Source organism: Macaca mulatta, chromosome 4, assembly GCF_049350105.2.
Source record: "Macaca mulatta isolate MMU2019108-1 chromosome 4, T2T-MMU8v2.0, whole genome shotgun sequence".
NCBI classification, from domain to species: domain Eukaryota; kingdom Metazoa; phylum Chordata; class Mammalia; order Primates; family Cercopithecidae; genus Macaca; species Macaca mulatta.
The window spans coordinates 12718238-12862416 of record NC_133409.1 but is presented as its reverse complement, the minus strand read 5'-3'; the positions used below and the strand labels follow the sequence as shown (position 1 = coordinate 12862416).

The following is a 144179-nucleotide window of genomic DNA, read 5'->3' as shown; positions in this document are numbered from 1 at the left end:
GGGACCAGTTTGCCCTCTGGGTCCTCTTTTTGTCTTTCCTCCACAGTAACTCTTGAAAGATGGGTGCATCAGACCATTGTTCCTTAAGGGACTGCTGTTTCTTTTCCTTTTTATAACATGGGGAGGATGATACTTGCCTCAGTAATTATGAAGGAAAGAGAAAATAAATGAATCATTTTAAAGACTTGGCTTACACAGAGCATGACCTTAGAAAGCCAATACTTTTATGATTGATAATGTTGGCAATGATATTGGCAATGATAATGTTGACAAGCCCCTTGTATCCGTCAGGGTTCAGTCAGAGAAACAGAACCACTGAGGGAAATAGACATATCTCTGTCTATCAATTATCTATCTATTGATCCATCGATTCATCCATCATTTATCTATTATCTATCTTCTATCTATCATCTAGCTATTGATATATATTCCACACATGAAAACACATACTCACAAACACACACACACAAATATTAAGGGCTTTGTTATAGACACTTGACTCTACACAATTCTGGGAGCTGGTTGAGAGGTCCCTACCTTAGGGCTGTTGCTTTCATGTCTGATGCTGAAAGTTGAAGACTGCAGGGCAGGCAGAGAGGAAAGAAAGATGGATATAAGTCTTGGAAACCAAGAAAAAACTCAGAGCAGAGCAGGACACTGGAAGCCATGTCCACTGTCATTGTTCTGACCTCAATGGCTTGGGTATTCTGCAAAAGCTGGACCATTGGTAGGAGCTAGGCACTAGATACAAGCACATCTGGCCCAAGAATCAGAGAGGCTGGAGAGGGAATCCCAGGAAGGAGGCACAGCTGCAGACCTGGTGGCCACCCCTTCATGACAATGAGGGAGGCAACATTTAAGTGACAACGTGCGAGCCACACATGGCTGTTTTTTCCTTCCTTTCTCCCTCCAAATCTTGCACAATGATCACTTTTGTGGCCACCCTAACTAGAAACTTCCAGCAAGGGTGTATTAGTGATCTGTTCTCACACTGCTAATAAAGACATACCTGAGACTGGGCAATTCATAAAGAAAAGAGGCTGAATTGACTCATAGTTTTGCATGGCTGGGGAGGCCTCAGGAAACTTACAGTCATGGTGAAGGGGAAGCAAACATTTCTTTCTTCACATGGCAGCAGGGGAGAGAAAGAGAGCCAAGTGAAGGGGGAAGCACCTTATAAAACCATCAGATCTCATGAGAACTCACTCACTATCATGAGAATGGCCTGGGGGAAACTGCCCCCTTGATTCAATTATCTCCACCTGATCCCGCCCCTGACACATGGGGATTATTATAATTCAAGATGAGATTTTGGGTGGAGACACAGCAAACAATATCAAAGGGAATTCTGGGAAGTGTAGTTTATCCTAGTCGTGTTGACTCATTACCAAGTCATCAAATAAAATTTTTTTTTTTTTTTTGCCCCAGGATGCCTGTAGTTCTTGTAAGTCACGTTTTAGGCTTTTCAAAATGGGCTTTCATTTTGTTTTAATAGCATGTCTATTGATGTATTTTGGAAAATGTATTTTGTTGTTGCAGAATATAACTAGTGACGAAATTTCATACATGTATTTCCATTTCTTTCTATGTATACTTTAAAATGGATGCATGCATATATGGTTTTATACCCTTATTTATAACTTTATACCTTTATATTTATATATTTTTCATGTCTTTAAAAATTATGTATAAACTGAATTTTAATAGCTAAATATGTAATCATATACATGTACTAAATTTTATACTATCAACCCCCCATTATTGGGTTTGTAGGTTCTTTTTTTTTTTTATTCGAGACAGGGTCTCAGTCTGTCACCCAAGCTGGAGGGTGATAGTGTGAGCACAGTTCACCGCAGCCTTGACCTCCCACACTCAAGTGATCCTCCCACCTCGCCCCTGGAATAGCTGGGACTACAGGCACGTGCCACCATGCCTAGCTAATTTTTTTATAAAGATGGGGTTTCACCACATTGCCCAGACTTAATTTTCCACTTTTCAAGTGATGGAGTGGACATCTTTTTGCGTAAATCTGATTATTCCTTAAAATTCACAGAAATTAAATATAGTAAACATCTTAAGTCTCTTGCTATATGTTAGTGAATATGTAACAATTTACTTAAATATTTAGGCAAGTTATGACAATTTATGGTCCCATCAGAAGTACATTTAACTCATACTTTAATTTGGGAAGAATCAATATCTTTATCACATTTGGTCTTCATATTTTAGAACATAACGTATTTCACTGAGGCTAAGAAAGTTCCCCTGCCCCCACATTACAACATGTTTGAAATTAGGATTTATTTACAGTAGATGACGTTTCATAACTTAACTGGCAGTGCTTTATTTCTTAGTGTTACGTATAATAATGGTACATCTTATCATCTATGGCAATTTATATCTGATGAATAAAGTATCTCTTCATTTAGTTAAGCCTTTTTTAAAAGGTTCTAGATAAAGATCAATAGTTCTCCATTTTAGGTCTCATTAAACATTAAAATTATTCTCAGGTAATTTATGAGCTGATTGCTTTTATAAAGGGAATCTTTTATATTTCAATCTGTAATAGATTATTAATATACATGGGAAAAGCATTAATTTTGTTTATTTACCTTATATTCTTTTTTTGAGATGGAGTCTTGCTCTGTTGTCCAGGCTGAAGTGCAGTGGCACAATTATAGCTCACCGTAGCTTTGAACTCTTGGGCTCAAGCAATCTTCCTGCTTGATCTTCCAACGTGCTGGCATTACAGGCATACACCACAACGGTGCCTGGTTAATATTTAAAAAATATGTTTTGTAGAGATGGGTCTCACTGTGTTGCCCAAGTTGATCTCAAACTTCTGGTCTCAAGCAATCCTTCCACCTTAGCCTCCCGAGTTACTGGGATTATAGACGTGAGCTACCACGTTTAACTCTTCCTTATATTCTTAGATTCATCTTAGGTCACTGTTCGTTTATTTTTCTTTTTAATGATGAAGTCATAGAAAACTTTGACTTTGTTGTTTGGTACAGGTTTGGCTGCACCTAATAATTTGTGAGATTTTGTTTCTGCCCAAACATTTTATTGAACACCTCTAAATTGTGGGGAAACTGTTATAGGCTGTGGATACAAAGATGAAGAAAATGCTCTTCTTATTCTCAGAGACTCACAACATAGTAGACTAAAAGACTCAATTATTTTTGTTTCACTAAAATGAAATGTGCACTGTATGTATTTGGAATGAAGCGTCTTGCACAACCTTTGCAGCTGTATGCAGCAGCGGTAATTGCTTTAAAGGTGGGCTTTGAAGTAGATAAAAATAGCCTTTAGAACATCTGACCCTCCCACTACTTTCTGCACCTTGACTTCTCCTTTGTATTTGAGTTATTACCCTTCAATTATATTTTCCCTCTTTCAAGCAACAACAAAGACTGAGTGCACCATAATTGATGGTAATTGATATCTCAGGGAGCTCTTTCACCTCTAGTAAAATTTTGACCTCTCTTGACTATAAATTTAAACCAAATGAAACCTGACTCTAACGATTTCTTTTACTCTGGCTCCAAATATTTAATCTATTTGGGAACTAAAGTCCATTTTCTGCTACTATAACAGAATACCTGAGCTTAAGTAATTTCTAATAAACAGAAATTAATTGGCTTACACTTCTGGAGGCTGGGAAGTCCAAGATCAAGGTACCAGCATCTGGTGAGGGCCTTTATGTTGGGTCATCTCATGGGGGAAGGGTGAGAGAGGGCAAGAGACACAAAAGGGGGCTGACGCATCATTTTAAAAGAACTCACTGCTGTGATAACACCATTACTCTGTTCATGAGGGCAGAAACCTCCTGGCCTATTCACCTCTTAAAGATCCAACCTCTTAACACTGTGACAATGTCAATTAAATATCAACAGGAACTTTGGAGGGGACAAATATTCAAACAATGGCAGGAAACTAAAACACATTAAAATTTTTCTGTTTTTTTCTTTATTTGTGTCATGTGGCTCTGCAAATGTTGGTATTACCTGACAGCTGAAAAATTGTTAGTAGCCAAAAATTGTTATCCCAGAGTGAGTGCCTAAGCTTAGTTCTTTTGCTTTGGGTAAAGAACAGAGCCTCTTTCCTTGATTTTTCCATACACATAAAATGGTTAAAATTCCAGAAATATCAGATTAATGTCTCAAATAACAAGTCATATTCATCATATTGTTAAAAAATCTTTTTGGATTTTTAGCAATAAAGGCATACATTATGAAAAGCCAGAGAAAATTATCTTAGGAGACCATGACTATTGTGATTTAAAACTCTTCCTGAGGTTTGGATGCTGGTAGTGATAATTCCTTTGGGAGTAGATATAAAACCACAGCTGGGTTGAGGCTGCAAAAATGCTGCTTTGAGAGGGGTTCTTAGATTGATTGGATGCTAACTGAGGGGTGTTCTGAGACTAATTATCCATGTCTGCTAGAGGAGCAGGCTGGGAAGTCAGGGTGTGCCTGCTAGATATGTTCAGACTGTTTCCCTGTGATAGTTGACATTGAACTTGGTGCTAACAATATGCTAGATTTATATGGTTAAGTACCTTGTATATTACTTAAGTTGAGCTGTCTGTGAGGATTGTGGGCTTGTTTTTTTTTTGTTTTTGTTTTTTTGTTTTTGAGACAGAGTCTCACTCTGTCGCCCGGGCTAGAGTACAATGGCACAATCTTGGCTTACTGCAACCTCCGCCTCCTGGGTTCAAGCAATTCTCCTGCCTCAGCCTCCTGAGAAGCTGGGATTACAGGCAAGTGCCACCATACCTGCCTAATCTTTTGTATTTTTAGTAGAGATGGGGTTTTACCATGTTGGTCAGGTTGGTCTCAAACTCCTGACCTCGTGATCTGCCTGCCTCGGCCTCCCAAAGTGCTGGGATTACAGGCGTGAGCCACTGCACCCGGTCTGTAATGGTTGTTTTTATAGTTTAAAAAATGGTTGAATATTTGCAACTTCATAGGATTCAATCTAATACTAATCCATTTTAATCCTCACAACAATTCTATAAGGAAGGAATGATTTGTATCTTATTTGACAGTGGAGGATGCTGAGGTGCACGGAAGTTAAATAACTCAGCCAAGGTTAAGTGCCTTGTCAACAGAAACCTAACAGTGTTGACCCAAGCAGTGTGGTGCGCCATGTCTTAGCTTCCTGCTCTGGCAACAATTCTTGCATAAAAGACAGATTGCTTTTGTTTTAAAGCTGGGTGCTTCTAGGCTATTATTGATAGACCACAATATTTTTAAAATAAAGAATTTTTTCATTATTACTGTCATTTTATAAAAATATTTTACATCTGTTGTCTAGTATGAGTTATTTGCAAAATCTTATTTCATCATTAAGAATTCTTGAAATGCTTTTAGTCTTTGAGACTCTCTAGTTATGATTGGACTCAATGTATTTGCACTTGAATGTTGAAGCATTAAAATAGATGGTCTCTGAGTCTGTTCATCACCCGTACAATGGGAATAATAATGGAACCTCACAGAATTGTTCTGATAAGTAAAATATATCAGGTAGATAAAGTAATAAACTCAGTGCCTGGCACATAATGGCTCTAAGTAAATAGTACTTTAGAAGCTAATCCTTGAATAGTACGTATAAACATGTTATAGAAGTTTTAAAAACCTTTCTTCCTATGTTTATTAGTAGCAGTAGAAGTGGGTTTGGTAATCAGCCAGCAATCTCAGCCTAGGGAAGAACAGAGAGAACAGATAATGCCTTCCGACGGAATGTGCTGGGTTTCAGGGACCCATAGAATAGCCAGTGCAAATGCGGGACTAGATCAGATAGACAGTAGGTAAAATTGTAGGAGTGGAGGCAAATGTCAACTCAGACATACAACATGTTGGAAAGGTGTTTTAGGAAGGTCAGTCTTATACTAAGGTACAGGATGGTCTGGAGTGCTGGAAAGGGATTTCAGTTAGAATGCGATCACACTTACCTAGGTGTGGAGTGAGAGGAACCTGACTAGGATGGTAGGAGTGAGAATGGAATGAAAGGGTAAGAGATTCTGCAATTAAAACCAAGGGGGCTTAGTGATGGATTGGCTAGGTAAGGTGAGATAGTGCCTAAGATTTCTGTGCCTAAGAGCTTTGGAAAATGGAGGACCATTAATGGAAACAGAGGGTGTTAATGGTTATGGGGCTAGGGTTCAGAGAGAACAATGAAAATTACATGGGGTATCGTCATTTAGATTTTGACAATAATAGGAAATTCAAGTGGAAATACCCAGTAGGAAGCTGGAGAAGGGGAGCTGAACTCAAAGGAAAGATGGGGGCTGAAAATATAAACTGTATTAGTCTGTTCTTGCACTGCTATAAGAAGCTATCTGATAATGGGTAATTTGTAAAGAAAAGAGGCTTAATTGGCTCACGGTTCTGCTGGCTCTACAGGAAGCAAGGCTGAGGAGGCCTCAGGGAACCTACAATCATGGTAGAAGGTGAAGGGGAAGCAGGTGTGTCTTATAAGGTTGAACAGGAGGAAGGGAGAGCATGGGGGAGGTGCTGTGCACTTTTAAACAACCAGATCTCACGAGAACTCACTCACTATCACGAGAACATCAAGGGGGAAATCTGTCCCCATGATCAAATAGCCTCCCACCAGGCCCCTCCTCCAACATTGGGGATTACAGTTCAACATGAGATTTGGGTGGGGACACAAATCCAAACCATACACAAGCCATCTTTGTGGATCATAGCTGAAGCTTTGAAATTAGAGAGGTTTCCTAAGGAGAGCGTAGACTTTTCCATTATAAGTTTAAAAATCAGAATAGGTCATCTTTTCTCTGAATTGCAAACAATCAAAACTAAAGTACAGCCTATTATCATTATGCATGGTGGTTACGGTCTATACATTTGCTATTAATACTGAATTAGCAATACTGAAGCTTGGCTCCTAGGGGAAACACAGGGTTAGTTTCCTGTGAATCTCTGATCACAACATTTTCATCAACCCACCAATATATACCTTTTTCTAAGTGCGTGCTTATGTTTAAAGACGCTTTATTTAACATACGTCGTGGATGCATTAACATAGAGCTCATGGCCAACAGCGCTGTAACTCACGCCTGAATGAAGCTTCTGTAACACACGTATTTTCTCCAAAAGGCACAGCACTGCCTTCTTGCACTTAGGGATGCTAGACAGCACTTCAGCACGATCTTGGGGGCCATTTTAAACCGAAATCACCAACAAAGACCACCAAAAATGTGAAAAACATGGCGCTAAATGAGTAGTGAAAAGGACACTTGTTTACACTGTCAGAGCTGGGACAAGAAGGCAGAGTGTCACCTTGTTAGACTTCAACTGAGAATGTGTCAGTTGGGTGATTCACATTTTTCACCACTCTGCACATGTCTGAGAATGACCTTGAAAGCACCATGAGCACTGATTTGGGGTTACAACTCAATTTTATAAAGTAGGCTAATTCACAAATCTGAACCATGAATAATGAGGACCCAGTGTACTTGTGTGATGGCTAATATTTATTGAGTGTCATTGATTGGATTGAAGGATGCAAAGTATTGTTCCTGGGTGTGTCTGTGAGGGTGTTGCCAAAGGAGATGAACATTTGAGTCAGTGGACTGGGAGAGGCAGACCCACCCTCAGTGTGGGTGGGCACCATCTAATCAGCTGCCAGCTCGGCCAGAATAAAGCAGGCAGAAGCACGTGGGAAGACTGGACTGGTTTAGTCTTCTGGCCTCCATCTTTCTCCCGTGCTGGATACTTCCTGCCCCCGAGCGTTGGACTCCAAGTTCCTCAGCTTTGGAACTCTTGGACCTTTGACCACAGATTGAAGGCTGCACTGTCGGCTTCTCTGCTTTTGAGGTTTTGGGACTCGGACTGGCTTCCTTGCTCTTCAGTTTGCAGACACTCTGTTGTGGGATCTCACCTTGTGATCGTGTGAATCAATACGCTGTAATAAACTCCCCTTTATATATACATCTATCCTATTAGTTCCGCCCCTCTGAAGAACACTGACCAATACAACTTGTGTGAGAAGACAGCTGTCATTGTTCACTGCCCACTTCTGGCTTCAACACTTAGGCTTAGGAGATCACGTGTGGATTTACCTGCCGTAGATATTTGAGCTATTGGGAAGTAAACCAGGAAATAAACTGGCCTAAAGTAGTTTGGTCAAGTTCAACCAGAATTTGCTCTTACGTATTTCTTACCATTTAAGAAATAGAATTCTGGGTGTTCAAAGTAGATTAAACATTAGCTATTTTAACATAGTCCCAAGATTTTAGTGACCTACTGTAATAAGGTGTATTTCTTGTTCATATCAGATTGTAATGCACAACAGAGTGAGGGGTGTTTTGGGACTTAGGGTCCTTCCTCCTGTTGGCTCGGCTGTCCCCAAGGGCCTCAGAGTCTGCTGCTGGATTTTCTCCATTCTACAGGCCGACCACTAGAAGCATGGACAGTCCTGTGGATGTTTTACCTGCCAGGACTTGAAGTCATGCATGTCACTTTCATTACACTCCACTGGCCAGAACTCAAACTCAGTCACTTTCCCCACTGAGCTAAATGCAAGGGGTCTGAGAAATACAGGAGATTCCCCAGTCTAGGTGCATGTTCCCTCTTGCTGTGGTAACACATCCCTACAATCACAGGGGCTTCAAACAACACAAATGTTTTCTCTTACAGTTCTGGAGGCCAGAAGTCCAAAACACGTCTCACGGGATTAAATTCTAACTGGATTGCCAACGCTGAGAATCCGCGTGGGTGAGACTCCTGAAGAAGAGCAGGGAAGGCGCCAGCCATGTGACGCAAGCATTCAGCCAGCATCGTGTAAAGCCCTGTGGAATATTTCCCAGAGAGGCCTCTAGAAACTCACAGAGGCACGTATGAGAGAGTGAGGCGAGCCTAAAACATTTCCAACTGGGCAAGAACATTCCTGTTCCTGTTCTTCCTACTCCTTTTCTTACCTTGACTCTGGAAGGGTCTGGAAAAAGCAAAGGAAGGAAGAGAAGGCTTCACACTCTGCAGTCTTCCAGGTACAATGAGCTCCAGCTGGGCGGTAGCAGAGAATCCACTTTTAAATCCTTTGGAATTTTTATTATTATATAGGACCTTTTTTTTTTTTTTTTGAGACAGAGTCTCGCTCTGTTGCCCAGGCGGGAGTGCGGTGGTGTGATCTCAGCTCACAGCAACCTCTGTCTCCCGGGTTCAAGCAATTCTCCTGCTTCAGCCTCCTGAGCAGCTGAGATTACAGGCACGCGCCACCACGCCTGGCTAATTTTTGTGTTCTTAGTAGAGATGGGGTTTCACCATGTTGGCCAACCTGGTCTGGAACTCCTGACCTCGTGATCTGCCCACCTAGGCCTCCCAAAGTGCTGGGATTACAGGTATGAGCCACCGCGCCCAGCCTGTTACATAGGATTTGACATTTGTAGTCACTGAATTGACACTGTGTTTCTGACTTAGAGCAACCATAGGATTTATTTATTACTCACAAATTCACAGGAGTTGTGACACTGCCTGGGTTTCCTCCCTGAGTCAGGGGAAGAACTTTTCCCACTGTACATATTTTAAAGGAACAGGAAAGATAAAAATAAGGAAGCTTTCTTATTAGATCTCATGAGTTTTCCTGTTCAATGTGTATCATTTATAGTTCTACAGAAACATGTTTAGACTTCACAAGCTCTTCTGAAACTTCCTTTATCCACTTGCTGATACACATTGAAGGGCTTCCTGCATCCGTGTAACTTCACTCCATTGACTTTAGTGGCTCCCAGAATTCTATAGTCTGGATGAACAATACTTTGCGTAACTGCGGCTTTATTGATGGGACTCTGTATTCTTTTTACTTCTGTTATTAAAAGTAATATTACAAAAACACTATCCATCATCTGTGTGACATCCATATTCTTCGAACACTGTGTTGTTTGTTTTTAACTTAATTTGGCCAGAGTGTGTCTCTATTGTTTGTCAGTGATATAAAGGTTTCTCAGAGCGGGTAAACCTTGGGCTGAGTCTTTAAGGGTGAATAGGTGTTTCAAGCAGCCAAGGACAGGTGCGGAGGGGGTGGGATCAGAAAACAGGTGATGAAACCAGTGTTGGTTCTGAATGTCCCCAATCCCTCTAATTGTTCTCTAATTAGAAGGATTTGTCAAAATATTAAATGAACATTTTCTTTATATCTGAGGTAGCAAGTTCGACTTGGACCAACAGTCTGGAACAGTCACTGTAGTGCAGCTACTATTGCAAAGAAGATTGAGCAAGTGTTTTTATCTGCCTGTCTTCCATTCTCTCTCTTTCTGATAATAACACCTCCATTTTCTTTTGGTAGAAATGGAGATGTAATAAGAAAATATCTGTAATTTTTGTCTTCTGTTTTTCTGTTGAAACAAATCCATGTGGTTTGTGCTTGTCCGGCGTCCAGAGAACTCTGTATGCCGCCCTCTTGTGGAGAAGGGAGGTCATGCCACCTAAACTAACCCAATCAGATGGTTCCTCCTGGGAACTTGAATTTTCAAGAAACACAAAAATGTTGGCATGTTGTTGCACGAGTTAATGGGTGCAGCACACCAACATGGCACATGTATACATATGTAACAAACCTGCACGTTGTGCACGTGTACCCTAGCACTTAAAGTATAATAAAAACAAAAGAAAAGAAACACAAAAATGGAAAATCGTTGGAAATGATTTGTCCAGAAAGAGGTGCCTTAGAGAAATTGGCAACTGTTTCTGCACTAGAGCTTTTCTGATCTTGTTTTTCTGGAGACCTTGTTATTCAGCCTTTTCTTTAATCCAGGGAGCTCTTCCACATTTTTCAAATACCCTGTGTTTTTTGTTAGTTTTTTACTTAATTTAGCCGGACTGTGTCTCTATTGTTTGCCAATGATCTAAAGGATATGTTCGTTTAATATTTTGACAAATACCTCTAATTGTTCTCCAGTAGGAGGTAGCATTTGTATTTCTACCCACAATTGGAAGCGTCTGGGCTTCATTTTTATTTTGATTTGCTTTAAATAGTTTTGTGGTGTTATGAACAGAATCTCCTTTTATTCAATTTTCCTAATGCAATACCACTTCAATTTCCTGATAGAGTGATGTTGCTTACTTTCAAGTGAGGGAAATGCTGCCTGCAATAGTGGATTGGCCAACAAATAACTTATTTATTATTGCCAAAAAACAACTGGCTTATATTAACTTGTCAGAGATATGACTGATAAAATGATCTAATGTCAAATCAATTTCATTTGTAAGTGGATTCATAAGGTTGTGAGCCACAAACTTGTACACTAAGTATTCCAAAACCAAGCATTCTTACATGATCACCTTAGCAACTGTAAATAATGACATCACCAGCAAACACCAGCAAAAGAATAGACAGGCATGATACAAAAAGTTCCTTTAATTAACATCATGTTTGCCAATTACTTTATTCTTAGGAAAACCATCTGTAGATGTAGCATAATTTGTGATTTGAATTGAAGGCATGTGAAAAAGAATTCAGATTCTCTAACTGGGCAGATAACATCACTAAAATAATGTCCTATGTGCACAGAGGGCTCCTTGCCTGTGTGGAAAAAAATGTCTAGGTGATTTTTGGAAAATCTAAAGAAAGAAAAGATGAACATAAGTAAAGATGAACCGCAGCGAATACACAGTCACCAACAATTGTGTGTACTGGGGACAGTGTGAAGAAATGAAGCCATGCCCACACCCAACTTCTTGAAACATTTCCTGTAAAATCAAAGGAAAACATTTACACATTTGATTTTTGTCTCCTCACTTCACCTACTTTGGTTGAGATAAAAAAAAAAAAAAAAGGAAATTGTCCAGAGGAGAGAGATTTATGGTACTGGAACGAGGACTTTTCAAGGTTTTACATAGGAACAGGAGTGTTGCTGAAAATCCTTGACATCCAATACATAATGGTAACGTAATGTAAATAAATATGTAAAGCAAAATTAAATCAATAACCCCCATATGGTTATAGGACGTTTTATAGGATCTCAGAAAGCAAGATTACTTAAGTAAATAAAGTTGTGTTGTTTTGTTACTAAGATACGTGGAAAAGATTGTCTTTCATGTGCCAAGCAATGCAACGGACAGCAGGAGAAACTGCCAAGGGCTTGAAGTAGATAAAGGCTCCTTGCCAAGGCCTCCAGTGTGGAATAGACCCCAAGATAGTGGACATCCATAGCTTCTCATATTTCACAATTAAGAATGATGTTTGCTGTAGGTTCTTTAGGGATGCTATTCATCAGTTTATTAAATCTCTCTTGTGTTTTCAGTTTAAGATTTTTTTAAAGATGTTAAATTTTATCAAATACTTTTTGTGAGTCAAATGAAAAGACCATATGGTTATTCTGCATTAATCTATTAAATGTGATAAATTACATTTATTCTAATGTTAAACCTCTTCTGAATTCCTGGGACAGAGCAAATTTGGACAAGATCAGACTTGGCTGCATTTGGTTTGTTAAAGCTGTTTAGAATTGTTGTATCAATGTTTATCAGTTAATCATCTGTAATTTTCCTTCGTCATATCATCTTTGTCTGGTTTTGGCATCAAGGCTATATTAACCTCATAAGAATGCTACTAGGGGATTGTTTAGTTTTTCTAAATGAAATGTTCCAATCTTTCCAGATGATTGGAACAATTTTTATTGAAAGGTTTTTAGAATTTGTCCATAAAGTTTTCTGGGCCTGCTATTTTCTTTATAGGAAGATTTTTAACTACTAATTACATTTATTTAATAATTCCAGGATTGATTGATTATTCCCATTGTTTTTAAGTCAAATTTTATAAGTTATAATTTTCCAGGAATTTATTTTATATGAATTTTCAAATTTATTAACATAACATTTGATAAGCAGATGAAGTAATTATGATAGGTAGACAAAATAAGTATGATAATTCATTGCAATCTTCTTTTCTTTTTCTTTTTCTTTTTTTGAGATGGAGTCTCACTCTTTTTGCCCAGGCTGGAGTGCAGTAGTGTGATCTCGGCTCACTGCAACTCCACCTCCCAGGTTCAAGTGATTCTCCTGCCTCAGCCTCCTAAGTAGCTGGGATTACGGGTGTGTGCCACCACCCTCGGCTAATTTTTGTATTTTTAGTAGAGGTGGAGTTTCACCATGTTGGGCAGGCTAGTCTCTAACCGAACTTGTGACCTTAGGTGATCCACCCCCCTTGGCCTCCCAAAGGTGCTGGGTTTACTGGCAAGAGCCACCACGCCTGGCCTTTTCATTTTAATATCTACTCTTTGTGTGGTTGTGTCTCCTTTAAATCTTACTACTCTTCATTTGTGCATTCTATCTTTTTTAAAAAATAAGTCTCATTAAATATATGGCAATTATATTAGCCTTAGCTAAGAACCATTTTTGTTGCATTATGCCCTCCATGGTACCTTTGTGTTCCTTTTCATTAATGTCTCATAATATCTTAATTATCTCCTTCCTTTTTTTAAAAAACGAGTTTGTTATCTTCTCCTAATTTTTTAACGGGGTATTCAGCTTGTTTTCAATCCTGTATTTTTAAATACAAGCTATATTTAAGGCTAATATATAACCTTACCTTTAAGGCTATATATTATCCTCATATATAAATATTAAGGCTATATGTGTTCCACTTTTGCAATATCCTACCGGTTATGAGATGTACAAGATTTATTATTGTTCAGTTCTGAGCATTTAAAAGTTTGTATTATGATTTTGTCTATGTTTGATTTCTGAAAATGTATTTTAAATTTTGATTTTTAAGTCTGACTCCATTGCACTATAGTGAGATAACATAGTCTAGACATATAATATTATTTTTTTGAAATTTGATATGACTTTTTATAGCCTAATTTATAACCAATTTTCATAAATGTTCCACGTGTGCTTGAGAATAGTGTGTATTCTATATATGACCATTAAACCAAACTTAAACTAAGCTTTGGAATTGTTTGGTTCAAATTTTCTATACTCTACTACTTTATCTGGTTTATCTACCAATATTTGAAGAGGGAATGTTGACATCCTCTTCTTTATTTAGAAGTTAGACACTATGTTTTTAGTTGTTACTCTTAAAATTTTGCCATATTTAATGAAAAAAACTATACAGTTTACTTTCCATTTTCCCTGTGGAACAATAGAAATTCATTTGAACATGCTTAACAATGCATACCCAACTGATTTCATTCTTTTTCATTCACATCTTTTGTGTATTGTCTTTGGCTAGGCATGATGGCTTACGCCTGCAATCCCAGCACTTTGGGAGGCCAAGGTGGGTGGATCATTTGAAGTCAGGAGTTCGAGACCAGCCTGGCCAACATGGTGAAACCCTGTCACTACTAAAAATACAAAAATTAGCCAGGTGTGGTGGCACGCATTTGTAATCTCAGCTACTTGAGTGGCTGAGGCAGGAGGATCCCTTGAACCCAGGAGGCAGAGGTTGCAGTGAGCCAGGATTGTACCACTGCACTCCAGCCTGGGCAACAAAGTAAGAGACTCTGTCTCAAAAACAAACAACAAACAAAAAACCACATATTTTGTGTATTGTCTTCTTTTCAAACCCTATGATTAAACATTTAAAAATTATACTGTACAATTGCTCTTTGTTTAGATTTACCTGCACATTTCCACAATTCTTTGTCCACTGTTTCTCTCCTTGCATCCCAGACCTTTATTCTGAGGTCAGTCTTTTCTTCCTGAAGTACTTGTAGAGGTTTCTTTAGTAGAGTTCTGTAGGTAATAAGTACTCCCAAATTTTGTCTGAAAATGCCTTTATTTTACTTAATTCGTGAAAGATAATTTTGCTGGGTATACAATTCTAAGCTTGCAGTTATTTTCTCTTAAAGTTTGAAGATATTCCACCATCTTCAGCCTATTGTTGAGGAGTCTGCTGTTAACTTTAGTCCTTTTGCAGATGTTCTCTCATTACTTTTTGGCTGCTTTTAATCACCTTTTTTACATTCTGTATTCTTAACCTCAATACAGTGTGCCTTGATTTTGTTATGTTTATCTGGCTTGGTATTTGTTGTGTGTCCTATATCAGTGGATTTACATCTTTCATCAGTCTTCAGCCATTATTTCTTTGAATATTGTCTCTTCTCTATTCTGTCAACCCTTTTCTTCTGATAGTTTGATTGGACATGTGCTAGACTTATTGATTCTATTTTTTTATAACTTTTTACTTCTTCATATTTTTCATTTGCTTGTACCTCTGTGCTATAATCTTAGTATCTTCTAACCTAGTCTTCCAGTTCTCAAATTTTCTCTTCTACCATATCTAATCTACTATTTAGCTATCCATTGAGCTTTTATTACCCACGGCAATATTTTTCATTTATAATTTATATTTAGCTTCTGCTCAAAACATTGTGTGTTTTTAATTTTATTTTTATTTTTCTAAACATGTCATGTATTATTTTATGTTTTGAATCTAATAAATACTAATATCTGGAAAACCTGGGAACCATATCTTATTTTGGCTGGCTCTTCTCATAGTGTTTATTTCTTTGAGGGTTTATGATCTCATATTTTATTGATCTTAAGTTGTGGAAATCCTGAGGGCCTAAATTAAGGATGTTTTCCTCCAAAGAGGTTTTCTGTTTGCTTTTGTTAGTGACAGAAGATGTCTCTGACCTAGAACACTCAGGAGTCCAGATTTTGTGTGTGTGTGTGTGATAGAGTCTCGCTGTGTTGCCTAGGCTTGAATGCAGTGGTAAGATCTTGGCTCACTGCAACCTCCGCCTTCCAAGTTCAAGCGATTCCCCTGCCTCAGCCTCCTGGGTACTATGACTTCAGGCACATGCCACCATGCCTGGTTGATTTTTTTGTATTTTTAGTAGAGACAGGGTTCTACCATGTTGGCCAGGCTGGTCTCAAATTCCTGACCTCAGGTAATCTGCCCACCTCTGCCTTTCAAAGAGCTGGGATTATAGGTGTGAGCCCCCACGTCTGGCAGGAGTACAGATTGATGTGGGGGTCAGAGGTGCTCAGATTTAGTCTCTGTCTGTGGTAAGCCCAAAGACCCCTCAATGCCCCCATCACACATATATTCTGTTAATTCTACCTCCATAGTATCTTGTCTAAGAACTTGTTTCTCTGATGAAGCCCTCAATCAGGTTTTTTTGACCTCTTACTGGGATTATTGTAATGGCCTCTTAACTCCTTCTCTCCCTTGATTCTTTCCTCCTGCCAATCAATCCTGCAGCTAGCTGCATAATTAATGTTTCTGGAGCACAAGTATGATTTTTAGAGTGTAAATCCCTTAGGTTTGTATGGTTTGTCATCTCTTTGAAGATACTGCCATTAGGTTGTCTCACTCATACCTCACTGCTCCTTTATGAGACACAGTTGATACACTTTGCTGTTCAGTGGCTTCCTCTTGCCTTCAGAGTAAACCCAAACTCCCCAGTCCTGCCTTTAAGTTTTTCTGTAATGAGCTCTATCCCATCTTTAAAACCCTATCCCCTGCTAATCCCTTTCATGCATCCTCCAGTCCAGCCAACTCCACTTCTTAACTCTCTCCTTTTCCTTCCTTGCATTGGTCTTGGTGATGACACTGTCCTGCCATCGCTGTTTCCCCTGGTTATTATCTTTCCTGCAAGGTCTGTCTCAAACACTGACTGTTTCAAGACACCTGTCATTGGTCTCCTCACCTGAACATGTCTCATGTCTCCTGTGCATTAAGCAGTGTGTGTGTATGAATATGTATGTATATCTATATGTGTATGTGTGTAGACACACATACATACATATCCTTCTCTTGGGAATTAATTACTTTGTCTTACAGTTCCTTTTCCTCTCTTATCTCTCTGTCCCACTACTCTGAAGCTGCTTTTTGAAGTCAGGTCCTGTTTCATTTTTGTAGTCAATCCTCTGTTCTGTTCACTCCAACCCTATCTTGAATAATTTTTCGACATAAAGGTGAAATACACTTATAGGATCCTAAGTATTTTGAAAGGAGCACAGTGGAGAAATGTCTGAGGTGGTCACAGCTACACAATTCCACCCAGCTGCTCCTGTCAGACTTGCAGATGGAAGGTGGGACTGGAGGTGGATGTACTCAGTGGATGATTCCTCTTACTGATCTGAGTGAGTTTCAGTAAAGAGGAAACGAAGCCAGAAACAGAATCCTGAATGAATGACGGGAAGCTCAGGGCTCAGGGCATCACAGCAAGGTAGGGACAGGTAATACAGGGAGTGGGTCCTTCAGTCCCTGGATGGGGGGCCATGCTTGCCATGCAGATTCTCCTTCCTAGTTTGAGAATACTGGTGAGTGTGTCTTCTTGGAGAACCTGTAATAATAATCTGATATGGTGGCTCAGCAGTTTCAAGTTTCCTTGTGATATTTGATACTTGGCATATTTTATTTCTTGCCAACAGTTAGAACAAGACATCTTTCTGTTTAAAATATACTTCAGTGACATTTTTGTGCTAGGCTATAAACCAAGCAAACAACTGTATGAAAAGAATTTTCAGCTTGATTAATTAGTCTTGTTTAGGAGTTTGCTAGTTCTTGCAATATGCAAAGTGTATTAGTCTGTTCTTGCACTGGACAAAAAACTACCTGAGACTAAGTGATTTATTTTTATTTTTTAAAAGAGGTTTAGTTAACTCACAGTTTCATAGGATGTACAGGAAGTATGGCTGGGGAGGCCTCAGGAAACTTACAATCATGGTGGAAGGCGAAGGGGAAGGAGGCATATTTTCACATGGCTGGAGGAGGAGGAAGAGGGAGAGAAGAAGGAGGTGCTACACACTTTCAAACAAGCAGATCTTGTGAGAACTCTATCATGAGAACAGCAAGGGGGAAATCCGCCCCCATGATTCAACCACCTCCCACCAGGCCCCTCTTCCAATACCGAGGATTACAATTTGACATGAGATTTGGGTGGGGACACAGAGCCAAACCATCTCACAAAGCAACCACATTGCTATATTTCAACTTCTTTTTGATAATAAATTTATTAATTCATGCAGATAAGTCATACTTTAAAGTGAATAATACATGATTGGGCCTTGTACTTTGTTGATACCAAAATACTATTCATCTAAAAAATAATTCCAGACACTGTTTCTTCCTAATGTGCCTTCAGTATTTATCACCGTGCTCAGTGCGTAGTAGGTATCCCATGAGTGTTCGTTGAAAAATTCATTGAAGGTATTTGAAAATGCTTTGCTAAGGCCCAGTGTGTTCTCTGCTTTCTTAGTGGTTCCTATGGGTACCAAATAGGTGTGGGAGTTTGCAATGAAGTCAGGAGCAAGGACATGTGATTATAAACTATGTGAAGTGGCATAAGATTTGAATAAATGCAGCCAGGCGCAGTGGCTGCTGCCTGTAGTCCCAGCACTTTGGGAGGCCGAGGCAGATGGATCACCTGAGGTCAGGAGTTCTGTGTCCCTGAGAATACTTTAAAACTTGAGTATAGCCAGGTATGTTGGCACAAACCCATAGTTCCAGGTTCTCAAGAAGTGGAGGCAATAACTCAGGAGTTCAAGACCAGCCTGGCCAACATGGAGAAACCCTGTCTCTACTAAAAATACAAAAAATTAGCTGGGCATGGTGGCATGTGCCTGTAATCCCAGCTACTAGGGAGCTGAAGCAGGAGAATTGCTTGAACTGGGGAGGCAGAGGTTGCAGTCAGCCGAGATGGTGCACTGCACTCCAGCCTGGGCGACAGAGTGAGACTCTGTCTAAAAAAAAAAAAGTTAAAAAAAAAGATTTGAATAAATGTTGTAAAACATTGTTGGAGTAAACTGATTAAGTGAGGGAAAAATGAGTGGGAGCCTTCCAGGCCAAGGGAAGTACGTGAGAGCGTGCAGAGGAGGGGTGATCTATCAGAGCAGTAAAGAGGGAAACCCTGCATTGTTTCCATCTGCAAACGCTGCACAGGGGGTCCCATTAAATGAAATGAGGCTGCAAATGGAGTCTGTCCTGGATGGGCCACTGTATAGGACTTATGAGCTGCAATGTATGTCATATTTTATGAACACAGAAGGATACATGCTGTAAAATCAAATAAGGTTATAATCTAGTCTTATGCATTTATGTATTTATTTATTGAGACAGGGTCTCACTGTCATCCATGCTGAGGTGCAGTGGCGCGGTCACTGTTCACTGCAGCCTTGACCTTCTAGACTCAAGCGATCCTCCTGTCTCTGCCTCTTGAGTACGTGGGACTATGGGTTTGTGCCAACATGCCTGGCTAAACTTTAGTTTTAAAATATTCTCAGGGACACAGAACAGGGACACACTGACAGAGAGGCACCACAGGCCAGGGTGTAAATAAGAGGGAAAAGGCCTAGAGGAGCAGAATTGCCTTCTTGCAGAGGGCAGTTTTATTAGTTCATTTTTGCACTGCTATAAAGAAATACCTGAAAGTGGGTACTTTATAAAGAAAAGAGGTTTAATTGACTCACAGTTCCACAGGCTGTACAGGAAGCATGGCTGGGGAGGCCTTAGGAAACTTACAATCACGATGACCCACCTGGAGCAGGCCTGAGAGGGCTGTGCAAGCGTGTACCTTTCCTAGCAGCAAAGCCTCAGCTAGAACAAAGGTGAATGAGCCCAGAGGAGAGTCAAAGGAAAACAAATCATTTGGTTCAGTGAGCCGGAAAATATGCAAGAAAGCAGGGGTCTTGTTGTGGTGTCAGCCTGTGGCAGTGAGTCTCCATGTTGGTCCTCTATGATCCACCAAAGGTCTTCATGCCGTTTGTGTAGTCTACTCCCATGGTGAATCAAGGCTGGTCTGTGTCACCAATAGAATATGGTGGTAGTGACAGTGGGTGACTTCTGAGGGTCGTCTGAAAAGGCATTGCACTTCTGCCTTGGACTCCTGCATTACTTGCTCCAGGGAAAGCCAACTGCCATGCTCTGAAGATATTCAAACAGCTCTGTGGAGAGGCACTGAGGCCCCACCTTGCAGCCAGCACTAACTTGCCAGCCCGGAGTGAATTAGCTGGGAAGTGGATCCTCCAGCCCCAGTCAAGCCTTCAGATGATGACAGCCCAAGCCCATGCAACTCATGAGGGACCTCCAAGCCAGACCTACCCAACCAGGCCACTTCCAGCTTCCTGACACACGGAAACTGAGAAAGATAATGTACAATTATTGTTTTTAGTCACTACGTTTTGGAGTAACCAGAACACAATTTTTTTTTGAAAACAGACAAACAAAACCTGTCACATAGTTGGGTAATTGTTCAAGCATGAACTAGAAGAGAAGGAGATGGTCTGAGAAGTCTCCCTCAGTTGGTACCTTTCTAATATGACCTGTTGGCCAAGGTGATTAATCACATTATATGAGTTTAGAGAGATTTTCCTGGCAGCAATGGTTAATATTACATTTGCCCAACCAGCTGCACAATCTGATTAGAGAAGTTAGGATGTCAGCAAATTGCAAGGCATTCAGTGTCTAACTGTTGAATGAATGAAAGAAACAACAAACAGGGCAAGTGTCACTAATTAATACAAAAATTTGAATTTCCTACAAAATTACTTGCATTTATCCTCCTTCACCTTAGAAACAATATATAAATATCCTTTTACAAATTGCTAGCCTCACTGTACCAGTAGCCCAGAATGAGAAATTTAACATTTTTAAACTGTGTTTGCCAGAGTGTCTCTCGGCCTGAGGACATCTGTCTGCCGAGTTGCTGCTTATGCACACTGGGTACAGCCAGGGTCTGGGTGGGAGTGGGCTGCAGCAGGGAATAGGTCCGAGCTTACACTGACTTCTTGCAGAGGGCAGTTGTATTAGTCCATTCACGCACTGCTATAAAGAAATACCTGAAAGTGGGTACTTTATAAAGAAAAGAGGTTTAATTGATTCACAGTTCCACAGGCTATACAGGAAGCATGGCTGGGGAGGCCTTAGGAAACTTACAATCATGGTGGAGGGCAAAGGGGAAGCAAGCACGTCTACATAGCAGGAGCAGGAGGAAGAGAGTGAAGGGTGGGAAGTGGGGTGCTACACACTTTTAAACAACCAGATCTCATGGGACTGGTGCTAAATATTAGACACCAGCCCCATGATCCAATCACCTCCTACCAGGCTCCACCTCCAACACAGGGGATTACATTTCAACATGAGATTTGAGTGGGGCACAGAGCCAAACCATATCACCATTCTACCAAGTTTGTACTACTGAATAAAGAAGATCCTTCGTGTATGCATGCTTGTACACACGAACTCACAAATGTCTACTGAGTTCCTGCTATGATTCAGGTCACACGCCAGGCTATAGGGATACAAGGTAAGCAAAAACAGATGTGATCCCAGTCCTCATGAAGCTTACAGTCAAGCTGGGTGACGGATGAGTAGCCTTGGAGATAAGCATGAAAATTCAGCCATGGGAAGGACCACAAAAGTAAGTTCTGTGGTGCTGTGAGCGAGCAGAAAGGGGAGATTTTACCGGGTCAAAGGGTTCTAGGGAAACTCTAATAAAAGCTGAGCTTTGAAGGATAGGTGGAAAGGCAGAAAGGAACAGGGGATGGGATCAGCTGGTGCAAAATCTCTGTGAAGAGGCAGCAAGGTGACCCCAAGACGGAAAGGGCAGAGTGACTGGAGTGACCGTGGATGGGATTTCTAGGGCGAGGGGTGAAGGAGACTTGAAAAGGGCTCAGCACTGCAGAGGAGATGGAGGAACAGAGGCAGGAGAAGTAGAACACAGGTCAGGACAGGCTCCAGTGTCAGAAGTCAGGGAAAGATGCTTCCAGAACAGGGAAGAGGCCTATAGGCTGAATGGGCTGAGGGCTCACAAAATCATGAATGAATCTAGACGGAGAGTAAGGTCCCTTCCCAGAATGGAGGCTGCCTATAAAACAGCTCAAGCCTGCTTTTTCGTCTCAGGAGCATCATATGAATAACAACTAGGTACGATCTGTGAGCTGTGTTAGGGAAGCACATTGATTTGGATGCTATAGAATCACAGAATGTTTTCTCCTAGATGTTTTTGTGCAGATTCTAAAGAATGTAAGGAAAATCGACTTCACTTCTCAAGCATGGCAAGAGAGCAGTGGTTATAATGAGGATGCAGAAGATGGTGCTTTTTCTTAAGTCAGGAAAATCGAACTGTAAATAAAAGAGGCCCTCATCCTAAATGCCTCCCTGTTGACATTTTGTTACTTACTAATTCAACACTTGAGAATTCTTGTTTTGATGACCTGTTGTGCGAAGAGCACTGTGTTTGCAGGTGGAGTATCGGGGTTTGCCTCCTAGCTGTGCTATTCCTTAACTGCATGAATGCTGGCTGGACACAGAACCTAAGTTTCTGCCTCTGTAAAATGGGCATAATGAAGTGTCACCCTCCCTTATGGTTCGTGCGGATGAATGAGCACACACTCTGTGACTTTGTGAGCTGCAGAGCACCACATCCTTATGGAGAAAAGTCCACAAAGCCTTATCAGTCACTTATTTACATCCTCGTTAGAAGGAGGTGATTGGATCTTGAAGGAAGGCTTGATGGGTGGTGAGAAGGGTGCAGTATGAAAGGGCATGATGTGCTTCGGTAGGTGCCTGAGAGGGAGACACCACCCAGGAGGGAAAGGGGCTGGGGTCACCACCGGTGAACTGTCTACTTCATCACTTCCTCCAGGCCAGTCACACTGCAGAGACAGCAAAGCCCCCGTCAGCTGTCAGCTGTCAGCTGGTGCAGATGTCATTTCACAGGTGACCACAGGTCTGTGCTCTGTTCATGGGCCAGGTACTCAGGTAGGGTTCATTATGGGACTACTGAACAAATAATGAATGTCCCCATTTCCAGAGTGAGTGCCTGTCTGTCCTCATGCTATCTGAGGCATGAGGGGCTGGAGTGGCACACCCTGTGCACACCAGCATGGGCTCAGGTGGGCAGCTCTGCACTGCTCATGGACTAGCAGTTGCGGTCTGCTCTTGACAAGACGCTGGGAGTCAGAAAAATGCAGCCTGGGAAGGCGGCCAGACATATGTTTCCTTAGCATAATGCTGGGCCAGCTTTTCAAACTGCCAACTGCAACTTGAAGACTACATTTTGAGCTCTTGTTCCACTCAGACTTACTAATGTCTCCTCCCCAAACTGTGCTCTTTTTAATTCCATAGGATTAGCGTGAAGAGAGTGAGCGTACCCCTATGTCTGCCTATGGGAAGTAGACATAGCGTTAAAAATCTCCTTGGTGGGAAAATAAGTAAAGTAAAGGAAGTGTTGGGCAACATTCATCAAAATTCCTCTAAGCTCCATGGCCTGAAGATTGCAGCATTTGTCACATTGGATTGTGACTGTTTTCAGTTGTTTATTTGTTTATCTGCTGCATTTGAATGTGAGCTCTTTGAAGCATGGGCTGTCTGTGTCTTAGTCACATTTGCATTCCCAGATTCTACTACATGGCATGGAACAAAAACAGGTGTTCAGCAAAGGATATTATAAAGGAATAGCTAAATGAATGATTTCTCTTGTCCCCATTGACAAACAGTAGCTGGCAGAATTGGAATATCTTCTTCCATATGTGGAACGTAGACTGGATTGACCTGGACCATTGGACAGAAACTTAGAACACAAATCTGTGAGATTTTTTATTTAATCATGCCAACCGTGCATATGTGAGGCTGGTGTCTGACATCTTAATCCTTTGTGTTTCACTAATTCCCGGTAGATTTGTACAACAGAGGAAAATTGCCTTGGCACTATCTTGCAGTGGAAACATGTTAGAACTGTTGTGCAGAGGAAGTGTGTTTTGGGCAATGATGGATTCATGGCAGGGTTTTTTTGAGAAGCATCATTTCTTGCCTGCATCTTTGAAACCCTAAGAACATGAGTGATGTAACATTGAGGTCTCATGTAGTTGTTTGCCAAGAGGGATTGGTCACTCTCTGGATGGTAAGGAAGTGTCTCTGATAAATCTGCAGTGGACATGGGGACATGGGGTGTGCAAAACAGACCTTTATTTGTCCTCTCTCCCTTGATCCTCATAGTTTTAATGAAAATGGGAGAGAGAGAGAGGACCTTCTGAGTGTCATGTGTGGTGGACAGAGATGTACACTTGGGGTTAGAGGCTCAGATTGGACTCCCAGGCGCACCAGTTAAAGGGCCAAGCACATGCCACACAACCTCTTGGAGCCTTGGTTTTCTCCTGTAAAATCCGAATAGTGCTTCTAAAGTTGTTGTGAGAATCGGAACGAAATGAATACTGTTCAAGAAAAGTAGCAAAGCATCATTTTATTATTTTATTTTATTGCCAATTAGAAGCTATTTCTATTATCCTTCTCCCAGGTCAAGGTGAAATTGAGATGGCAGTGTCTACTTGCCTGCCTCTATTTTCTTTTCCCTTTTCCGTCTGTTCATAGAATCCTGGGGACGGATGTGTTCCTCCAGATCTGCTGTGTCTGATTTACTGAGCTCCCCACAGTCACATCTAGTGCTATAGGTGCACACTCTCTTTTGTTCTCCTTCTGTGTAGTCTTTGAAAAGCACATCACTATTGTGTAATGGGTATTGCATAGTGTCCTACTGCAGTCACAATATGCAGATATATTCAAATGAGGTGCTTAAAAAGGAATTAAAGAGCCACATGAGCCAAATTGAAGACTGAACAAGATTTGATGTCAGATGAATAATATGAGACACGTACTTTCAAAACTCTACTTGAATCTGTACTGGAAGGTCATTTGAACTTGCTTCCCATTTATCCATATGAAACACGAGAATAGCATTTTAATTGGCCCTATCACGTAGGAATGCCACGACAATGTGTATGAGGAGTACTGAACTCCTTGGATCTATGGTTATTTTAAAAATAACTAGAACCAGAAATAGTGTATATGGACACAAGCTGATCTGTGCAGTCAGAAAAAACCACAGAACTAAGGCAGGCTAATAAGGTATTGATTTTAATGACTGGTCATCTGTCTAGCCCCAGAGCAACCTCCAGTCTGTTTGGTTTTGATGAACAAAATAGAAACAGCAATCAGGACATCAGGAAATTATGTGAAAAAATATTAAAATCTTAAAATCTTTCACAGGACAACAGTATTGACATTGGACTCAAAACTGACAAGAAGGAAGAAAACTTCCGTGAGCTCGTATTTTTGAGATGACCACGTTCAGGACAGATGACTGACTCCTAGTTCCATTTTCTTTAAGATCTTTTAAACCTAAGGGTAATAATACCTTTTGATTAAGCACACGTTCTCAAATTTGTAATGAAATCAGAATCAGAACTCATAAGTGTCAGTAATCTTGTTTAATATCAAACAGCCCATGGTTGAGGGTTCTGAAACTCTAAAACTGGAAGTAATTTTGCATTGTGCTTCACTCTGAAATGTACCCCTAAGAAATGTGCTCTAATAAGTATCATTCTGGGGAGGAAGATAAGTGCACATGCATCTCATGAGGATGCAGGGAAGAAAACTGATGTCTGATGAGCTTTCACTGTGTGCATCTACAGATTATGGCAAGATTAGTTCATTAAAATGAAATTAAAGAGTGACATCGTGAAATTACGGAAGTCACAACAGAGAGTTAATGAGCAGCATGAGAATAGTGTGACTTGGTATATTGCAAATCCTCTTTTTCTCCATATCCAATGAGTCAGAAAATCTCCCAAGCCATGCCTTTAAGATGCATCCGGAACCTTGTTGGTTCTCTTGCCCCACTGCTGTCCATCATGTCCAAGCATTGTCTTGCCTCACTGGGACTGTAAGAGCCTGCTTACCCATGTCTTCTCTCGTCAGAATTCTCCAGTGTCACCCTTCATCTCTCAGAGTGAAAGCCTAAGCCCTTCCTGCAGCCTGTAAGGACCTCAGCGCTGCCTCCCCTTCTCCACTTTTTACTTACCTCCTGCTATTCATCTGCTTTTAGTCACTGCTAATCCCCGGGGTCTAAGCAGTGTTGGGGACAGAGTAGATCACAGTAAGTATTTGCTGAACGAATGAATGAATGGCAGTTAACCTCAGCATTTCCTGGATGTTACTGTGTTTGGTTCTGTGATGGCCTCTTTTGGGTGACAGATGAGCAATAAAGATAAATCTTGGTTCTTGTTCTCTTAAGAACAGGGGGGAATGCACTAGCCAAGACTCATTGGTTATAGAAAATAGAAATCTCATTCTAAGTTAGCAAAATGGAATATGCTGTCCCCAGAACCAGCATTCAGAAAGCGCAGGGGTGAGGCTGGAGCCCGGGACTCTCACACCTGCCCAGCGCTTTTCTACCCGCTTGTCTTCTCTCTGGACATGGCTTCCTTCTCTTTGGCTGGTGTCCCTGCAGGCTGGAGCCAGAGCCACAGGCCCATCCTGGCTACTGCATTGGCGTCCTGTGGCCGCTGTAACAAATAATTACAAATGGAATGGGTGGCTTAAACAACAGAAATTTGCTGTCTCACAGTCTTGGAGACCAGAAGTCTGAAATCAGTTCCACTGGCCTGAAGTCCAGCACAGGCTCTGGGGGAGGCTTTTCCAGCCTCTGGTGGCTGCCAGCATCCCTGGGCTGTGGGTGCATCGCTCCCATGTCTGCCTCCATCCTCACCTGGATTTCTCTTGTGTGTGTCAGTCTCCCTCTCCTCTGTTTTATAAGTTACATATGTGACTGCATTAGGGCCCACCCAGATAATCCACGATAATCTCTCCGTCTCAACATGCTTAATCACTTTTTAATAAACCATGTAAGGTGACATTCACAGGGCCAGGGACTAGGACAGGAATGTCTTTTGGGGGAGGAGGGCTGTTTCAGCCTGCCATGGCTACCATCCTTCCAAATCCATGAATGATGGGAGAAAAAGACCTTTCCACCAGCCCCTGTTAGAAGAGTCCCAACTCCGAGTGACCCTGTCTAGGCCACTGCAGAGCCCTGAGCCACTGGGGAAGTGGGGCTTTGGGAAGGAGTGGGGGTAAGGAGGGGTCCTGTCACTTGGTTGGAGTTGGGGAGGGAGCTACAATTCTCCCAAAATAGGAAGAGTCGGGTGGCTGCTGGTGAGACAAACCACATAGCTCCATTAAATGGCATGTGGGGAAACATGACAATATAAGGGAGTAATGCAGGAAAATGTGTGTTTAGGCTGGGCGTGGTGGCTCATGCCTGTAATCCCAGCACTTTGGGAGGTCAAGGTGGGCGGATTGCTTGAGTTCAGGAGTTCGAGACCAGCCTGGGAAACATGGGGAAACCCTGTCTCTACAAAAAATACAAAAATGAGCTGGACATGTTGGCTGGAGCCTATAATTCCAGCCACTTAGGAGGCTGAGGCAGGAGAATCGCTTGAGCCTGGGATATGGAGGTTGCAGTGAACCAAGATTGCACCACTGCACTCCAGCCTGGGCGGCAGAGGCAGAGGGAGACCCTGTCTCAAAAACAAAACAAACAAACAAACAGACAAAACCTTTGCTGGTAAGCAGGAGAGTTTTCTGGAAAGGAAAGCGGTAGGTTTACGCCTTTCCTGGGTGCTCAAATTCAAAGAGATACTGTATTTCTAGTTTTCATCTATTTACAATTCATTTAGCTTTTTTTTTTTTGTTTTTTCCTCTCTGCAGAACACAAATCCGGTAAAGTTTTGGGTTGTCACGAGGGAGAACTGACAGCGCTGGGATGAGTTTAGCCAGGTCAGCTCTTCGAGGACACCGGTCCGTGAACAGCAGCACGTGGCAGCCAGGACCCGGCCTTCTTAGAGCTCCAGTCACTGTAGCCTCCAGGGGCGCTCCGAGTCCGTCTGGAGGGCCACGAGGCTTCCAGGCTGGAAGGAGGAATAGAGAGACCTGGGGCAGCGTTAAAATTACAGAAGCGAGAGAGGCGGGGTCCGCTGAGTCCTTGGCCTGGGCACCAAGGCACACTGAAAACTGGCATCGTGCATGCCCTAGAAATGACAGCCAGACGCAGCAAGGTCTAAGGACACTGAAAACCCCAGACTTGGGGGCGCTGGGTGCGGGAAGGGACGTGGAAGGACCGGGCTAGCCACAGGAACTACAGCGCTGGGACGGGATGAGGGGTCCTGGCCCGAGTCCCCACGTGGGGCGCAGAGGTGTTTATGTAAGGGGACAAAGGGTATTCCTCTGCCCGATGGGAGACTTCCCCAGCCAGAAAATAAGAGGATTAGACGAGGGGAGGAACTTCCTCAGCCACTTGGCCCGGCACAGCGACAGCCGCAAGTTCAGAACCGCTAAGTCAGTCCGGGGCGCTCCGGCCCCTACGGCCCGCGCCCTGCCCGCCTCCGGCCGGGGCCCCACCGCCCCCGTCGCCCCCGTCGCCCCCGTCGGCCCCTCCGGCCCCGGCCCCGACCCTGCATGCCGGCAGGGGGCGCCCAAGCAAGGCTAAAAGGCTCGGCGGGAGGTCGGCGGCCTCAGTGGCGGAGCGCGGCTGCCGGTGCGCGGCCGGGAGCGATCGCCGCGGGGCAGGGGCGCTGCGGGCACCGCGTAGAGCGCGCAGAACAGACGGACGGCGGCGGGGACCCGACGGCGGCGCCTCCGCACTCCCCAGACTCCGGCCAGCGCCCCTCGGCCAGCCGAGAGCACCCAGCCCCGGCTCACCCCGGGCTCCCGATGGCCCCCGAGGCCGGGGCGACCCTGCGCGCGCCGCGCCGGCTGTCCTGGGCTGCGCTGCTGCTCCTGGCCGCCCTGCTCCCGGTCGCCTCCTCGGCGGGGGCCCCAGGTACGCGCCGCGCCCCGGCCCCCGGCGCTCCTCCGCTCCCCGCGCACCCTCCTGCGCTCGGGCCTCGTTGTCCAGCTCCGTACTGGCTACGGGTCGTGTCACTAGCCTGTGCCTCCTCGTCACTTGCGGGTCGGGGCACTTGGCGCCCTGTGTGGGAGGCGGGAGCGGGGACGCCGCGCCGCCCGGGAACTGCAGCGCGCTGGCGTTTAACTTTGCCGTCGCCCGCCCTGGGGTCGGGAGGCTCCAGCCGTCTAAGTGTCCCAGGAGATTCAGGCACAGGGGGAAAAAAGGAAAGGAAAAGGCGACTTTCGGCATGCGGGCTGGGGTAATGCCTTTCTGTGCCCAGAATTTCCCGGGAGCGTAGGTAGTCATCCTTCTTTCCTCGCGTTCACCTCTCCAGAGGCAGGATGACGGGCGCACTTGGGAGACCGGAGGGAGGCAGAGCGGGGCTGTTCTAGAAGGTCATGGGGAAAGGCTGAGGGCTGCCGCAGGCCGTCGGGTGCCTCTGCGCTCAGGAGGAGCCGCGCTCCAGTGCCAGCCGGGCTCCAGGCGGCAGGAGGCCCGCGCGCCCACGGGGAACGTTCAAGCTGGGAGAAAATGTTTGTCTTGAGAGGAGGGAGAGGGAAATGAGAAAGTTGATTCCAGAGAAGCTCGCCCTACCCCGATGGCTGAGGCTGCAGCCAGGATAGATGCTTGCTTTGGGAGCAATGCTTTTCGGAAAATGCTAGCGAGCTCTTGTCAGATTTCTTGCAAGTTTCCTGCAGAGAGAGACAAGTTTGTGGTGGGGTTTTCATTCCGAAGCCTTTGGCGGCCGTTGTTCCCACCTCCCGTGCAGGCATTTTTACACTTGAAACTGTGGCTTTTCGGTCATTGGTTTGTAGAAATCCAAGAAGCAGACAATGATTGTCAGATACTATTCCAACGAGGGTATCAGCGTATATACTGTTCTCTTACTTCAGGTGTCAAGGAAGAAAAGTTGGGGGTCACATTGCTTTGTGACTGGTAGATACATCATCCCAGTGCTTGGTTCAGGTTTATGCCAGGTATTCTGATGCCAATGCCACTTTTTCATAAAAGGCAGTGCCTGTGGTAGGGTCTTTTTCTTACCATTAGTGATCTCTAGGAGAGTATTCACTGAATATTTTACACAGTACTTGAGAGGAATAAAACTAAATAAAGTCTTCCAACTTCCCCACCTACAACTCCTGGCTTTTGTTTTTCTAAGTGAAAATTTTCCGAGTGCTGAAAGAGTTTTTGTTTGTGAAAATGGTCTGAAACTGAAACCAGTGCTGCCCTGGCTTTGTGGCGATTCCAGCCTTCTGTCTTCCCGATTCCTCTGCCACCTGCCCGTGGATTGCATGTGAGTGGGTCCGAGCAGGGTTGTTTGTGAGAGCTCCTGGAATCCCACCGCGATCTGCACTCTTGCTTCTTTCGCCTTCTGCTCTGTGAATCACTGTGCTGAGGAATGCTGGGGCTGGACAGCTTCCCAGTCCTTCTCTCTACTGTGTTGACGTGGGATCTACAGTAAAATGATGACCAGACTAGAAGTGGACAAAGGAGGACAAGCACATTTCAGAATGAAATCTACTAAATTTAAATTAAGTAATAGAAGGATAGAAACAGACATAGCAACCTGTAGATAGCTCCCCATACTGTGGATGAAATTATGGGGTACATAATTTCTTTTATGGGCTCCCTTTGACGCAACACCATGGACAGACTGCTCCCTCTCTCTGGTTGAACTAGAGAAACAAGCTGCTTGTGTCAAGCCCTCATCCTCACCACCTTTTTGGGGCCAGAATCTCTGTAAGGAAATTACTCAGGGCCACATAATAGTGACGGCTCCAGAGGGACTTTGCTTAAAGCAGGACACACTGAAGATCTGAATAAGCCCTTCAGTGTAGGGTCAATTAAACGTAAAACAAAAGAAGCAAGCAGTGCTCCCTCCTCCACACACATCCATCCCTACAACAGGATACTATGCAAACATTAAAATTATCATGGCCTTGCCAGTCTGGTATGATACATTTTTCTAAACACATGTGGATGTACTCACACATGCGCATATTTACAGTGGATATCTTAAGGTGGTTAGGGATGATTTTTATTTTCTTCTTTAAAGAAACTTTTAGGGAATTCTCCGTGTTGAAACTATTTTCAAAGTAATACTGAGATTACTGAGATGCTAGTTTTCTTTTTCACAGTTGACATGTGCACTGAGGGTGCAAAAGCTTGATGGGTAAACTGCGGGTGCCTTACAGAGAATCAAGGCAAGGACATCCCCATGCGCTAGTAGTCATTGAATTTTGTGGGGCCTTTGCAATTAAAAAATATTTGCCAGTTTCATTAAGAATGCTCTTGTTGACGCAGTAAAATTATTAATTTTACCAAATCCCTGTATCTTTGAATATCTGTCTTTTTAATAGTGTAAATAAATGGGAAGGACACATGAGGTACTACTGCTGATGACCAAGTTCAGTGGCAACCCCAAGGGGAGGCACTGGTGTGATTGTTTGAGTTGTGCATTAAGCTAACTGATTTTTTTTTTTTTTAATGGAATGTGGTATTTACCACAAAAAATGACAACAGACCAACTAGAGTTATTCTGACTTGGGTATTTGGCAGATGTTTTCTCAAAAATGAACAAAGGGAACCTACTACTTCTAGTAAAAGAACTGCTATTATTGCTTGCCAGTGATAACATTTCAGCTTTCAAGTGAAAATTAGAATTTTGCCAACTTGTTTCCACCACTATAAGCTTGAAAGTTTCCCAATATTTAAATTTTTTTCTAGTGAGATCAGTGGTGATATAAATGAATGTGATTTATAAATGTCATATTATAAAATGTGTGAACATTTGGATGATCTGCATAACCAAATAAACCAACAGATCCAAATGACCAGTGTATAGCCTTACAACAATCTTGCATGGGTAAAAGATCTGTTCCAAGTGCATGATAGCTCAATGGATTTTTAATGTAACAAAATATGAAAAATTCTTCATCTGATTTCAGATTCTAAGAAATGGCTACTTGATGAGTTTTGGTGTAATATCAAAGATTTTTCAAAAGTATCCAAAAAGGCTATTGAAATAGTTGTCCGGCTATACATCTGTGTGAGGCTGGATTTCCTCCAATCGAAACAACATATTGCAATAGATTGAATGCATAAGCAGATCAGAGATACTCTATTAAAAAGATTTGCCAAAATGTAGAAACAAATCTGCTCTTCTCACTCATTTCTCTTTGTTTTGGAAAACAGTTACTTTTCATATAAATATATTTGTATGTCAACATGTAATGGTTTATTATTGTTATTTCAAAACAAGTAAGTACATATTTTAGACTTTTCTTAGTTTTAATTCCCAGCAAAGTCAATGAGGATAGATAAAACTCACAGAAACATAACCTCCTTGGCATCCTCATAAATTCAAGAATAGAAGATAATTCAGACACCAAAACATTTGAAACACACTGGCATATACGGAGGGAAGTAGGCTAAAAATCAGGATGCCTGGGCATGAGTGGCAGTGCTGTCCTGCACCCCTGGGGGCCTTGGGCTAGTCTCCGCTCCAGAATAGACCAATTGAAGGAGGCTCCTTCCATCTCCGGAAGCCTTTAGAAGCTTGCCTGTGGCTCAACCTGCGTGTGGCTTTATGAGGTTTCCTTCTTCCTTCAGCCCTCTTTGAGAGAACGTGGGGAGACCCTCTCTCCTTTTATCTTGTGCATTGGAGCCCTCCAATGGCAGATGGTAGAGCTGTTTTGTTCATCAGTTGATCATGAAATTTATTCCTGTGGAATCAGAGGTTGTAATAGGATTGCAGAGTGACAATTCACATCCCTGGAAAGTTATCACCAGACAGTTCCAGAGCATGATCAAGATGCCCTACCAAGACCATTCACATCATATTTAAGTTCTAAAGGCCCATTCCCTGAAAACAGGAGGGGAAGGGGAGTGTATTCGTTTCCTATTGCTGTAACAAATTGCCACACACTGAATGACTTGAAACAATACCAATTTATGATCCTTATTATAGTTCTAGAGATCAGAAGTCTGAAATGTGCCCCTCTGGGCTAAAATCAAGGCCTGCATTGAAACTTTAAGGGAGAATCTATTTCCTTGCCCTTTCCACCTTCTAGAGGTGCCCATATCCCTGGTTCTGGGGATTAGGACAAAGACATCTTTGGGGGACCATTATTCTGCCTACATCAAGGGATGAGGGTGAGGCAGGGAGCCTGGAAGCAACATTTTGGGAGAGGCTCCATCACCCTTGGCTGATTAAGGAGCAGCCCTCTTTTGACCTCTTTTGTCCCCCTTGGAACTTAGGGATTTTTGAGTTATAATTAAACTGTTACCAGAAGCTTTTATTTCAGTTTAAAATTAGAGGTATTTAAAGGTATAAAAGTAAAGGAGAGAAAGGAATATGTATGTGTATGTATTTACTTGTAAGTGCGCAGGATGTTTCTGTTAGAGTACCCATGAAACTGCAAACTTTGGTGCCTTTGGGTAGGAGAGCTGGGTCGCTGGGGGACAGTGGTGGATACTGTTTCATCCATCTCTTTTACCAATTTTTGTAGATGTATGTTAGAACATTTGGAATCAGGAAGGTATTGGTTATTCACATTCGTGAGCACCCTGTTTTCCTCCCTCCTAAGTCATCCTTGCCTACGAAAAACCTGCGTCTTTCTCCCTCCGCCCAGCCGGGGCAGCGCTTGCGCTCTGAGGCCCTTAGAGGGCGCTCCTGGACTTCTGGAGCCGAAGCCACCACCCGCGGGCCCTTCCGTGAAGCCCTGGTTGGACTCGGTTGTCGCTGCGGCTTTATAGAGATAAGCAAATTAGGACAAACATCCAGTTATCTGCCTGATTTCTCCCTGAGTGCTTGCCTTTTGGCAATTTTTCTACTTACTGGCGCTTCCTTCATATATTAAACGGGAAAGGACAGATCACTCATTAAGAGTCGAAATGGCTGCGTGTCAGCAAATTCAAATACGCATTGGTGAGAAAGGAAATTGCCTAGACCTGCAGCTGGGGTCAGAAGCCCAGTGGCGGTTGGGGTGCGGCTGGTACCTCTGCAGGCCTTCACCAAAGATGCAGCTACTGGAAGACGGGGTGAGCGTAAGGGATGTCGCAGGGGTACTGGCCTTAATAACTACCTCCTTGGCCCTGATGGGTCCTCTCTGAGCGTCTCCCCTCTACCATCAATGTTAATTTTTGTATAAAGAGAGGGTAATATTACAATTATAATGTCTAATTATTATAATTATATACTATGTATTCTAGTTATTATAATAATGCTACACTTGTAAATGTAGCAAAAAACTTGAGAGGTGTTCATGTTAATTACAAAGTAGATGCTGCTCACATTTTTTTACTGGGGTCTCCTATATGTGGAGGAAAGATTTAATTATGGCATCCTTATAATCTATAAAGTACAATCTACATAATTCTATTTTCAGTTTTATGAGGAATTCCTAGGTGTACACTTCTACTTCCTTTGAATAATAACTGGCAGGTTAAAGTGTCACGGAGTTCACCATTTCTCTCTGTTATTTAATTTAATTTCCACAGTGATCTTGTGAAGTCAGTAGCATCCTCATCTTGCTACTGGGGGAACTGAGGTCAGAGAGGTTAACTGGTTTTCCCAAAGTCTGTAATCTAATACTTAGTCTTTGGAGTCCAGATCCCACACTCTCCCTGCAGACACCGCAGTTCTGGTTGGTTTGAGCCTTTACTGCGTCTCCTTGTTTTCTTCTCTAGGCTGGGTGTGAGTGCCAACACTCACATCTTTGATCTGCTCAGAATGCCTTCCTGAGTTTAGTTTTGTAACATTGCTGTTGGCTGTTGAGAAATGATTCTGTGAGGCACTGAAATGTGTTGAATTCCAGCAGGGCTTAACTTAAGACAAAAAGTAGCAGTGAATCTAGCCTCTGTTACAAGATGGATTTGGCCTGTGGATATGAGCAGGGTCCTCACTGTGGGAAGCCCCCTTTCCATGGTGGTCCTGTTAAATTCGCCTGTCAGCTCCTTGAAGCTGGTGCTTGGTGTCTAACCTGTTACCCAAACTCTTCGCCAGTTAATTTCAGGGGCTGTCTGTGAGTGCTTGATCCTTACTATGGAAATCACAACTTTGAACCTTTGAGACTGTATTTAACCAGAAGACTCCTGGAAGTGCCACCACCTTGTGCTAAGACGTTCAGTTTTGTTTACTGGACCATTTAAGTCAAGAAACAATGCTGAGAAACATTAGTGGCTAATCTGTACCATTGACAAGTCCCTACATCTCAGAGAGGCAGTGAGGCTGATGCTCACAGCGTTAAAGCGTCTTGAACTTCTCAGGAGAAATGTGCCATTTAAATGCTGGGCTCTGCTATTTAGGGACTGTTTTATGGTGTCACGTCCCTTCATCTGGTTTATTAGGTCCTGATTGAGCCACCAATTTGGCTGTGTGACCTTGGGTGGGTCATAACTCTTCAGGCCTCACTTTTCTCATCTGCAAAGTGAGGGGATTGACCTAGGTATTGTGAAGGGCCCCCCGGCTCTAACTTTGTGGTAGTCTCCATTTGCAGGGTGTCCATTCATTCATTCACCCATTCAGCAAGGGTTACTAGGAGTCAGACAAAGACACAAAGTCAGAAGAACATAGTGTCTGCTGTCAGAGGACACATAGGCAGGGAGGACTGGATGAGGATAATGCAGACAGGTGATACATGCTAGGACAGAAGTGGCACAGGTGTCTCGGGGGCGAATTGACTGGGAGGTCAAGGCCAGCTATATTTGAGCCCTTTTAAGAACAGCATAGGCATTAGTTGGAGAAAGACGCCGAGGAAGGACATCTCTGGTCGAGGAACAGACCCTGCTGCACGTGTGAAGGCACATGCAAGGAACCAGCAATGTTCGGGGTGGCTTGTGCTAAGTGCTGCTCTGTGTCAGTGGTGGCATTCGGGGTTGGAGGTATAGGAGGCAGCCAGCTCAGGAAGGTCCTGGGGTCTGACCTTAATCCATTGTGTTGGTGGCCACCGAGGGAGTGCCATAAGGTGGCACGTCGCTGGGTCAGTGGGAGGTCGGGTAGCAGCCAATCCCAGTACTGCATGGGGCTCTGGCCAGAAGGGACCATTGAGGCTTTTGTTCATTGTTTGGGGTTTCCTCTATATTTGCTTAACTTGTTTGGGGCTTTCTTCATGACAATATAGACCAAATGCCTATATCGTGTCACCTCCAGTTGTATCTCATTTGAAGAATCATCTTTGTTCCATGTTTTCTGAAACGGCTCATATGTTCTAGAACAGTCCTATTTTGGAAAGGGCTCCAGGGTAGCATGAGTCTCATGTATTTACATGTGGACAGTCTGGTAGAATTGACGTATAGTGCAGGTCTTAAACAGTTGAGTATATTGGCTTTGGGCCCAGGGATGGGTCTGTGCTGATTTCAGTGTGGTTCCCCAGGAAAGACCCTGTGTAATTTTAGGAGTTCATGGGCGGGGAGTGGTAAGTAACTTGGCTTAAAGAGGAAATGAATGGACACAATTTACTGAGACTTTTACTAAGTCTGCAAACAGAGTGGAGCTGAGCATGTGCCGCTCTTGAAGAAGTGTGGATAGTGGGTACCTTAAGCCCTAGTGCTGTGACTGGAGTTAGCTAGCATTTTAATAAAGTACCTGGGAAAGGTGTGCAGTGATGTCTCCTAATTTATCATGACCCCACATTTGTCTGGAGGTGAAGTCTCATCCACAGTCACCCATGGCGGGACTCACGGAGCTGGATGGGGTGCGACAGGTGTAGTGTCCTAGGAGCTCAGGAGAAGCCACCCTAGCCAGGCAGGGGAGGGCAGGACCTGGGGCAGGCGGGCTCACTGTGAGCCCCTTCTGAAGAATCAGAAGGAGAAGCTGCTTTTGACAGAAGCTCTGAGAAATGTATGGGTGCTCTGGGGGATGGTGGAGAAAGCTGCCGTGGTGGCACAGACTCACATATAAAATAAAATCACCCTGCAGAGAAGGCTCCGCCTCCTCTGATGGATGTGTGCTCATGATGATGTATCAGTCACACTTAGAGGACAGAAAGCTTAGGTGTGCCCTTCACAGAGAAGCCGGCGTGGCTGTGTTTACTTAATGCCGCGCTGTCGGGTGCTTTCAGCGATCGTTTCTCATGGCCGATTCTGGTGTGCCCATTCCCCCTAAGACATAAAGGTCGGTGGTTTGGACTTCACTTTAGGCTTAAATGCTATTTTTCAAAAAATGTTTTTAAAAAGTTTTAATTTTGAGATAGTTATAGATTCCTGTTCAATTATAAGAAGCATGAACGTTGTCAGAATCAAAATGGAGTCACTTGTGCTAAAAACCCTGACAAACAGAGCCATGAAAAGCCAGGAGGGGAGGGTTCTCACGCACAAATGCCTGATAATAAGAGCTCTCAGCAAAGACTGCAAAAATTACAAGCTTGAAAAAGGCCATGACAACCTGACATCTGCCCAGCAACTTCCTGTCCATCCTCCAACTGGCACTATCCTCTTCATTGATCCTTGTAGCCAAGGATGATTATCTCAAGACAATTGCCATCTTCCTTATTTTCCCTTTAAAAGCCTTCGCCTTCCTTTCACTCCTTAAATATGCATATAATTCACTGTAGCATGCAAATTCGCATCGCAATACATACTCCTAAATCAACATCATCTTCTCTTGGAGTCTCCCTCTCTGTTGTTTAGGTTGACAGCAGCAAGGTGGACGTACCATGTACCCTCCACCCAGTTTCCCCTAAAGGTGGCATTTGCGTAGCTGCAGTGCCACATCCCAGCCAGGACAGTGAAGACGCAGGAGAGTTTTGTGAGAAGGCCCTGGTGCTTCCTCATGTAGCCACATTTACCTTCCTTCCTCCCATCCACCCCAGACACAAATCTGTTCTCCCATTTTATAATTTTGTCATTTTAAGAATGTCATATAAATGCAGTTCTACAGCATATCACCTTTTGAGATTGGCCAAAGCCTATTTTTAAAAGTATTGTGCCCATTCGGCTTGTGATCCCTGCAGTTAGCTTGCAAGTGTTTTGTGTGTGTGTGTGTGTGTGTAAATGGAGAAATCATGGCATGCAATTTGGCATCTCAGGCAAGTGTGGTTACCACCCTGGTCCAAGCCATATTACCTGGATTTTTGCAGTGACCTCTCCATAGTCACACTGCTCCTGTCCTCTCCCACAACACTCCAATCTCAGGACAGCAGCTGCAGTGATTCTCATGATGCACAATGTCACAGAACCTTCCAATAGCTCCCCGACTCCCTCGGGGATACACACCAGAGTCCCAACAATTTTCCAGACTGTGCATGATCCTTTCCATACCACGCCCTCCCTCGCCGTCTACCATCTGCTTTGGCCCCTGGCCTCCTGGCTGGTCCTGCAATGTACAAGGCCCCTTCCAGCCTCAGAGCTTTTGAACTGGCCGTTCCCTTTGCCTGAGCAACCTTCCATGAACATCAGTGGGTTGATGGCCGGGGGCAGTGGTTCATGTCTGTAATCCCAGCACTTTGAGAGGCCAAGGAGGGCAGATCACCCACCTGAGGTCAGGAGTTTGAGACCAGCCTGGCCAACATGGTGAAACCCTGTCTCTACTAAAAACACAAAAATTAGCCAGGCGTGGTGGCAGATGCATGTAGTCCCAGCTACTCAGGAGGCTGAGGCAGGAGAATCGCTTGAACTCAGGAGGTGGAGGCTGCAGTGAGCCAAGATTGGGTGACAGAGTGAGACACTGTCTCAAACAAAAACAAAAACAAAAACAATCTATGGGTTGATGCCTCACCCTCTTCAGGTTCTTTGTGCAACATCTTCTCAAGAGGCCTTCTGGACTTCTCCCTGTCTTTAACAGGGTAATTTTATCCTTACCCCCAGCATATCTTACCACTGCCTTATTTTGATCCATGCCCTCATCAACACCTGGCATTTCATATATTTTAGTGGCTTATTTGATACTTGACTGTCTTCCTTTGCTGAAATGTAAGCTCCATGAGGGCAGGACATTTTGTTGGTTTTATTCCCTGCTATAGGCTCCTTGTCTAGAATGCTGCCCGCAAATAGCAGAGGCTCAGTGACTACTTACTAAATGACTGGATGTGCTTTCTTCGGTATTAGTTACATGTGATATATCTAAATATATTTATGTATGTTGACTGGCCTCCAGCAGAATAAGGGAGTGGTGCTGAGTGTGGGACAGTGCCCTGCTTCCCTCCCACCCTAACTGTGTGGTGTCAGCATATGCATTAGTGAGAGAGTTGCTTTGTGTTGGAAGTCCATTTTCAGTTGGAGAGAAGATTGTATTTACACAGTATGTGAGTGTCCTAGGGCTGCTGTAATAAAGTACCACAAACTGAGTGGCTTTAAACAGCAGAAATATATTATCTTGCAGCTCTGGAGCTGGAAGTCTGGAATCTGTACGGCCGGTCATGCTCTCTTGGAAGGCCTTGGAAGACAGCCTTTCCTTGCTTCTTCCTAGCTTCTTGTGGTTTCCTTGGCTGTTAGACACACCAGTCCAACTTCTGCGTCCACATCATATGGCATTCTCCCTGCGTCTTCTCTTATAAAGACACTGGTCATATGGGATTAGATTTGGCCATCTTAACTCTGTAAGACCGTATTTCCAAAATTTCCCAATAAGGTTGCATTCACAAATACCAGGGGTTAGAATTTCAATATATTTTTGGAAGGGATACAATTTAATTCATAACGTATGCTGTGCTTACTCACGTGATTCCTTTTCTTTTTTTAATTTTTAATTTTAATTTTAAGTTCCAGGGTACATGTGCAGGATATGCAGGTTTGTTACATAGGCAAATGTGTGCTACGGTGGTTTGCAGCACCTGTCAACTCATCACCTAGGTATTAAGCCTGGCATGCATTAGTTATTTTTCCTGATGCTCTGCCCCAACCCCCTGTCCTCCCCTGACAGGCCCCAGTGTGTGCTGTTCCCCTCTTTGTGTCCATGTATTCTCATTGCTCAGCTCCTACTTATAAATGAGAACATGTGGTGTTTCGTTTTCTGTTCCTGTATTAGTTTGCTGAGGATAATGGCTTGCAGCATCATCCATGTCCCTGCAAAGGACATGATCTCATTCCTTCTTATGGCTGCATAGTATTCCATGGTGTATATGTCCCACATTTTTAAAATCCAGTCTATCGTTGATGGCCATTTGGGTTGATTTCATCTCTGCTATTGTGAATAGTGCTGCAATGGACATACGTGTGCATGTATCTTTATAACAGAATTATTTATATTTTTTGGGGTATAGACCCGGTAATGGGGTTGCTGGGTCAAATGGTATTTCCAGTTTTAAATCTTTGAGGAATCACCACACTGTCTTCCACGATGGTTGAACTAATTTACATTCCCATCAACAGTAAAAACGTTCCTATTTCTCCACAACCTCGACAGCATCTGTTATTTCTTGACTTCTTAATAATCGCCATTCTGACTGGCGTGAGGTGGTATCTCGTTGTGGTTTTGATTTACATTCCTTTAATGATCAATGATGATTCCTTTTCAGTAGGCAAAAGAGTTTATCAGCTTCCAGCACTGGGCCGTAGCCCAGATGAGGAAGGGATAAGCCGCTGAGATGCATTTTGTGCTGAACTGTCAACCTGGAGTTCCAAAGACCTATGGACATTCAAGTGGTCTTAATTATTTGATCAAGCCTGGCTAGGTCCTTCACTGATAGATTAAATAATAAGTAATTAACTCATATCTTCTGTGGGCAGGGCACTGTGCTAGGCTCTGGGGTTACAAAGATTTAGTAATAAAGAAGTTGGAATTGCTGTGACCATAAATGACAACCAAATACAATAAATGTAGTAATATAGGATCATCTTGGACTTTCTAATCAACTTCTACTTGCCAGCTGTAGTGTTTTTACATTGAAGCATACAGAATTGTAAGATCAGGAAGAAGAACCACCAACTTTGTCTGAGGACTTTGCCTGGTGGGCACACTTCGGTGCTGACTCAATCTGAAACTCAAAAAATCAGTACATTTTTCTCCTTTTCTGTAAAATTTTGGATGTGCCTTTCTCTTTTTTTCTGTCTAGATTGTGTTTTCTAGTTGAGACTTCCAGGTCATGAGATGAGGGCAGCCTTGTTCTACCACAGACGGTCTATGGGCCACAGATCTGACAACCTTCTTGATGCTATGGAAAACCACCACGTTCTCTTTTCCTGTAACATGTGCCCTGGCTCCAGTCTGTTTGTTAATACCACTTTCCACCCCACCCAACAATTTCCTTCTACTGCTTTCTGATAGACTGGGAGAACTGAAGCATCTTGTTTTGGCTAATAATTCTCAGAATCCATATATGTACCTGCTGATATTCAAACAAACCACACCCAAAGGATGTGAGGCCTTGGGGTGATCTTATTTTCACAGCTGCATCATGACTGTACTTTCAATGCTAGCACCTAGGGAGGATGAGGTTCAGGAGACGAACACTAGATGTCATCTGAGCAAATTGTGTGTCCATGTTAACAAGCATGCAGACTCTGACTTGGGGTCCTTGGGATGAGTTCCATGGGGTCCACTGGCACTCTAAAATTGTAATGTAGTTTCATTACAGGAAACAATTCTCAGCATTTAGAGGGGTCACAGATAGTCTGGGTCACAACCACAGGGAGGGATTGACTACGTGTCCTCTTGGAATTCAAGCCCTAGAAAGCAGTGAGTGACCCAGGGCTCCCACACATGGGGGAAATCTCTAGTAAAAGCGCTCGTTGAATTCCATTAATGCCATACTCTGTTCTCTGATTATCCTAGCTTTGGGAGGACTTCCTTTCCCCTGGGCCCTGATAATGTTTCTTGTTAGTGGCACTCAGCTGATAGTAAATGTCTAATAGATACCCTCATCTTTTATGTGCCAATGTAGTGCTTCCTTCAGTAGACTGAAGCCCATTGCCTTTCTTACATATCTCCAAATTAATTCACTTGTATTCCCAGGGGAGTGGCTTGCTTAGTAACGCTATGTCACCCAATTGAATAGCATATTCAAAGATGTTTACTTTTGAAGGTAGGGAAATGTGTTGGAATTTGACTGGGTCTGTCCAGTCATGGAAATCACTGAAGACATTTTGGATTTACAATCAATAGGCAGATGGAAGAGGAGAAGTTGAATCAGATTATCTAAGTTTTCTTTCAACTGTCAAGATTTTAAAATTCCAATTAAAAGTGTATTTTCCAAGATGGAAGGAAATGAGGACCCAATGCTCCCTCTGCTGTGTGCGGAGGGAGAATTGGCCAAGAGCTGAGATACTGGGAATCAGGCTGGGTCATTTTGTATTGGGTTGTGATTGGGGATATCAGGTGTTCTGTGGCATTTATTCCTCATATTGACATTATCTCACATATGTGGAGTGTTTTATGATTTTCTTTCATATTTTATTCTTGCATCAATCCTATGAGGTAGGTGGGATTAGCTCCATTCATAGAAAATGGACTAAATTTGATATTTATAGAGAGAAACTTGAGTGGCATATTTGCTTTCTTTGGGGGCCTTGAATGGTGGTGGACACTCTCCTTCAAGAGGAGAAAAATGGACTGTTTCCACCCTTGACCTGACTTGACACTGATGGACATCCCCTTCTTCCTGAAAATCTCTCCTGCTTCTGTGATGCAACTTTTTTTTCTGGATCTCCTTTCACTAAAATTTCAGATTTAAACTGTCATCCCTCAGACCTCTGTGTTCTTTGGGTGGAGATGTTGAGTAGACAGTTGGACACACTGGAGCTCAGAGGAGAAGCCAGGGCTGGAGTTGGGAATTCAGGAGCCTTCCACATGTGGATAGTCTTTGCAGTCATAGCACCAGGTGTGCTACATGGGTAGAGAAGGAAGGAGTGGAGTAGAGAAGTGGGAAAGCCAGAGCTGGGCTGTGCAGTGCTCTACTATTTAGAGTTCTGGCAGAGGAGGAGGAGCTGGCAAAGGAGACCAAGACGGGGTGGTCAACGAAGTGGAAGAGAAACCAGGGAGTGTGGTGTCCTAGAAGCTGGTCTAATGGTCAGGGAGGACCCGAGAAGAGGTGCTTCTAGGAGGAGACACTCACTGTTGTTGGACATAGGGTAAGCTGAGGAGCAAGAGATGAAGACTTGGCAGCATGGAATCCTGACATTCACAAGATCTCATTCAGGGCACAAGTTCATGTGTCTTTATGAATTCAGCTGCCACCATTGGCTTTCAGTTTTATATCTTTGGTTCTGATTTATCTCCATGTTTAAACTTACTGCTTTTAATTACAGTTACAGCTGAGAGGGAACAAAGTATAGTAGAAAGAGCATGGTCCATAGTTTCGGATAGGTCTGAGCTCAACTGTCACTTACTAGATGTGTGCCCTTGGGCAAATCACTTAACTCTCTGCGACTCAGTTTCCTTATTTATAAAAATGCGAATACCAGAGTGCAGTGCACAGGCTTGAAATGGGGATCAAAGAGAAAATAGTTATGATAACACAGCTCATTTTAAATCACTTCTGTATTGCCAGCTCCTTGCTTAGAATCTGACACATAGTAGGCACTCAGTAAATATCTGTTCCATAAATGAATGAAATGCCTGGCACTAAGTAGGTGGTCAGCAAATGCTCCTTTCCTTTCTTTTTTACTTCCTTAAATATTTTTTGCTATATTACAAGTAGATCCAAAACTTAAACTCTTAGCTTATTAGGTGTGTAGTATATTTTCCCCTCTTTGTTGATAATTTACCTATGCCCATTCATAATCATTAAATGAGTTATAATTATCTGTAATGTTTTAAATATGGCTCATTAGCAAGTGGGGTTGTCACTGGGTCTATGTGGTAGTTCGCTCCTGGTCATGTCTGTCTCATTCACTCTGTTTCAAACCTACCCCTCCAGAACCTTTGCTTGGCCTCTCTTCTAAGGGTGTTTTTCAGGGAGCTTTCTGAGTAATATGAGTGGCGATTTTGGGTACAGTAATGTCCAAGTGTTTAGCATAGTTAGACAATGACTTTCACATTTTGGGAGAAGGAATAAATTTTCAGGGAGTGTTTTTTGGTCTGGCATGCCAAGCAGTTTATAGTAGGCTGAGACTAGCTGGACTAGCAAACAATGGTCATTCTTTAAGAAACTATTTCTTGGTTACAAATTGAATTTGAAGAATGTGCGAAAAAATTCCACAAAAACCTGCAAAGTACTGGCTTCTAGTTGGGTCTCTGACGCCTGCCAACAGAAGGCATGAGTCCTTCCCAACTATAGGCATTTGCTCTTTAGGGCTGGTTTTTTCTTATGATTGTTATAAATACAAGTATCTATGGAATTCCTCCAGTTCAATTTCCCCAAACCATTCTGGAAAGCTGGTGGTTTATGTGGAGGGTGGGGGGGAATCTTGTTTTCTCTCTGAAACAGTAGCTTTTGCTTACACTGGATCCTAAACAAAATGGCCAAGAACTTTAAAACCTCAAATCCTAATGATTGAATTCAGCCAGATCTGATGGTGAAATTCAGTCTGATTTATGGCTGCATCACTTTCTGGGCAGATGTAATTACTCAAGTCAATGGCCTACTGACAAATAAGCATTGAAATTGTCAAAATTAAATTCCCAGAGGGGATCCCTTAAAAATAACAAACAGAAAGTAATGAAAATTAAACCAAAGCAGCTCTCATTTAAAAATCAGGAAATGATTTGATTCTACAAATCCAGAAGTGATGTTAGGTAGCAGTGGATTGGGCTGCTGACAACATGATATCTGACTACCAGTGGCTAAACAAGTAAGAGAATTGTTTATCTCATTCACCAGTAAACTTGGGAGCAGAGAGACCAGGACTGTCCCATGGTTTAACAAGGTTGTGGACACATAGCCTTGTTCCATTTTCCACTTTGCTGTCATCATTCTCAAGATTGTCACTCCATGTTTTAAGTTGGCAGCTGCATCACCAGGTATCATGTTGACATCCCAAGGGGAAACAAAGGAGGAAGGTACAAAAGGCCACTAGCCCATAACAGCCAAACCTAACCCCTTTAAAATGCTTTCTTAGAAATGGCAGGACTAACTTCCTTATGTCTGCCATTGGCTAGAGTTGATCATGTGACCATTCTAGCTGCAAGGGAAGCTGAAACGTCATGGCTGAATGTTTATTATTCCAGCCTTTGTAGTAGAAGGCAAGGGAGAAAGAAGCTGGGAATAGCTTTTGGGTAGCCAATTCATAGTGTCTACAGTGGTGGTTTCTGAATTTAATGCAATCTGCTAGACTGTAATATATTAGTTGGGAAACTGGACTTGAATGCGACTAATAAAAATCCAGCTTAAAATGTCTCAGAAACATCTTGAGGGATAAGGGAGATTTATTTTAAGAATATTCTCTGGGCAAATTACAGTCAGTTCCTGTTGGCTTGAGAGTTTGATTTTAGTTTTGCTGCTTGCAGTTTATTTTGAAACAGAATTTCTTCATGCTTCATTTTATTGCTCCATTTTTGTATTTTTCTGCTTTGTACATCTTTTCCAAGTTGGTGGGCGGTGGGGAAGGAGGGAGTAAAGTAGGAAGATAATGAAAGGGAATAATGAAAGATAAACTATATTAATGAATATTCTTTCTCTTTGCTCCATTTCCCCTGAAATGCAAATAAACAAACAATCTAGAATCTAACACATTCTAGGCAAACTTTGTCCATAAGGAGCCGTTAACCCTTGAAATAATGAGAGTACTTCCAAATGAAAGGCTTAGTTTGCCAGCATTGTGCAGTGGTGCAGGCGAACTTGGCTGGAGGTTGGGAGCCAATTCCTGAGGTCCCTAGAGGCAAAAGCGAACTGCCCAGGCAGCATGGAAGCTCTTTCCATGGGACCTTTTCATGTGAGGCAGCATGCCTGGCAGTCGCCTGCATGACAAGCTTACATGCAGCCCCCAGGCAGACCCCAGAGACACAGGGGTCTCTGGCACAGGATGCAGTTTACTGAAGCCCAGGTGTGAGGATCACCCTGACATGCAACCACTTGAAGCTCACAAGAGGTGGAAAGCACTTGCACAGAAACAAGTGGAGTTGGTGGTGGTGCTGACAGTCTGGAGGGGATAGAAATGAATCTGACAAATGCCATTTAAAGATTGGCCAGTGGTTCGCCTTTGGGGATTTGGATGGCTTCACCATTTGGCTTCTTTGAGATGATGAAGAAAAAATGTGATTCACAACTGTATTCAGTGACTATCCAGTGTACCCTTATAAGCACATTGGCATACATGCGTGAAAATTTGGCCTTTTCATCTGAATAAAATGGTGCGTTGTTATCAAAATGCTGGAAGAACAGCTGGTGATAACCACGGGGAATTTAGGTGGGGCTGCGATGGCTGGAGAGGTGAGCCCAGGGGTGCAGCTGGCTTTTCTGCTCAGGAGTGAGCATTAGCTGCAACCAGTAATGGGGACCTGCAGCCTAGGGCAGCGCTCCTCACTCCATCAGTGTCCACCCTCCCTAGGTGAACATAACAGGGCGCTTTGGGGCCTGGAGTAGAATCCAGTAAGTTAGAGTTTCATGGGGAAATGGATTGGAGAGTGAGGAATGTGAGGAATAGTCTGTGGGGCATGATCTGCTTCCATGGCTGTCCTCCACCTCCCATGGGACCTGGGACACCTGCTTGCCTTGATGTTCCTCTTTGACCTGACAAAGCACCGTGTGGTGTCAGAGGTTTTGTTTGTAAAGCTCTTTCCGTTCCCTGGTGTGTTTTATAATAAGTTCAGACTCTGAAGAGCTAGGGTGTGATTTTATTTTTTGTACAGTTATCCTTAAAGAACCCAATGCCAACTGTGGAAAACACTTTTATTGAACCCCATGCATATTGAGAAATGTCAGAAGGGAGCCCAGGTGGTTATTTTCATACCCAGACAGTGTCTACCCAACAGCAGCCTCCTTGGGGAAAATTCAATCCACCATCTGCAAATTTTACTAGTATTAGTTTTACATCACAGAGCCACAAAACAACCTGGACTTCCAGGGCTTTTTTCTGGGTGGGGGGCTGGGTCATAAATATTTGGAAATATAATTCCAACATCCATTTGAAAAAATATTTAAAATTTGGTCAGTCATTTGAGTCGTTCCGGTGTTCTGCCTATGTGTTGTCAACCATCTGATGTTTCTGAATTTCTGAATATTTCTGTGCTATCTGGTATCGTATGAATAATAGCTGAATTTTTCCACATTTCCTCTGAATCCTAGTCTCTATGTCATATATCACATTGATTCCTACCTCCAAGCTATACTGCTATTGTAGTACATCCTAACCTTTTCTGGCTGATTATCTGTTGACTTTTTGGTCCAAGATGTGTGGTTACACTGAGATCTGTGTTTTCTTCATTTCAGAGTCTGGGAAGTATTTGGTGGTTTCCAATGGAAAGTAAAACTTGAACTTCAAACAAAGATGAAGTAGGGAGACTTACGTAAGCACGAAGGGTTTGTTGCATTAAAGAGCAATCTTTGGTATACTTAAGAAATAATTTCAGCATTTTTGGGGTTTTATGGGACCAGTGTATTTCCAAAGCCCTTAACATTCCTTTGGGAGTTTCTTTGTAACTTAAGCTGTCCTCATTGGCTTCTCAGCATTTGCTGCAGGTTGGGTGGGCTGCCATGAATGTTTCACTAGGAATGGCAGTCGTACCAGGTGGTGTCTGCCTCAATTTCTTTGAGTGTGTCCAAATACACTGGCTGTGGGAGTAGCTTCAAAAATGATAATTTTTACTTTTTTTTTTTTTTTTTTTTAAGATGGAGTCTCATTCTGTCATCCAGGCTGGAGTGCAGTGGCGAAATCTCAGCTCACTGCAACCTCCACCTCCCAGGTTCAAGCGATTCTCCCGCCTCAGCCTCCTGAATTGCTGGGATTACAGGTGCCCACCACCATGCCCGCCAGACTAATTTTTGTATTTTTAGTAGAGACAGGGTTTCTCCATGTTGGCCGGGTTGGTCTTGAACTCCTGACCTCAGGTGATCCACCTGCCTCAGCCTCCCCAAGTGCTGAGATTATAGGCGTGAGCTGCTGCATCTGACCAATTTTTACTTTCATAGAAGATCTTGATTAATAATGTCCTAGCCCATTGAGGTCTGTCTACGGATGGCAGAAACCCAACTTGAGCTCATTTAAATTCCAGAATTCATTGGTTCTTGGAGCTATACCATGGGATGGGCAGGGGGCCAGTTGGCCTTTGGGATGCCTAGAACTAGGGCTTTCAGCATCATTGGAACTCTGTCCTCAACTCTGGTCTCTTCTCAATGTGACAGCAAGAGGTGGTCATCAGCAGTGCCAGGATTCTTCCTCCACAGCCTCATGAGCAGAAAGTACTGGCCACATTTCCGGTCCAGCTCCAGTTAGAACAATTCCTGGGACGTTCCCTGGGCAGTTTGGGGTCACTCGTCCATTACCAGAATAATTAGGGGAGCTTTACTGGATAGACAGAAATAATGTGTATTCTTTCCACCATACGGTGTGGATTGGCTTCCTTATAGAGATTTTGTGGGGGACTCTAAGCATTTAGGCAAGCAGGAGGCTTTGGATTCACTTATTTTTACTTTAGGGAACCCTGAAGAAACAGCACCAATTTCAGTCAATGATGGCAGAGGCCACAGTTGCTGAGGGAACACTCACCCCTTCTGGGCATTGGAAAGACTCTTCCCTGGCTGAGGCTGAATAGTATAAGAAGTAAAGGAGAAAAGCTATTTGGACTTTAATTTCTTTTGGTTTTGAGCTATAAGACAAAGAAAGCACTACGTTTGGAATTTTGTGATGGGACGGATTTCCATGAAAATCCGGGTGTTCTTACATTGCTTGTATTGTGTTATGAGCAGATTATCATGCCTGTCATCTCATTCCTGGGACTGTGCTGGGCTATTTTGGATGGCACAAGCTGGGCAAAATTTGGCATTGGAAAAGGACAAGACAGCAGTAAATTTTCAGCCTAGAGGTCAGCTTGACTTTGGAGTCGGCTAAAGAATGAGTTTTACTCATGTCAAAGCCTTCTGGGGTCCTGATGGGGGCAGTACTCCCATCTTTAACCCCAGGAAGATACATGGCAGGTCACTGATGAATCCAGGGCATCTCCTGAAGGTGGAGCGAGGTCGTCTTCATCCTCATCCTGAGGGGCAGCCACAGCTTGACCACAGGTTGACCGTTGCACCCAGTGGGGTCAGGGACAACCAGCTGGGGATGTTCAGGGGGCTTCCAAGGAGAGGAGATGTGGTACTGAAGAGCACAACAGAGGACGTTTCTGGTCTGTGCCCTGTCCTGCAATCCACGGTGCAGCCAAAAGCGATTGGGAGGAGTACAGCCTGGTCGGCCTTCTTTCTTAACCTGGTGGCATGAATGGATTAGAAGCCACAGGCATGAGTGTCTCCTCTCAGGTCTGCCTTCCTAAGGACGTGGCTCCACTCCCACGTCCCTGTGGGAGTTCATGGGGTGAGGTCTAGGCCGGTTGCTCTCTGTCCACACCTGGGAAGCTGTGTGCTGAGTAGTCTGCCCTGCAGGCTCCCGCTAGGTCCTCTGATGGTCCAGAGCTGGAGTAGGGAAGACCATAAGGTAGGAATCACAATGGTGGTCACACGTTAGCGTCCACATTCTCCAGCTCAGCTTTGTCAGCAATAAACCTGATAATTTGCTTTCTGACTCTTTTATCTGTTTGTTCAATTTTGTTTTGAACTCAAATGTTCATCATGAGCACTTTTGTGCCCCATGCTTCAAGTTCGGAAACGGGTGCTTCATACATTTAGCCTGGGGAAATGAAACCGAAATGTAATTTGTTATTGAACAGCACACGAGAAATATATAGGCCCTTTTATTTCTTGGTCAAATGTATTCCATTTGGTATTTGTATCATTTCATTCTCACGCTGCTGTAAAGAACTACCTGAGACTGGGGAATTTATGAAGAAAAGATTTAGTTGACTCACGGTTCTGCAGGCTGTACAGGAAGCAAGGCTGGGAGGCCTCAGGAAACTTACAATATTGGCGGAAAGTGAAGGGGAAGCAAGCATGTCTTTACGATGGTGGAGCAAGGGGGAGAGAGAGTGAAGGGGGAGCTGCCACACACTTTCAAATAACCAGATATTGTGAGACTCTGTCATGGGACAGCACTGGGGGATGGTGCTAAACCATGAGAAACCACTCGATGATCTCATCACCCCCCCACCTCCAACACTCAGGATCGCAATTCGACATGAGATTTGGGTGGGGACACAGAGCCAAACCACATCACTGTAAGAGATGGGTCCTAGGAATCCATGAATTGTCTAAGTACAGTGGGACCAGGAGTTTTGAGATCCAAAGAGAACGCAAATCTATTTTTTGAAGACTTGATTTGCACACAAAATCAAATGGATTTTTAGTTACTTGAATAATTTTCTCCAGGGAATACTTGGTAGAAAAATCAAAGGAGAAATAGCATTTGTTTTTCTTGCAACTGTGCCGTCACTCATTGTCTCAGAAAATATTTGGTTTTACCTATTCAACATTTTATTAGTGGATATTTTTTAACCTCAGCTGTGTATTTTAATTATGTGAGTGGTAAGCTCTGTTTCAGTGCAATCACAGAATTTAAAAATGTAAGCATGTTTATCAGTTGCTGTTTTGTTTCTAAATAGTAGACTGTAAATCAAACTTAAAGTATTCATTTATTCCCCTAATATTTATTGAATGCTGACTCTGAGCCAACACTTTCAGTGCTGTAGCACATTTGGCTAAAATCAGTAAGTTAAAATGGAGCATATTCAGAGGAATTGTGCCTGATAGAAGATAGTTTTATTCTTTGTTTCTCCCTGGATTAGTCGTGCTTTTTTTTTTTTTTGACAGGGTCTCACTCTGTCACCCAGGCTGAGGTGCAGGGGTACAATGATAAATCATAGCTCACTGCATCCTGTCCTCCCAGGCTCAAGCAATACTCCCACCTCAGCCTCCCATGTAGCTGGGACTATAGGTGCATGACCCCATGTCCAGCTAATTTTTTTGTATTTTTTTAATGTATGGAAATGAGGTTTCACCATGCTGCTCAGACTGGTCTCAAACTCCTCGGCTCAGGTGATCCACCTGCTGCAGCCTCCCAAAGTGCTGGGATTACCTACGTGAGCCACCACGCCCAGACATGTCATGCTCTTATAACCACCCCTACCCCCACCTCTGAAATCTACCATCCATTTGTCTTTTTCCTTTTACCTACCTTAAGAACTTAATGAAGTAACTATATGTCATTAAAAAATTGAAACAAAACCAAGACCAAAAGCAACACTTTTAATCCAGAAAGATTCAGTTACTATTTCAAATCACAGTTTTCTCAGCATGATTTCTCTACGAATTGTGTCATTATGGCATTATTTTTACCATTGATTCATTTTTTCATTGATTCTGAACCTTCCTTCTCTTTATTCTGAGAAATAGTGCTTCACAGAGTTTCCTTGAGAGGAAGCATGTTTATTTTCCTCCACTATGGATATGCCTGGACACTGAAGGATGACGCTGAATATCTAATTCAGGTGCTTGAACAGGTGGTGGTGTCTGAACCAAGATTTTGAATAATTGGATATTGAATTTCATTCTGTATGTGTTCAGTTTGAAACTCATATTGGACCATATAGACAGTAGGGGAATATTGGTCTGGAATGTTTAGGCCAGAAATAGACATGCAGAGGTCAACAGTTCTGCTGGTAGTTGGAGCCTGTGTAGCATCCCACAGTCCTCTCCCCGAAGGCTTCCTGGGGTGCGTCTCCCTACTTCTTGGAGCCCAGGACAGCTTTTTCAGAGCCTTCCGGTCCCTCGAGGGAGGGAGGGGAGGTCTGGCAATGTGATGTGATTCCTTGGACAGACCTATACCTGATGCCTTCAGGGTCTGCGATTGCTACAGTTCCTCTCCAGACTTTAGCTTTCATTTTGATTCATAGACTTTCCCCATGGACCCAAATCCACAGAGTCTCTGAATTGAAATTGGACACGAGGAGTTTGTGTGGGTCAATAAATAAAGGATTTCTTCTGGGGTCATGGTAGAGGTCACTGACTGGCTGCCAGTGGACTGAGTCCGGCCAGCTCGTGTGTGTGTGTGTGTGCCCTACATAGTGCTTTTTTTTTTTAATGGAGTTATTCACCAATTAATATACAATTAGGAGTTTTCACACAAAAATCAGGGTTTTTAGCTTCTTAGAAAAAAATCTCAGAATGTCTGACAATGTGGAGCCTGGATACTTTTTGTCTGAATTTCTTTTTGTCAGCAGGAACCTAATGGAATTGTACCTTTAGATGGAGCATATACTCTCCATAGATGTCACTTGCTGGAGGTTCATGGTCCTTGTAGGCATTTCATGGTCTTCATGACTTACAGGCAAGATTCTTGGAGACCCCGGATTGATCTTGCTGGTCTTATATCTTTTCCTTCAATCATAAACCATTTAAGTGAGCACCAAGTGTGTGAGCAGCACTGAGTGAGGAGGTGAGGAAGGGGCAGGTGAGGTATGGTGCCCTGAAGGGGCAGGTGAGGTGTGGTGCTCCATCCACTATGATTAACAGACCCTGTAGATGTTGGTCAGGTTGGCCCAGGGACCTACCTTTGGACTCAGGCTTAGTTCTGGACTCAGCATGTCAGCAGCTCCAGGGAATCTCTGGAGGCCTATCTGTGCAAGCTGAAGACCCTTCAAGGACAGACACTGCAGAGCCATTGGAATCTTGGACTCTGTCTATCTAAGAGCAGTCATGGATCCATACTTTGACCCTTGAACAAAACTGGCCTCCTTGGGCCCTTTTGGATAAGTCCTGGAGTTGGTGCTAGACCAAAGTAGGAAATCTAGGTGCTGATTGTGCTCTTATTTTTCATTCTCCAGCAAACCAATAAAGGTCACATTCCCCATGGGAGCCACGGCACAGAAGTGTCTAGCCTGGCAATTGCTGGGTATCTGAAAGACAACCAAAATATTATTTTGTCACTCAGTCCCCAGCAAAATATTCTTGAATCTGAATAAAGTTTACTGGTATGAACAGTGGAAGTGATTTTGTTGTGTTATGAAATCTTTGGAGTCATAGCAGGCTCTTACTGGCTTTCTTCTTCTGTCTGGAGCACCTTACCATCTGTCTCCACTCAAAGACAGTCTTGAATGAGGAAGGACACAGACAGGAAATTCTTTTTATTTAACCCAAATCCCTTAGGCTGCAACTTAAGCTCATTTCCTCATTTTGCATCCTGTGAATATGAAAAAAACATCTTGTCATGGCCCTACCTGTCATGCATGGACTGTGAAGTTACCTCCCAATGTTCCCTCTGTTGGACTATATGATTCCTGTTGAATTGATGTTTTGGTTTGTCCTTTTTCTTTAGAGACCCAGTGCAGGGGATAGATAGCTTTAAAGAATGTATCCAGTATCATCTTCATTAGATGAGAATACTGTAAATGATTACAAAGATTCTGTGATTCATTTGTCCAGCAGAGAGGATGGTCTGTTCCAAGTTTCTAAGAACACTTAAAAATAAATAAGGACTCACTTTGTCATATTTCATCTTTATGCTACCAGAGTGCTGATTCCACAACACAGAACTCAGAATGCAACCAACAGAGCCCGAAGCTACATTCACACTCCTTATAGCTTTATTTCACGTTGAAGGGCTGCACTCATGAGACCTTCAAGATGATAATCAGGAACAGAACAAACTGTCATTCTTCTAACCCCAAGGAAATGTTTTCTGTCAAGTAATCTAAGCTCATGCCCATTAATTTGCGCTTGCCAGAATGATTATTCCTTAGTTAGATGCTGGTTTGATGACTTCAGAGCTGAGGCACTGGGGGTGAGAGGCAGGGCTGGAATGATGGGCGGGATTGCTTTTTATCTGGGCCTCCTGTTTGTCTTTTTGTCCAGTTCTCTCTGAGTTAGGCATGGACAAGTTAGGCATGAAGCACCAAAAATGACATCAATTTTAATATCAAAGTCCATGGGAATCCAGGAAATGAAAATATCTCATCAGGTGGTGTTTTGTTTAACTGACCCAGTTGGTGTGTGGTGCGCTGGGTGGGAGGAAGAGGTCATGATATTTGGCCTAAGGCATTTTGAGAACCTTAAGTTCAGAATTGATCTTATAAGGAGATTGACAATAAGGTTGCCTGTAAGATTTGGTTTCAGGGTCCCCAAAATGCCTTTATGTTAAAAAAACAACCTTCATTAGGTAACTCTCTAAGGCTTAAATTGTCACTATTAGAAAGTCACTCCTCTGGTTTAAAGTTTTGTCATAAGAGTGCAAATGTCCCTGAGAGAGAACATCACTCACTTATTCCGTTTCTTCCAGAAGAGAGGGGTCGATGAGGACACACAGCACAAGGTGAAGTGATTGTGGTGGGTAGGGAGGAAGAGTGCTCCCAAGAGAGGAAGATGGTGGGGGAAGGTGGGGTGGAGGGTGGTAGGAGTGGTAAACAGCTCTGGAGGTCTTACAGTTTGTTTTAGGATAGTATGTTTCAGTGGATATGGTCATCGACGGCTGATAATAAGAGACCAATTCTGAGGGAGCATGAGCTTCTGGCAGAGCTGGGCTTTGGAGTTGGGCAAAGCCATGTGTGTAGTTGGCTCCGTCCCTGGTGTAGCTGTGTGACTCAGCACAGAAATTACTCTATGCTGTGTCCAAGGATAAATGCAAGGTATCGCAGGGAAGAACAATGAACATATACATAAATTGCTCTTTTCATGTGTCAGTATTAAAAGTAAGTAATGTTCTGGCCTAGGTAGCTGTGTACTGATTGAATCACTGGTGCTGGTAGAAAATGTGACAGTATTTGGGCTTCACAGTTCTCACATTTTAGAATGTCTATTCAAGATCTCACTTTTCTTGAGGGAGATTTGGAATTGAACTGTAAAGAAAAGTGCTATATGTATATTCATTCATTCATTTTCTTCCTTGGGAGAAACGCTCAACCATGAGCTTCCGTTTGTAGTTTTCGGATATCTTGTTTTGCTTCTACACACCTTTTGGTCAGTATGAAATGTTGGATTCCTGGGAATGATTCCTGCTGAAGTTGCTTGTAGGTAAGGAAAGGTAAATGAAAATCAGAGAAGAGTAACCACTATTGCTAATTTTAAACACCCAGAAATTGATTCGTGTCTTCATAGTCTTCCCAACTCAAAATTTCCCAGAGAGCATGAGGCTGCCTACCTGTGATTTCTCCCTCACAGGTTTACAGGAACCTGAGCTCTGGAGTTGGGAGGGAATGCTTTGTAGATTTTTATCTGTGTCCACACCTAACATCATGCTTTTGTCTCCAGAATAGACATTCTTTCTCTAATGCTTCAAAATCCTCAAATTCATACTATACTTTCGTCCCTTGAATTTCTCTAAGGAGTTCTTTCCCTTGCTAATCATTTTACTCCAGAGGCAATGGGCAATTTTGGGGGGAGTGATGTGTGTTAGAATTATCTGTGTTTATTCTGTTCAGAATTTTCATCCAATATTAAAATCACATACTAACTCACATATGTGTCATCACGAAACATGCTCCTTTCCTTTTCTTCTTCCCTGAGACTCCAAATGCGTTTTTCTTAATGTTACTAAGTTTAAAGGTTGTTGGTTTTGTTTTTAGGTTACTTTTTTCTTTCCTGAAGCATGACTCAATAGTCAGTTTCAGTTCCAGGTTTGCCCTAGATTTGTTTGACTGTGTTTGACTGTTGCTTGAATATTTCACATACATTTATATTATGTTGCATTACAATATGGGTTACATAGTGAGTCCAGAGATTTTATTTGACAAAATGTTATGTTTCACTTTAGTAATTTTGAAAATGAAGTGAATTTCTTTGGAACCTCATAAGTCAAGTTAAAAAAGTGATCGTACTTTGTACTAACTTGTTTTTCTTCTGGAACAAAATATGGAAGCATTTAAATTAGATGTATGCTGATAGAACCAGAGTTTTACCACCCCTTTAAGCTGTTGATGATCTTGGTTTGTTTTCTTTGTGGAAATAAATGCTTCTGTTATCTCACTTAGAATACAATGGATATTTTTCTTAATCAGGACTGTTTTATACTGTTCTCTCAGAGGTGTTTAAAGATTGTCCAGCTGCATCACACAACATACTAATAACTTATTTACTATATAAATGCTACTGGAGAATATGGCAAATTACTAATTTGTTATTCTGTCACTAGCAAGACAGTGTAATCCAGCCAGCCAATGCCTAGAGTTTATTTTGATTTGTTTCCCTTTTGGTTTAAATTTACCACCCACAGTTATCCAAAATACGCAAAGGCCTGTGGGTTTGGTATATGTGTTTTGTTGTCATACTGTAATGACTGTACTTAAAGTCTTTCAGATCATACTGATTAAACGTCATTTACTGTTTTCCTAACAATATCAAAGAGGATTAAAAAATTCATTTTCCCAATCTGTTACTGCCATGAGTTGATAGTTGCGCTGTTTACATAGTTGACCACCCACTGAAGCCAAGGCACGTGAAACTGCTGTCCACTAAAATGGGCCTGAAAGTCACGTGGGACCCACCCAAAGATGCTACCAGTAGACCTGTGGAGCATTACAACATTGCCTATGGGAAGTCAATGAAAAGTCTTAAATACATCAAGGTGAATGCGGAGACATACTCCTTCCTTATTGAGGATGTGGGTAAGTGACACTCTGATCTTGTTCCCAGTCAGAATTAACTGTGCACCAACATTCTCAGTTGCATTCTTAGGATGACGGTGAGACAACCCATGGCTGGGTTCAAAGTCCCTTGCAGTTCTTTGGGAATGGAGAGCTGAGTTCTGAGGGGGCTGCTGTTTGACAGCCGGCATTGGGCACCTGGGCTTCCCCATCCGTGCATGTGAACTCAAGTATTCCTGTCTCCAAACTGATGCAGGCAGATGATTTTTAGTTTCTGAATGTGCTTTCAGAAAGTAGATTGATCTTTTTTTCACTTCGTAGAAACTTGACTGCTAGACAATGGAGTGGGCTGATCTAGAGACTTCGAACTTACATGCCATTTTATAATCAGAGATTGGGCAAGTCATATGTCCCTGTAGACGTGGAATACGTTATGCCTAGCCACGTCTGGTTAAAGATGTAACACTTTGCCCTATTTAAATTTGATTTTAACTTGATTCTGGAGGGTTGGAATATTTGAGATCTTGCCTCAATATATTTTGTCTTATAAGTGCAGATGTAGTTGGTTTTGGGCTTAGGCTTCGAGCTGCCTCTGAATCCTCCGTCTTCTACTTTTTGATTCCAGTAACCTAAAGCCCCATTGATTCTTGCACCATGTCATGGCCCAGCGTTAAGATGGATCATAAGGAAAGAACAGAAGTCAGCATTTAGGAAACAGGTCTCCTCTTGTGCCACCTTAGCACTTTGATACTTTAGTGGATCACGGGCTCCTCAGCTTTGGTCCCCTGACCAGCTGACCACACTTACTCCTTCTCCACCTCCTGCATTTGACATCACGCTTCCTGGGTAACAGAGCAGAACGTGTATAAAAGGGAGATGAAGGAAGACAGACTCCCTTCCTCATGGCTTCAGCTAGATGTCCATTTCCCTTAATCTCTTCCACATCACCTTGGCTCCCCAAGGCCAGCTGTGAGGTTAAATGGAGATTCTATCAGATCAAAGGCATGAGCAATCATATCTGCTTGCTCAAACCTCGGGTTGTCATGATAGCTGCAGAGAAGAAAAACATGTGAAAAGAGAATCACAGAGCTCACTAAAAAACAAATAGTATCTCCCAGACAACTTTCTGATGAGTTAACTCTACGGGTATCAAACACATGTGGATTAAATTTCTTTGAAATACAAACAAGCTCAGAGTAAAGAGAGAAAGTGTCTGGGGAAGCATGATTTTGCATTCTGCCTGACCCCAGGGCACTTCCCAATTAGCCTGGTAGGTCGTGCCAAACCCTGAATGCCACCAGGCCCTGCCACAATGAGAGAGAAGTCACACCAGTCTTGATCTCAGGGAGCATCAGCCAGGCTTCTGTTCATGGGCCTCTGGCTTGAGGACTGAGTGAAGTTTTGTTATAGTAATGCTCCCTACTTTGAGAAATGTCATTGTCATTATGTCCTTTGACAGAACTAACCCTCACCTCTCCAGCTCTCATACCCTGAAATACCCACAGACTTTCATCTCTTCAAGGAATTGACACCCCACTTACCTGTCACAAGAGAGTGATTCATTTTCGGGAAACCTAGCACTTACTAGGGTTTTACTTTGCAGAGCTACATGTTCAGGGTGCCCTCCCCTGTAACACGGGTCTTCGTTTCCTCTCCCATCCCATCAACTTTAGGAGCTCAGCCTAAGAGACCTCTGCTATTTGGCCTTGACCCCTAGATGAAAGTCAAAAGGTGAAGCCCAGTTATGTCAAGATAAGCATTTCCAAGACTCCAGGAAATACATATTTTTCTAGCTTTTTGTTGGAATGGTCAAAAACAACGTGCAGACATAGTAAGGGGAACATTTTATTGTGAAAAGGAGAAAATTTAATGAAGCTTTACGTATTGCAGTGAAGGTTTGCCATGTGCTACATTTGATGAGTTACATTGACATTTCTTATTATTTACTGGAGATTTTCATTTGGAGCCTCTAACAGGGAAAGATTATTAGTAGTGACTGACAGTGTATGTTCAAACACCTATTTAGTGGACAAGGAGTTCCTGTTTCCTACATGGATTTCACATTAAAACCCTCAAAAGCTCTTTTTGTTGACTGTTTATGAATCCAGGTTTATTACACACGTATGTACCTTGTATGAAATAAAGTTTATGTTCTTTGGGTCATGTGTTTTTCAGTTGCATGAGAAGAATGTTAGTGATTTTAATTTAAAAAAAGAGAGACATCTATCATTATGCTTGTCACTAAATTTAGATTTTTGTATTTGGTTATAACTGGTATAAGGAAGATGGTTATTCATGGTTAGTGAGTGAAACTGTGTCATTCTTGGAGATCTGAATCGGTGGCTTGATATGAACCGTATGTTTCAGAGCCGGGGGTAGTGTACTTTGTGCTGCTTACTGCAGAAAACCACAGTGGAGTGAGCCGTCCTGTTTACAGAGCTGAAAGCCCACCTGGTAAGTCCTATCTAGAATCAGAGGCTGTAGTGTTGTTACTTAGATTGGGAGCGGCATCCCTTCTTGTTTCTTCCCGTAAATGTAAATTTAGAGTTATTAAATAATTTTTGAACAAGAACTTTTTAGACTTGTCTAGCAAGCTGACAGATTGAAAAGTGGAAGAGACTTACCCTTTCTTTTAAAAGAGTTTTAATGTAGGTTATTAGCATTTCATCCAGACGTTTTGAATACTCGCTATAGTAAACCGTGCGTAAAAGACCAAAAATATGTATTGTCCGTAAAGCTGAGGTGTTGAGTCACTAATATGGGCTGAGCAGATCCTTTTGAAGATTGTTGAAAAGATCATTTAGTTATACATTATGGATGCACTGTAATGTGGAAAACCCAACAGTCCTCGTTTCTAACTATCAAGTTGCATTTCCTTAATTTAGGAGGTGAATGGATCGAGATTGATGGTTTTCCCATTAAGGGTCCAGGACCATTTAATGAAACCGTCACAGGTACTACTTGCTCCTTCATGTCAGATTCATGTTTTCACTGAAGCAACGTCTCGCAAGAGAGTTGTGCTTCCGTCACACACATGTGCTCACAAACCTTCACTGAGTTCCCATCGCTAAACTAACACACACGCCACACAGTCTTGGTCAATCTGTTGTGCACCCGATGAACTAGACTGTAACCAGTGTTGCTTACTGTTCACCGTTCTTTCATGTTCTCGTGTGGGGAAGTGTCTGCGTCTATATCTGGGGATATTGTTGCCCTCTTCCCAGGCAAATATGGTGGTTGAGATGGCAGTACTGACCAGATTAGGATATTTATAGCTCTTCTACCTGTGAATCAATGAATGGGGTACCCCCAAAATAGTGGCTTTTATGGGCTAACATGTTGCTTCAAGTCTTGCTTTTTTCTTATGACCTTGGGATATTTTGTGATATGTTAGATGACCTACCTTCCATCTCTGCTCCATATTTGTGTATCTGTTTGTTTTCTCATTTGGATGTTCATGTTGTCTGGTCATATTGTTTTACTTGCTGAGAAAAGTGTTGACATTTCTTATGTGTTTCTTGAATATATTTAATTGATGGTGAAAAAATAATGTAAAATGAACGCAGCTATTTCAGAATGTGGTTGGGTAATATCTCAAAGGCACGGTGGTGAGGAGCTATGTTTTATTTTCATGTGCCATGTGTTTAAATATATCAGTCTGGCATTATTGTTGACAGGAAGGTGAGTATGATGAAACCAATGATACTTATCTGCTTTTCAGACCAGATATGATGGTGTAGGTGGTCTTCACAGTGCATGCTATCTGAAAAGAGAGTGGACGAACAAAACAATCAGAAAGGAAAACTGGCTTTTGGGGAGAGGCTAAGTGTTCTTGTTTGAATGACTATGAGGTGTTGCAATGGAAATGGTTTGTAGGTGATTTGAGAAGACAGAATGGAAGTTGGAAGAGGCAAGTAAGAACACGGACTTAGGAGTCATGCTATAGGGCAGAATTTGAAATAGAGAGCCCATGAGTGGTTGAGGATTAGCAGAAAGAAGAGCAGGAGCTCAGGAATCAAAGCATGGAAATACTGACAGTAAAATGGTCAACAAGTTAGTACACCTAGCAAGTGTGCAAAAGAAGAAAAGGTGTTTATTTTCAGAGGTTGTTTACCTCTGAAGACACACACGTAAACAGATACATATAAACCTTTTACTGTTGGATGTTTGTGCCTTGCATTTGTATCTTATATTTTGTGTTTTAAATAAGCGTTTTATTTTTACATCCTTCCTGATAAAGTTTTTTGAATGACAATAGCTTTAGAACAAGTGATTTTCTTGCTTTTTCAGAAGTAATTAATTTCTTATGCCCTCTTTAATAGTGTGTGTGCACACTTGTGTGTGACCTTTCTGAGTAAGCAAGCAGAAACTCTGGGGACCAGGGATCAGACAGCCGTGTTCCAGCTCATTACTGGTTGTATGTATTGTGAGATTATTTAACTTCTGTCTGCAGGAGGCTTTGTAGGCCCTGGTTGCCAACCACTCTGCTATATTACATGATGTTTAATTTGTCATACATGGTGATTAAAAAAGATACCAGAAAAAATTGCTGGCTCAAACCACTTGAAGCATATAATATAAAGCAAAACTTAAAAAAAAAATCAGGAATATCTAGAATGCACAGACTAGGTTAAAGTACTTCATAAATTACATTTCATTGTTAATAAAAATAATAATTTTGTGAAATTATCAGTAAGTGATCACCATGTATGTATACCTTTTGATGAGGCTTGGAAAATATGATCTGCTGTTATTCCAAGAAATTGTTAAATATATGATAATCTTGTCAAACAAAAGAAGTCTTCAGAATTCCCTGTCTTCATTCAAAGAGGAATTTGCCTTCAAAAATGCAGACATTAGCATGGGCACCTGGTGTAAGGTCCAAAGGGATTCACCTCAGTGCTTTGACTGATAGGGTCTCACGTCCTTCCTGTGTTTTCTCAGAAACCAGAGGAATAGCCATTTTTGAATTTTATTTTATTTTTATTTATTTATTTTTTTGAGACGGAGTCTCGCTCTGTCACCCAGGCTGGAGTGCAGTGGCGCCATCTCGGCTCACTGCAAGCTCCGCCTCCCGGATTCACGCCATTCTCCTGCCTCAGCTTCTGGAGTAGCTGGGACTACAGGCGCCCCCACGCCCGGCTAATTTTTTGTATTTTTTTTTAGTAGAGACGGGGTTTCACCATGTTAGCCAGGATAGTCTCTATCTCCCAACCTCGTGATCCGCCTGCCTCGGCCTCCCATAGTGCTGGGATTACAGGCGTGAGCCACTGCACCAGGCCAGGAATAGCTATTCTTTTAAGCTGCTAGAAACAATGGCTGCAGTTCTGATTCCAGAAGATCTCCTTTTGCAGGCTTACAGCTATCTCAACTGAATTGTCTTTACCTAAAAATAGGACTTTAATTATTTCATTCACTTATTACAGGTGGAGGTCTAGGTGCTAGAGGTACAAGCTAGACAAGGGATCACCTCAGTGAAACTTATATTCTAATAAGAAAGAAAGATAACAAATATGCACAAAATGATGCATATAATCTATTAATTTGCTGGGGCTGCCATAACAAAATGCCACAGGCTGGGTGGCTTAAACAACACAAATTTATTTCTCTTGATGATTGGGTCTAGAAGTCCAAGGTCCTGATGTTGGCAGGTTTGATTTCTCCTGAGGCCTCTATCCTTGGCTTGTAGATGGTCACCTTTTTGCTGTGTCCTCGAATGGCCTTTTCTTTGTAAACATGCATCCTTGGTATCTGTGTGTCTACATTTCCTTTTTATAAGGTCACCAGTCAAATTGGATTAAGGCCCCAGCCTAATGGCCTCATTTTAACTCACCTCTTTGAAGACCCTATTTGTCAATATGGTCACATCTGAGATACTGGGGTTAGGACTTCCAACATATGAATTTGGCAGAGGGGGCACAATGAAACCCGTAACACAATCATAAATTATTTTAAAAATCAACAGTACTGTAATAGAGAATAAGCAGATGGGAGTGAGGGTTTGGGAGCCTAGGAGACCCTGATAAGACAGCGGCACCAAGTTGAAATCGTAAGGGACTGTGAGGGTGAAGCCATGTGGGGAGGAGGAGGAGGACCATACCAGAGAGTCCTGGACGTCGGGCAAGACTTCAGCAATTCCCAGACTGGTCAGTCATCCAAATATGAAACCTCTCGGGACTCAGGAAATGACAGGACCAAGCGAGAATGTGGCGCGAGGGCAGCAGTTTTGGCTCCTCTTGTGTTGCTCATCTCACTTCTCCCAGCCGGAAAGCTTTCTTTGTACTTAATGCAGAATCCCTCTTGCTGGGATGGAAACCTGTACCCTCTTGTTCTGTCCCCAGGGAAGAGATGTCACAAGTCTGTTCATTTACTGGAATACTATTATGTGGCTTTTCTGCAGACTTCTTTTCTGCAAGTTGTTTTGGCTTTTTTCTGTAACTGGATCTGAGTAACCTGGCAGTGCAGAGCCAGGCGCTGGGGGTCAGGACAGGGACACAGACACGTCCCCACACTGCTACCCGCCAGCCTAGGGCCTCAGCCCAGCTAGTTAGTCAGCTTTGGTCAAACTCTTCATCTGGGAAACAGTGTTAGGTTCTGGTTAAGTTTAGTTCTGAATATGATCATATCTATTTAATCATTTTTAAGGTTTTTCTAAAAATAGAGTCCTCTGTGCTTTTCTCAAGTTTTGGAGCCTACACTAGGCCTAGGACTGAAATAAAAGTCTAATTTCTGCCTCATTTTTCTTTACATTATATAATTCACGATGCTTGCTCATTTTTTTGGACAAATGGTAGGTTGGACTCAAGTTCAGCAGAGAGTCCACAATTACTCCTTGGCCATTTCCAGTTGATGCTGCGTGATACTCACCTGCGGACCAGCCATTCCCTTCCTTATCTTGGTCACCCACTGACTTCCAGATTGCTCCCTAAATCCAGCACCTTCAGGCACTTGGCGCATAGTGGGTCTCTATGCCAGGCATCCATGACAATGACCCATTTGATATTCTCACCTCCTGGCTCTAACTGCCACGTCCCCTCATGGAGTTAAAGTTACTGATAGAGTTGATCCCTTCCAAAATCTAGACTCCTGGAATCCCCATCTGATCACCATCATCTCACTTCCTCAACGCCCTCGCGTCAGAAGCTTCATTTCAGACTGTAGTAGACTTTAGACCTGTAGACCCTTCCCAGCTGCGGGGTCCAGAAGCTCCCATTTCTTCTTTACTTTATCCAGGTCCCATCCTTCCAACCACACTCCACATGCAGGTCTGCCCCCGTCGTTTCAGCGGCCTCACTGCTGGAGTGCTGCCTCTGCCCGTTGCCCCACCAGGACCCCCAGCTTGCTCTGTCTGCCATGCTGATGACTGGGCTTTGTGAAACAGATGAAAAGTTGATCTGATCTGAGTTACAACGGCTTGTCAGAGCTGGTTTTCTCACTTCATCCAGGCCCTCAGTGCTGCTTGGCCACTTCCTGATTGTCCTCACACAGTTTCCTTTCTTTCTGCCATAGTGGTTAGTCCAAAATGTCACCACTTTGCTCCAGCCCATTTCCTGGCCTGGGTTCCTTTCACTTCTAGTAGGTGACTTGCTTCCTCCTTCCCTGGGGGGGATGAAGGTTTCAGCTGACCTTCTTCTCCCTCCTGAACTCTCACTGCTCCCTTCCCTCCTGCTGGCTCCAAGGAAGGGCTGTTGTCACCTTCTCTTTAAGGCTGACTTCATCTACATCAGTTTCTTGGAAAGCATGGTAGACCTGAGGGCAGATCTGGGGCGGGATTCATCTTTGGATCCCTCCCAGTGCCTGGCTCAGAAAGTTGATACCTACTGTTGAACTAATTATTTGACACCGAAACAACGAAACTATGAAAACACGAAAAACCAAAGTTTGGCATTGTAAATATTTTGGCATTGTAAATATTTCTTATCTAGCACTCTTTTCATGGGCATATCTACAGAATGATGGGACATGTATACCCCAAACTTGTATTTTGGCCCTTTCTGTCAGTATTTCATCAACATGAGCACCAATTTTCAGGCATATTATCTTGACAGTTTATTTAAATATGACTGATGTGGAAGTTGAAAACTCTAAACATAATGTCTTGAGATGGCTCTCTCCCCAATCTGCTGATTCAAGAGTATAATTAATCCACCAAACCATAATCTCGACACTATTCACCTCTGAACACCTGGCTCTGGCTCCAGGTTGAGGCCCTGACTAGCACTTAGCCATCAGCAACCCCCGTCTTCCAAGCACTTCAGGTTTCTCAGCCATGAAATGATGGGATTCAACAAGAAGCTTCTAGTTCCTTTCTAAGAACTTTCTTAGGCTCCAAAGTTCTTTCTAAGGTTCCAAGTTTCCTTTTAGTTTTGAAATGTCATGAATCTATGAGACCGAGTGAACTGATTCCACTTTTAATGAATGATGCTAAGCTTTGTGAGCACTAGGAAACCATTTGTCATACTGAACAAATGGCTGTTTTCTTATTTCTTTACCCTACTTTGAATATTTTAGGCCAGTGCATTCAAAAGTCATATTAGTGAAGGAGGCAATGCTAAATTGTAATTTCTGCATTTTGAGAATGTACCTGAATACACCAAAGGTACACAGAAGAAACACTTGTCCCAGTGATAACACTGGAAAGCACCTCTCCAAGGGTCCCCTTGTTGAGTGTCCTCCCCTCTGTTCGCAATGGCGGAATTCTGCTGAATGAACCAGTGGAGCTGGCTGTGTCAACTTATTTAAACTGACATGTGTCATTGACGCTTGGTGCAAAAGGTGCCAGCACAGTAAACCAATAGGCAAAGCAAGGGCTCCACTAGATATTTCTGCAGCCAGGCAGTGGAGCTGCTGCGCACCAGACTCGTGCTTAACACGTATCCCAATTCAAAATCATGGAATTAATTATGAATCAAAGACTGCCTTCTTTCCCAGTACAATTTCAATCAAAGCCTTTGGCCAATGGGGAATTAATGCCTGTGGCATTATTTTCGCAGTAGCTTTCTCATGCCGATATTAGTTTTATTTAATGTGCACTTCACAGGGCAAAAGTTTCTGGTTCATGGCCTGGAAGGTGAGCTCCTCAAGGGCAGGGTACTTTGATTTACTCATCTTCCTGTCTCCAGAGCCTGGGGCAGTTGCCCAGTGGATGCTCAGGAGATGTTTGTTCAGTGGAAATGCATTTGGAGGTGGCTTCTGCCCCATACCTATGTTTGGTAGAGGAGTGGGCATTGACAAGAGTGTTGACAAGAGCTGGGGCTTGGATGTTGCAGAGGCGCCTGTGAGAAGATTGGGGTCATCTGTGTCTACTTCAACATTGATTCGGGGGTTCTGGGCAAGCCAGTTTGTTGAACTCAGATTGGTGCTACCATTAATCAGAGATTCTATTTCTTGCCTTTTGCTAGTTTGAGGGCCTGGGCCAAAAAAAAAAAAAAAAAAAAAAAAAAAATGATATGTGCATCTGTAAACTGGAATTCTTTGGGCTGGCTGGTCTATGAAGATGAGGTGTTTGCACAGCCAGATCCATGGGCTGTGGGGTGGCCTGCCCACTACTCCCTCCCAAGGAAATACTGCCCCAGAATGAGCCCTTCCACCCTAAGGGCTTGAATCTCTTTATCCGAGTGCTTATTTCAAAGCTGCCTCTCATGTTAAAATATAGCTAGACTTTGCTAATTGTAGAGCCCATTCTTTAGGTAATAAAAATGTGAGAGACAGAGGTTTGTGTGAGGAGCTGTTTGACTCCTTTAGCTAGATGTCCTTGGGGAGAAGCAAAGGCCTCAGGAGTCCCTGCTGGCACCGCACCCCCCCTGCCCCCACAGAAATGCCATGGAAGGGAGGCAGGAAGGAGCTAGCTGGCCAGAAAAGAGATAACTGGACGCAGCCTTTTCCTACCTTTGAGCTGAAATCACAGGCATTTCATGTGAGGACACAAACAGTGAGGGTGAGGCGCTTTCTTAGGACACCAGGATGTGTGCTTATTTCAGAGACTGGTGAGCGGTTGTTCCGAGTGTGAGGGGCGGGGGCCCTGGGAAGGTGGGAGATGGGTGGTCCCTGCCTGGGCAGCCCTGCATGAAGCGCTTGCGTTCAAGTCTTGGAAGAACCTACGGTAGTTTAATAAAACCTAATACTTCTGATGAGGCCAGCATCTTGGGTTCAGTTGCTGTTTTCTGATTGATATCTGGGCTTTTCTCCGGATATCTGCGAGAAAAAGAGGGCAGGTGTGGGTCTGTGATACCTCTGAGAGGGGAAGCAGCTTTTGTGGGATCCCTGCAAATTCAGATATTAGACCTGAAAGGAAGCACTTCCCTTTAAAGTTATCAACCTACTCATATATTGTAACTGGATCTTTCATCTGCAGGTGAAGCCAATGTGTGTGTGTGTTGCAGAACAGTTAAAAGTTGAAGTAACCAATAGCCGTTCAACAAAACAAGGTCTTTGATTGCCGGAAGACAACTGCATTACTTACCATTCTATTCCCAAAGGAAACAAATACAGAAGAACTTTAAACTGAAACAAGCCCCAACAAATCAAAACCCTTTGAACTGAGGTCTAGTTTTCCTTAGAATATTTAACACTCCTTCTCTTTGCTTATAGGCTGTGAGGCCATCTCTGTGTTATACTGTGGGGATCCAGCCATTAAGACCAGAAAAGGATTATTGCCTTCTTTGGTTTCTGTGGCCCTCACGAATCCTGTAGGGGAATGGCTGAGAACTAAAGCACCACCAGATGGATCTAGAGTAGATGCTTCTAATGACTCTATACACTCACGCCAGTAATGGAGGAAACTTTCATAGCTAGTCCCCCAGAGAAGCTGACTGATCCTTCCACACTGTGTTCGTGGGGATTGGGCTGGGGATGGGGAGCGAGTGAGCCGGGCTCGCGATAGGGCTGACCCCAAGCTGCTGTTGCAGATGGCACAGTGATGTCTACATCAGAATCGTGAGATGGCTGAGGAGAGCTACTGGTATTGGTCTTCTGGGCCTAGAGATAAGCCACTGCCACAAATGGGTCACAGAGACTCTAGCCTTGCCTACACAGTGGTAGGATAAGGGAAAGATTCCCCTCCAAAGGCTTATGATCTATACAAATTGAGGGCCGTATCCATGCAAGCAACTGTAGAACCTCTTAATTCTTGTGGTCGTGGGAAGGGCTTCATGGCCATCCCATGTAGAGCTCTGCATTGTCACTAATGCAGGGGATGACCACAGTTTCAGGGCCACTTGGCATTCTGCAGCCCAGCACAGCCTCAGACCTCTACCGTGAAACTGATGGCACAAAGTAGTTTTTATTGATATTCATAGCACTCTACTAGGGTCAATACCAAAGTCAGCTACTGACTGATATTTTGGGTGACATCCTAAAGCCACTGCCATGCCAGTGATTCTCGGGGCTTCTCAAACTGGGGTCTCCAGAACTTGGGAGAACGTGACACAACCAAGATTCCATGAAGGCATAAGGTCAGGGAGAATTTTCCTGATGGCCAGGCATTCAAATGTTTTATTTATTTATTTATTTATTTATTTTTGAGACAGAGTCTCACTTTTCTCTCCCAGGCTGGAGTGCAGTGGTGCAATCTTGGCTCACCACAACCTCTGCCTCCTGGCATCAAGCGATTCTCCTGCCTCAGCCTCCTGAGTAGCTGGGATTACAGGTGCACACCACCAAGCCCAGCTAATTTTGTACTTTCAGTAGAGACGGGGTTTCTCCATGTTGGTCAGGCTGGTCCTGAACTCCTGACCTCAGGTGATCTGCCTGCCTCGGCCTCCCAAAGTGCTGGGATTACAGCTGTGAGCCTCCATGCCCAGCCTACTTTTAGTTTTTAAACAAACACCAAAATGTTATGGAGTAGTCTACAAAATGCAAATGCAATTTTGAGATAAAAATGAACATTAGGAATGAATTTCCATGCTGCAGGCTTCTGGGGAGGGCCCTGTTCATTCTCTCTGCTGTTAGATAAACTTTGGTGAGAAGTTAGAAGAAAGTTTAGTTAAGTGATAGAGTGATTCAGCCCTTCTTCTGTGAAACAGACAACACAAACTCTTTGAAATGGAGTGGCCCCAGGATGGCTTAAAGAGTTTACTTTGTACCTGAGACAGTCCTGATGGATTTAGGGTACCACACTTGGGGGCACAGATGCCGGCAGCCTTGCACCAGCAACTGACAGCAACGTCCCTTGCTTGACTCCGTATCAAGTGGCATTTCCTGAGGCTTCCTGATTTGATGACACCCAGGATGTCAGGCAGGATCCTGGAAGACAGGAAGCCAGAGTCTCTGAAATACTGGATGCTTGCTGTGGGCAGCAGAAATCTCGAACTGAAGGTGGTGACGTTGTCTGGTTTGTTTTGAAAGTTAGCACAAATGCTTTTTTTTATAAAGGCTCTTTGGGCTTCCACGATCCATGACATTAGTAATTGGCATTGATGAGCTCAGGGGAGATCAAGGTCCTTTCTCTCTTTTTCTTTTCTCTTTTTCATCTTTCCCCCCCCTGCTTTTAAGATCTCTTCTCTTCTTCCAACCCCTGAAAATGCAGTAAGAGTTTACTGACTGCAGGGGTTGGCTGAGGGGCGCTCCTCTGGCGTCTCTGGAGGAAGCAGGGTGTTGCTGTCCTTAGTGTGCTGGCCAGATGCTTGACTCTTCATCAGGGATCTTTCCCAGAGCACTAGACACTTACACATTTAAGAGGAATAGTGCAATGAGCAGATCTTGATGGGACAGATGGTGCTGACGTCCCCTGACGGGCAGTCTGGTCCTTGGGAACTGTGCCAGCTTCTCTGTAAGTAGGGGATATGCACGTCTTGCCAGGGCATCCTGGTGCTGCCCACCACATCCTTCATCAGTGGGGTTTGGGAGGCACCAAGAGGACCTTCCCCTGGAGAAGGTGTGATGCTCGTGCCACACATGGCTACTGGTGACACCAACTCTGCAACCACCATGAGCTTCTCAACAAGAACTGCCATGGAGAGAGCTAGGGCTATCGATCTGACAGATGGGGTGCCAATTCTGGCTTCAGCTTCCTGCTGTCTGGTTTTGAGATGTTCCCTTAGCCTTTCTGAGCCTCACTTCTTTGGTTGGCAAATGGGCTGTGATTGGGTGATTTCAAGGATGGCTGCCAATTGTCCTTTCTCCTTATTGTTAACTAGCTGGGCCTAACCAAATATCACAGAAAACCAGTACATAGTTACACATATTGAGGCTGCTTATGGGAGAGAAAATATGGCATTAAAGAGGGACTTTGCAGTAAGTGTTGCAAATATTGGGTATGTAGAAGAAGAGTACTGTAAATTAATTCAAAGGTGTTTCAGGAGGCTTATGTGTCAGAACTTGCACAGGAAGAATGAGCCTGTGATGGATGCAGGCTGGGGAGGCATTTGCTGGAGCTGACCAAGTCTGGAGACGTCAGGCAGTACTGGGCCTGAGCATGAGCTGGGGTCAGGGAGTTCAGATGCAGAGTGTGGTCCACAAAGCTGATGTCCTGCCCCCATCCGGCTATCAGCAGCCGGCCTTCACTGCTCCCGGACACACATTCCCTCCCCTTTCCTTGCCCCTTCTTTCTTCTTCCTCTCAGGCTTCTCATCTCTTCCTTATCAAGCTTCTTCATCAGGAGTGTGCAGAAGGCCTGGTCCTGATGGAGGTGGGAGGCCAGGGTTTGTTTTCACCTGACCAGGTGCTTCTGGTGCACACTGAATTTTGAGCACCATGGCTGTGGTCTAAATGGCTGGACATCCCCTGACCCCCACCCCCGCGTGCAGACTGGTGTCCACAGTTATCCTGGAGGCTGGTGCTGGGGATGGTGGGGCAGCCGTCTGGGGTGAGGTGGGTATTTGGAGGCCCGTGAGCATGCAGGTCGGCTCTTTCAGGTCACGGGGATAAACACCAGGACCATCTTCGTGAAGCTGGTGGTCAGTGCACTGGGGTGTCAGATTGGTCAGTGGGACAAACCAGGTAAACTGCGGCTTTGCAAGGCTGTAGATGGAATGAAACCTCACATTCTGCTGGGAAGTGAGCATGTCCTGCCAGACGAGACCTGGGCCAAGAGAAAGCAGCCACCAGACAGCTGTGGTCATGCATTCTTTTACACCAATGAAGAGAGGGATTTCGAGTCACTGATAATTGCTAGATGTTGATGAAGATGATGAGTAACACTCCTCATCTGGCTATGGGCAACCTCAGATTTGAAAAGATTTTCAATGTAAAGGGTCCTTGGCAATAAGCCCTCTCTTTTGTTCACATTTGCTTCTTTGAAACACTTTTTTTAGTGCCCCTGTATGCAAGGCGTGGTGGTAACCTCTGTGATACATTCACAGCTCCCATTCTGAAGGGGGCTGCCCACTCAGGTAGTGAATCTAGTAAGCGAGGGATTTCATTTTTGTCAGGGCCACAAACACAACTAGTGTGCTTAATACAGCATATGTCAGGTATGGCACCGAACGTTTTACATGGTTATATTACAAAGCCCATATGCTGGGCACTATCTTACAGAAGAAACTGAAGATCAGAGAGAAGTCTAAGCCACATAGCCTGTAATAGATTCGATGCAGACTTTGACTTCAGAGCCTGTGACTTCAAGCCCAATTCAGAAGCTACCAAGTTTAACTAGCATAGAATGGGTAAAACATCATATTGAGTTTTAGATTTTTTTTCTTTGTAAAAAAAAAAAGATTTTGATTCTGTACAAGTTCAGAACATTTGTCAATTTGCAAAGCTGGTGGCACAAATCAGGAGAAGTATTTGAATCCTGTCTGGTTTCTGAGGTCTGCTGCAATCTGGATGGTAATTTTTTCACCCAGGGGACATGCCAAGTGGGTGACATATAATCAGTTGCCGTAGGTCTTCTGTTATCAGCCAGTTCTGAGTGCAATTCACCTGATTACGTTGTACCAAGAGCAGTTGAGGGAATGTGTCCAGCCAAGTCTGAAGTACACTCAACGCTGGTAGATGTGAGTTCCATCACCCTTGGCAGTTGTGACTTCCTGTTTTCAAGATAAAAGACTTACAAAGATTTATTAGAGAATTTTAGAAGGCTTTGGTGAGGCTATCACATACAGCCCAGAGAAAACACTTAAATAATTTAATTGCAAATGAATTTGAACCATATGGCTAGTTTTCTTAATATGCACATCAGTTTAAAAGAGGATTACCAGATGATCTATAAAAGATGTTTGATGGTATATATAACCCAGAGTATTAAAGAAAGGAAATTTTCAAAATACTTGAAAAAAATGGAATTGGTTTTTCTAAACCCAAAGATTTGAAAGAGAGACAATTGTGTTTAGAGGGAGGACATTCTCACTTCACTCTGGTTATTATGGAGACAGCGAGCTCCGTGTTGTCTAGGGAACAGTTCTTCCCGGGCGGTCTTTGGTGATAGTCCTTCTCTTGTCCATTTGGTACCTGCTGAGAATACTGTTTGTTATATGTAATGCCTACTGGGCAAGGCAGTTGTGTGTTAATACTCTGAAGGGAGCCTGTTGACTCAAAACCCTTGCTTCACATTAATTAGAAGCGGTTGGGAGGTTGGTGGGATGGCCCATGGGGTAAGGGGGAGCTTAAATGAAAGGGGCACCATGGAAAGGGGATGAAACTGGGAATCAGAATGGTTGAACTCAGGTCCCTGCCTGGCCCTAAACAGCTACGTGACTGTCTGTCAGCTACTACTTCCCCTCTGTGAACCACAGTTTTCTCATGGGGGTGATGACTCTATCCTACTTACCTTGGAGCTATTGTAAGGACAACTAGATGAACTATGTGAGAGCTTGCTGCAGAGCGAAACATTTCATAAAACAGGGGGATTGCAAGAGCCAGCCTTGGCCCTGTCCCCAAAGCTGTTCAGTGGGCCTGGTCTCCTTCTAGGATGGACAGCAAAGCCAGAGCCTGGAAGGGGGAAGTGTGTGCAGTGAGCAGGAAGCTGTTGTCCCTGCTGTTGGGGTGTGTGGCTCATGTTTAGTGAACCTGGCATTGTGCAGGACAGAGCCACCGGCAGACACTGCAGGCAACGAGCTTGTGCCATCTGTGACCAGGCTCCTTGTCCTTGGAACTTCACTCCTGACTCCTCAGGGACCCCGCCCCTCAGGAAATTTCAAAGACCTTTTAAACATTTTTTATTGCAGCTTATGACTGTTGAGTGTCAGGGATTGCTGAGTCAGAATCGGTTTGTCCTGGAGCAGAGACCTACCATCCTCCCCAAGGCCCAGCAGGGACAGTGTAACCCCCAGGAGCGGTTTCCATCCCCAGACACACGGCTGGGAAGGTCTCAGGACTGCAGCAGAGCTCAGGGCAGAGGATGCTGTGTCTGCTCAATGATTCATGTTTCAGCTGACTCACATAAGACCTGTGTGTGTGTTCTCAGTAGATCTGCTCATTTTACTGGATTATACTTCTGGACTGAAAACAAAAAAACTTTAAAACAATTATGACTTTGATTATTAGGGAAAGTATTTGTTGAACACGACATGGTGTTGTCTTAGTAGCCTGTAGGAATGGGGTGCCCAGTGACTGGCTGGGTAACTCCAGCTAATCTACAAGTGGATATTCCAATTCAGGATGTTGGAACCAGGTGTCTGCCATTTCAGCATCTCCAAAGGCTATTGATTTATGTGTTCTTGAAGAGTATGCTAAATCGTGATATTAGATTTTGTTTTTATGTCTTAGTGTTGATATGTTAGCCTAGCTGGGAATTTTCCAGTCTAATAAAATTAGTCAGAATTGGTGATGGGGTTAATGTATATACGGAGGAAGAATGCTTGGGAAGTAACTGCCTTACACAATTAAAGAGGTGCTCTTTAGCCTAACTGGATCCCCAAATGAGGGCTTACAATGTGATTAGCGGCATATTCTAAAAGAGGGCAAGGTGGTAGTCACATGATCCCTAACCCTTGTTTCCAAACATACCAGCTCTTACTTGGTATACAAGCAACATTTTAAACACTAAGTATTGACCACCAGAATGCCCTGCTTTGGGAAAGTTCACAGTGAGAACGTTTCTTGAGATTGATTGGCTTAGCAAGAGGATTTCTCAAAATTGGTTAATGTAGCAAGAAAAAAGAAACAACAGACACAGAGGATAGCAGCGATGGTGTAGCATGACCAGGCTTTGTCTGGAGGAGCAAGACTTAGACATGGAACAAAAATTAGGGCCAAAATAGAAATCAGTTAATGATTCATTGTAGAGTCAAGGAAAGCCCATCTTTTCTACATTACAGTGAAAAAGCTTTCTGGAGGAGAGTTATAAATAGCACATAATGTCTCTCTGCTATATTTTTATACTGACCTTTAGCTCTTGCCAGAGAATATATAATTTTGGCCTAACGGGGACAAAAGGAAATAGATAAAAAGGGACACTGTAAAACATTCAAGATTTCTGGCGGGCAGTCTCACAACATGGAATGTTTTAATTTCTTGAGACCTTTTGGTATGAAACGTGGGGCGGAATATGTGGATAGAGTATTGATACTGTTGGGGGAAAAATGTCCTTACTAGAATTAGTTACCAAGAAACGTATGTTTGATGCTCAGCAGCTAATTGTTGAGGCTCAGTGTCTGGAAACCTTATGTGCATGATGGCAAACTCTAAGTGGTCTACCGTCTAACCACTTTTGTGTCCTGCCCTCTTTAAGAAAAGGAAGTGCCCAACAAGCCCTTGCGTGTGCGTGTCCGGTCCTCAGATGACAGGCTGTCCGTTGCATGGAAGGCACCACGCCTGTCTGGAGCCAAGAGTCCACGCAGATCACGGGGTTTTCTCCTGGGCTACGGGGAGAGTGGCCGGAAGATGAATTATGTTCCACTGACGAGAGATGAGCGGACACACGAAATTAAAAAGCTAGGTGAGTTTCATATTCATTGGTATTCAATGTTTCCATGGTCTTCAGGATCATTTCAATATTGAGAAGCTCATTCATGACAGAGCATTGTATTTTAGTTGTAATGTCCACTTGCCAGGTGCTGCAATGATTTGAATCTCTACTGTTTCTTCCATCTCCATCCTGGACGCCATCATTTTAACCTTTTGTTAATGGTAGCCCCAGGCTGCCTTCCTAGTGCCTGTCAGTTGCTTCCTGATCCGACAGCACAGACTCGAGTCAGGCCATTTTCCTGGACTTGAGTCTAATCTTGTCATCTTGGCTGTTTTTGTCATTTTGTTATTTGAAGCTTTGTTTTAGAATCCTAGGACACTGGGCCTTGGGTCCCATTAAGATGAGACATGGTAGCCGAGTGAAACTGCAAGTCAGGCTGTATTAGTCAGGGTGCTCTAGAGGGACAGAACTAATGGACTATGTGTGTGTGTGTGTGTGTGTGTGTGTGTAGCATCTATATACACACAAACATACACACACATATATATATAAAGGGGAGTTTATTAAGTATTAGCTCACACAATCACAAGGTCCCACAATAGGTCATCTGCAGGCTGAGGAGCAAGAAGAGCCAGTCCAGGTTCCAAAACTGAAGAACTTGGAGTCTGATGTTTGAGGGCAGGAAGCATCCAGCACAGGAGAAGGATGTAGGCTGGGAGGCTAGGCCAGTCTCTCTTTTCATATTTGTCTGCCTGTTTATATTCTAGCTGAGCTGGCAGTTGATCAGATTGTTCCCACCCAGATTGAGGGTGGGTCTGCTTTTCCCAGCCCACTGACTCAAATGTTAATCTCCTTTGGCCACACCCTCACAGACACACCCAGGATCAATACTTTGTATCTTTTTTTTTGGAGACGGAGTCTTGCTCTGTCGCCCAGGCTGGAGTACAGTGGCATAATCTTTGCTCACTGCAACCTCCGCCTCCTGGGTTCAGGCGATTCTCCTGCCTCAGCCTCCCGAGCTGCTAGGATTACAAGCACGTGCCACCACACCCAGCTGATTTTTGTATTTTTAGTAGACATGGGGTTTCACCATGTTGGCCAGGCTGGTCTCGAACTCCTGAATTCAGATTATCCACCCACATCAGCCTCCCAAAGTGTTGGGATTGCAGGCATAAGCCACCACGCCTGGCCAATACTTTGTATCCTTTAATCCAATGAAGTTGACACTCAGTATTAACTATCACTCAGGCCATCCTCCCTTTTGTCCACCCCTTACTGGGTAAAGGAAGCACTGGCCAGGGAATGCTGATGGGAACCTTTGTTGTGACGGGGAGAGATTATGTGCTTGTTCTAGCCTGGAGGGAGAGTCCTGATCTTTGCAGGCCTTATTCATCCATAAGCCTGGATAGCGGCTATAGGCTTGGCTCTGTGAGGGGCAGGGCTTATCGACTTATTCCTCAGGCCTGATGCTTCCTGCCTGTGGAGACAGTGCCCAGAGCTGTCTCACCCCTGCTTCCTGCTTCTCTCATTGGTGCCTTGGAAGAAGCGTGGGGTAAGCATGGCTGGGCCCTTCATCTCTGCCCCTGTGGGGAAGCCAGGCCACAGAGAGCACACGCAGGGCCCAGGGCTGCTTGAGCGGAGAGCCTAATTCTGGGTTCCGTGTAAAGCATACTTGCCCCATGTTCCCCAGCTTGCTTTTTACCACTGTCATAAGGTTTTCAGCCCCCACAAATGACTATTCTGGCATTTCCTATCAGTTCAGTACTCAAGCAAGGGAAAGGATGTGATTTATTGGGCCTTCTGGAAGACTCATGCAAGACCTAGGCTTCTCTTCCCTTACCTGGAGGGGCCTCTTCCCCTACCTATAGGGGCCTCTCCCCTTAACTATAGTGGCCTCTTCCCTTACCTGGAGGGGCCTCGTCCCTTACCTGGAGGGGCCTCTTCCCTTACCTGGAGGAGCCGCTTCTGTTACCTGGAGGGGTCTCTTCCCTTGCTTATAAGCAGGCGTCTCAGCTTCCTGCCCTGTGGTGTGGAGGCTGGAGGTGGGAGCGGTGGGGGAAGGTGTGTGTGCTATGCCGGGAGGTGATGCTGAGAAGGCAGCCTGGCAACCATTGCTTGGGGCCTCTTAGTCTTAAAAGGTAAAATCCCTCAGACAAGGAGAGGGATGAGCAGACAGTGAGACTGAGACGGGCGAGACCAGACAAGGGCGTGGTAAGGGAGGAGAGGGGAGAGTTGCCTAGCAGGAGAGCTGCCGGCCTGCACAGACAGAAACGGTGCTCAGGAAACAGCCGAGGTGGGCAGCAGCTGCGTGGAAACAGAGCACTGGCTTGGACGGAAGCCTGGCGAGACCACACTCCTAGGCGCTCTGAGATCGCCTAACTCTGCAGAAGGTACAACCATGCATTTAGGAGCCTGGATAAGCAGCTCTGTGCTCTTCAGGACCTCTGAGGCCAGCTTCCTGGGTCCAGGTAAGCTGGCTCAACTTTGGTGATGCAGGCCAAATTCTACTCCACATGTCAGCAGTTTGGATTTGATCTGGCGGAGACATTGGGTGGATGGTCACATCAGATCCCTTCCCTGATACAGCCCAGGATGTCCCTATTCTGTTTGTAGCTGTTCAGCCACCTGCTGAAGACTGTCTTGGACGAACTCTGCTGCCTGGCGGGTGTTCCAAGTACAGGCGGGCTGGGTGTTCCAGGCACGGGCTGGCCGCATGGAGTTTTGTGCCTTTGCGTGATCTCCACTTGGTAGCATAGGCAGCTGAGAGAGCCAGGCACAGCGTCAAAGCCAGCCCAGAGTACGGACTCCAGACCTATTCAAACACAAAGGAGACCAGCCACCCCTCTGCTGCAGCAGCATGTGAAATGTCAAGGGAATGCAGGAAGCAAAAGGAGAAACTCACACATGAAATGTCAAGGGAATGCAGGAAGCAAAAGGAGAAACTCAAGCTGGATGTCCTTTGCCAAGCGTGACTTTAGTATTAGCAGCAAGAGCTCGAATTAGAGACTCCACCCCCTGATGCCACAGAATACTTTGTATACCCTTCAGTCATTCCTTCCTGAGCCACCCTACACAGGTAAGCTGGCTCTACTTTGGTGATGCGGGTCAAATTCTGCCCGGCATATCAGCAGGAGAATAGAGTTCCTGTTTTTGCATCTCCGCTGCTGCAGGGGAGCTTTGTTTCAACGGACAGCTCGCTTTGTTCTGAGCCTTTTGGGAACGGCGCACACTAAAGTGTCACTTAGCATCGACAGGTTTTTCAACTGACTGGATCTGTTGTTGTTGTCGTTTTTATTTCTTCAGTAGTGAACTACTGGCTCACCTGAACATGGTGGAAGGATGTTTTTTGCTGCCTGAACATGAGCAAATATTGGATCTGAGATTGGGGTGGGTTCTGGTCCCCACCTGGGTGGACAGGACAGCCTCTTGGGCTTCTGGTCAAATGAGTTAGCTCTTAAATTTTCACACATAAAAAGCACTGGACTTGCTACCGTGAATGATGTAAGAGGTCACTGTGAGGAGGAGGGCTCCTGGAAGCTTGCCCCATCATGGGGAAAAGGTGGTGCAGGATGGGGCTGAAGTGGATTTTCCTCAAGTTGTTGGAATGGACCTGCCATGTCAAGGGAAGCCTGTCTACCCACTTATCCTGCATGGGATTTTCAAACTGTTTATACCAGAGAGACCACAGAACCCTTGGTACTACAGAGAGTGGTCACATGCTAAGGAACCTTGAGGGGTGGGCCTTATGTCCTGCAGCGGAGAGCCGCTCTCCGAGCCACTCTCTGTCACTAAACACATCTTACTGGGCATCTCGTGCATCAGACGCGATCCCAGGGAGGCCCCAGTGTTGAACTGACTGTCAAAGGAGGCCCCACAGAGAAGGTGGCATTTGGGCAAAGACTTGCAGCTGGAGGGGCCGTGGAACTGTCAGGGGAGAGGACGCTGCAGGATGGGGAGCTGAGAGGGAGCAAGGGACTTCCTTCTACAAGTCACCAAGGAGCTGTGGGAGTCATGGAGGGCATTTTTGCCACGTCCATTACACACTTGAGGTCGGGAAGTGGGCAGATGTGGTGGCACTGACTGGGGGTTCCTGGGGTCGCTGGGCTGATGACGTTGGGGCCATTTTGGGAATTTCATTTCCTCTCTTTTTTTTCGTGACAGGGTTTCACTTTGTCACCCAGGCTGGAGTGCAGTGGCGCAATCTCGGTTCACTGCAACCTCCACCTCCCAGGTTTAAGTGATTCTCCTGCCTCACCCTCCCAAGTATTTAGGACTACAGGCACCTGCCACCATCTCCAGCTAATTTCTGTATGTTTTAGTAGAGGCGGGGTTTCACCATGTTGGCCAGGTTGGCCTTGAACTCCTGACCTCAGATGATCAACCCACCTTGGCCTCCCAAAATGCTGGGGACTGCAGGCATAAGCCACCTCATCTGGCCCATTTCCCCTCTTTATTCAGTAATCAGGGGCACAGAAAGAGGTCATCTTGACACCATTGTATGTTCATCGTATCTCTATGAGGAAGAGACAGCTTGCTGGGTGTCCGTGGCCTGTTCAGCTCTGCGCCCGCCCCTCCTCTGCAGTAATTGAGAGTCAGGCTTTGGTGCCTGCAGACCTGGGTGGGCCTGTTATCCTTGTCTGTGAAGTGAAGACAACAACAGTAGCTTCTGCGCGGGGCTTTGTTAAGACTCAATGAAGAAGTGCACGTGAGACGCTTAGCACAGAGGAGAGCTGTCATTGTGTTTACTGCAGAGTAAAACTTTTTCTTAATGATAACTTTGGGCCAAGATTAGTTTCAAGAGTGCAGCAAATCATGAAATCTGGGCATTAAAAACAAATCTCAGAACTTTAAGAAATACATTGAAGGCACATACAAATTTCAGTTGTGGGAAATTATTCATTTCTTGGTGGTTCTTGAGAAATGATGGGACACTGCTTTCCCTGTTTAGTTACTTACATGTGTCCCTGGACTGTGAGGTTGAATGGCTATTTTTGTTTATTTGTTTGTTTACTTCTGGCGAGATTTCGTCGTCAATAGCACCGAGTAACGAACAGATCTGAAGTGACTCCTCCGTATAGAAGCTTAGTTTGATGTTCTGTGTATTCAAGTGTTACAAACTATTTCCTCCCTTTTATAAAACACACATTTAAAAATCTTCTGGTAGAATAAGAGGTGAATGCTGAGTGCCTCCGTATAAATAATTTACTCATTTATGGCTAGAGTATCACCCGCGTTCTCTCTGTAGAGAGCAGGCTGTCAAATATCCTCTTCCCTTGAAACCTCTGATTCTTCTACAGCAGCTCACTCTCCATAAACAGTCCCTCTGTGTGAGAATTTTGAACACAAGTCTCCTTTCCTGTTTAGCACAACATGCCTGTAAAGACAAGAGAGCCATTTCCTGCTGCCATCTGAACATGTGCAGTGCCTGAAGGAGAGAGTGCGTGCTCTCAGCTCCCCTTAGGATCTTAGTGTCACCTCCGTTAACTGACCTAGGTCCTACCTGATATTATAACTATCAGTACTAGATATAGGCCAGATTGCCACATTTTTATTCTTGAAATGATTAAAGCTGCAACAGGAGCCTTGGTCAGAGAGTCTGGAGTGAGGTATTAGCAATTTTGGATTCAGGATAGATTATGAGTTATTAAATGTGTGACCCCGGGCAAGTCACTCAATTGTTAGAGCTTTATGTCCTTATTTATAAGATAAGAAGGTCAAATAAAAAATAAAAAAGGTTTTACCTAGGTCTCAGACTTTATGATTCCATACTAATTGAGAGGACAAGTTTTGTTTCATCACTGCATTTTTTTTTTCTCCAACTACAATGGCCCCTGGTATACACAGCGATTGGTTCCAGCATTCCCTGAGTATACCCCAATCCCTGCAGACTCAAGACCCTGCAGAATCCACATACAGCAAAGGCTGGCCCTCCCTATGCTCGGGTTTGGCATCTCTGGAATACAATCCTATCTGCATCTGGTTGAAAAGAATCCATGTATAACGTGGATCTGCACAGTTCAAATCTGTGTTGTTCAAGGACCAACTGTTCAATTTTCAAGTTCTGGTTTCGTTGCATGCTAGTGGGATCCCTCAGAGGGTGGGGGCAAGAACTGACTGAGAGAACCATCCAGAAATAAGGGGTACATTGAAAGGCTTCCATGTGCGTTAGTAAATCTTCAGAGACTCTGTTTTGAGGATTTGAGCTTTGAAGGGCACAGCATTCCACAGGGAAAGAAAGACCTGGGCTACTCATGTTGCACATTGGCTATTCTTTTCTTCTTTCTTTCTGGTAACAGATTAAAAACACAGTAACCCCCTCTTACCAATTCTGGAAGTAGAAAGAAATTGGGGGAATTATGTGGGTAAACGTGTTATTCTTTTTTAAAGCATTTATCTCTTTCTGATGGGTTTGTTTTGTTTTTGTTTATCTCTTTTTGATGCTGATGAGGTAGAAACCTATTTTTCAGGAATTACTGGTAAAAATCGGTTCCCCATTTTCTAATATAATAGTGTTCTTTTTGAGTTTAATTCCTGCAGTTCTTGGGCTCGCCCTTCGTTGTCCTCAAGAAGTGAAAATGCCCCCAGAAAGAGAAAATGGAAAAAGGGGAAGGGGAGGAGGAATGCAGAACCCCCTCCACCCCCAGGGGCTGTGTGTTTCTGAGAAATCCAAACTAGAATCTCATCCCTCACTCCCTGGTCCACAGCCTCAGAGTCCGTGTATGTCGTCTCCCTGCAGTCCATGAACTCCCAGGGCCGGAGCCAACCAGTCTACAGGGCTGCCCTAACAAAGCGAAAGATCTCAGGTATGTTTCTAAGGATGCATTTGGTCAAACCATAGTCTGGTATGAACGCTATGTTGTTTCCAAATGATGCTGGCTGAATGATAAATTACATGAATTTTACTGAGGCTAAAAGAAATAACAGGGCAAACGTGGTCACATTTTGGGTGTAAGTGTGCTGCTTTTATATGCAAAGGATAGAGTGCTTTTGTGATGGAATACATTTCACTGTTTATTTTGAACCACTTCACTGTGCAGTAGATTTGCTGTGATAGGAGCAGCCAAGCGTTCATTCCAGTAAAGGTGCAGTCTGGCTCAAGCCTAAATTGCCTTGGGTGATGCACTGAACGACAAGAGAGAGAAAGAAGATCAGGCAGGAGGTGGTGCATGCAAGATAAGCACACACATAGTATTTCAGCTATATCTGCATTAAAATGACATTGAGAATCCTCAGAAAAAGCATCATAGGGGTTTGCTGAGAGCCTGATCACTGTCCACATGGTTACATTTCCCACGTCCTTTCAGAGACATTTTCTATATTCCTGATACATTAACAAATGACAGGTACCTTTTCTGGACCACATATCTTAATTTAAAGAGGCAATCTGCAATATGATTATTTTCATGAGTTCACAACAAAAAATCAAAGTTATACTTTTTTACACTGTATGAAGTTCCACAAATACGATGTTTCACTCTTACTATTGATGACTTGCTGCCATAGGATAAGTCCCTATATCACTTTTCTAGAAGGCTATTTTCACCTTCCCCTGCTGGTGGTAAAATCCACATCCTCTTGAAATATGGTTCCTGAAAAGTGAAAAGAAAAAATGAAACAAAAAACTAAAACAAACAAAAAAACCCCAAGAGACTACAGAGTAATATTGAAGATGTCTTGTGAGTCTTTTGAACTGAGACTATAAGCTTTGTGGCTGTGATATGTTCTATTGATAACAAAGATAAATCTCTGTAAGAAATTGGCAAACTGACTTCTGGTTCATATCTGAACACGTTTTAAACTGTCTTGGACTCATACCTTCTAAAATGTGAGGGCATCAAACCCAATGTGAATCTTCCACTTGTTTGAACCAGAATTTTCATTTCATGCCATGGTCGTCAAGGAAATGTGAGTAGAGTTTTCCTTCTCCTAAACTTTTGCTTTCCATAAAAATGTTATTATTTTCCAGAAACTTAACAGTGTTTATTGAGAAAGCATTGAGTTACTTGGACCATCTTTCACCCAGGCAAAGCATCCCCTTTGTACTGTTTTATATGTCGATTGGGTTGGGCAGCTTTTAAAGTGAAATGCTTATGTCTTTCTTTCTTTTTTCTTTTTTGTTTTTGTTTGTCTTTGAGACGGAGTTTTTGCTCTGTCACCCAGGCTGGAGTGCAGTAGAGCCATCTTGGCTCACTGCAAGCTCTGCCTTCTGGGTTCACACCATTCTCCTGCCTCAGCCTCCCGAGTAGCTGGGACTACAGCTGCCTGCTACGCCAGGCTAATTTTTTTGTATTTTTTAGTAGAGACAGGGTTTCACCATGTTAGCCAGGATGGTCTCGATCTCCTGACCTTGTGATCCGCCCACCTTGGCCTCCCAAAGTGCTGGGATTACAGGCGTGAGCCACCACGCCTGGCCAAAATGCTCATTTCTTAGCCTGTGTTTAAGAAATGCAAGATGGAGATTTTTGTTTTTCTACACTGACTAATCAAATAATTGTTTACCTTTCTATCAATTTCATTTTGTCTACATTACACACAAGCAATCTAAAACTTATGCAGGGTGAGTAATGGCCTGTCAAGGACTGAGGAGCTCAGAGCAGAACCTGTTGTGAGAGAAAGCCTTTCTCTGGGTCTCATTGTCATTTCAGAAGAGGATGAATTGGATGTACCTGATGACATAAGCGTCCGAGTTATGTCATCTCAGTCTGTGCTTGTGTCCTGGGTGGATCCTGTTCTAGAAAAACAGAAGAAAGTTGTTGCATCAAGGTACTTTTGCTTATTTATTTGTCTTTATATATGAGAGATGGGGTTTTTCTGGCCCTGAAAAGACATGTATTTAATGATTTTATTTTCTGACTTACATGAATGCTGGCCTCTTTTGTAGCTGAATAGCTGAATGGTAAATATTCTATGACAACCTAGTTAATCCCAAGTGTGCTCACACTTTTCCCACAAATCAGATGTTACCAGGGCCTCGTATGTAGTACACACAGCAGGAACTCACATCTCACTTGCTCAGTGATTTATCTTGTGTCTGGAAATTTCCTAGATTCCATTTCTTTCTGTGCCTCTATTTGTGTTTTGCTTTCTCTCATTGATGTTCTGTTCATGCACAGGGTCCACTTTGGGAGGAGTCTCACCGTTCCTCCTGTGATCCAGGAAGAGTCACTGTAGGATGGACTTTATGTAGAGTGGTGGACAATGTCTAATGCCTTACACTTAGTAGCTCCTCATTAGACTTTGCTAAACACTGACTTGCTTCATGTCTGGCTCATTTACACATAACACTTATCTTCTCCTAAACCATGATGTGATGCTATTCTGGCTTTTATATTCATTTGCAACAGCAATAAAAGGCAAACCAATCATAAGATTAAAATATTCTTATGTTAAAAGGCTACTAGTGAACATCATTTCTAGTTAGTGGTAGATTAATATAGCCATCAAAATTCTATGACTGAATACATTAAGTAACCAAGACAAAGCCACAGATGTGGTGGCCTGGTTATTATGCATTAATTTTTCAACCTCTCTGCAACCAGGAAAGGGGAATATAGTTTAAAACGAATGGGATATGATGATGGCATTATATATATACATATATATAAATGATTATTCATATTAGATATATAGTTTCCTCTACTGTCTGCTAGTAAAAAAGATATCTGATTTTTTTTTTTTTGAAAGACCTCAGAAGATTCATAGTGATTCTCTCCCTAGCCATGTGGTCTTCATCAACACGAAGTGTTCCTTTTACCATTGGACTTTGATTTCCAACATCTTGCTGAAACCAGAGAAGACTTGAGTTTTCTTAGCAGAACTGTTGTATTAATTGGTGTGCTGTGTCTTCAACTGAAACCTTCTCCTGACATATTCAGTATAACAAATAGCACATTTTAAATATATCAAATGCTTTCTACTGCAAAGAGGCCACAAAGACGATTTCTTTGAAAGGGAATCAAATAAATGGTGTTTGTGGCTCTTAGACTGTCGAGGGTGTCTGCTGTCAGGGGTTGCTGAACTGTCCATATTTGGTCATAGCGTATTTCTCCCCCGATAACCATGCACCACAGTTCCTTCTGTAGGTGCCTCTGTCCTGCTGTGTTTCACATTTTCGCTCCTTTTCACGGTAGTAAGTCTACTCAAAACTACATGTTCCCGTTCCTCCTGAACCTATGGAAAACATGCCTGATTTGGGATGAATGAGTCTTTTTGTCTTTCTTTTCTGGAGAGCTGAGATAACTGTGGGCCAGGTCTGTACTGATGCCTTGAGTAGACACAAATACAGATGCACACACACACACTCACACTCACTAACACACATCCCTGATAATGTAGTTGCCTCATAAAAGCTGTCTCCTTTCTCTCCCTTCCCTTTATAATCTCTGCTTGCTCTTTTGAGCAGTATAAGATTTTTTGGTCTTGAAAAGACACTAAGCTCTGTTTTTTCCTCCTACTTTAGACAACTTTGCTTGGAACTTAAGCAGATTCTTTGAGCCAGTCACATAGTCAAAAGTTTAGATTTTTCTCCTCTTTGATTTTCTTACTTACCTCCCAAAGTCATCACTTATGAGGAAGGAAAAACAAGGCATCTAGTGTTGAGTTGCAGAGAATTTGATAGATCATTGTGTTGTGTTTTCTTATAGACAGTACACCGTGCGCTATCGAGAGAAGGGGGAATTGGCCAGGTGGGATTATAAGCAGATCGCTAACAGGCGTGTGCTGATTGAGAACCTGATTCCAGACACCGTGTATGAATTTGCAGTCCGTATTTCACAGGGTGAAAGAGATGGCAAATGGAGTACGTCAGTCTTCCAAAGAACACCAGAATCTGGTCTGTATTTGAAACGGCCTTTGAATTTTCAATTTGGGAATTACACCCAAAATACGATTTAAAGACAATGTAAGATGCCAACAGTGACAAAGGCCAGCATGGGCATTTTTGAAAGTCACATTAACCTTACATTTTGGTAGAGTTTCTATGCATACGTGCAAAGAAGTTAAGGAACTGTTCTTTGGGTCCATGTTTTACCATTTGTTGGCCTTTTCCACTAGCATGTTGTTCTGTTGTTCCGACATGTGGAGCACATTAAATCCCAGTGTGTAGCATTTATCAGTCACCATTGTATGCGTGAATGCCCCTGGGTAATGGATGCTCTTGCATGTAGGAGAGCCTCTGCTTTCCTGAGGCTGAGGCTGCATTTGATTCTGGGAAAAATTTTGGTCTGTATCCAAGGCTACCATTCTTTTCTCTTAAACTATGTCTTTCAAAGTTGTATTAAGATGAAGTTGGAACTGGAGCTTAATCTTAGTATATTTCAATATTTGGCAATGAAAGAAATTCTGAATTACTAAGACAATTTCCCTAGATATGTCTAAACTCATTAAATGAATTGGTTGTATTGACATAAATCACTATATTACACAAAGAACCAGTGTGGAATTTTCTCTCAGGTATAATAAAAATTAACACAGTAGCTCTTCAATAAAAAAAATGTGTACCTACAGACCATGTGCTATTTACATCTAGAATGTCCACTAAGGCATTTAAAAATGTTTCATTCCTTATCATTTTGTAGCTCCTACCACAGCTCCTGAAAATTTGAATGTCTGGCCTGTCAATGGCAAACCTACAGTTGTCGCTGTATCTTGGGATGCGCTACCAGAGACTGAGGGGAAAGTGAAAGGTAGGAATCTTACTCCCTAAACTATAAGATGCATTGATTCTGATGAACATGGCCTCTGCTTACGGCTTTGTTGACTGAAAATGAAATAGGGAAGCAACATACGTCTAAGAGGTGCTCACCCAAGGGACAAGGATATTTCATGCAAGATTTTCATTGCCCAAGATCCAAGCAGTCACGAAAGTGACTATTCTTTTCATCCTTTGAAGGCTTTTTGCTGTTGCTGTTGGGAAGGATGTTTTTCATTGCATGAGTGTGACAGCATAACCTTTTCCCATCTGGACAACACCCTGGCTTTCATGCTATGGGTCTTTTCTTTGTGCTAGGAAGATCACAAAAGCAAAGGTCAGCAGGAATCCTGCAGAGCCGTCAATATCTTTCGTGGGACCGTAAATCCATTTAATGGGTTTGAAAAGCTCAAGTAATAATTGCTGGAAAATGGATTTATTCCCTATTTGTCACCATTTGTTTGTTTATGTATTTATGGATGACAAGGAAAACATAACACCAAAATAGCAAAAAGCTAGATATTTTAAAGAACAAAAATAGAGTAAAGCATTCACAACTAGTTAAATTTTAAAATAGTCTGTTGAGAATACTAAATACACACAAAAAATCTTTTATTGTTAATGTAAAAGCATTTAAGAACCTTTCAGAATCTGTTTGGAGACATTTTAAAGAGCTAGGCTGAAGTTTTTCCTGGCACTGCCTATGCAAATATACTCTAAGAATAGAAAGGAATGGAGGTTTTATTCAAGAAATAAATAATTTTTATTGTTATTAGCTTTGAGGGGCAACTTTAAGTCTAATATATCCAGAAACTATAAAATGTTTGTGTAAGCTTAAAGAAATCCAGAAAATTACTACTAATCTCCTTTGAGATTTTCTTAATTGAAAAAACTGAATGGTTCTCTTTTATATTCGTCCAAAACTATGTTTGCTGACACGTAGGATGTCTTTTCATGGAATAATAGAAGTTAAGGAAGGTCGATGTGGAACTGTATTTTCTATACTTAATGGATTTTCACTTTTTGTTTTTTTTCAAGAATAGATTGTACTATTTTTTTTTTTTCTCTCTCTCTCTCTCTCTCTTTTTTTGCCATTGGAATAGATCCACAACAAGAGAAAAATATTAATTTGGTCCCTTTAAATCAGGGATGTCCAATCTTTTGGCTTCTCTGGGCCACATTGGAAGAAGAATTGTCTTGGGCCACACATAAAATACACTAATGATAGCTGATGAGCTTTTAAAAAAAAGGGCCATGCATAAATCTCATAATATTTTAAGAAAGTTTATGAATCTGTGTTGGGCCACATTCAAAGCTATCCTGGGTTGCGTGCAGCCTGTGGGCCACGGGTTGAACAAGCTTGCTTTAAATCATTCTTTTTATGACAATTTGAACTTTTAACTTCCTCTCTATTAAGTATTGTTGTGCTGCTGAGAAGACCTCTGAAAATTGAATAAAGACTTTTTGCTAACTACTTTTTGTTAGCTAAAAAATGAAAAGGTAATTATTGCACCCCTAGTGACTTTGTTACCATGCAACTTGTGTACTCTTCCTCTCTCTGTCATCTTAGTTGATATTTACAGTTCCTTGGCAAAAGAAGTTCCATGGTAGTCAATTAAATATTGCCAGAAATAATAACTGCAACTGAGTTTTTATGTCCAAAAAAGCTCGCTATCATAACCCTGCTTAGGTAGTTTTCATAAGGATGTAGTGGTGAGATTAAAATTAATAATTACATCGGGGCATTTTCTATGTACGAGAAATATAAAACATAATAGAAGAATATACTTTGACATGGCTAAACTTATTTTCCAGATGGATTTAATTTATTTTAAAATTTGAATCACAAAATTTTATAGACAATGGGTTCTCTTAATTCTTACTTTTGACCACCACAAATGACGAGTTTGTTGATTTTCAATGAGAAATGAATGCTGTGTTTTTTCCAGACAAATGCTGCAAAAGCATTTTTGGTTGAAACTTTTTTGTTTTTTTTTTTAATGAATGTACTTTTTAAAGATTGGAGCTAAGGGAAAATAAAAGATTATCCATGCGCCTGATAATTGTTGACTTTTCTGTGATTCAAGTTACTTTTCTTTACTCTTACTCATTTCTTTTTCTTTTCTTTCTTTCTTTTTTTTCTTTTTTGAGACATAGTCTCACTCTGTCACCCAGGCTGGAGTGCAGTGTGCAGTCTCAGCTCACTGCAACCTCTGCCTCCCGGGTTCAGGTGATTCTCCTGCCTCAGCCTCTCGAGTAGCTGGGACCACAGGCACATACCAGCATGACTGGCTAATTTTTATATTTTTAGTAGAGATGGGGGTTTCACTCTGCTGGCCAGGCTGGTCTCAAACTTCTGACCTCAAGTAATCTGCCCATCTTGGCCTCCCAAAGTGCTGGGATTACAGGCATGAGCCACCATGCACAGACCCTACTCATATTAATTTGATGTTTTGTAAATCTTGGGTTCATTGAGAGGAAAATAGGTATGACAGTTTTTAGTTGAAGGTGAAAATTATTTTTTAAAAAATGATTCCCTTATGTTATCATATTTCCATGTGAGCATAGACATATTTTAGTTCCTTGGACTGAATTTTCTATGGTTTTCCAAATTCAGTGCTATTATATGACTACAGAGTAAGCCAATTACAGATGGAAACATTAGATATCACATAAATCTATTACTTAGCAACTTTTCTTCACAGCTCTAAAATACTGTGAAATATCTTTATCAGCATATACTGAGTAAGAACTTTTTTAATTCCTACAAAAACAAAATTATATTTCAAATATGGAATTTTTCTGGCTAAATGTGCTAACAGAAATAACCCAGGTTAATAAAGTGAAACTCTTGAAGATGTCAGAAGTTATTCAGGATCCATTCCTAGCAGTTGTCACTTCGTTTTCCTTAGTTTATTCTATCAGGACATATCGATCATAGCAAATTAGTAAATAAATACAATTTTAGAAACTCAACGGTGTGTAAATTTGGGGGGAATTGTATGAAGACTGGCCTCCTGGCTTTCATATGTTTAATTTGCTTAAAATAGCAAAGTGCCAGCTAATTAAATACACAGCCCTGTCTGGTTGCCCAGATGAATGTGAGTTCACCTTCTGCTGTGTCTTCAGGCTCCAGCTGGTGACTTGGCGTGCATTGCTAGTGTATTAATTTTAGTAATGCACGTGCTAATTCGTCCTGCCCATATAGTCTGCCTGCTGGACACAGGACTATTTTCAGTTTCCTCCTTCCAACCATCTGCCAAATCATTTCAGAATACATTCTTTCATACGCCCCGGCTCTCAAACCGTTTGGAGCAAAGTCCCTCACCTATCGTGGAGACACTACTTCTGCCCTGGTGGATGGTCTGCAGCCTGGGGAACGCTATCTTTTCAAGATCCGGGCCGCAAACAGGAGAGGCCTGGGACCTCACTCCAAAGCCTTCATTGTCGCTGTGCCAACAAGTAAGCATCGTGTGTCTGTGGCTGTCTTCTCTCTCTCTCCATTCCTGCTGTTTGTTTTGTGTTACTTTGAGTCATGCTCTTGGGTTTGGAACTTCTTAGCGATGATTTTTCTGGGCTCAGTTGCATATTGATTTTTAAAATATTTTTGTGTTCCCTTTAGAAATTAGTCTTCTCAAAGATTAAAATGTTGTTGATTATTGATAACAATTATTATTGCAGTATGATTAATGTATTAATTATGTGATTAATCTGACATCACTATTAATTTTAGGCTTGTGGTGACAGGGAAAGAACATTTTTAGAAATGGTAATGTGGAGGCCGAGACGGGCGGATCATGAGGTCAGGAGATCGAGACCATCCTGGCTAACATGGTGAAACCCCGTCTCTACTAAAAAATACAAAAAACTAGCCGGGGGAGGTGGCGGGTGCATGTAATCCCAGCTACTCCGAAGGCTGAGGCAGGAGAATGGCGTGAACCCGGGAGGCAGAGCTTGCAGTGAGCTGAGATCCGGCCACTGCACTCCAGCCTGGGCGACAGAGCGAGGAAAAAAAAAAAAAGAAAAAAAAAAGAAAAAGAAATGGTAATGTGACATTTTTCATTGTTAGCTCTCTTCAATTTCTATGTAGCTTTAAAAATGTTTAGTTTGCAAAAGCAGAAAGGACAGGAGATGGGTGGCGGTTAAAAATATTACCCACTGCATACAGTATTCACTGGCTGGGAGATGGGTTCACTAGAAGCCCAAGCTTCACCATGATGCAATATATTCACGTAACAAACCTGCACGTGCAACCCCTGAATCTAAAATTTAAAAAAGTACAATTTAAAAATCAGATTAAAGTAAAATTTGTGGTTTGTATTCCATCATTTGGGAGTGCAGCTGTACCCAGAAGGATGTCAGTTGTCTAGCTCACCTGATCCATATCCAAACCAAACACATTAATAAAGATCCACAACTGGAGGGGAGTGTTTTTGGACCGTGTTTTCTTTTCTACTTCCTCACATTTGTGCTGGATATTGGCAGCTTTTCCTTCACTGTGTGCTATGAAGACCCATGGTAGACTGCAATATTAGACAATTTTGTCATGGAAAAATCTGTGAAATGGGTGAGATTTGCCCCTCTGGCGCTCTCACTGCAATATAGGTTCCTCTCCGCTATAGAATCTCTTCCCTCAGTCTGTTCTGAAGACAGGGTGATTACAGTACATTTAATATAATGTTTGCCTATCCCCAGAGTTTTTTATTTGAAGCCTTATTTGAGAATTATAAATGTGTCCACTATTAATGGAATTTTAAACAAGAAGGAGGAAGCAGGTAAGGACATGTTATGGGAGGAGGGAACTTTGTGTAATGCCTTAAAAATGACAAATCAGTTGCTCGTCACACATTCCCCATCACTTTGAGTATAGATTGTTCAGCAATTTGCACCAGGTGTATTTGTGTTTCTTGTCTATTAAGGATGGCTATAATGCATTTGTAATACATTGACTATTAGTTATATTAAGAAAATCCTATATAAGATTTTACATTTATAAAATAAATGAGTTACTTCAAAGTACTCATTTCAGAATTACTTCACATAATAAGATGTGGCATAACCTGGTTCAACAGATAGAGATTTAATTCACGTATATTTTCTAGGACTATATTTGTTACTTAAAGCAAAATGTAAGTTTTAAAAAGAATGCTATCATTGCGAAAACACATTTCCAGGGTTCTAAGGAATTAAAAGTTAGCCATTATGACTACTGATTTGAAATGCCTCCATATGCTGTTTTTAATACTTTGTCTCACCTCCGCTTTCACTTTTGAGTTTCTTCTTTGACAGGCAATTCTTTAAAATCTGTTGCAGCCAGTAAGGCGGAGGTTCAGCAGAACACGGAGGACAATGAGAAACCCGAAAAACCTGAGCTTTCCTCACCTGCTCCAGCTTCCTCCCAACACCCCTCTGTGCCTGCTTCTCCCCAAGGGAGAAATGCCAAGGACCTTCTTCTTGACTTGAAGAACAAAATATTGGCGAATGGTGGGGCGCCCCGAAAACCCCAGCTTCGTGCTAAGAAGGCAGAGGAGCTGGATCTTCAGTCGACGGAAGTCACCGGGAAGGAGGAGTTGGGTTCCCGGGAGGACTCGCCCAGGTCTCCCTCGGACACCCAAGACCAGAAACGGACGCTGAGGCCGCCAAGTAGACACGGCCACTCGGTCGTGGCTCCCGGCAGGACTGCAGTGAGGGTCCGGATGCCAGCGCTGCCCCGAAGGGAAGGCGTAGATAAGCCTGGCTTTTCCCCGGCCTCCCACCCCCGCCCAGGGGCGCCACCCTCGGCTTCGGCCTCTCCTGCTCACCACGCGGCCACCCAGGGCACCTCTCACCGTCCTTCCCTGCCTGCCAGCTTTCATGACAACGACTTGGTGGACTCAGACGAAGACGAGCGCGCTGTGGGCTCCCCCCACCCCAAGGGCGCCTTCGCCCAGCCCCGGCCAGCCCTGTCCCCCAGCCGCCAGTCACCCTCTAGCGTTCTGCGCGACAGAAGCTCCGTGCACCCCGGTGCAAAGCCAGCCTCGCCGGCGCGGAGGACCCCCCATTCAGGGGCTGCAGAGGACGATTCCAGTGCCTCAGTCCCACCCTCAAGACTTTCTCCACCCCATGGGGGATCATCTCGGCTGCTGCCCACCCAGCCACACCGGAGCCCTCCGCTTTCCAGGGGCGGGAAGGATGGTGAGGACACCCCAGCCACCAACTCCAATGCTCCATCGCGGTCCACCATGTCCTCCTCCGTCTCTTCTCGTCTCTCGTCCAGGATGCAGGTCTCTGCGGGAGCGGAGGCTTCTGATGGCGAAGGCGACGGTAACGGCGATAGGGAAGATGGCGGGAGGCAGGCGGAGACCACGGCCCAGACGCTGCGGGCCCGGCCTGCCTCTGGACACTTCCATTTGCTCAGACACAAGCCCTTTGCTGCCAACGGGAGGTCTCCAAGCAGGTTCGGCATTGGGCGGGGACCTCGGCTGCAGCCCTCCAGTTCACCACAGTCCACTGTGCCCTCCCGAGCCCACCCCAGGGTTCACTCTCACCCAGATTCCCACCCTAGGCTTAGCTCAGGTATCCATGGAGACGAGGAGGATGAGAAGCCGCTTCCTGCCACCGTTGTCAACGACCACGTGCCTTCCTCCTCCAGGCAGCCCGTCTCCCGGGGCTGGGAAGCCCTAAGGAGAAGCCCCCAGAGAGGGGCCAGCCTGCATCGGAAGGAACCCATCCCAGAGAACCCCAAATCCGCAGGGGCAGATGCACATCCTCAGGGCAAATACTCCTCCCTGTCCTCCAAGGCTCAAGACGTTCAACAAAGCACAGACGCGGACACGGAGGGTCATTCTCCCAAAGCGCAGCCGGGATCCACAGACCGCCACGCGTCCCCTCCTCGTCCTCCCGCAGCACGGTCACAGCACCATCCCGGGCCCAGTGTTCCCAGAAGGATGACACCCGGCCGGGCTCCAGAACAGCAGCCACCTTCTCCCGTCTCCACGTCCCAGCACCAGCCGGGCCCCCAGAGCAGAGACGCGGGGCAGTCACCTTCCCAGCCCAGGCTCGCACTGGCTCCAGCCAGGGGGCCCCGCCCCACGTCCCAGGGCCGCTCCCACTTCTCCTCGGACCCTTACACGGCGAGCTCCCGAGGGATTCTCCCCACAGCCCTCCAGAACCAGGACGAGGATGCCCAGGGCAGCTACGACGAAGACAGCACAGAAGTCGAGGCCCAGGATGTGCGGGCCCCAGCGCACGCTGCGCGAGCCAAGGACGCAGCCGCGTCCCTTCCCAAGCACCAGCAGGTGGAGCCTCCGACAGGCGCAGGGGCAGGTGGCGACGACAGGTCCCAGCGCGGACATGCGGGCTCCCTCGCCAGGCCCAGCCGACCCGGTGGCCCCCAGTCCCGCGCCCGGGTCCCCAGCAGGGCAGCGCCCTACTCGGGGCAGAAGGAGGAGGGCGCGATCCAGGCCACACCCGGGAAGTCGGAGCCTCCTTCCAAGAGGCCCCTGTCCTCCAAGTCCCAGCAGTCGGTCTCGGCCGAGGACGAGGAGGAGGAGGACGCGGGGTTTTTTAAAGGCGGGAAGGAAGACCTTCTGTCTTCCTCTGTGCCAAAGTGGCCCTCTTCCTCCACTCCCAGGGGCGGCAAAGATGCCGACGGTAGCCTCGCCAAGGACGAGAGGGAGACTGCCATCGCGCTTGCCCCTCGCGGAGGGAGCCTGGCTCCTGCGAAGCGACCTCTCCCCCAACCTCCAGGCAACTCCCCCAGGGCCTCCCACCTCCCTTCCCTACCGCCGCCTCGAAGCGCTGCCACGGCGAACCCCGTCGCGGGCACCCACCCCTGGCCCAGGTACACCACACGCGCCCCGCCCGGCCACTCCACCACTCCGATGCTGTCCTTGCGCCAGAGGATGATGCATGCCAGATTCCGTAACCCTCTCTCCCGACAGCCTGCCAGACCCTCTTACAGACAAGGTAGTTTATTTTTTCAAATGATCTTTCTTTAAGGTGTTCAGTAGTGTTCATGGCAATGCCTGAGAAGTTTTTATTCTATTTTATTTAGCACCTACTATGTCCAAGCACCGTGTTAAGAACTTTGCACATGTGACATAATTTCATCCTCTGAACGGTCTCTAGGGTTTGCATTGTTATTCCTGTTTCCCAGATGTGGAAGCTGGGGCTCAGGATCTGAGGGACTTGTCCTAAGGCAGATAGCTCAGAGTTGCCATTCCAATCCCAAATGGCCTAATTTCACAGCCATTACTAACCCACATTGCCTCTAATTCTATAGTCATTTCACTGTCCTACGTTGCCTCTTTGAATTCCTTGGCATACAGTCTTAACCTGTGAAAATGTGTCACAACCGTGATGCCCAACTTAGCTGCTTCTTAGTTGTTCATGCGCCCTCATGTGTTTAAGGGATCCATAGTAGCTGGTTAGATACCTGTGTAGGCATATCTTGTTCTTGTTCTTATCTTGTTCTCATCTTCTGCATGCGAAACTCTCAACCAAACAAACCCTGAGATGAACTCAAATATCTTGGGTATGAATTGCTCAGACAGTGCAATTAGTGAATGTTGTCTAAAACCTCCAGAAAATGCATGTTAAAGATTGTTGTCACAAAGAGGAGTTACAGGCAGATGTGTGCTTTGTATTTCTATAACAGAGGGTTGAACGAAGTCAGCTATGAACAGGAGTTTATGTCCAGGGCAGGGTCTGAGGTTTTTTTTATGTACCATAAAATTGCATTCAGTTAAATGGTGCTTTAAACTCTTCTTGTGTGTAATTGGGGCTTTGTAGAACGTTCTTGAATGAATTTTTTTTTGCTGATCTGTACAATGCATTGTTATTTTAGCCCAATGTAAACACAGAACAATGCCCCATATCAAACTCAGTTTTCCACTAAGATTGGCTGTTTTAGTCAAACCCACCTCCCTGATAATAGATGTAAAACTCAACGTTCCCTTGTACATAGTAGGAACTCGATAAATATTTAATAAATAAATGAAGGAATGAGAGAAATAAATGTCTGCCCTGCAAGTAGCGGTCAGAAAGTCCAAGCCCTTTGCCCAGCAGTCAAGGCTGGACCAGAGCAGACTGGAGCTGATAAGAAACATCTCCGTGTGAGGCAGAGACAGACAAACAACTGTAAGGGTGCTGCTGGGTCTTCTTACTGTCTGAGCAAATACTTCTCAAGCAGCCCCACAGCATTCAGCAAGCTTTGAGACAGCATTGTGCATTTATATTTGGTGATTGGTGATTGGGACCTGAGTCAGCTGGGCATAGCTGTGTTTAGTTTAACATGCCTAAAAAAATGGGACAGCATCTAGTACATTTTAGACATAATTTTCTCTGTCCTTCCAACCCTTCCTTCCTCCAACTTCCACATGGCTAAAATAAAGCTACAGCTACCAAGGTCTTACGTTTTCTATGGCAAATTTACTTATGCCACACACTCTCATTCTCACAGTATTGTCAGAAAGCTGTGACTTTACTGTATTCTTAATTGACATCCAGATCTGTTATGGAGAAGTCATAATTTGAGACTATCATTATCTAATATATTTGAGCTACTGGTTTAAAATTCTGTTTAGAGTTTCTATTTGAAATGATGTGTTACTACTTATAGTTTGGTATGAAGCCAACTTCCCGGGCATGTTGAATTTACCAGGCTCTGTTATTTTTATTTTTGGTACTGTGTAGGTTATAATGGCAGACCAAATGTAGAAGGGAAAGTCCTTCCTGGTAGTAATGGAAAACCGAATGGACAGAGAATTATCAATGGCCCTCAAGGAACAAAGTGGGTAGGGTAAACTTCTTTACACATACCCGTTGTTTTCATGCTGTTGAGAAGAGAAAAATGGTGGACATTGTGTAATCATAAATGAAGTGGCCTTTGTTTGTTCTTCTCCTCTAGTTTTAACTACTCATACGTACTTGTATAGAGTTTCTTTTAATACTTGGAAAAATCTTTGGTTCTCCTGGTAACTAGCTTGTTTTTTCTCATAGCCAAGATAAGGTATGGGCCTTTCTTTTTCATTTACTTCAACTGGTTAGGAAGGTCAAATGAATGCAAGGCCCAACCATAGCAATTATAGACCCAATGGATGGCCATTCAAAGGAACTTATATTTTCCCTGTCCTGGTAGCTTATTTTTATTTTTAGGTTTTGTTTATTGTTTGATTAAACATTACACATATTTTCTGTAAGTCATCTCAAATCCTTTCTAAAAGGACACAGGGTAAAAATGAACGAATAAACAAAAAACCCTGAATGATACTGGAGATTTTTATTAGATCATCTTTTGAATCTTCCAACAATTGTTGGACTAAAATTATTTATTAGTACTTTATGTATGTCTAAACAGCTTTAATTGCTTGGGGTTAAGATAAATGTTTAGGAGGTTTTGGTGGGTTGAGGGTAATAGATAGAACACTTTACAATATTCAGGAATTTAAAGTACTTTTTCTAAGAATAAAAAAAGTATTTATACTATAATTCCCAATAAAGACTTCCCATTTATAATGATAAGGTTTAGGGAAACGTACTAAAAGACTATGACATTTTCAGTCATAGGGGATCTAAAGATGCATGTTATCATTTCTTAAAGGAAGAGAAATTTATAGGAGGAAGAATGTACATTAAAGCAAAATGCTATTGTAAACAATTTTGAATGGAAACAGTATGGGGTAGATTTCAAAATAGTATTTATATAAATTTTATTTCAATGCCAAAACAGCATCCACCAAAGTGACTTGCTTGTAGGGCTTCCTCCAGTAGCCTGAGTGTGCAAAGCAGTGGTTCTCAAACTTAAGCCAGCTCAGGATCACTGAGGATTTTGTCAAATACCAGTCTCAGGTAGGGCTGGGAGATTTGAGTATCTGACAAGTTCCTATGTGATGCTGAGGCTTCAGGTCCAGGACCATGCTTTGAGAACCACCAGCAAAAAGCATGAGCTTGTTCCTTAATAAACATAATTATAGCTTTCTTCAAGTTTTACAGTTCCTCAGAAGGAGACATTTTTTTGCATGCATACTATATTAGGCAACATGATTACAAAATATATTGTTTTTGTTATAGCAACTTTGATTTTTAACATTAACAGCAAAATGGAAAGATTTTATGTCTTTAACATGCTAGCAATTCACATTCATTGCAAGAAGTTAAAACAATTCGTATTGAAATATATGAAACAGAAAATAAACATTCCTCACCCAAACTACTTCTCAAAGATAACCACTGTTGACCATTTGCAGTATAACCTTCCATAATTTTTTTCTCTGCAGTTTTAAGCTTATATATGCAAATGGATATATTTTTATTTTTGCAAAATAATCAGCCCTGTAATCTGAGTTCACATGTATGTAGAATGTATGTAGAATTGTCTGCATAATATTCTACCATGCGGATGGGCCACAAATTATTTAATCTCTCCCCTCAACTGAGAGACACATTGTTTCCTTCCTTCCAGCATTAGACACAATGTACTTGATGGTAAAAATATTTTGAACATCTTTTGTGATTTGAGAAACTTAAAACAATTTACATATTACATGGGTAAGCAATTATAATATGAAAGATGACTGCTTCGTACTGTATTTTTTAAGACTTTATGAATCATATTGACAAAAATAATGTCTTCTATTCATATGGTTTCCTTCTGTGGAAGCTTCAGGTGTATGCACATATATAGTTGGACTCATGTGACCATTTCAAAATGTCCAATATATTCTTTAATCTATGTCATGGATTTAGGTTGTGGACCTTGATCGTGGGTTAGTATTGAATGCAGAAGGAAGGTACCTCCAAGATTCACATGGAAATCCTCTTCGGATTAAACTAGGAGGAGATGGTCGAACCATTGTGGGTAAGTGAGAACGGTTTTTAAAGAATAAAAGCCTACTGAATTAGCTATAGAATTACAGCTTCTATCTTCCTTCTCCCCCTCATTTACAATGATTGCTCTTGGTTTGGTTACTTTTACCAATGTGAGAAGAAGAGCCTCAAAAGAGGCAGAACTTGGTGTTTCCCCCAGACAGCTTTAGTTCTCTTCCTGCAGGCTGCACCCTCTAGAAAATGTGGCCCTTTAATTTGTTCTTAAATTGGCCCTTTTAGAGGAGGGGTCCACAAACTACAACCTGTAGGTTGTAGCCCACTACCTGTTTTTGTAAGACTTACTATGAGCTCAGAATAGTTTTTACATGTTTAAATGATTGCCAGAAAAAAGAATATTTTGTGGCATGATAATTATATGAAATGCACATTTCAGTGTCCATATGCAAAGTTTTATTGGAACACAATACACTCACTTAATTATGCATTGTCTAACTCATTTGTTATGTGCTGTTATTGTCTATCTTCTTTTTTGCACTCTAAAAGCTGATTGAGTAGTTGCAACAGAGACCATCTGGCCTATAAGGCTTAACATATTTGCTTCCTGGCCCTTTACAGAAGTTTTCCACCTTTAATCCAAAGTAACACTTTCCCCCCTTAAGCATAGGAATGAGGCAAAGGAAAGTATTTCTTCCTTTGCTAGATACGAGAGTTATCTCAGGATCGTGGAGCATACTGATGCAATATTCATTTATCCCTTTGCCTTTTACTGATTAAAACATGATAATACATAAGCTTTGAGAAGACACTTATTGCTTGCTTTTTATTTTTTCTGGATTGTTTCACGTCGTTGCATAGCTATTGGTTGATTTTATTTCAGATCTGGAAGGGACCCCTGTGGTGAGTCCTGACGGCCTCCCACTCTTTGGGCAGGGGCGACATGGCACACCTCTGGCCAGTGCCCAAGATAAGCCAATTTTGAGTCTTGGAGGAAAGCCGCTGGTGGGCTTGGAGGTCATCAAAACCACCACCCATCCCCCTACCACTACCACACGGCCTACCACTACGACGACGCCCCTGCCTACCACTACAACCCAGCGGCCTACCACTACAACCCAGCGGCCCACCACCGCCACCACCCGCCGCACAACCACCACCCGTCGCACGACCACCAGGCGCCCAACAACCACAGTCCGAACCACTACGCGGACAACCACCACCACCACCCCCAAACCCACCACTCCCATCCCCACCTGTCCCCCTGGGACCTTGGAACGGCACGACAATGATGGTAACCTGATAATGAGCTCCAATGGGATCCCAGAGTGCTACACTGAAGAAGGTAACTGGCTTTGTTCTAATGCTAACCACTTATCACGCACACTAGCACGCCGCAGCTCAGAGCAGGGTGGCAGAGCCTGCAGGGGAGGGATGAGCACCACGCACAGCAAAGCAGCAACCTGATACATTTTTGGTCCCAGCAGGTTTGTCTGACAGTACCATGCCACAGCTAAGGTTGGAAGACTTAGGAAATAAAAATATTGCATGGGACATATTTATATGAAAAAATTATTTCTTGTTGACTTAAAGTCAGATTTAACTGGGCATCCTGTGTTTACCTGGCAGCGCTTATCACAACCCAAGTCAAGAATTTAGCTGAAACTTGTGACATTATTTGTTTGGGCTATCATTTCCCAAAGTGTGTTCCAATGGATATTGTAGATTAGTGATTGTAATATATATGTATATACTTAAAAGGTTCTGTGATTAGCTATGTGATTTAAACAAGGTTGGATAAATTTCTTACTGTTGTAACACTTAGATCACTGAATAGTCTTGTTGAGAATCTCCAAGAAAAGGAATGTTTCCCCAGCATGTTTGGCAGCTGGGCACTTTTTTGATCAGCCCTCCTTTGGAGAATTCTAATCCTCATGTGGCTGGGCTTCCTGTGGGAGTGTGGGCTTTCCACTGGGTAAGAATGCAGCATTTTCCCTTCTTTGCTGATCTGCACTATCCTGCCGCCCCTGATGTGAGTCTGTCTTCCTTCTGAAAGTGGCTTGTTCTCCCTGAAGAGCAGGAGCTAGGACGCCTTTATCCGGGTCATCGTGGAGCCCATATATCAATGTGTCTCCATCCTTTCTGCTCAGTCCCCTGCTCAAGCTGCCTTGGAAGAAGTCATTCTAGATTTGCATCAGCCGTGGAGGAGATAGATTCATCTTCTTTCCCTCAGTTTGAAATGAATTGCAATGTCAACTATAAAGCTTAAGTCTTTTTAAACCAAGGCAGAGTGAAGACATTTCCTTTCAGGAATCAAGTCTGGAATTCTTGTGCCGCATTATTGACCATGATAAGCCCAATCAGTTTGAACATGAATACTGTATCCAAAATGGGAATTCTGTTGGAAGTTAGTCTTTCTGTGAAGAAGTTCCAAAGAAACAAGAAAACTTGACACATCTAAAAATTCCACACCAAAGAAACATGGAAACATACAGAGGGAGAGGAACAATGGGAAAAAAATTTCTACTCTGTCCATTGACCCAGTGAGTACAAATTTGAATTTACCTTTGAATTTCTAGTATTAAAATATGATGTTGCTTTCCTTGACATCTGACTTCTGCATGCATTCATGTGTTTAATTTTAAAGGGTGAAATAGAATTAAAACATAATTACTTAATAATTGGTTGTAAACAAAAATGGACTATTTTGGATTTGATTTTAATTACTGTTGCTATTATTTCACGTTTTATTTTGTCTGCTTTTATTTAGGCCTTCTAACATGTTCCCTTCATTTACTTTGTATTTTTGGACTTTTATTTAGCATGAAAGTCAATATTTTTCTTGGCAATTTTGTCTCTTATTTTCTTTGCAAATCATGACACATATATGTTCACTCCTGTCCAGTCTCCTGATTCCCTAGTCCAAGCTAAAGAATAGTTTTCCTCTGGACAGCATTTGAAAATAAGTACAAATCAATACAAAGTCTTAGGGAAAAGTTAAATGTGGGGACAGCAATGTATCATCCTTATATCACATTTTAATGCACTATAATTTGTTAGTTTAAAATGATTTCCATATGGCCTTTCTTATTTCTACTGTTTCACTAAGAACTTCATTAAACATTTTCTTCTTTATTGACTGTAATCATAGTTATTTTTATCTTTTAATCTTTTTAAACCACTTTCTTGATGTATGATTGGCATAGAAAAAGTTCTGCATATTTAATCCATACACGTCGATGAGTTTGGGATAAGAATACACTCACAAAATCATCATCCTGCTAAGGCCACAGACACATCCATCACCTTCCAAAGTTCCCTCCAACTCCCACTTCTTTATTGTTAGTATTATTCTTTTCTCTTTATTTGTGGTAAGAACACTCACCATGAAAGTGGTCATTTTTTGTGATAAGAAATTAAAGTTTTACTATTACAAAGATACATGCACATGTATGTTCATTGCAGCACTATTCACAATAGCAAAGAAAGAGATGGAATCAACCCAAATGCCCATCAATGATAGACTGGATAAAGAAAATGTGGTCCATATACACCATGGAATACTATGCAGCCATAAAAAGGAATGAGATTATGTGCTTTGCAGGGACATGGATGGAGCTGGAAGCCATTATCTTCACCAAATTAACACAGGAACAGAAAACTAAACACCTTGTGTTCTCACTTATAAGTGGGAGCTGAACAATGAGAACACGTGGACACAGGGAAGGGAACAACATACAATGGGGCCTGTCAGAGGGTCGGGTGGGGGAAGAGAGAGCGTTGGGAAAAATAACTAATGCATGCAGGGGTTAATATTTAGGTGATGGGTTGATCTGTCCAGCAAACCACCATGGCACATTTTACCTATGTGACAAACCTGCACATCCTGCACCTGTACCCCAGAACTTAAAAACAAAATTAAAAAAAGAAATTAAATTTTAAAAATGTATTAATACTAGCTCTGTTGAGATAAGATTCATATGCCATAAAGTTCATTCTTCTAAATTTAGTGGATATTAATATATTTACAGTTGTGCAATGATCACCACTGTTAGATTCCATAATATTTTCATCACCCCAGGAGAAATTCCGTACTCATCAGCAGTCAACCCTCATTCCTCCCTCCTCCCAACCCTGGAAACCACTAATGTACTTTCTCTCTCTATGGATTTACCTATTTGGGACATTTTGTATAAATGGAATCATGTCATATGTGGCTTTTTGTGTCTAGCTTCTTTCACTTAGCATAATTGCCTTCAAGATTCATTCACATTATAGAATACATCAGTACTTCATTCTTTTTATTCCATTGTATGGATATACAGCATTTTTTCCATTCATCGGTCAGTGGTCATTTGGGTTATTTCCACTTTTTTGTTATTATGAATAATGCTGCCTCGAACATTTGTTTTGTTTGGTTCTGCTTGATCTGACTTCTCCGTTGGATAATAAACTCCATGCAGTTGAGACAATGTCTTCTGCTTCATCTCGAATTCCTTGTGGTACCTAAGTACATACCTTTGGATATCCAAGCAAGACCTTAAGGTATAGGCATTCTCCATGTCCTAAAAGCCAGTGCTTTTTTTTTGTTTGTTTGTTTTCCAGGTTCTGTATCTACAGCAAATCTGATGACAGAGGGTGTACACGGAATGTGATAAGCCAGATGAACACCGTCAAGAATTTGTAGCATGACCTTGTTACAGGCTGCAGAAAAACATCAGTCATTACAGAAAACAGACCTTCCCTACCATAGCTGGGTCTCCAGATAGAAAATATTGAGAAATGCAAACATTCATTTGAGCTGGACCAACTGTACAGTGTGCAAATATCCTTGGGTTTCAAATAGCTGTCATTTACCTTCTGTCTCTAAACTTCTACTGAGAATAATTTTTAAAAAATATTTTTTAATATCTCTGGAGCAAAGGCCTTCCTTCTTTGGTGACATTTTTCACTTATTTTTTTCATGGCTACTTGATAAACTACTGAAGAGAATAAACGACACTGCTGTGGTTGATGACTGGCAAATGTGTTTATGTGAAGAGGCTGAAGCTTTTTACATTGGTGCTGAGTTGGCTTGTAAAATACCCAGTTTTACATAGTTCTGAATAGTTTAAAATGGCATTCAGGTGGGCCAAAGTAAGGTGGTCAACTTTTTTTTTTTTTTTAATTGTAAATATATTTCATTACATCTGGAAGTTATTTTTACTTGGAGTCAAGATGGTTCTGTTTTAGAAAATTTATGCCTGAGTTTATTTGGTCTTAAGAAAAAGAACACTAAAATCACTTAGTAGATTGTTTACTTAATGCCAGAGGACTTAACTGTCACTCATCTCAGGAAGTGAACTCATTTGCCGGTAAAAGCATCATTTCTGTAGCCTGCTACATGCACTGGAGTATTTCAGCACCTCATGGAGTTACCCGTAACACCAGAGTCCATGAGGGAAATGGTGTACTTTTCCCTTTTCTTGTTCACCCTGGGATGCAGAAACTTCACCATGTATTCATTTTTGATCTGGCCAAAAACAATAATGAAAAGAAATGACACTGAACTGATAATGAGGAAAAGCAAGACGATATTCCTAAAGGTTAAATTGACAAGGGAAAGAAAATGGTAGGCCAGGAAACAATGGCAAGATAATCCCAAACTTTACAGGGTGTGAACCTGAAAACTGATTTGAACAAGCTCAGAAGTAATTTGTCTTGGATCCCAGGCATATTGACATTGGAATGACCGAAGGAAAGTTTGTGTTTAATAGTTTTTCATGAAATGACCATTCCACCCCTAAACGGATGGATAATTTACAACTTCTCTCTGCTTAATATTCATTGGCTGAATCAGAACACACCAGAGTCATTGCCTCAAGGACCATCTTTTGGGCCTCGGAATAGGAGCTGGGAGTTCTTACGGTGATCCCAGGAGGGCTGGACAGACCACTCGAGGCTGCCATTGCCCTTTGTGGGTGGAGTTTGTTTTTACAATGTAATATTCATGTCATTCAAACTAGGTTGAAGAGTCTGGTAGAATAATGACACAGGAGTTTATATACCTTCTACTTCAATTTCCCCTTCATTGCACTGTAGAATGGTGATTCTAATAGAGCATCTTCACATCGACAAATAATTTTATTGGTTAGTTCAACTTTTAAGAAGTGGAGGCAGTTTTATGAAGTATAAAGTAAGTAGTCTTTGGAGCCAAAGTACTTGAAGTTCACATTCTGGTTTTGCTGTCTTTTACCATCTGCATGTCTCAGGCGTGCTGTAAATCCTCCCAGAGCCTTGGTGTCCTTGGCTGATGTATTAGTCCGTTTTCATACTGCTATAAAGATACTACCTGAGACTGGGTAATTTATAAAGGAAAGAAGTTTTATTGACTCACAGTTCTAAATGACTGGGGAGACCTCAGAAAACTTACAATCGTGGCAGAAGGGGAAGCAGGCACATCTTACATGGTGGCAGGTGAGAGGGGGAGAGAGAGAGAGAGAGAGAACGCGCGAGCAAGTGTGCAGGAAAAACTACCATTTAGAAAATCATCAGATCTCATGAGAATTCACTCACTATCATGAGAACAGCATGGGGGAAAATGCCCCCATAATCTAATCACTTTCCACCAGATCCCTCCCTGGATATGTGGGTATTATGGGGATTATAATTTAAGATGAGATTTGGGTGGGGATACAGCCAAACCGTATCAGCTGAGAAGTGGGTATTTATAAGCTCAATGTATCTCAAGGGTTTGTTGTGGAATTATCTATACATAAAAGTGGCTGATACAGAGAAGGTATCTGGAGCCATCCACTAGTCACTTCTTCCTCTTTTCCCCACCTTGCCCCCTTTTAATGGTGCATTAAGTTTAGAGAGTTCTATATAATTGCTGTGGGCTTCAGGTCAAAGGGAGGAAAGTAATTCCTTACAATTATTTTTTGAGCTATAAAACCTTTTGACTCAAGATTTTATCAGCTACAGTGAGATGTTCTCCTTTTTACAGCTGCATCTATATACCCCAAGTAGAGAAATAGTATAATCGATTCCGTTACACCTTTTCCAAAAGAGTTCTGCTTAAACTACCCTGATAATGGAGGTGAAGATGCCTTTTATGCTTAAATCACTCACCTTTCTTTTCACAAGTTACTTATGCTCATAGTATTGGTTTAGTCATTACAGGAATTGTAATAGTTCTTCTAACTAGGGTTTCCTGGCTTTTCCAAAAATCACATCTGAAATTTTGTATTACATTTAAAGTATAATTCTGTAGTCAAAATAGACCTATCGGTTAGTACAACCCAATCTGTCTGTAAAGAGAAATTTGCAATGATTGGCATATTTTTCCAAATTTCCTCTGCAAATTAGGAAATCTGATTTATCTCCCGAGTCGGTAAGAGAGGGTGGGTAGTCAGTAGGAAGTGGAGAAGCACAGGGAACTGTCATTGGTAGAGTTTGCCAAGTTGGGATGTAGATGAGATAGGAAATTACTCTGCTTCTTGAATATTCCAGAGGCAAGGTGGAGGGGGTGGAGGAATGAAGACTGATGAACAAGGGAGTTCACACATGAGGGGCTTTTTGTCACCATCCTGAGCACCAACCGCCCACTCTCCTCTCTCTCTCTCTCGTGACTGCTTCCTAAGAGCGCCTGCTGTGGCATGAGGGGCCAGGGGACTTCCCTCAGCATCAGAGCCCTGAAGGCAGGCAGGCGGGTGGGCTGAGGTGGTAGGAGGGAGGTGAGAGAGAGCTTGGGGGTGCTGAGGAATCTGGGAATGTGGAGCGGGGTGTTTGCTCCTGACGGGGCAGGCATTTGTATCACCCTTTCCTGGGCCCAAAGGAGAGAAAGTCTGGGTTCCATGTCAGTGCTTTGATGATTTTCCTCCTGAAAAAGTTGTGGAGACTCTGGCCTGGGGGACTTGTTTTCATGACCTGCTTGAGGTGAATGAATTGTCACGCTCTGGGGCCTGCTTCTGAGAGAACCATGGAGAAGGAGCCCTGGATGACCGGTCCTTTTCTCTGTCTTCACTAGATGAGTTCTCAGGCTTGGAGACCGACACTGCAGTACCCACGGAAGAGGCCTACGTTATATATGATGAAGGTACAAACTGGCTTTTGAAAAATTATTTGCACACTTTCTTTCCTAATCAAAGGATCTGATTGTAACTATTGAATGGATGATCTTGACGGAAGTTTCCTTTTGAGCTTTGGGCTGGTGGCAATGCCGAGGGCTGGCTTAGGGAAGGATGGTTGTACCCCATGCTTCCATGTCACCCCCAAATGCCTATTTGATCTAAGAAAAACAGTGTGCTTAATACACAGATGCAGATTCCCACTTGGTCCCTGTACTCCCCGTTCCCTCCCTCCCAACCCTCCTTAGGCCCAAGGAATTCTGGAGTTATCCATCGGGGCTTCCCTTCAACCTTCATTTATAAAACTTACTTGGTTTAACCAAGTCCAACTTCCTTACTTGGCTCTTCTCTTTCTTATTTCTTTCTTTTCTCTCCTTTTCTAATTACATAAAATATGTGATGCTTAGATCTGTTGATTTCTTATCATAGAATCTTTTCAAGGGTAAGTTTGTAAGATTAGGAACATTGGCCGGCCACAGTGGCTAAAGCCTGTAATCCTAACACTTTGAGAGGTCAAGGAGGGAGGATCACTTGAGCCCAGGAGTTCGAAAGCAGCCTGGGCAGCATAGCAAGACCCTGTCTCCACAAAACATTAAAAAATTAGCCGTGTATGGTAGCACACACCTGTAGTTCCAGCTACTTGAGAGGCTGAGGCAGGTGGATCGTTTTGAGCCCAGGAGTTTGAGCTACGATGGCACCACTGCACTCCAGCCTGGGTGAGAGAGCAACACCCCATTTCAAAAAAAATTTTTTTTTTTAAATTAAGAATACAAAGTGCCTTGGACAGCATCTGGGAGAGTCATTCAGTAAATGGTAACTAATGGTATTAGTACACTTAGGACCTTGTGATTGTTTTGTGTGATTTGGAAGTTGCCTCTGCAACTTGAAGAAGTTCTTAAAGGAATCTTGTCCACGTCCAGTGCCGGCCTTTGACACCAAGGCTCAGGATTCTCACTTTTGAGGTCCACCTTTTCTGCAATTATTCATAGCTCTAATTGTCTTAAATCACAACTGTGCAAACAATGTCACTTTTGATGTGTTATTTATTCATAATAAAGCTTGATGTAGTGGTTTAATCCCAAGGTTTTCAAACAAAAACTGACTTAAAGATAAACAGCAGATGTTAGAAAGCAAACGAAGATTTTTTTTAGCACCTTTGAAAATACTAGGCATCTTTCTTATCTTTGAACAGTTTGAAAAAGGGGCAGAGTTTTATTTTCTTTTTCAAATGTTAAAGGATTAGTTGTTTTGGCAGGATTAATCCCACCCCCCATGCCCAGAAAAAGTTCATACACAGAAGAAGAAAAAAAATTTGTTTTTGAGATGGAGTCTCGCTCTGTCACTAGGCCGGAGTGCAGTGACATGATCTTGGCTCACGGCAACCTCCGCCTCCTGGGTTCAAGCGATTCTTTTGCCTCAGCCTCCTGAGTAGCTGGGACTACAGGTGCACACCACCACGCCCAGCTAATTTTTGTATTTTTAGTAGAGATGGGCTTTCACCATGTTGACCAAGATGGTCTTGGTCTTAATCTCCTGACCTTGTGATCTGCCCGCCTCGGCCTCCCAAAGTGCTGGGATTGCAGGTGTGAGCCACCATGCCTGGCCAAAAAAACACGAAAAAAATTCAAGTTTATTTTTTGATGTTATCTTTTATTTCCTAAAAGAGAACATTATGCAGGTAGAGCATGGCTTTGGGCCAGTGCCATGAGCTACAATGGATGGATTCTAACGTTCTCTCCAGTTGTGAGTCTAAAACCCCACTTTTTCTGGTCATATGTGTTTCTTTTTGCCCTTTCTCTCTTCTGTCTGCAGCTTCTTTTCTGCAGGGACAGAAATGGGAAGAAATAGTATTTTAGTAGAAACAAATTACGTTTGGGCATAGCATTTATTTTAGGGTGTGTGTCTGTGTGTGCATGTGTGTGCGTCTGTCTGGGTTTTAGCCTACCGTTGAATGTTAGGAAGGTATCATTTGACTATAGAAAGTGCTCCTTTTCTGGCAATGCCCAATTACAGAGCCTTCATATCATTTCAGATTATGAATTTGAGACCTCAAGGCCACCAACCACCACCCAGCCTTCCACCACTGCTACCACACGGGGGGTCATCGCAGAAGAAGGTGCCATCAGTTCCTTTCCTGAAGAAGAATTTGATCTGGCTGGAAGGAAACGATTTGTTGGTAAATATAATGTTGTTAATCAGAGAAACATGGGTTTTTAACTTTTGGTCTTTGAAGAAGAGCATTACTAATCTCTTGGCCTGGCCAAGGCAGTGCATTTTGAGAAGTTTTCCCAGAGTGAAGCTTCCACTGGGGATAATTGAGTGAGTCAGTCGTGTGTAGATATGTATTATTTTACTTTCTGCCAAAATCAGAAGAGGGGAGGATTTGGAGTCCAACAGAGGAGAGCTGAGACAGGCTGCCTTGCAGAGAGTAAGAGTAAGAAACACTTAAAAACCATCTGGACCAGGGAACATGAGTGTTTTTGTTGTAGCCAGTTTATCCACGACAAGACTTACCACTGGGCCTTGTGTGTGTACTGTTTGTTCAATTCTTCCTAAAAGGTTAGCTGCTTACTGAATTGAGCCACTAGCGCTTATAGTATCATGGAGAGGAAGCTTTTTTCTTTCGTTGTTTCCTATCACTTTCGTTAGCTTCAAGGATTTGGGATCTAGAAGTTCATTTTCCTCTTCTTTCTCAGTAACTAAAACAGTCTCAGTAGGAAATTCTGTGAAACTAAACGGCGTTAAGTCTTGCAAGTCTTCTTTTCCCATGCCCTTAATGAACCTCATTAATGAGACAGCTGGATTAATATGTTACTAAGTGGAGACAAGCAACAGCTTAAACTAAGATCACACTTTTCTGTTTCCAAAACAACTGTTCTGCCACGGGCAGAGAACAACTCTTGCTAGCCAAGATGTAGTGACTGAGTGTCTAAACCACACATACTTGAAGAACAAGAATGTTCATTTGAGGTGGCGTTCCTGAGGCAGACACTAACACGGGTCTCTGGTATGCAGCTGCCAGGCTGTGTTTACCGCGCACACTGACTTCTTTCCCGGCTGTTCCATGACGGGAATTGAAATGCTTTCTGTGCTATTATTAGCCACTCCACAGAACTCCTCTGAATGCTAAAGGCTTATTATTGTCTGGCTCTTTTCATAAGTCTACAACTCTCTAAGGCATAGGAGCCCACTCCCCAAACTTCCTGATAAGACCCACGGACAAGTTCTAAAGGCCTAACTTCAGACTAATTTTTAGAAAACACTGCCTTCGCTGTGTCCGAGGGACTCTGTATCTTTGCTTTCATTAGTTACAAAGAACTTCTTGACTTCTGTCTTAATTTCATTATTTGCCCAAAAGTCAAATAGAGAAGCTAAAAACTGCATTCACTCCAAATAGCCACTGAGAATGGCAACATAGCCCCAAAAGTTACAGTGGAATCTTCAGAAATTGCCAGACATTGTTACTTGAGATCACTTGAGAGTTTTGCATGTATAAAACCCCAATCCCAAGTGCTTGGCATTTCTAATTTAGTGGGATATAATAGAAAGAGTTAAGGGCTGGGGGTGACAGCCTCCTGTCTGATCCTTACATAGTGAGCACTCTCAGTGTTGGTAGGAGAGATGGTAACACGAAGTCATCGGTTCATATCTTGCCTTACTCCCAGGATCGTGTATCCACTGAAATAATGTATGTAGAAAAATCTCCAGCCATCTGTAAATGTGAGTAGCTGTTGTTATACTGAACAGTAATGTTGTAGACAGCAGTTCAGGCCTGGCCTTATGCACAGATGCTTCAGATTGTTGTGGGGATTTATGAAGCTCTAGGGAAGGCCACCCAGGGCTGAGGCTAAAGTCTGCATATCTTGATCAGTATACATTTTTTCCTGGTCCCAATATAGTCAAGGAAATGAACTGTGTTGAGAGAATGCTAGTAAAGTGTTGGGTGGGCCTGACTCATCCTTTTCCAAATGTTGGGGCACGGGAATGACAGAGAGCTGCAGGCTTACATTACATTGAATGATAGTTTCATGATCTCTCAAAACCACTTTGAAGGCATAGTCATTGATGTCGATGGGGCAATAGGATCTTTTGGAATTACCAGATTGAAAGACATAAACACATGGGTCCATTAAGGAGAGCTGGGGGTGTGTTTCTGAGCTTGGCATCAAGGCTGATGGGGCCTCTGTCCAGCAGGGAGAGACTGAATGGTGGGTCTGATTCTGTGGAGCAGATGCTGTATTTCTGCCTCCAGAAAAAGCCTCCAGCAATCCAATTGGATATCTCTGTTCTTTTCCAGCTCCTTACGTGACATACCTAAATAAAGACCCATCAGCCCCATGCTCTCTGACTGATGCACTGGATCACTTCCAAGTGGACAGCCTGGATGAAATCATCCCCAATGACCTGAGGAGGAGTGACCTGCCTCCCCAGCATTCTCCCCGCAACATCACCGTGGTGGCCGTGGAAGGCTGCCACTCATTTGTCATTGTGGATTGGGACAAAGCCACCCCAGGAGATGTGGTCACAGGTGTGTCCTAGGCAGATATCAGAGTTCCCATGATCTGTAGGTGGGAAATGTGGACAATAAAGAATGATGGATGAGTGGATGGGTGCATGCATGGATGAGTAGGTTGGATGGATGAATGGGATGATGGGTAGATGTCTTCCTTCAGCTGGATGAAATATAAGCAACAATGGAAGCCTCATGGGGTAGGGTAAGGAGTACTGGATGGAAGTCAGAAGTCCTAAATCCTCGTCCCAGATTGATTTGCATGATCTTGAGCTCAGTACTTCATCTTTCTGGGCCTTGGTTTCCCCATATGCAAAACATCGCTACATCTCTAACGTTCTGTAATCTTGCAAATGGCCAGGGAGTCCAGCTAGCCCCTTGCCAGATCAGATCCTGCAGTGAGCATGACCATGAGCTCCCACTGGGCCACACAGCTGTCCCTTGTTGGAGTCAGCCCTGGGCTTGTGCCTCTGCCTCTTTCTCTCCTTTCACATCTGCTGGGTGCTTCCAGACAAATCTGGGTGCTTCTTGGCTCCTTATGTGGGAATTGGAGGTGATGAAAAAATGCCCGAGGATCTTGAGCCTCCTTGGCCTCTGAGATGTTTAAGTTCACTCTGCCAAGGACATATTTGAAGATACATCTTGAAATTTAAGTTCTTACAGAAAGAGAATTGATATTTTCTGTGAATAGTTGCAAATTTTTTTTTCTGGGCCTCTGAGCTGTGCAAGAGGAAGAAGTATGGCTGTGGCTGTGTGTGTCTCTGACTGGGAGGTAGCAGTCGCATTAGAGGTCAGAGTTCAACATTCTCTGCCATTATTGTGCTAGTACAGTTCATATAATTCAAAATTTCTAGTGCTTGTCTTGGTGTTCCCACTATTGTATCTTACAATGAAAAAATGTGTTCAAGAATATCCAAAGAGCATCTTCTCTTGTGGAATTTGTATAGCAGTACAAATGCTAGAATAAGGGACATAGAAAAGAAGGCTTCTGGGTGTTCTGCCAGGTGAGACTGAAAGGCCTGGGGTGCAGGGAGGGTGTGGAATTAAGGAGTTCAAGTCTTTAGCGGAACTAAAAGTACAGTACTGGGTAGGTGATACATGGACAGCCATGAAGTCCATGGTGTTCCAAATAGAATGCAAATCAATCAATGGAAGGAGGAAAGCTTGTAATCAAACAGCCAGAACATCTTTTTATTAATTGAACACACTTCTGTGAATGGTAATTTTTAAAAGCAAGCAAGAAAGCATGCAGAAAAAATAATTTAAAACCTTACTTTAAGCTGTTTAGCTTTTGACCTCTTGCATAACAGATATTACTTAACATAAATATATCACTGCATCCTGATTCAAAGGGCTTCTAGGAAACATTGGCTGTAGAATGAGAGTGCATTGGCCCCGTTAAACGTGCCTCAAGGGTTCTTGCAGTGAAGAAGCTTTCAGGGAACTCTCAACAAATGTCCCTGAGATTTAATTCAGATGTAATTTCTGTATTGTCCTGTAGAGGTCGGGCTTCTGAAACACCCATACCCTTTAATGGCGTTCCAAGCCATTCAAAGCTCCCTGAAGCCTTAGTGTCCTCACATGCCCCACCCTGCACCTCATCCGAAACGAAACCTCAGAGCCCTAATCATGAGTACTCACGACACTAGCATAAATAATATGGATGAGGTATTTATAGGGCACTCCCAACACAGAGCTGTGCCAACTCCTGTCAAGCTGATTACTGTAGAACACTGCAGCATATGACGCCCTGTGGCGTGGGGGAAAACACCAGACTCCACAAGGCTCAGAGAGAGAATAGCGGCAGCTTGTCATCCATTAGTGAACCAAACACCGGCTCTTTCACCTGCAGAACAACTAAGCCAAGTGGATACATCCTAGACTTAAACGAAGCATCACATTATCGGGCCCCCTGCAGGGCATCTGAATCCTGCTGGCTACATGGATGTTGTGTGCTCTGCTCGTTTTCACCTGCCATTCTTTCTTTCACAAGCAGTCAAGTCAGTGTGTAATGAGGTGGCGCCCAAACAGTGTGAAACTCCTAGAATTCCTGCCTGCAACCTGTTGCTTTCCCAAATCACTCCTGAAGAATGAAGTTATTACTTTATTAGGAGCGATTCTGTAGGAAATCACCGATGTGATGACCTCTTAGTTTTTCAGGACCAGCTCATCAGTCACTTTCAGGACTGGTTTTGATGAGAACAACAGAGAAATCAGGAGTTATGCTGTGCTCAGCAAGCACCTTATCAAAACCCCAAAGCCCTCAAAACCCAGACACAGGATCAGCCGAGAAACCAGCCCCTTACATGGGAAGCGCGGGGTTCTGATGGAAGCCAGAGGTCCAAGAGTCTGAGCTTTGCCAACTCCATTGGAAGTCGGGTTTCCGTGGCACACATGTGACCTCTGTCCCCTCTGGGTGGGCCATTGTGTGCAGCACCAGCTGAAGCATGCAGGGCTTGACTACACTGTGCCAGAGGGGAAATGCTGTGGGGAGGGCAGCAACTCTTCCCAGGTTCAATGACTCTCCTCCAGGGAACAGTGTGGGGAGGGTTCCAGGGTCCAGTTTACCTGGCTTCCAGGCCCAGCTTGCCCATTTGTTAGTTGTGTGACACTAATCAGTGTCATGTGATGTGACACTAATCTGATCGTAGGGTGCTAAATAAAATCACATGTACCTCTTAGGTACATTTGATGTTATTGATCTTTTCCTTCTTAACTTGTGTGATCTCTCTCAACCTCTTCATCTCCTCCCAGGCTTGTACAACATTCAGTGGTGGAATTTCTCACGGCTTGGTCCTGGGGCCTCTTTTCTTCTTGCTCTGTCTTCTCTCCCCTCAGAGTCTCATCCATGCACACGGTTTTAATTCATCTCAGAAATGAGTCATTGATTTATATCTCAAGGCCAGGCCATCATCCTCTCCTCTGAGCCCCAGATAGTAAAATCAGATGCAAATGGTAAAATCACTTGATGTCATCACTGGGATGTCTCCAGAGCATCTCAGACTTGGTGTATAAAAAAATCAGACTCATCCTGGCTAACATGGTGAAACCCCATCTGTACTAAAAATACAATAAAATTAGCCAGGCGCGGTGGCGGGCGCATGTAGTCCTAGCTACTCGGGAGGCTGAGGCAGGAGAATGGCATGAACCCGGGAGGCGGAGCTTGCAGTGAGCCGAGATCGCGCCACTGCACTCCAGCCTGGGCGACAGAGTGAGACTCCGTCTCAAAAAAAAAAAAAAAAAAAAAAAAAAGTCAGACTCACGATCCTTCCCATTCCCAAATCTGGCCCTCATCTGTGTTTCCCATCTCGGAGAACTGTCCCACTTTCCACATATTTGCTCAAGCCTGAAGCATCTTCAAGTCTCCTTCTATCTCACTTCTATAGTCAACTCATCATTAAATCTGGTCAGTGTTGCCTTCTGGATTCCTCTTGAACCCATCTATTTCTCTCCATTAGGCGGTGTGCTCATCTAAGCTATTGCCACCTCTCACCTGGCTACTGTAAGAGCTGTCTAACTAGACTGTCCCATCCACATCTGCACTCCCACGCCCAATGCATTCTGCATTCTGCACAGGAGAGATTTGTTGAATATGCAAACCTAATTGTATAGGTTTAATGTCTTAACTGTCTTTCCCTTTCTTTTGGAATGAAAAGCAAAAGCCTAGCTTGGTCCAAGGGTGCTGCCTAGTTTTCCCACCTGTGCTGCTTCAGCCCCAGCTCATGCCCCCGCTTCCCGCCACTTACGGTTTCCAGTCACACTGCCTTCTCCTGGGTCCTCCCTCTTCAGTGTCTTGCTCAGGGTTCCCACTACCTGGAATCCATCCCACCTCCTACCACACAGCTTATCTGCTTCTTATCCTTCAGATGCCACCTCCTTTACTGTGACCCCAGGGAAGCTCCATGGTGGGCCAGCTCCCGCTACACACCTTCTCACAGCACTGTGGACTGGTCCTGCAGAGTGCTCAACCTGGCTGTATAATTCTGTTTCCCAGTGCACCCTGCTGCTTCATGAGCTCTTGGTCACCACTTTATCTCCAGTACTTAGTATAATGTCTGGCAACTAGTAGTTGCACAATAAATATTTGTTGAATGAATCAATACATGTGAACTTAGACAAGATATTTAACCTATTGCTAAGACTCAGTTTCCTCATGTGGCAAAATGAGGAAGGCAATACCTGCATACTAGGATCATGAGGATTAATCAAATCAAATTCAATCGAGAGTACCTTGTTAGCATAATGTGTGGCACAAAGAAAGTGCTTGACAAATGTTTTCTCCTTCTGTGTACACATAAGAGACCTAGGATATGGGATGCGCTGAGCTGTGGGAAGCACTTCACTTTGCCTCCTGGGAGAGCTGTAAAGGCTGGGCAGGTGTCAGGGTCAAGGGCACACCGGCTGAGATCTGTTATTAGCAAGTAAGACAGAGCAGGTTGGACAATAGAAAGAAGAGCTGCCTCACTGCTGTGATTAGACTGTGAGGGCAAGGGCAGCACAAATACTCAGCAATGAGAAATAGCAGGACAGCCTTCACCAAATGGGCATGGGACCCCTGGGCATCTGGGATCTCTCAGCCCCACACACATGCACAGCATCCACCAGCAACTTTCTTTGTTTCCTGTGCAGGGCAATAGGAAGCTCTTAAATACATGTGTGGAGGGTACTTGTTTTTTCTTCTGCTTCTTTTTTCTCTGTGTGGTCAAGATGAGACGTGATTAGTTCTGAGACGATGGGGAAAGCTGGGGAATGAGCAAGAGAAGTAGGCGGCCAGCAGGTCATCAGGAAGTGTCTTAGTTTTGTCATCCCCATCTGGATTCAGCAGAAGGTACCAGCGTTACATCCCATCCTGTCCTACAGTGCTGCGTGCCCTCCTTCCTGCAGTTCCCACATGGAGCTGCATCTGCAGCTTTGCCTCACTCCTGTCCTCAGTGGGTTACATCTTGTGTGTGACTTGCTTCCTTGGTGCCCATTAGGTTCTTTCCTGTTTCCATTTTCAGGTTACTTGGTTTACAGTGCATCCTATGAAGACTTCATCAGGAACAAGTGGTCCACTCAAGCTTCATCAGTAACTCACTTGCCCATTGAAAACCTAAAGCCCAACACGAGGTATGATGTGTCGGTCATTTAGAAACAAAAGATTAGAGCTGTGTGCATAGTTGCTGATATGCTTTGGTTGGAAATGAAGGGAGGAATCTAAATGTTTTTGTGATTTCTTTGAATACTCTGTTTAGTTCTAGTAGAATGTTAATGCATGCTTACCATATGCATATAAGTTTCTTAGAAGAAATGACTGTATGTATTGTCATTGTTAGGCTATTGTGCTTATATTTTCCTCTCTGTTTACTTAAACACTACCTGCCATTAGGGAAAGAAAAGTTGTTCTCTGTGTTGAAAGAATTGGTCCATTTTTCATCCCCAACATTGTGGCACTAGGCATTGTAACCTTCATATGTGAAAATGGAGCCGCAATCACAGAACACTTTAATGAACTGGTTCCCAAACTCTATGATGTAGAAGTTCACATCATTCAAGAAAGATGCATTTTACACATTGGTAGAGGTTATAAGCATGCCTTCATAAACTAGGCATGGCTGGCCAGGGAATCATTTTGGAAGCCAGAGTTTATGGCCCTTGGCATGAATAGGCAAAACTAGTTCCCAGGGGCACAAAGAGAGTGACTCTTCATTCCCCTTTTATGCCTTCTGGTTTTGGTGGTAATAACCTTCAGAAAGCTCCCGGGCGGGTGAGCATGGGAAAGCACCAAGCACTTGATGGTCAAGAGTGGTGTGCTGGTAAAGTGGCTCTCTGGAAAAAGAGTTCCCTGGTTGATACCATTAGCCAACTTCTGTGGTGTAAATACTCCCACCTGTGGCCAATTTTAAGCCACTGTGGGCTTGCGGAGTTCCTGAATACTTAATGACTGGCTCTCACAAGCTGGTACAAATGGGTCCAGCAGACCTCTGTTGTGGGGAGCCACCATATTTGCTTAGCAAAGAGCTCGAAGTGAGGTGATGGCGCACCCGAGGCCTCTCATTTTCTACACAGGCTGAGGAACATGGAGGAGGCTGGAACAAAATGGCCCTCATTAGACAGGCATGTGGTAAAGGGGGTAGAATCTGGGCACCAGCCGTGGGCACCGAAAGGCTACTGAACGAGCTGTGAATTTTCCTCAAGACATTTTAACGTGCCATTTGGGCCCACTTGAGCTGAGCTTTCATAAATTATTATGAATTTTGGGATTTGGCAAATAAAAAGCAAGTAGTAAACCAGGAAGCTGAGAAAGCAGTTTTTTCTCTTTTTTTTTTTGCTTTTCCCTAGTAGTAATGGCAAATTAATTTTTTAATCAATTAGATAAAACAAAACCAAGAAAATTAGAGAAAATGGAGTCACTGTCCTTTTTTTTTTTTTTTTTTTGCGTGTGCAGAGTGACAGTGCTTTTGCAGCACAGCCTCAGTATCAAAAAGCAGAAAGAGGCCTTCCAGAGGCCTTGCCACAGAGCTAATTACAATAGGATCTGAATCACAGCCTCCTGACTCACCGAGTCTAGCGTTCTTTCCACAACTTCTGCTGCCAGACTGATGTTGAGCTTTGAGTCATGTCAGGAGGGTTATGTAGGGCGATGGTTTACTCATTCTTTCAACAGGTATTAGAGAGTGTACACGGCTCATTCAGTCAGTCCTTACTACACACTTCTTGAGTGCGAGGTGGAACATCTGGGCTGGGCTGGGGAAAATACACATGGCCCTGCCCTCAAGGAGCTTACAGTCTGGTGGAAGAGGCAGATTTTTTAAAAAACCAACATAAATATAAACCTCCCTGAGTGGGTGTTGTGAGGGAGAAGTACACCATGCTTTGAGAGTATATAACGGGGGGATTTTTTTTCTTTGTGAGCTTAGGGATAGAGAGTGGAGTCAGACAAGGTTCTCTGGGAAAGTAAATCTGCATCATAAGAATCAGTCATCCTGCAGAGTAGGCTGTGCTCCCAGCAGAGAGGATGCCTTAAAGAAGGGTGTGCCCTAGGAAACAAAGGAGGCCAATTTGGAGGAAGGTTGAGGAGAGGCACGACAGACAGTGCCAGGGGCCCTTGGGTTGGCCCCACACACACTCAGCACCTTGAGGCAGAGGAGGAGCTGTAGCTGCTAATCTCCCTCTCCTGAGGTGCCCACCTGCTTATGTGCTCTTCTGGTAGAGACACTCACAGCTCCTCCTGCATTTCCTCAAAACCCTTCTGAGCAGCTGCTAAATTTTAGAGCTAGGAAAGTGCAAGTGTGATGTAAGGACACTCATTTGCCCCTGTGTCACCAGAATGCAGATCATTTCCAGGGAACTCACTTTGGTCGTCTCAGTCCTCATGGGGGCTCGCTTGAGAAACCAGCTTCTGAGTCAATCCAGGGGAGACCAGAAGTCAGTCTACCCCAAAGAGGGGCCAGGGCATAAAGGTGAGCTTTGGTTATTTACAATTAGACCTTGCTTTTGACTTTAAGTGAGCATTGTCTACCTTAGACACCAGACAGACTCCCAAAGAACTCTTTGGAGTCTGCGTATTTTAAATCCATACTTAAAACACACAGACTTGTCACAGTTGAGGCTGTTCGAAAGAAGGTGCCAGAAGCTTAAGAGGGTGAGGCATGGATTGCTTTTGTTACTTGGCTGAGGCAGAGACTATTCAGAGTATGAAATGTATACTTTTGCCCATCGACAAAGTTTCATGTGAGTTTTAAAAATGGAATGTTAACTTTTTGCATAATTTCATGTTGTTTTCCAGCTCAGCATATTTAAATTTACTTTGACACCTTAGGTGAGGTTCTAATGGGAATATGTCTTTGGAATGGTCACTTGTGAGTTTCTGGAGGCCTAGAATCATTGTGTCAACAGGGAAGGTGGATTTGGAGAATATTTAGGTTTCAGGGTCAAAACAAAATGGATACAAACAGATCCATCTGAATAGTGCTTCTCAGCCCGTCAGTCACCCTTCTGCCACCTCCTTGATGGCATAGAGGCACTTCCCTCCATAAAGTTGACTACTCAGCAGAAGTGTCCCATGGAGCCCCTGAGTATGCATCCTTCCTTATGTTTTAATTTCCTTTTTTAAGCGAAAAAAGTATCTGTAAAGTTTGCCCAGGACCACAAATGTATGCCAAACCCACTGCTCAAACTGCCTGCAGAGTTTTGCCTTAAATAACTCCACAACCACTGCATAAAAGTATGCGTCACTGGGAAAACACGAGCTGCGGAGTGAATTGAGATTTGGAAACTCATATGTTCTTAATTGTGCATATCTTTTTATTTAAATTGCAATAAAAAAGAATACTCCTAAATAAGATGCAAATGGCTTAGGAAGACTAATTTTACCCAATGGCTTTTCTTTGCTTTCTGTTTAATCAAACCCAAAGTAAAATATCTCTTTTCTGAGGCCAGAGACGGCCTTGGTAATCCAGCAGCTCGGAAGGCTTGAGGCCGGGGTTGGTACAATAGGCCTAATAACCCTTTGCTCTCTGAATATGAATAGTTCACTTTTTAAAAATGTAGTGCATTTTAATTAGTACATAGAATCTGTGTGCCTGACTTCATCAAATAAATCATTTTATAACATTTAAGTGTGACATTCTTACTGGCCAAAAGCCAGAGAAGAGGTCCCTTATGAGCTCTCTAAAATGACAGAGCCACCAGGGACTCTTTACCTCTCTTTTCATCTGTAAGTAGCTGAGCACTAAAAGAGCATGTAAAATATCTAGAATCAAGAGGTGAGGAAAGCACAAAGATTAAGATATAGTGGGACACAAATGTGGTGTTGGTCTTTATTACTTCTCTAAACACCGTTCTTTTTCTTTTGCTTGCAAGAATGCCAATAAGATGCTTCGAGACTCAGTCTCCCTCCAGATGAGCTAGTTGACTCAGGCAGCGTGCTTTCCAGCACATTCGCTCTTCCAAGACAAAGTTTAGTCCTACAGAAAAGCCTCTCTCTCTGGATCTTTCCCCCTTTCCCTTCTTGGACTTGTTTCTCTTTCCTTGAGACGCAGAAGCTCATAACTCAGTGACTTTTAAGGTGGTCCCTTCCCAGCTCCAGAGCCAACCACAGCATTTCTCAGTGCACCCAAGATACCATTGCCGTATTAGCTTCACTGAAGAGGCAGCCTCCAGCCCGGTTCATCCTCTCGCTGTCAACCTTAAGTTGTGTGGTTGCTGGAGCAAACGTCCTGCTCTTCTACATGGCCTCCAGGGATATAATTAGGTTATAATTTGAATTCTGCTTTGTAGTGTTATGCTCCACCACCCTCTCTCTACCGGGCTGTGGAACTGAAGCGGAGACCAGAGTCTTAAACCTGAGCGAGAGCAGGGCTAGAGGAGCATCTCACCAGGGATGAGCTCAGGAGAGCCTGCGCAGAGCAGGGACAGTCCTGATGCGAAGGAACGCGTGGTCACCAAGCAAACTGTGTTGTAATATGTCCCTATTCTATTGCCATTAGCACGAAGGAACACATGCTCACCAAGCAACCTGTGTTCTAATATGTCCTTTCTATTGCCGTTAGCCATGTGTCCCTGCTATGTTAATTGTATTATTTAGAGAATTTATTCAAAACTGAGAAAGTTCAGGAAAAACATGAAGAATCACTAGTGCTATGTGCATTTGTGAAAATTAGAACTCAAAGCCTGTCACAGTTTAGGTGTTCAGCAGTTCGGGAGTCTGTTTCATTACACAGAAGTCAAATACACGTTTCTTTCAAAATATATTTTCTTCCAACTTCAGGTATTATTTTAAAGTGCAAGCACAAAATCCTCACGGCTACGGACCTATCAGCCCTTCGGTCTCATTTGTCACCGAATCAGGTATGAGTGACTTCACATTCTGATTTGTTTTACTTTTCTAAAAAATGAAATAAATAATCTAGAATGATGGCTACAATAGAATAAATACTTACTTTTCTATTTAATGAGCTCATGTTGGATATCTGTTTCTAAAGTAAACATTATTTGCTTTGTGCTAGGTTAAAACTTGGATAATAAAATTAAAAGTAGTTTTCATGGGCTCTGTGAGGAACAGAAAGGTCAAATTCCAATGAAAGGAAAAAAATCTAGATTTCAACAACATGGGAAAGATAAAGTTGACTCTATCTGTACAAAATTTAGTTGCAGAGTTTAAAAAAAATTATTGCAGGCACCTGAAGAACACGCATGTCGTGTGGCTGACAGGCAGTTGCCTCTCCAATGAGCCAAGACATTGGATGCCCCCTTTAGTAGCAGGCAGATATATCTTCAATTAATATTGAGAGGTTAATTACAATATCATTCAGTCTTACAAGCAGTGTCATTCAGAGCATGCCCTTGCATTTTTGGGGTGCTGGTGGGCAAAGCTCTCAGTCCCTGCAAGAAAATGTTCTTGGTCAGGGGTGGTGGCTCATGCCTGTGATCCCAACACTTTGGAAAGCCAGGGTGGGAGGATCTCTTGAGACCAGGAGTTCAAGACCAGCTTGAGCAACACAGGGAGGTCCTGTCTCTACAAAAAAAGTTTAAAATTAGCCAGGCATGGCGATGCATGCCTGTAGTCCCAGCTACTCAGGAGGCTGCAGAGGGAGGATGGTTTGAGCCCAGGAGGTTGAGCTGTAGTGAGCCATGATCACGCCACTGCCCTCCAGCCTGGGTGACAGAGTGAGAGCTTGCCTCTGAAAACACAGTTCCTATGGCCTGTGGTCTAAGGTAGCACATGCAGAGCCAGCTACTGTGATAGTTCTTGGCCTAGAGACTTTTCCAAGCAGGAAGCCAGGCTGAGTTCAGAGCAACCCAGCTGAGCCAGCCCTACACCCAGCTTCCATTTGGCTAAATGACCTTCTGCATGCAGCCTGATCCCAGAAAATGGGTCATTGGAAGATATTTTTAAGTGTCATGATTTAAAAATCTACTGAGTCAAAATAAATGAAAACATAAAATCTTTTGTAAGAATATGCTTTATACCAGAAATGTAGGCAAAGGACCTCAAACTTGTCTTCATCTCTTTATTTAAGAAATATGTGTCTGTTAGTAATTAGGAAAGAGCAAGAGAAAACCATTATCTGTGGTTAATTTGCTAAAGTAAGGGATGTGTCTGTGATTATGACTGCATTTTCTAAAAACAAGGTGGACCTTGGCAACTATCAGAATCAACATGAAAAAAATGTTTAAAAAATTTCAAATCCAAAAAGCTGTCAAGAAACTCCGACCTGAAATCTTTCTGAGAGTAAAAGTGATACACACGTAACTTCTGGAGCTGCAATCTAAAGTTTTGATAAAACAGCTGTCTTCTACCTTCTCCTCCAAGAAAAACTCCTCATTCATTCTTTATGGCCTCCGAGGGGTGGGTGAGGAAAATTCAAGGCCCCACCCTACCATCTGAATAAGAATCTCTCTAGGAAACGCTTTCAATGAGCTCCCAGAGGAGCCGCACACACATGAAAATTGGACAGTTACTTGCTCTGGTCATCTTCCTTTATTCCATCAGTTTATTCAAGTTTCTCCTTCATTTTGTGCTACTCTGCTGAAAATGGTTAGGCAAGCAACAGGAACAACAGGAAAACGATAAAGTCAGTGAATTATGGCGTTTGCCAAACATAACAATCTGAAAATTAATACAGAAAGTAAACGTAGTGTGTGACACAGGCTGTGCCATGAGGTCAGGTCTTGTTTTCTGTGCTGGCGTCATTTTGTTTGTTTCCCTCCACCTGCCCTGGGGTATTTGGGATGTTTTTTGGCAGACTGTTGAACTTCATTTCAGAGCAGGGGAGCAAAGCAAGCATTGGACACTTATGGCTATGGTGTGTCCCTCTATTTTGTGGCTAGCAGAGGGCATCAGAACAAGTGGTCTGTACAAAGTGCAGGCTAGGGAGATTTGGGGGTGATGTAAATCTTTTGCATGCCGATTTTGGTAGGATTCCATGAACCTATGCAGGTGTGAACATTCATAGGAGATATACTGTAAAAGAGCAATTTGCTGTATGATAATTTTTCAAAAATAAAAAAAAAAAGAATCGTCCAGATTTACCTAGTTCATGACATTTTATAAAAATAAACTTTTTTGGCCAGGCACGGTGACTCACGCCTGTAATCCCAAAACTTTGGGAGATCGAGGCGGGCGGATCACGAGGTCAGGAGATCGAGATCATCCTGGTTAACACAGTGAAACTAAAATACTAAAATACAAAAAATTAGCCAGGCATAGTGGCGGGTGCCTGTAGTCCCAGCTACTCGGGAAGCTGAGGCAGGAGAATGGCGTGAAGCCGGCAGACGGAGCTTACAGTGAGCCAAGATTGCGCCACTGCACTCCAGCCTGGGCGACAGAGTGAGACTCCATCTAAAAAAAAAAAAAAAAAAAAATTAGCCAGTAGTGATGGCACATGCCTGTAATCCCAGCTACTCATGAGGCTGAGGCAGGAGAGTCGCTTGAACTCAGGAGGTGGAGGTTGTGGTAAGCTGAGATCATGCCATTGCACTCTACCCTGGGCAACAAGAGCGAAACTCCATCTCAAAAAACAAAAACAAAAAAACCCAACTTTTTCTGAAGCAGAATTCCTTAAAAAGCTAGGGTCATATTTTCTTAAATGGTGTTACTTGGGCTAAGGTAGAGACAGGTTTTACATTTGTTGAGGTATAAATGCCATACAGTAACCTGAACATACTTGAAGTGTACATCTTAGTATATTTTGAGTTGTGCTTATATACCCATGAAGCAATTGTCACTGTCAAGATAGCATATCCATCTCCTGACAGTTTCCTCCTGCTACTGTGCAATGCAGCTTTCCCAGGCCCCTTCTCTCTCCAGTTTATAGGCAACCATTCATCTGCTTCTTGTCGCTATAGATTAGTTTGCACTTTCTAGATTTGGGTATCAGTAGACTCATACAGTATGAACTCCTTTGACTGGCTTCTTTCACCTAGAAGATTGAGATTCATTTTGAGATTCATCCAAACCATTGTGTGTATCAGTAGTTCACTCTCTTTTACTAGTGAGCAGTATTTCCTTGTATGGCTGTGCTACAGTTTGTTTACCTAGTCAGATCACCTGTTGATAAACACTTGTGTTGTTTCTACTTTTTGACGATTACAAACAAAGTTACTATAAACATTTATGTGGAAGTGTTTGGATGCACATGTTTCCATTTCTCTTAGATAAATGACTGAGTGGAATGGATGGATTGTATAGTAGGTGTATGCTCACCTTTTTAAGAAACCACCACACTATTTTCTAAAGGTAGACAATTTTTTAAAATAAGTACTGAATTATTTTGTAATACATAATATCAAAACCTTATTATTTTCAGGGATCCACAGCTTCTAGGTAAATAGCAACATGCTCTAACTAGAAAACAGTATTTCTCCAAAGGAAATGTTTAGAAAATAAAACCAAGGGAAATGTTGGCATCTATCAAATCTTATCTTTTTCTTCATTCTAATTTGGTTAGCTCTTTCAGTTACACTAACCATTTAAAAAACTACATGATTGTGAGATATGGCACCAAGTCCATTATTTCTTTTTCATTCTACAGATAATCCTCTGCTTGTTGTGAGGCCCCCAGGTAAGTCTGTCTTCTTGATAATCTGGACATTCTGGTAATCAAGTTGAATATTGAATATGAGATTGTTGTGGTTACGCACAATTAGAAAGTCTGGACCATTTTCACAATTTTCTGTTAACTTCTATGCTTTCCTTTCACTCTTCATCCTGATCTTCTTTACTCTATGGGAAAGAATGACCTGGGAATTTTAAAATAGAGCCATAGCAATCAACACGTATGAAAAAACATCATGGAGTAGCCAGTCCTATGAAACAGATGCTTTATTTTCACGACTCATTTGAATATTTTAAATCACTGAAAAGGTAGCAAAGTGCAACAAGTCAAACAACAAGTTTTACTTTGTTTTTCAAGGAAATTGAGAAAGCTTTGTTGCTTAAGTGCAAAACAGGTCTTCTGAGTGGCAAGAAGTGGAGTCCATGCAGAGGGACCTGGGGACAGGACGGCATGCCCCTAAAGACCAAATCTGCCATTACAGCTTATTTTCCTTGCTGTTTAAAGACTTCTTAACTCTGAGAATCCCTTACTGAAATGTGAATACTTTAAATACGTTCAGGTGAAAATAATGCCCCAAATGTACTTTAGTACTGAAAAAGACAGAGAAAGAGAAGGAGGGTGGGAAAAATTTGCTCAAAAAAGCCCTGCAAGGCCGGGTGTGGTGGTTCACACCTGTAATCCCAGCACTTTGGGAGGCCAAGGTGGGCGGATCACGAGGTCAGGAGTTCAAGACCAGCTTGACCAATATGATGAAACTAAAAATACAAAAATTAGCAGGGCGTGCTGGCATGCACCTGTAATCCCAGCTACTCAGGAGGCTGAGGCAGGATAATCCCTTGAACCCAGGAGGCGGAGGTTGCAGTGAGCCGAGATCGTGCCACTGCACTCCAATGTGAGTGACAGAGTGAGACTCCATCAAAAACAAACAACAAAAACAACAACAAACAAACAAAAAACAAAGCCCTGCAAGGAACGGAAGGCCCAGGAAGGAAGTCCAGTTTCCTGGCACTTTGTGAGAGCAGACACACCGTGGAGTGCTTACGCTTAGCAGGTGTGTTTTGTGTTGTCAAGGCGGTGAGCCTATCTGGATCCCATTCGCTTTCAAACATGATCCCGGCTACACGGACTGCCATGGACGGCAATATGTGAAGCGGACGTGGTATCGAAAGTTCGTGGGAGTTGTTCTTTGTAATTCACTGAGGTATAAAATCTTCCTCAGTGACAACCTGAAAGGTAAGTCTTTGCGCATGGTTGGCTATGAAAGGTATGTAACATTTTGATTTTATCAAGTACTAACTTGGCATCACAGGTGCATCGGAATGTTTATGAGGGCTGGAACTACGATTATGGCTCACTCTGCCTCTAATGCAAACCAATTTTACAGATTCTACTTTGAGGATACTAGTTTTTACACTGGCAACCCCAAAATATTTTAAAAGATTTAACATGTTGGCTGGGCTCAGTGGCTCACACCTGTAATCCCAGCACTTTGGGAGGCTAAGGTGGGTGGATTACTTGAGATCAGGAATTCAAGACCAGCCTGGCCAACATGGTGAAACCCCTCTCTACTAAAAAGAAATAAAAAATGAACAAATGAAAAATTCACTATGTCTTAGGAATGACTGGCTATGAGATTCCAAAATTCTGTTAGAAATCTAGGTTGTTGTTGGTTTTTTTTTTTTTTTTTGCCACTAATAGAATAATAATGAGTACGAGCCCGAGCTGGAATAATTGAGGCAAACTTTCCTCTCCAGCCCCTGCCACAGCCACAATTTTACAGAGAAAAAATGTAAATGGTGGAACATATATTGGCAGTAATATCTGTTCTGTGTCCTAATAAAAATCACATTGTTTTTATCATGGTAGGAGATTAAAACAAAGAATAACCTGAGTGCCTTGAGCTACTAACACTTCCAAATGCGATTTCTATTCAGCTGGCTTTTCACTCACCCACCTACACAGCAAACTTGTTTTTTATTTTAAAACTTGCACAACTTAAAATTTTTCAGTGTATACATTGTTAAAACTTTACCTCAGCTGGTCTACATTTTGTCATTGGTCAAAAATATATTTTGAGTGTTTTTTTTCTTGTCAGCAGTTATCATTTAAAAACTGTCAAAACAAAGTCCCCCCCCTTCGACCCCAACCCTAGCAATTTCTGTGTATATGCTTCTCCCAACAAGCACAGTCTGTCTCTCTCTCTCTGCTCTTTTCTTTCTCTTCCATCACTGTCCTTTTCCTCCCCTGCTTCAGAATTCCTGGGAGAGGCTGCATAACCATGTGTCATATCCCAGGATTGGGAGAAGCAAGTTTGTCCTACTGTGCAGCCAAGACTCAGGACCATGGACAGCGTCTCATTCTACAGGCCCGCCCCCTCCTAGATAAATAGATTCTTCTGTTTGTATAGACCTTCCTGCCTTTCATAATTTCATGATGTATTCTCCAACTACCATAGTTTTCATCATTCCTTGCTTTTAGTACTAAGGAATAGAAAGGTCTACTCGAAACTGCCTATAGTTTTAATGCTGTAGTTCCCACTTACTGGACATTCATTAAGGATTTCGCATATTTTGATCTTGCTGAATTCTTACAACCTTTATGAGATTGGTGCCGTTATCACCATTTACAGACATGAAAAGTATAGCACACACAGTTTAAGTAATATGCTCAATTCAGAAGTTCTCCAAAGCTTGTGAAAACTCTTAAACCAGTTGTGACATTCTGTATCTAGTCATTGACTCAATCAATTCCTTCATGCAGATACATTCTACAGCATTGGAGACAGCTGGGGAAGAGGTGAAGACCATTGCCAATTTGTGGATTCACACCTTGATGGAAGAACAGGGCCTCAGTCCTATGTAGAAGCCCTCCCTACCATTCAAGGTAATACAAACAAATGCCTGATATATTACCCTGGGAGGTGGGAGAGAAGGATTAATAGAGAGGGAAAATCCACAGTAGGTCTGCCTTTGCCTTGTCATTTGAAGATGGATGTTGGGAGCACTTAAGGTCATAAAAATAAAAATAAAGAATCAACAAAATAACTTCCATTATGTATGGGTGAGGGGGTGAGCCTCAAGGAGGGGGGGAATGGCGTAAACAAAGGTACAGAGAAGGCAAAGATAAACACACATGCAGACCCCCCGTGATATGTTTCAGGAGGTAACGTATAAGCTATTTGATTGTGGCATTATAAGGTGAAGACAAATACACTAATCTCAAAAGTTAACAATTTAATGTTATTAACTCTCTTGGCCTCCAAATGAATAAACAGAACAACTGAATGCAGTCTAGCCTTTTCATTATGCACTCAGCTCTGAGTGATCAGGCATTTTCAAGACATGAGATGTTCTGATTTGCTAAATTTTTAGATTGGAAAAAATACTGTAAGTAGGTACATGAGTTACCCATTTTCAAAAAATTAAAATACAGTAAAATACAGAAAACAGTAAAATAAGCATATTAGTCAAGGTTCTCTCATCCAAAGAAACAATCAATAGGATCTATCTATCTATCTATTTATCTATCTATCCATCCATCTATCCATCTCTCTCTGTATCATCTATCTATATCTACCTATCTATCCATCTACATATGTGTGTATGTATCCATCCATCTCTCTATCCATCTACCCATCTATCCATCCGTCCATCTATCCATCTATGCATCCATCTATTATCTATCTATCATCCATCCATCCATCCATTTATCTATTATTCATCTATCTACCCATCTACTTATGTATATATCTATCCATCCATCTATTCATCTATCTATCCATACTATCTATCCTTATATTTAGAACTGCCTGTCTATCCATCTGTTCATCTGTTTGTCTAGCTCCCTATCCAGCATCTATCTATCCATCTATCTATCCGTCTATCCATTTATCTATCCATCCATCCATCTACATCTATCTATCTATCTATCTATCTATCTATCTATCTATCTGTCTGTCTGTCTGTCCGTCCGTCCGTCCGTCCGTCCGTCCATCTATCTATCTATCTATCTATCTATCTATCTATCTATCTATCTATCTATTTATCTAGGTATCCACCCATTTGTCTATCCATCCATCTGTCTGTCTATCTATCTATCTATCCATTATCTATCAATTCACATCTATCTATCCATCTATCTATCTATCTATCTATCTATCTATCTATCTATCTATGTATCCACCCATTTGTCTATCCATCCATCTGTCCATCTGTCTGTCTGTCTATCTATCTATCTATCTATCCATTATCTATCAATTCACATCTATCTATCTACCTATCTATCTATCTATCTATCTATCTATCTATCTATCTATCTATCTATCCATCCATCTATTCTATCTGTCTGTCTATCTATCTATCTATCTCTCTATCTATCTATCTATCCACCTATTTGTCTATCCATCCATCTATCTATCTATCATCTATCTATCTGTCTATCTATCTATCTGTCTGTCTGTCTGTCTATTTATCTAGGTATCCACCCATTTGTCTATCCATCCATCTGTCTATCTATCTATCTATCTTTCCATTATCTATCAATTCATATCTATCTATCTATCTATCTATCTATCTATCTATCTATCTATCTATCTATCTAGGTATCCACCCATTTGTCCATCCATCTGTCCATCTGTCCGTCTGTCTGTCTGTCTGTCTATCTATCTATCTATCTATCTATCTATCTATTATCTATCAATTCACATCTATCTATCTATCTATCTATCTATCTATCTATCTATCTATCCATCCATCCATCCATCCATCCATCCATCCATCCATCCATCTATTCTGTCTGTCTGTCTGTCTGTCTGTCTGTCTATCTATCTATCTATCTATCTATCCATCCATCCATCCATCTATCTATCTATAGATTTATTTTAAAGAACCATCTCAAACTGGCAAGTGCAAAATCTGCAGGGTAGGTTGTCAGGTTGGAGATCCAGAGGAGAGCTGATGTTGCAGTTCAAATCCAAAGGCCGCTTGCAGGCAGAATTACCTCTGGTTAGGGGAACCTCAGTCTTTTTCTATTCAGGCCTTTGACTGATTGGACAAAGCCCACCCACATTATGGAGGGTCACCTGCTTTACTCAGTCTGGTGATTTAAATGTTAATCTTGGCCAGGCACTGTGGCTCACAGCTGTAATCCCAGCACCTTGGGAGGCTGAGGTAGGAGGACTGCTTGAGCCCAGGAGTTTGAGACCAGCCTAGGCAACATAGTGAGACCCCATCTCTACAAAAAATAAAAAAATTATCCAGATGTGGTGGTGCATGCCTGTAGTCCCAGCTACCCAGGAGGCTGAGATGGGAGGACTGCTTGAGCTGGAGAGGTCTAGGCTGCAGTGACCTAGAGGTGAACTAGTGATCTAGAGGTCTAGGCTGCCTTTGGGTCAAAGAGTCATTTGGTCTGTCCTACAAGCCTGTCTTGGTTTTGTGACCAGACTGCAAGAGGACAACAGCCTGGGCAACAGAGCAAGACCCTGTCTCCAAAATAAAGAAAAAGAAATGAAATAATAAATGTTAATCTCATCTAAGAAATAGTTTACAAAAACATTTAATGTTGGATCAGATATGTAGCCTAGTCCAGTCGACACATAAAATTAACGATTACAACAAATCTACAGATTATATCACCTTTCTTCATATTTTTCTGGGTCTTACAGTCCCCCAGAGTTACTAGTGCCTGCATTATCCATATTTCATGGTGTCCCTGTGACTGTGGTCATGGGACTGGCCCTGAACAGAGCTGCTGGGTACTCAGCACACTCACTGGTGGAAGGGCAGGCAGTTATTTATTTGGCGAAAGTAAACAGGGCCAAGAGTATGAGAGCAGTTACTGAGTTTCCAAAAACGTTTTGAGAAGGTTGGAGCATCCTCCTACTTCAAGGGAGAAATGGTCAGAAATGCTACAGGATTTCTTTGAGAGATTTCCTTGAAAGGTCTAAAAATCTACCCCAGAGTCTAGGAATTAAGCCTTGGAGGAAAGAGGTAAGTTGGGGACCCTGAGCTCTGTGAGGACGGGGCAGGCATCTGGCTCAATGTTGTCCATCCAGGTCAGGGCCTGCCCAGTAGTGAGTGCTGACTAGCAACTGGCTAAAATTATCCTCTTCTGTGGGGAGATAGAGATCATGCCATCCTAGCTGTGTCACACACGTGTGGAAACAGGACGATCTCTACAGATCTGCTTGGAATAAAGAAATACTTTACACTCAGTCACTGGGCTCCTATGGAGGAGGCCTGAGCTGGTCCCCAGCTCCATCATGGCCTTCGAGTTACAGCTGGGCCTTCCCAAAAGGCATAAGAGACAGGTGGGGAAGACCCCACCCCAGGCTGGGGTTGGGGCTGGGCCTGAGGTCCTGGCCCTTCCCCAGGGCTATGACAACTCCACACAAAAATGGTTCAGTTTATTTGGAAGTAGCATTTTGTCACAAGAACAACTTACCAGAGGCCTTCTGTCTGAAGGAGGCTGTAAAGATGGGTTTTACCTGTTGGTTTAGGGGCCTCTGATTCTTTTCCCCTCTCCTGTTGCCCTTCCAGGCTACTATCGCCAGTATCGTCAGGAGCCCGTCAGCTTTGGGAACATTGGCTTTGGAACCCCCTACTATTACGTGGGCTGGTACGAGTGTGGGGTCTCCATCCCTGGAAAGTGGTAATCACAGGACCATCATGCTGCAAGCTTGCCCTGCCCAGCCTCACCAACTAAGTAGCACTAGGGGCTGTGAGCAGACAGCCAGCGTGCTCAGTCCTGCTGCCCCAGGTGCCAGGAAGGCCACAGATGGACACTGGCCATTCTGGTCATCTCAGTCTGGACCTCAGTCCCACTTCTTGGCCTGGACAATGAACAGGATTCAGTTTTGCTGTTAACTTTGCTTCTCCACTTTTTTTTTGTTTGTAATAGCACATCACAGAGACATCAGAAACCAGCAGCTGATTCAGTATGATTTCCAGACTTTTTAGGCATGAAATTCGGATACTTCAGTATTTCCAGGAACAGCATATGCATGCTGTTCTTGCTTCATGGAATGCTACATGCTTTCAGTTTTTCTCATTTTGGATTTCTCCAAAACTAGCTGAATTTAAGCTTCACGTCCCTTTGTATGCAGTAGAACCGAATTACTAAAAACACTGCCAAAGAAAATAAATATATCCTACTTGAGATTTACTCTATGGACTCACCCACTGCTAGACTAAATGTATCAAATCTTATTTGTAAATTCTCAATTTTGATATATATATGTATATATGCGTATACATATCCACACTTGTCTGCAAGAATATTGATTAAAATTGCTAAATGTGTACTTGTTCACCAGATAAATGTGTGTGGGACTTTTTGGGCAAAAGTGTTGTATATTAACATCTTTTAGAAGCATCCAGGGATACGTACTATGCATACTCTAGAAACAGTGGAAGGTGTGCATTCTTTTTGTGGGTGCTGCGGGGCTCTGAAACAATGAGGAGAATGAGATACCATCAGTATCAGTACTAGAACTGGCCACACCATTGACCGCTGCACACCAAATGCTTTCCACCTAAAGCGATGATCTTTCCACAGCCACAGGGAAAATATATTTGTTGCCACCATGGAGGCATATCCAATATGTTCCAGATGGGTAAAGATTTTAGGTCCTAAATGGTTTAAAAGTCTTGTTTTTAAGAATTCTCTTTGTCTTTCCTTCTTAGCTCAACATCTGCTCATTGAAATAGAAGCACCTTGCCTCTCTTGACTGTAGCACAATAGGGTTTATTTAAAGACATTTCATTCTGATGATGATGATTATTATTATTATTATTATTTTGAGACAGAGTTTCACTCTTGTTGCCCAGGCTGGAGTGCAGTGGCGCAATCTTGGCTCACCGCAACCTCTGCCTCCTGGGTTCAAGTGATTCTCCTGCCTCAGCCTCTGGAGTGCAGGCACGCGCCACCACACCCGGCTAATTTTATATTTTTAGTAGGGATGGGGTTTCTCCATGTTGGTCAGGCCGGTCTTGAACTCCCGACCTCAGGTGATCTGCCCACTTCAGCCTCCCAAAGTGCTGGGATTACAGGCGTGAGCCACCACGCCCAGCCCTCATTCTGATTATTTTTAAAACATGCTGTCTTTTCCATGAGCATGACTGGTCCCTGTCCCTAAGGCGGCACAGTGCCATGGTGAGCTTATCTTCTTTCACAAAGCTGTCAGCGGAAGAGCAGCCATGGTGGAAATGGGCTGGAGGAAATTGCTTTTCTGGGGTCTTTGGGCTGCACCCCTATGCAACCCATTCAACTGCAGAATACAGTCCCCGCTTCTGGAGTTGATGATCAGTGCCAGCACTGAATTGAGGTGAAACCTGATGTGTCTGCTAGGTTTGAAGGTAAAATGTACAAGGAAGGAACTTTGCAGCCTCCTTGTGACAGATCCATGATGTCTGATATTTTCCTCGTGTTCTACAAGCTCCTTTCTACAGTCAACAACCGTAAAGAAAATACCAGCATTCTGACCTCCCGGAAAAGTACTAGAATTCCTTAGGGAGACACATCATGTGTTACCCATGTTTCAGTTTGGAAAATAGGGTAGGAATCTTTAAGCAGCTTTGCGGTCTCTTATACTAAAAAGGGACTTCAAGAAGGAGATGCCCTATTTTTCACACTAATCCACATTCAAATATGCTTGCAATGCCAAGCCAAAGATAAGATCTTTAAATATAACTGAATTTCCTAGTAGGCACATAGCTTGCTTCCTTTATCTCATCTCCCTCCAAATTTCTGTGTCAGCATCTGTATTAGTCAGTTTTCATACTGCTGATAAAGATACACCTGAGACTGGGTAAATTACAAAAGGTGTATTGGACTTACAGTTCCATGTGGCTGGGGAGGCCTCACAATCACGGTAGAAGGTGAAAGGCACATCTCACGTGACTGCAGATGAGAAGAGAGGTTGTGGGGGAAAACTCCCATTTTTAAAACCATCAGATCTCGTGAGACTCATTCGCTATCATGAGAACAGCACAGGAGAGACTTGCCCCATGATTCAATAATCTCCCGCAGGGTCCCTCCCACAACACGTGGGAATTATGGGAGCTACAAGATGAGATTTGGGTGGGGACACAGAGCCAAACCATATCAGCATCCACCAGCAGATTGCTCATTTCCTGCAAATGTTTTCTTGGGTCTAAACAATTTGGAATGCACGAGAAAAGAGCCATTTGGTCTGTCTAACAAGCCTGTATTGGTTATGGGGCCCCACTGGAAGAGGTGGGCATTAGGGCTCAGCATAGAGACACAAGTGACTGCCCCTCTGTGATTTGCCACCCCTCAGAGAAGTTTATGCTCACTGCACAGAAATACAAAGAATTCACTGGCATGCAATCATGCAATGATTTTTGAGCTCGGCCTGAAATCTTTAGGCTGTATTTGATTACAGAAATTTGAACTTTTATTAGATATAAATGTTTGCAATTTTACATGAAAATTACCATAATTCCCAGATGACAAGAGCTGCCAAAACAAAAACAAAAACAATGCATCCAAGCATAGGTGGTAAGATTGATTATCAATATTCTGCCCAAATTAACCACATCTCGAGAACTGTGTAAATTCTGTAAGCCACATTTTAGAAAGGCTATTTGCAGGGAGATGCCAAGAAGGAGATACTCAAGTTAGTAAGAAGTTTGAAAGCCATTTCATATCAAGTTAGGATGAACTTGATCGGCATGTTTACCTGAAGAGGGAAAAGCTCATCTATTTAAAAAGCCCGTGAGGAAGAGGACAGTTTGCCAGCTCTTGAGGTCAGAAGTAGATACAAGTGGGAATCAGGAGAACAAAACTTGGCCCAATATGACAAAGAATTTTAAAAGGATCCAACTGTCAAGTAAGCCTCATCGGGAAACGGTGAGATGTCTGTCCCTGAAAAACTAAATATAACTGGAAATGTCTAAACTTGCAACTTGAGGCCCCTGGCTTGTTTCTATGGCCTGGGAGCTCAGAATTTTCTTTCTTTTTTTTTTTAACCTATTTAAAGGATTGTAAGCAAAGCAGCTAAATAGTGTTCAACAGGGCCACATGAGGTTCACAAGGTCTAAAATATTTACTGTGTGGTCCTTTAGAAAGCAGTTTTTGTACCTGGCTGGGCACGGTGGCTCACGCCTGTAATCCCAGAACTTTGGGAGGCCGAGGTGGGTGGATCGCGAGGTCAGGAGATCGAGACCATCCCGGCTAACACAGTGAAACCCCGTCTCTACTAAAAATACAAAAAAATTCACTGGGCATGGTGGCACATGCCTGTTATCCCAGCTACTTGGGTGACTGAGGCAGGAGAATCACTTGAACCCGGGAGGCGGAGGTTGCAGTGAGCCAAGATCGCGCCAATGCACCCCAGCCTGGGAGACAGAGTGAGACTCCATCTCAAAAAAAAAGAAAAACGTTTTTGTACCCACAGATTAGCGTTTTCTTGAGGTTTGAAAAAAGTTTAAGTTATGTCCTAATTTAAAAATGAGCACAAACTCCCTAACAGATGTCTGTTCCCTCTTCTCTTACTTAAATTATCTTTATTTTCACCATCACCTCCCAGTGCCAAACACCTGAACTCTGTGTTTTGTGGTTGGATCCTGGGTTGCCAACTTCCTGTTTGGTCAGTCCCTGGCCTGTGGGGCGGTCTCGGGAAGTGACATGCTCTTCACGAGGGATCGTGCATCTCCAATATAACCATTTTGTTAATAATAGTTGATAATTTCCAGCTTTTATCAGATGAGCTTTGACTTATTTTTCCTCCTTTGACCTATTCAAGCCACATATCTTGGTCGGTTCGAGAGGGTAGGGGATTTGAGAATGTGAGGGGTGGGGCTAGAATGGGTTTGCCTCTCTGGGCATGGAAAGAGTTCCTAGTCGATTGGGCACAGTGACAAAATGATTCCATGGATAGAATCGTCCCATGTTGCTGGAACACCTCATATGTTGTGAATGCCTTAAACTCCTGCCATCCCTTCTCTGATTCCCCAGCTCCCTGTCGTTTCCACAGGGTTTGTCTCTCTGTTCCCGCGTCCTCCAACTCTACTCTGTCTCCCTCTCCTCCACCCCTTACTTGTCTTCTAAATTCCAGGAGATGACCTCACTTTGCAAAGCAAATTGGAGCCACCAAATTGTAGCTCCCCTCGGCGGGACCTGCATCTGTGCTCATCCCTGCACCTTCTTGCAGAAAGCTGTCCCCTCAGGCCAAGATGAGTGCCTGGCCCCCATGGGAGACTCAGACACTTTGAGCCCCTGTGACTTCAGCGTCTCCCTCTTTAAAGATTCTCTCCAACATTCAGTCGTGCTCGAGTCTCCCCATCACTCCTGCGCCTTCAGCTCCCATCACGCTGTCCTCCACTTCGAGCTGAGTTTCTGGAATCACCACCTTTGTTTTAGCTCTGAGTCTCCTCCACATTCCATTCATTTATCACTCCACTGTACCATGGTTTCCAGGGCCACCTCCTCACACCCTCACTCTCCCAGGTCCCCAGTCACACACGGAGGCTGAGTCCGGTGGCTGCTAGGCAGTCTGTTCTGCCTCGGTCGTTCAGCAGCACTTGGCAGCGTTCACCAGCTTGTCCTCTTCAACTTTCTCTTGCCTGGATTTTTCCCTTCCCCACTCCAGAATAGCAGCCGGGCCTTCCAACCCCTTGTTTAAGAAGATGTGGTGCTTTGGGGTGAAAACAGATGGTACCTGAATGCCACTTTCTCCTTGGACTTTTCTTTCAAAAGCCTAAACATGCTGAGGAGAATGTGTAAGGGCAGAAGTGGGGGTACGTGAGTGCTTTTGGGGTTGTGGTGGGGTTGAGGCAAGACTTGCGAAGAGCAGCGGACAAGGAGACGTTTCCCCGAAGACTGCGCAGTGGATGCCAGGCTGGGCTTCCGGGGAGGGGACCCCGCAGACCTCTCCTTCCCACCTCTCCAGGATGGGGCAGAATGAAGATGGCTGTGGTGAGCCCATGAGGCTCCTGGCTTGCTCCACCCCCATTCTTACTCCCTACCCCATTGTTGTGGGAGCAGGAGGGTGGGGTGCCTGCCTTCCTTCAGGAGACCATAGAGGCTCCGGCAGTGAATACAGAGTTGGTGACACGTTACTCCTCTAATTCACCGAGCAAGTGTCAACTGACTCAAAAATATATGCCAGACACATTTTGAGATACTGTGGCGCAGAAATACACAGGGCCCCTGCCTTCATGGAGACTGTGTCCAGGTGGGAGCAGACAGAAAACACACAGCCAGTGTGCCAGGGGTCAGGTGGTGAAAGTGAACGAACATGAGTAGAACGGATGATGGTACCATAGGCAAGCAGGCCCTGAAGACAACAAAGAGGACCCTCAAACGCTCGGTTCCTGCAGAGGCCTCAGACACCTTGTAGCTGGGAGAAGGGAGGCGAGCATGGCAGGAGCACCAAAAATGACTGGGACTTAAAAACCTAAGGTACAATTTTCTTTTTTTTCCTTCTTCTTTTCTTTCCTTTCTTTTCTTTTCTTTTTTTTTGAGACAGTCTCTCTCTGTCATCCAGACTGGAGTGCAGTGGTACAATCTCAGCTCACTGCAAGCTGCGCCTCCCGGGCTTCATGCCATTCTCCTGCCTCAGCCTCCAGAGTAGCTGGGACTACAGGTGTGTGCCACCATGCCCAGCTATTTTTTTTTGTATTTTTAGTAGAGACAGGGTTTCACTGTGTTAGCCAGGATGGTCTTGATCTCCTGACCTCATGATCCACCTGCCTTCCAAAGTTCTGGGATTACAGGCGTGAACCACCACGCCCTGCCTCAGGTGCAATTTTCAAAGCAATGATAAAGGAATGCTCACTTCCTCACCTCTGTACTCAGCAGGACTAGCCCGCTTTCCATTATGTTGCTATGCCTTGGATACCTAACAGAGGGAATCCTACCCACAGGGTGAATCCAATCCCAATCCACTCACCCCACCAGTCAGCCACCTTCAAGCTCCAGGCATGGAGAGGACAAGGAAGAACAAGCTCCTCCCACCACAGGTGGCCCAATCAGGCTTCATCTCCCTCCCAAACAGTGTCTTGGATCTTACCATGTATTTGTGTGACTCAAATGTGTGATTTTTCCCGGAATGAAGTGTACCTACCTCCAGTGACGGAACATTGCTGGCAACTTTTAGAAAACATAAAAATTAATAGAAACACTTTTATTTTTATCTTTTATTTTACTTTGATCATTTTTGAAACTTTGCCAGACCAATTTTTACTGCCCACTAAATTGTAAAGATCATGAAGACTGAGGTCAGGCTGTTACTTCATTCACTGTCCTGTCCCTGAAATCTAAGCATCTAATCCAGCCTGGCCCAGAGCAGGTGCTCCATTCGTGACTCTTCGTTGGAAGGATGGATCCGTGACCAACTGCATGGAGGCCCTGCTGCTCGCCTCCCTGACTGCATTTCTTCTATGTGTGCTCCTTCGTTCAGCCTGCTGGCCCTGCTTACGTCTGTTCAGAGAACCGAATGGAGGAGGCCAGGGTCGTTTACTCCAGGAAGTCCCGCTGACATGCAAAAACGCCTCCAGTGTCTGACAGCAGACTTCTGTTAGTTTGTTTCCAGTTCTGTGGTCGTGTTTTTCGTTTTTTATAATTTTTCCATTTAGAAATTTGAGACCCAGTAGCCAAGGTACCTTATATGCCATTGTAAAGTAGAACCTGGAATATAAAAGTCTGGTAACTCAAGGCTATTATATTTCTTTCTGTTGGAAAGAAGACTGGCAGTTGGGGCAAAAAATGGAATGATGCTGCAAGAAGGTGACCACAGGGACACTCCAGATGGGACCCTAGGGTGTCCCAGTAGGAGGATATAGGGGGAGAGATTCTCTCTCTATATATATCTAATCTTTATGTCTATCTGTCTATCTATCTATCTATCTATCTATCTATCTAATCTATCATCTATCTATCTCGTCTGTCATCTATCTATCTATCATCTATCTATCTTGTCTGTCATCTATCTATCTATCATCTATCTATCTTGTCTGTCATCTATCTATCTATCATCTATCTATCTTGTCTGTCATCTATCTATCAATCAATCATCTATCTACTCTATCATCTATCTGTCTGACTTGTCTTTATTTTATCTATCTAATCTATCATCTATATTATCTATCATCTATCTATCTATCTTTATCTATCTAATCTATCACCTATTTTATCTATCTACCTGTCATCTATCTATTTATCTATCTATCTATCTATCTATCTATCTATCTATCTATCTATCTCCATCCATCCATGTAGTAATGCCCACCAAGATTTCAACAGGAGAGGGTTGGAGAGCAAGAGAGACACCGGAAGAATCAAGCTGGTCTGGGAGTGCCCATCCTTCTGTTTGCTCCTGGAATGTTTGCTCTCACTTGGAAACCTTGGTTTCTGCTCCACGACTCTTCTCTATCCTTGCTTTCCACAACCTTAGTCCCACTTCCACAAAGACAGTAAAACCACCGAAACAGATGTGGATCTTGTATGCGTAAATTAAGCAAACGTTTATCATTTACCAACTACATAAGGTGCTGTGATGGGAGATGAGCAGCCCAACAGTAAACAGATGTCCCATTCACATTGGGGAAATTCAAGGAGATTTAATAAAGGAGAGCCAACCAAAATAAAGGCTATTGAGGCAGAAACCATTTGATCAAGGTTTATTGGAAACCAAATGTGACAATCGACCTAGGAAGGCACACCAACAAAGGGGTATGTCCCCAGATCTGTTACAAGTTGGAATGTTTTTATGAGAAAGTTGAGGAGAGGGGAGAGGGATTCCTCTTATCGGGGTTGTCCATTGGAGGGTAGGATGCATAGGTTACAATCATTGGCTGCAGATGACAACATATAGGCTAAAATGCTTCACGAGCAAGAAAGTCAGCAAAACTTTATCATTCAGGAACAAATATATGTCCTTTTCAACGTTAGTTGGCTGCATATTAATCAGTATGTCTCATGATACAATTTGAGGGACTCACGATAAGACTCTACGCAAGGACAGGATGTAAGCGGTGATCCATAAGACCTTCCCTAGGCGGCTCATTTGGAAGTCTGCCAAATGTGACCTGCAGGTTTTCAGAAGCTATGTGTGCAGGTGTGGACAGGTACCATAGGAATACCACGGAGCCCAAAGGGCCAGAGGAAGTAGTGGTTGGCAGAATCTAGGAAAGTCTTACAGAGAAGTCCAGTTTTAGAGAAATGATGATCTCACTCAAGGGACCGCACCAGCCTGAGGCAGCCCTGCAGGGAGGGAGCCTGGGCTTCCTCAGCCCCACACCCCTCCCGGCCTTCCCTTCTCCCCTCCCCCTCCTATTTCCTGCCAGTGTCCCTATTGGTCAAATCCATCTGGAAGCCAGGTGGCAAGGAAGCTGATGGACGAGACTGATGTAGATCAACCCCTGCAGGAGAGCAGAGTGGAGAAACGAAGACAGCAGACTGGGAAGAACAAAATAACAGCATCCGCCACATCTGGAAATTGATAATGCATTTCCTACAATTGTTAGTTACATCTAGCACATTATGATATTGTGAGCAAACACAAGAACAATTATTAGAGAGCTCATTTAAAAAGAAAAGGGCTTCAGAGTCCCTTCTCTTCCTAGAGATGGTAGAAAGCAAGGCTATTTTGCCTTGTCAATCATATATAATTAGGGAAACCAAGACCCAGAAAGCTGAAATAACCAGGGGAAGTCACAGAGCTAGTTATAGGCCTAGGGGGAGAACTTCAGGCCCCCGCTCCTTCCACCACAGAGATGGCAGATACAGTCCTGGGGCTCCACTCCTCTTTCCCTGAGCCGGGACACACATCACTAATCAGTCAAGGCATTTTTCTCCGCGGAATTTGCCCTCCCTGTCAACACTGACTTCTTGGCCTTTCTCTCATTGAAAAGCACCTGCGGTCAAGTCCAAACCTACTCACTAATTCTGCACTCTGCTGCTGTATTCACTGCAAATGTCTCAGTTTTGATTCCTGACAAGAACTAACCCTCACACTCAGGAACCCATGACATGTGATCAGAATAGAGGAGAAATGATATAGTTTCAAGGAAATCAGTGTTTTCTACCCAAGAGGGTCCGGTTTTTGTTTAAGTTGACAAATTTTGGCTTCCTTCAGAACTAAGTACTCATGTGGTTCAATTCATCACAGGTTTGGTCAGCCTCTATTGTATACTCAGTGCTGTCTAGCTGGGTATTTGTTGCCTTCAAAATGTTGAATGAAACTTGGGGAAAAAGACATCCATGCTATCCTCTGCAACCTGGGCTGACCGGGGTCTGGGGGAGGTGCTGTTGCCCAGCTACGCTCTGCGCCCACTCCTGGGACCTGGACCCAGAGGAGCTCTGCGTTTCGCCCTGGTTCCCTGCCTCAGTGTGGATGTACTTTCTTTCTCTCCGAGGCCACCTCGCAGCCCTAGACAGAATAGCTTGTGCTCCACCTGCTCAAACTAAGAAGACCCTAATAAGCCCACTCCACTGTCACCTCCTTGGAAGGTTTGGAAATTTGTAGATAAGTATCAGGATGAAAAGTATGTGAATTTGTTAGGGGGATTTAAAGACGAGTGTGGAAGGTCTAATGTGAGAGCTAGTCCCGCTGTGGCCCAGGTCTGAGGTACATTCAGGGATGAATGTGTGTGAGCTCCCTGGGGTGAGGAGCTCCCTGGGGTGAGGAGCTCCCTGGGGTGAGGTGATGGCAGCACCAACTCCTCACTCAGGCACAGGACTTCATGGGCCCCAAGGTCAGAATTAGGGTGATGTTGGGAGTATGAATGCAACCAAACTTGTGCCCTCAATATTTGAGGATTTTCAGAAGCTTTCTTTTCTTTCTTTCTTTCTTTCTTTCTTTCTTTCTTTCTTTCTTTCTTTCTTTCTTTCTTTCTTTCTTTCTTTCTTTCTTTCTTTCTTTCTTTCTTTCTTTCTTTTTTTTTTATGAGATGGAGTTTCGCTCTCGTTGCCCAGGCTGGAGTGCAATGGCACGATCTTGGCTCACTGCAACCTCTGCCTCCTGGGTTCAAGCGATTCTCCTGCCTCAGCCTCCTCAGTAGCTGGGATTATGGGTACCTGCCACCACACTCAGCTACTTTTTTGTATTTTTAGTAGAGACGAGGTTTCACCATGTTGGCCAGGCTGGTCAAGCTTGAACAAGCTGTCTAGCGATGAGTCCAGGCTCAGAACCACTCCACCATGTTCAGCCTCTCTGTTCAGCCAGAGCTACAGCTTTCCTTAGAGTACTTGGGGTGAAGGTGGATGGGCAGGAGTGGGCCCCATCATGAAACCCAGGAGTCTGGGAGCTAGACGGCACTGTGTAGGCACTGAGAGTCAGAGAAGAATTTTGGCTGACGTGATCAGAGTTTTGCTGTAGAAAGGTATCGAACTCATGACCTCAGGTGATCCACCTGCCTCAGCTCCCAAGTGCTAGGATTATAGGCATGAGCCACGGCGCCCGGCCCTGAAGGGCTTTCTTCATGGCTCATCCTTTACCCACCCTTTCTTTAACTCAGCAGACGCTGAGGGTACCGCATGAGCCGGGGAGTGCCACGGGGTGATGAGTGCATCTAGCTCGCGCCCATCTCACGGTTCACAGCCGACATTAACACAGGACTAGCAAAGCTGGACTTTCCTATAAGATTGGGGAATTAGACCTAAATGTTGGATACTTTTTGTTTATTTGTTTCTCTGTGTGCTGGCATCTCAATTGTTCTATTTCCATGTGAAGTGCAGCTGCTTTGAGACTCTAAATTCCGTTTACAACATTTTTGGGTTGGCCTGTTATATAGGAAATATTTATTTGGTGACCACAGCTCCTTTCTCTTTTTGATGCTGAATCGGAAAGTGCTGTCTATCCATTGAGAATGCTCTAGTTAATGAGAAACAAATGGTGGTCTGAGAGGTACAAAGCTTGTTGACCAGTTTTAGTGAATTTTTATAATTTTCTGTTGCCTTCATTTTGAAAACTGGTTTAACTCTCTCGTACCAAAAGCAGGGCTCAGCTGTGTCTTTGGCAGTTTCCAGCTCTATGTCACAGCCAAATGGCTCAAGCCGGTAGCCAGAGATTAAACACTAAGAGGCACCTCTCTCGGCCAGTAGACTGGGTTCCCTGCATTCCCACCACGTCCTGAAGGCATTTACTGGAGAATTTAGCGTGGCCCACACCCTAGTCCCTTATACATACAGCAGTCGTCCTTCCCCAAGGTCTTGCTTTCTGCAGTTTCAGTTACCTGTGGTATATTACAAGATATTTTGAGAGAGAGAAGCATTTAACTTAACTTTTATTACAGTGTATGGTAAAAATTGTTCTGTTTTATTAGTAGTTATTGTTGCTAATCTCTTACTGTGCCTACTTGATATATTAAACTTCATCATAGGCATTTATGTATAGAAAAAAACATAGTGTGTATATATATATGTATATACACACATATGTACACCATATAAATATACACACAGACACGGTGTATATATGTGTATATATAGATGTATACATATGCTTACAGCTATAGAGTATACATATATATGTCTATACACACCTATATACATATGCATACAGTTATAATGCATACATATATATGGTTGTATATATGTGTGTGCATATATACATATATACACACCTATATATACACACCCATATGTATATATTTTTTAATATATATATAAGCCATATATACATGTAGAATTTGGTACCATCCATGGTTTCAGGCATCCACTAAAGGTCTGGGAATGTATTCCCCAGAAATAAGGGGGGGACCACTGTACTGCTAGTTGTCACTCTCTCTTTGCTTGACTCTTCATTCTTGACTTGCATGAATCTTTGAATTTTTTTCTGTTATGGAGGTGTACTGAATTTGTACGTTCCATCTGAACAACCAAGGGCTGCCCAAGGTCAGGTTTTTTTTTTTTCTGAACACCAAGGAGAACACAAGGCTGGGCTCCCAGTGCCACAGCAATGCCAGGCAGGCATAAACTAGACACAGGTCACACAATGACCACAAGGGCATTTGCCAGCATAAATGGGTTTCCCATGGAAGGGACCCCTGGTCTCAAGTTAGATGACTAGGGACTAGACAGTCCTTCAGGAAAAAAAATTTCGCTTGAAAGGCACACTGGAGATATCCACGCTCAGCTCCCCTTCCTTTCCCACTAGGGAGCCACTGGCAGCTGCTTTAGTAATAAAATTCCAGTTTTGCTGGGGGCTCTCAAAACACCAGCCCAGGAGATTTTCTTGGTGAAAATTCAGGGCTTCATCTGTAGTCAGGATATTTCAGAGTTAATGTGTAATTACTAAATTGGAAAATAGTTTGTATCCTGGTTCACAGCTGAAATACAAGGTAAATATTATTAACGTGTTCATCAATACATCAGTAATAGTCAATTTCCATAAGTGCTTCCTAAATACCAGGGACACTTCTATTATTATTATTATTATTATTCTACTTTAAGTTCTGGGGTACATGTGCAGAACGTGCAGGTTTGTTACATAGGTATACATGCGCCATGGTGGTTTGCTGTACCTATCAACCCATCATCTACATTAGGTATTTCTCCTAATGCTATCCCTCCTCTAGCTCCCCACCCCCTGACAGGCTCCAGTGTGTGATGTTCCCCACCGTGTGTGATGTTCCCCCACCGTGTCCATGTGTTCTCATTGTTCAACTCCCACTTATGAGTGAGAACATGTGATATTTGGTTTTCTGTTCTTGTGTTAGGTTGCTGAGAATGATTGTTTTTCAGCTTCATCCATGTCCCTGCAAAGGACATGAACTCATCCTTTTTTATGGCTGCATAGTATTCTATGGTGTATATGTGCCACATTTTCTTTATCCAGTCTATTATTGGTGGGCATTTGAGTTGGTTCCAAGTCTTTGCTATTGTGAACAGTACCATAATAAACATACATGTGCATGTGTCTTTACAGTAAAATGATTTATAATCCTTTGGGTATATAACCAGTAATGGGATTGCTGGGTCAAGTGGTATTTCTAGTTATAGATGGTTGAGGAATTGCCACACTGTCTTCCACAATGGTTGAACTAATTTACACTCCCACCAACAGTATAAAAGTGTTCCTATTTCTCCACATCCTCTCCAGCATCTGTTGTTTTCTGACTTTTTAATAATCACCATTCTAACTGGCATGAGATGGTATCTCATTGTGGTTTTCATTTGCATTTCTCTAATTACCAGTGATGATGAGAATTTTTTCATATGTTTGTTGGCTGCATAAATGTCTTCTATTGAGAAGCGTCTGTTCATATCCTTTGCCAACTTTTTGATGGGGTTGTTTGATTTTTTCTTGTAAATTTGTTTAGATTCTACATATTAGCCCTTTGTCAGATGGACAGATTGCACAAATGTTCTCCCATTCTGTAGGTTGCCTGTTCACTCTGATGATGTTTCTTTTGCTGTTCACAAGCTCTTTAGTTTCATTAGATCCCATTTATCAATTTTGGCTTTTGTTGTCGTTGCTTTTGGTGTTTTAGTCATGAAGTCTTTGCCCATGCCTATGTCCTGAATGGTATTGCCTAGGTTTTCTTCTAGGGTTTTTATGGCTTTAGGTCTTATGTTCAAGTTTTTAATCCACCTTGAGTTAATTTTTGTATAAGGTGTAAGGAAGGGATCCAGTTTCAGTTTTCTTCATAGGGCTAGCCAGT

General features: G+C 43.2%; 1 protein-coding gene across 4 annotated transcripts; it reads left to right on the top strand.

The window, feature by feature from the left end:
- The first annotated feature begins 28194 nt into the window (after window positions 1–28194).
- Window positions 28195–130869, top strand: FNDC1 (fibronectin type III domain containing 1). 4 transcript variants are annotated; one of them, XM_015137625.3, is made up of 23 exons: window positions 28195–28573; window positions 55944–56138; window positions 58485–58571; window positions 59003–59071; window positions 73726–73932; window positions 80607–80705; window positions 82548–82665; window positions 84546–84733; window positions 85479–85586; window positions 88865–89053; window positions 90905–93538; window positions 95267–95367; window positions 97319–97430; window positions 98277–98738; window positions 105402–105470; window positions 107534–107677; window positions 109799–110029; window positions 115012–115120; window positions 119763–119842; window positions 123529–123558; window positions 124624–124785; window positions 126313–126435; window positions 130089–130869. In XM_015137625.3, exons 1-23 carry the CDS (start codon window positions 28210–28212, stop codon window positions 130202–130204), a joined length of 5997 nt encoding a protein of 1998 aa, XP_014993111.3. In that variant the 5' UTR covers window positions 28195–28209; the 3' UTR covers window positions 130205–130869. The 4 variants fall into 4 exon arrangements, with proteins under 4 accessions (XP_014993111.3, XP_028702842.2, XP_077855354.1 ...); XM_028847009.2 differs by having other exon boundaries at window positions 90881–93538; XM_077999228.1 differs by lacking the exons at window positions 55944–56138; window positions 58485–58571; window positions 59003–59071.
- Window positions 130870–144179: the final 13310 nt, after the last annotated feature.

Excerpts from the sequence above, each read along its gene's own strand:
- FNDC1 (XM_028847009.2), top strand. The coding sequence starts at position 28,210 with ATGCCGGCAGGGGGCGCCCAAGCAAGGCTAAAAGGCTCGGCGGGAGGT. Across the intron at positions 59,072-73,725 it reads ATTTAATGAAACCGTCACAG|AAAAGGAAGTGCCCAACAAG; the intron begins GTACTACTTGCT and ends GCCCTCTTTAAG. Across the intron at positions 84,734-85,478 it reads CCAAAGAACACCAGAATCTG|CTCCTACCACAGCTCCTGAA; the intron begins GTCTGTATTTGA and ends ATCATTTTGTAG.